This window comes from Zootoca vivipara, chromosome 6, assembly GCF_965207765.1.
Source record: "Zootoca vivipara chromosome 6, rZooViv2.hap1.1, whole genome shotgun sequence".
Taxonomy (NCBI): domain Eukaryota; kingdom Metazoa; phylum Chordata; class Lepidosauria; order Squamata; family Lacertidae; genus Zootoca; species Zootoca vivipara.
In genome coordinates this window covers 2,656,305-2,764,909 of record NC_142589.1, presented here as the reverse complement: position 1 = coordinate 2,764,909, position 108,605 = coordinate 2,656,305, and the positions used below count along the sequence as shown (strand labels likewise).

Sequence of the window (108,605 nt, the reverse complement as noted above, 5' to 3'; positions counted from 1 at the left end):
GGCCCTTTAGCCCCGCCCACTTTGTGGCCCCTCCCCTTCTGTGCCTTGGCCCCGCCCCTGAACGACCATGGCTTGCCCCCCCTAGTTTTGATCCTGGCTACGCCCCTGTGCACAAAAATGTATTTATTGGGACAAATTCAAACCAAAATGCTGAATAATGTGCATGAGGTGTTTGTTGTTGTTGTTAAGTGCAAATTGCTGCAGAAATTTGGAGAACTGGATGAAAGAATTAGAAACAGAGAGAATCGAAACCGATTCTTCCCTAGAAGGAAGAAATGACCGGATTCTTCTCTTGAGGGGGAAGATGTACTTTAAATGTATCGTGAGAACACAGCTTTGTCCACAAGCACAAAATGGTCTTGAGCCACCCAGGGCTAAGGCTTCCTCTACTCCAAGACTGGAACACTGGAACACTGTGCTGGGATCTGGCTGGCTTTGGAATCAATGTTTGTCTAGGAATCCGGTGAGTGCCATGGGCAAGCAGCTCTCTCACCCCTAGTCCCTCCATCAGCAAAATAGGGGTGGCTGCTATATCCTATGCATACAACACAAGCCAAAGCACACCACTCCCTTTCTCAGGCTGCTTACAATCTGCTGAGGACCAGTTTCTGTTGGAGATGAAGGGGGCCATTGGAGTTGAGCCAAAGGGATTGTGGGATGCTCTTTAAACGCTTGAGATGAGCACTTAAGAGGTTGATCCAAAGCCTTAATGGAAAATATATGCTATGAGAATAGTGATTTGAAAAGGAAGTAAAAGAGACAGCACTGTAGAGAAGGGGTGGGGGAAGCTTTTCTGCCCAAGGGCCACATGCCCTTATGAGGAACCTTATGAGGGCCACATGCCAGAAGTGGGTGGGTCCAACTCTACCTTTGCACAGCAGGTAGATTCTACACACACTCACTGCTCCCTCTGTGTCCTCCATGCAGCCATGTGAAGAAGTGTGTGTGTGTGTGTGTGTGTGTGTGTGTGTGTGTAAGGGTGCCTGGGAAGAATCCCAAGGGCCAGACAGAGGGCTAGAATAGTGCTGCACAGGATTCTAGGGGAGTACTGGAGGCAGCAAAGGAGAGAATCCCCTTTCCTGTTTAAGGGAGCTGGTGACTTTAGCTGGCTGAGGGGTTTGGAGGTGTTAACAGCCATGAGCCATCGAGGGCCAAGGAGAGGGAGCAGTGGTCTGCTTAAGCAGGAGCGTGTTGGAGGGTGAATAATGCATTTCCACAAAAGAGCACTATCCAAACTATTAAGTATAATTGCCCATTCATCAGAAGTGACAAAAGGAGCAGACTTCAAGCAGCTCTTTCTGAAGAAAGGATGAAAAATGTTTTCTTCTGGACTGCCTTTTTTAAAACTGGCAATGTCTTTTAGTTTCCTTTTCAAAACTATTTTCTTTTTTTAAAACACACATGCTTAACTGCCTTGACTGTACAATAGACATTGCCAGCCAGGCGCTCTCCATATGTTGTTGGACTCCAGCTCCCATCAGCTCCAGTCAGCCCAGCCATGACGACACTGGTACTGATGGGAGGACAGCCGTCCTGGCTGGACCTGATGGCATTTCGGAGTCTAAAACATCTGGAGGGCACCTGGCTGACAAAGCCTGGCATAAGGTCCTTTTACAAACCTCCCCCCCCCTTTAAAATAATAATCTCCAGATATAAAAATACCACTTGAAAAAGCTCCACCAGATTATAACAAACTAAACTGAAACATTTGGCAGATTATAGCTTTCAGCGGATTTAATCCTGCTGGAGAAAACTGCTGTTGTATTCAAATGCCCTGCCAGAAGGTAGCTAAAATTGTCTGCACTTAGCTAGTTTAAGAGAAAACAAAATGTTGTCAGATCTAGTGAGATTTAGTATTCTAGAAAATTTCAGGCTGGGAAACAGACCATTGTTTTTCAGGGCATGTTCACATGACCACTTACTCTGCACTTTCCACTGCTAGGTTTTGAAACCACATTTGCGTGATGTTAGCCACAATCCATATTGATGCTGTAGTTTCTTCACAAATACTGCTGTTTGATGCCTTTTTTCTCAAATCAGCTTCAGTCCAACTAGAAAACTTAAGCTGCAATTTGCTTCTTACAAATGGTGTGTACATTTGAGAAAGCCATTATGCGCCCGCAGCTGAGTATACATGTGCATAGGACAGTTTCATTAATTCCTCAGGGGGCGGGAGGTTGCAGGGGCAGGGAAACCAAAAGGTCGTGTGTGTCGGGAAGACATCCCCACCCACCCACCCCTCTTGTGTAGAAATGCAGCAGAGAAAAAGACCTCCGTGTGTTTGAAGCCACTAATGTGAACATACTATAGGAGTGAGGAGGCATGGGCACATGCTCAGGCATGTTACATAGGTTTTGAACACTTAAAAAACTCAGCAAGACTTATTGTCCTGTGTCAAAGCAGGGTGTGACTGCACACATCAGTAATGATCCTGCATCTAAACTACTTTAGGAATGCTTATGAAATTATCCCTGTTGAAAGTTACCTCCAGATTTTTTTGAATTTCTCATTGCCTGGCTTTATTTGCAGGAAGGCACTGGGGTGCTGGAAACTCACGAGTGACTTCTGGATTTTGTACGGCAGCTTCACCCATCTGGTGCCCTCCACATGTTTTGGACAAAAGGATCTGCACCTCTGGCTTGTTACTGTTAGGTGAAATAGAAATTTCAATACAATATGGGTTTTCCTGTTCTTCAGATTAATCAGTGGAGGTTATATTTTTTTATATGAGATCGAGAAAATAGACTGCGATTATATTCCACCCCATGTGACAAGTTTTGACCTTGACAGGACTGAACTATGTCAACAAAAAAGTACCCGCCTGAGTTTCAGCGGACTGTTTTGACCTTAATGTGGGAAGCAAGAATAGAACTATGTCAAGAGGAGACACAACGGCAAGTGTTACAGCAACAATTCCAGATGATGATGGCAGAATATGATTTCTTAGAAGATGAAGCTTTTGAAACTGAAGAAGCCGAATGTGAGAATGACAATGATGAGGACTGTGATGACTTAACACAAAATGAAGCCCATCACGAAAAAAATGATGATTTTACTCTACAAAAAGTTGGATGGAGTGCCTCCCCTTCGAGGGGGGCACGATTGGACTTACTGGAACTCCAGAATGACCACAGGGAAGAAGGAAAAATTAAGCAGAGAAGAGAAGAAGCTCAGGGGTCTGATATGGAGGCCTGGATGGCAAAAGACTGTAAACAGGGGGTGGGGTGAAGGGAAAGTGAAGTTGTGATTGTAAGGATGGGTTAATAGGACTATAACTGGACTGCTGACTATGGAACTTGCTGGATTGGTGGGGTGGAGCCAGTACTCGGGGGGGTGTAAGGTTAGTTTGGGAATAATTATAGGTTTAAAAAGTGAATTGATTCTGGAAAAAGGTGAAAATATGGAGGCCTATAGAGGGGTAAAAATTAGGCACGGGAAGAAAAAATGGGAGTTTGATTTCTCAGTGATTGGACAATAGGCGAAAATGATAATAGTTAGTTTAAAAGTGGTACAAGATATAAAGGTGTATGTTATAAAATATGAACTATGAAACTGTTGAAGATGATAAATAAGGGAGGAAAACCGGGGAAGGGGGGAGGGTGGGGAAGCCCACAAAATATGGTTTAACAATTATGAATTTAACAATTATGATGAATTTTTTTTTTGTCTTTTTTCCTTTTTGTCTTTTTTTTTCCTTCTCTTTTTTCTCTTTTTCTCTTTTTGTATTTTATTTTTTTTTTGGTATGACAATAGATGGTTGGATGGATGAACTCCTGCGTACTGCCCTGGTTCACTGGAGCTCCCTGGTGGCGGGGGGGGGGGGGCTTCGGGGGCAGGGGAGGGGGAGGAGGACAGAAACCCAATCATAAAATGGACCACTTCTGACTGTTCACCTGCGTGGGATACTTCTGTGGCAGGGGAGGACCCATGGAGGGGGGTGGGAAGAAGGTGGAAAAGGTGTATATGTATGTACCAGCTTTTGTAATTTGTAAAATCAATAAAAATTATGTTTTAAAAAAAATAAAAAAATAAAAATATATTTTTTATATGAGAAATTTGTTCATGGCTACTTGTTATGCCTTCATCCTGGTATGATATATATTTTTAACAAAAATCTCAAGGCTATGTCTAATTTTTTTCAAGAGAGAACAATGGCAAGCTTCTCCTCTCTTGCCTGATAATGATGCAATAGTAGGAGAAGTTGAGCCTGACAAACTTCTCTCTGGATTGAATCTGCCAAACTTACTTGTGAACAGAGTAAGAAACTCTGAGTGCTTAAGCAGCTGAACTATCACCACAGGATGACTGAAACCAGAGGACACTCTCCACATCTTGAGGGAGAAAGACCACAGCTCCCTGAAACCCCCAAGTTCAGTCCCTATTGTAGGGCAGGGAAAGGCCTCTGTCCCAAACCCTGGGGAGCTGCTGCCAGTCAGTGTAGGGAATACTAAGCTAGATGAGCCACTGGTCTGACTCAGTACTCTTACATTCTTGGGTTTCCCGAGTCACCCCCTGCTCTTCACCAAAGACACACATGCAACAGAAAGTTTTGATAGCCACATCTTTTCAGAGTGTCTTATTTATTAATAGGCCAACGTTTCCAAACTGATTGGGGCCATTATTATACACAAGACGAGCTGGATTGCTGTCCCCAAAGGGCTCCGATGGCAGGAGCTTCATGTGTATGTAGGAGTGGGCCATTTTCTTTCTGCGTGGCACATGCAGAGGCATGCACATCCAAAGGACAGAATAACAGGTCTATTTTTAGCAACACTCCTACATGCATAGCACCAGGGGAAAGCAGTGCCTGAATTGCTTCTTGCTGGTGTGGCATGCAGAGAGATTTTTGCTAAAAATAAGCACCGCGTTACCCCTTTTGTGCATACATGGAATGCAGCGTCACAGAGGGAGAACATGGGGGGGAGGAACACAGCTCAGTGGCTGCTGGTTGAGCACCTGCCTTGCATGTAGAAGGTTTCAGGTTCAGACCCTGGAAGCTGCTGTGTATTCTAGGCTAGGTTGGGGAATAAATTGTTTTGTTTCTCTCCCTCTCTCTCTCTCTCTCTCTCTCTCTCTCTCTCTCTCTCTCTCTTAATGCTGCCTATCTGTTTTCTGCGTCACCCCACATTTCTCCATTTCTTATATAAATAAGGGGAGGAGATGGATACTTTTGACAATGTGGACCTGCACATCCATAGTTCTTGCCGGTTGCTAGGTGGGGGATTCCTCCTACCCTAGAAGTAGAGAAGGAAACCGATTCAGGATGAATTCAAAGCTGAATCTAATATGCAAACTGAAACACAGCTGTGCCTCAAAATTCTCACGTATTTGAAATTTTGTGATGCAGTTCTCCAAGAAAGAGTGCTTACAAAAAAACATATACAGTGGTGCCTCGCTTAACGAATGCCCTGCTTAATGAAATTTCCGCTTAATGAAAGGATTTTTCGAGCGGAGGTTGCCTCGCTAGACGAATTCATTTTATGAAAAATTCGTCTAGCGAATCGTGGTTTCCCATAGGAATGCATTGAAATTCAATTAATGCGTTCCTATGGGGGAAAAAAAAATCCAAAAAAAAAAATCAATGCATTCCTATGGGATTCGCTAGATGAATTTTTCGTTATAAGAAAAGACCCGTGGAATGAATTAAATTCGTCTAGCGAGGCACCACTGTATTAGGGGAAATAGCACACTGCATATAATATTATGTTTATCAGGGAACATGCTGATGAATTATTTTTTGGGTTTTTTTTTTAAAGCAGACGTGCTGCAGAAATGTGGAGAACTGAATTTAAGATTTGAAAAACGAGAAAGTGTGAGAACTGAAATCGACAGAACCTGCCATCCCTACTCAGTCTCATCTATGTTATTATTAAAAAGTAACCTGCCAAGTGGTGAAACAGGCAACAGAGTTTTGAATGCCTCTCACTTTGGAAAGGTTCCAGTTGCCATGTAGGGCTCATACCAGGTTGCAACAGAAAGAGGAAGGCTTAAGAGGACATCAGCCGCCTTGCCATCATTTACTCACTCTCTTTGAGTGAGGAGGATCAGCAAGGGATACTTGGAAAGAAAGCAAATTTGTGATGAGATGAGTAACAGCGATGGGATAAAAAGTTTTCAGTCCAAGAGAAGTCACTTCCATGAAGAGCTCAGTATCAACCCCACACAGCACGGAGGGCCACCCTTGGAAGGATCCAGCCATTTTCCCATGGTGATTCCTGCAAGTGAAAAACATGAGTACGGTTTGGGTGAGGGGCTCTATAGACAGACAGGCCAAATTGATTTTAGCAGAGTTCTGAAAGGCATCAGGAATCTCAGTCTGAAACTCCATCTGGATTATTTGAGCATGCTTGACATGACTGCTGCCATTTAAGAAGTTAAGGTGGAGAGAAGAACAGCTGGTCCTAAAGGTTCTGTGTGCTTCTCTCTGTTCCCTAGACAGCAAAATGCCCCTCACCCTCACTTTCATCTATTGTACTTTAACAGGAGAGAGAAAAACTAGTTCATTATAGGGTTGGGGGGATTGTTATAGGATTGGATATCACTGGATCCCTTACAGGCCTGTGAGGTTTAGAATCCAGTAGAAAAAACTGCTTACTGGTCAAACCAGTTCCTATGTAAAGTTAATGGCCTTAGCCACTCAGCTAAGTACTGTCACCAGCAGTGTAGTGGAAGCCTTGCTGCCATAGAGATAAATAGGTGGGCTTTTCCCACCTCACCTGGTTGGAACAATAGGACAAGTGGGGCTGTGTCTGTGTGTTTTGGCTGAACTGAAAGGAGACACAGGGTGACTTGACTCGAGAGGGCTGGATGTGCAGGGTGTGTGTGCAGAGGGTGGCTCCAATATCAGTTGCCTTTCTCTAAAACCAGGGCTTGTCTTTGTGGAAGAAGGAAAAGTCCTAGCTAGATTTTTGGGGAGGTCACAAAAAAGGCAGGGGAGGGGGGTATATTTTGCCAGTAAGTTTGTAATGGGGAAGCAAAATCTGTTGGGGTGTTAATGCTGTGAGCCCCTCCATCCTATGCTCATGTTGTGTATGTGTGTAAATAAAACAATATATCCTAAATACATCATTCCAAGGAAACCAAACCTCAGGAACACCTGGTGGAGTCTCTTGCCATTCAGAGATTCAGTGAGCACAATATTTTAGTTTTATCTACAGGAATCTGAGGCACTTCCAAATGCCTAGAGAGCAGCAAGGAAAGTATTTAAGCAGTAATTATTACCTTGGTGCCATTTTTGTAATGTTAAGAGCTTAGCCTGGGAAACCTGAATGTTGTCAAATAGCATTTGGTGGCTCTGAGATTCTCACACTAGCAAAGGGGCCCAGAAGTTGTGTTCTCTGAGCTATTGTGGCAACTTTGCACTTGATGATCCTGTGGCAGAAAGAGGGATGGACGTGTGCATGAGCAGCCCAGGGTCACAGATCCCCAGAGAAAGCACATCTCTCTCACCTGGATATCCGAACACATGGAGCTGCTTACAGTCGCAGAGACGTGACTCGTGGGATATGGAAGGGGTAAGTTTCTTCTGATCCAGTAGAGCTAGACACAACGTGGGAAAAAAACCACAAATGAGAGGAGCTACTGTTACTTTTTCTTACAAGGCCTGTTGTGAAACCAGGGTGATGCTATGCACAAATAAATGCCAACCCCTTGAGGAAATGAGACAAAAGGTAAAGCAGAAGGACATTGACCCAGGTACAGAACCATAACACTATTGGAGAGGTGCAATTCTGCATTCTACGATGAAGCTAAAGGAAGGGAAATTACATTCGTTGGAAGAATATACTTGATGTTCTTATTGTGCTCTAGTCTTCCTTCTTCCTTTCTTCATAGCATCCATGTTGTGCTGTATATATATTGCAATATTTGATTTATTTAATTTTGTGGATTGGTGCCCGGAAAAAGGCTTTAAAAATCTACCGGTATTAATACATTTCAATCAAAACTAGGTAAAAATAACAATTGTAAGGCAAGCCTACAATACGCACTCACCCTATCAGCTATCTATGAGTATGGGACTTACTTAGCACAAGAATTGTCCCCATCGAGACCAGCATCCAGCTTCTAATATGTCAGCTGGCAAAATATAATTATTTTGAATTCCAGAATCTGCTATGCAAACTTCCCCTGCCAAATCAAGTGATATAAAGGAAGTCAAGTTCCCACTTCCTCAACATTTTTATATTTATTAACAGCTGGCTGGCTAAAAGAGTTATAACCCTGTGTCAGGGCTGGCGTAAGTCGCAGGTCAGCAAAAACGGAAGCAAATCTCAGGCGCCAGCGAAGTTAACGCTTTATTCAAGGAAATGAAATTAAACCCTGCTGCCTAGTGGCCTCAGCAACCCTTCCCAGTTGCTGGGACTGAAGGTCTCCCAGATGTTTCCCAAGCCGTCTCAGGCTGCACCTGCACACCTCTGGCTTCTGTTCTGCTCTCCTCATCATTCTGCACATTCTTGGAGACCAGTAGGGAGGGGAGATTGTGGCAGGAGGAGAGAGAGACTCCCTGGCTTCTTCAACAGCCTCTTTACAGCGCAGAGTCTGAACTGCTTCCTGTCATTGGCTCTTCCTGCTCACTAAACCTGTTGCCTCTTCAGCTTCCAGGCCTCCTCCCACCAATCTTTTTCTTCTGACTTCTCCTCAATGTCCCACCACTAATCCCCTGGCTCTGAGCCTTCCTCCCCTGGGGTTTCCCTTGGGGGTTCTCTGGCTGGTGCCTCCCCCCACTTCCCTCATCCAGCCAATCCCTTGACAGTAAGTGTTTGTGGAGGCAGGGGTCAGTTCGTGAAACCAATTCTCTTGCAACCATATTATATCAAATTGCTGGAGCATACAAATAAAACCCTTAGCTTTATTACCCCAGCCTGCCAGGTTCCAGGAAAGAAGGTTAAGACCATTCTGGATGTTTTCTAGCCAATTATGGTATCTTAAATGAGAGCTAAAGGTATCATAATTTGGTTTTCTATAATTTCCCCTAGAAACTGAAGTCTTTCCTTTGGTCAGGATGAGCTTCCAAAAAAACAACAACCATTCCTTATCAGCTAAATGCTAAATGCTGTGCCAAAACAACTGCTATCCCAGTGCCTGTCCTCCATTTTTTTTTTAAAAAAAAGGCTTTTAAGCACACATAAAAGTGAAAGCAAAATTAAAAGAGATTAACACAGATCTGTTCCATGCCTGCATGTTGCAATTAACATTAACAGCTGACCCAATTGACTTTAAAACTTTTTAAAATAAAAACAAATTAAAACAGATCACAGAGCTCAAGAACAAGCAGCCTTACTCGTTACCATCTTTACCTGGAATAAAATAAATAAAATAAAGCTCCTGAAGAAGATACGCTTCTACCTGAGCTCTATAAGGAATGCATAGATTGGTGGGTGCCTATGCTGGCTGGCTTATTTACCACCATAAACAGCATGGGCCAAATGTCCTCTGGGTGGAAAATGAATATCCTTTCCCCAATTTATAAGAAAGGGGATTGGAATGATTCTCAAAACTATCAGCCAATTAGCTGTTAAGACATCTCCTCAAAGTTATATATGTGGTATCTCCTCCTTCAAAAATTATTGGACTGGTTGCAAAGTAGCAACATCATTCATGAAGAACAAGCGGGGTTCAGAGGAGGACACAGTGTAATTGATCAATATTTTACCCTGAACCATATTATAAGAAAATATACTAAAAAGAACATGGGCCAGCCAGATGTCATCCGGAAGCCCACAGGCAGGGCTAGAAGACAATACCTCCCCACCGCTTTTCCTCCTCAGGATACGGCTTCTGAACATAGAGGTTCAACTTCACTATCAGGGCTGGGAAAAAGTGCTTTGATGTACATTGCTGGGGGGGGGGGGATAAGAACTTAAGAAGAGCCTGTTTATTAAGCAAATCGCTCCATCAGGGCAAACACTGTTGCTTGCCTGATGGCATGACCTGCCCTTTCCCACCCCCATGCACTGTTCCAGGGGTTCTCCTAGCCATCCCTCAGAGTACACCTGGGGGGCACACAGGGGGGCAGGAAGGGGAAAGACTCAATGGGCTAGCAGAAGTCCTTGCATGGGCTTCTACTGGCAAGACTACTTGGTTGAATCTGGTCCAGAGTGATGCCAATGAGAAGCCCAAAAGAAAGATCTGGGTGCAATGGCAACTCCCCCCGCCCACTTGTGAGGCTCTCCTAGTGGAGGTTGCCTTTTCTATGTGTATTAAAGAGAAACACAGCTACTGGTGTCCATGTGTGCCCTTTGCTGTGGGCAATGGCCTGTGTGTGCTTTGTCCTCAGGCATTTGTATTCAAGGATCAATCCCTATATACGGAATGTCCTCCCCTTATGGCACTAGAGAAGGTACAAGTGTCCACCTGAGCCTGGCTTGGGTTCAACTCCAAAGCATTCAGAAGGCTCAAGTGCAAACTGTGCACAACCCTTTTGACCCTCCAAATCCCATTCCTGAGTGTTCAGTTCATTCCCATGCAAGCTAATGGAGCTCCTTTGCTCCTGGGGTGGAACACCCCCATGTTACAGAGGGAAATCAGGAGGCAGGAGGAAGAGGTCAGACTCCCACTGAGGATCAGCGAGGGGTCCCCACCACAGCACAATACAAATTTATGAAGCTGTTTCACCTCATTAGCTTGTTTTGGGGAAGGTAGGACGTTTATTATGGCCAACTCAGAATTTCTCCCAAATTGCAAACCTCAATACAATAGATTATGAAGGGCAACTGCCGTGCTCTGGTCCATGGGGTCACGAAGAGTCGGACACGACTAAACAACAACAACATGAAGGGCAACAACAGGTTATAACATATCTGAGGAGAAAAGTGACATTTCAAATTTGCCACCTGCTCTCCTCAAGAAAATAAATACACTCACGAGGGTCTCCAAAGACTAGCCTGGAAACAGCCTCATGAGAAGATAATTTATACTGCATTGACTTGCATGACGGTCCCCACCTAAGACTTAGTGGTGTTACAGGGGCAACACTGACCTTTAAAAGGGACGGTAGAACACCTGTCATGTAAAAGGTCTGAAGGCTAATAAAATAGGTATGGATTAAAAAGGTTAAATAAGGTCATGGGGTATATGGCAACAAGCTGACATATGTGGCTCTTATAAATCAATGAATTTTATTCTCTGTTTAACAGAATGGGAGGAAACACTGTGGGTGACCTTAAGGCCTCCGCACCTGATGGGTCATTTACAAGGTGCTGGATTGTAGTCCCTGCTCCCAATGTCACCCCTGCAGGAACCCCCTGTCCCCATCCCCGCTCCCATCACAGCATCTAACTGAGCTACAGCTGTGCCAAATAATATGGTTTTATGGCTGCTCTTTCTGTGCTTTTATCTTTTCTTCTCCATGCTGTTTCATTGTTGGCGGTCACCCAGGGGGTTGTACAGCAAAGGCTGGTGTATAAATTATCTAATAAGCAGATGAATTGAATCGAATGTGAAGGCTGCCCCCAAGGCCCACCCTGCATCTGTGCCCAACACTTACACTAATCGGTGCCTGATGGGACGAAAATGCTTGGTGGTCTTGATGGCAAAGAAGATGCTGGGGAGGAGGAAGAAGGCACAGCAGCCCAGGCTGAACCAGAAGGCATTCTGGGGGAGGAAACACAGAGAGACAAACTCTGGTGATGGGCTCCATCCTCTGGGAAGACATGGGGGGCATCATGGCTGGCAAAATACCTCTTACTATGGAGGGCAGGGATGGGAACCTTTCCCAACCCAGGGGCCTCATTCCCTCCTGGGCAAGCTTCTGGGAACACTTGCCAGAGCCAAAAGCGGGCAGATTGCCAAATGCAAAGTTTACTTTCATACAATATTTCGTTCTTCCATAAAATTCATATACGCTTTGGATGTCAAGAGAAACCTCAAAGTGGTTTACAAAACAAATAAAAAAGCGTTCAAAAATAATCAATGTCAATGATAAGCTAAAATCAGATTAAAACACACTACTTCTGCTGCCAGAGTGTCTGGATAGGTGTGCCTAAAGAAAAAAGGGCTCTGCCACACTGAAAGATCGATTTCTTACAAGTGTGTAATAAGTATCATGTGGAACCTGAAATGGTGCCAGTTCCACAGACTGAAGCAGGTGCATGTGGGGGAAAGGCAATCTCGCAGGTAAACTGCTTTCAAGAGCTTAAGGGTTTTCTATACTAGCACACTGAATCAGCAACCAGTGCAGGTCTCTGACCAGAGGTGTTAGAGATGCTGAGAGGGACTCCTTGCTGTCAGCAATCATGCTCCAACTCAGCTAATTTCTACACACACCCTTCCCTATAAAAAATGTTCAAGACCAGGCACAGTCTAACCACTGTGTGAGTTTTGTGCAAGTCACCCAAATGCTGCTCATGTACATTCCTGCTTCCCACAGGTTTGCACACTCTGCGCAGATTCAATCAAAGCAGGGATCTGCCCTGATGAAGGCTGTCCATTGCCACCTTCTTTGGAAAACAATAGCAATGGTGAGTCAGGCTAGGGCAGGCATCCCCAAACTGCGGCCCTCCAGATGTTTTGGCCTACAACTCCCATGATCCCTAGCTAACAGGACCAGTGGTCAGGGATGGTGGGAATTGTAGTCCAAAACATCTGGAGGGCTGAAGTTTGGGGATGCCTGGGCTAGGGCTTTGTCAGGAGCGTTACAGCCACTGGCGGAGGAAGAGGAATGCAGGGGGAGCGCACCACCCCCAGCAGCACGATCCCGGTAGGGTGCCATCACGGCTGCCCCCCCTGCCCGTGCTGGGCGCCACGCCCCTGCAGCCGGCATGCCCCGCCCCCAGGATGGACGCCAGCCCCGCCTGCTCTCCTCCCGCCTGGTGCCGGAGCATGAAACTCCGCCACTGGCTACAGCTCCTGCTTGGGAGTCCAGAGGATGTGGGGGTCCTAATCCTGGCATGCCTGCAGAGGGTCCTTAGCCCTGTCCTTACCTGCCCTGTCACAACCTCATAGGCCAAGTGGGGAGGCCTGGGAGGCCTGATTAGCCACACCCTGGATCTGAGGAAACACATCAAGCAAAAGGCAGAGAGGAAGAGGGCCAGAAATGTTTAGACAGCGGCTGTACATTGCTTCGGTAGAGGAACTATCTGGAGCACTTACCCAGGGATCTGCAATACGATCACACAAGATCACCCGGCCATTGTCTAGAGCAGTGGAGAAGGGTTTGCATGATGCAACATCCTCAGTTAGCTGGAACAGAAAAGGAGAACTGCTTGTTCATATCACAACTTGTTTAAGCAGTGCATGGAGCCAATGAGGCTCACCGGGTGCTTCCAGACTGTCACTATTTTGGGGCAGGATTCAGTCACATACTGACAAATTCAGCTTGCACTATTAAAGTTATTATTATTGTGCAACAAACCTGTTTACCCCCAAAAACCTGGATATTTGCACTAAGGAAAATGAAGGGGTAATGCACTGGAAAGTGAGGGATAACAATTGCTTGATGAAGCATCCTATAACTCACAAACAAATTGGAATCACTGCTTTAAAAACAGGTCACTTGGAATGGAAGTGACCAGACAGAATACAGGTGAGTAGGTTTCTTACACTCTTTTTTCACCAAAACTCAGAAACTGCTTACCAGGTGAAGCAGATCCACTAACACCAGCAGGTGGGTCCTTATCAGGAGGAAAAGGGGAACAGGTGAGGCAGTAGGGTGGTTGCAGTGGTGCAAACACATGGCATAACCAATCTGGTGCTCCTGCTGGTGTGTTAGCACTGTGCTAATCTCCCTTACCCCTTAACCTTAACCTTACCCCTATCCCTACTGGTAAGCAGCCCAACTACAAGTGAAGATCGGAAAATTAGAATATCGTCAAAACGTGCATTTATTTAAATAAGGCAACTTATTATTATTATTATTATTAATTTTTTTACAAATGCTTTTTTTTGGAAATTCCACAGTAATAAAACAAATAGTTATGATAATACAAAAATAAACAAAAATACACATCGCTATTACATTTCATTAATTACATTCCATTTATAATTGACCCACCTAACGACAAATAATTACAATTACAACAAATAAAGGCTTGACATATCTTGCTTTGCATGTAATGCATTTATCTCATATACTGGTTTCACCTTTAAAGTTGCATTACTGAAATAAATGCACCTTTCCATGATTTTCTAATTTTCCAAGTTTCACCTGTACGTACTTCTGCCTAAACTACAACTTGAGACTTGGTGAATGAATTAAAAATCTCAATTAATGAACAACTGGCATTTGCAAGCCTCTTTCCTGAATTATGCTGGCTTCATCCAGCTGACCCTTTTACTAATACACAGCTTTCCCTTCTTCTGCCCTCGTGATGAACTTCCCACAACAGACATCTTGCCCTTCTAATACACTTGATCAACACCCCGCCCCAAAGCAAGGTTTGTCCAATGGTTGCTGCCACTTTTGTTCAGCATCATCTCAATCCTGAGGCACCACTCAGGTGCAAAAGAATCTCATACTTACCACGCTCCTCAACCATTTCAGGTACTGTGAGACGTACCCCACCTCTTTTCTTACAAAGCAATCCAGCTCCTGGAGGAAAAAGGAGGTGCAGGTTGAAGGACTCCACCCAGTGCTTCCCAAGAGGGTAGTCAGAGATGCCCCCCCTGTTCCTCCACCAATTAATGCATTATCTTCCAAATGGAAGATAGCTCCTACACAAAAATTATGTTGCAAATATATGTTGTTAGCTAGGTTGCAGTTCCCAGGTGGCACTGTGGGTTAAACCACAGAGTCTAGGGCTTGCTGATCAGAAGGTCGGCGGTTCGAATCCCTGCAACAGGGTGAGCTCCCGTTGCTCGGTCCCAGCTCCTGCCCACCTAGCAGTTCGAAAGCACATCAAAATGCAAGTAGATAAATAGGGACCGCTCCGGCGGGAAGGTAAACTGTGTTTCCGTGCGCTGCTCTGGTTCGCCAGAAGCAGCTTTGTCATGCTGGCCACATGACCCGGAAGCTGTCTGCGGACAAACGCTGGCTCCCTCAACCTATAGAGCGAGATGAGTGGCGCAACCCCAGAGTCGGACACGACTGGACCTGATGGTCAGGGGCCCCTTTACCTTTACCTAGGTTGCAGTTCACATTTACTGGAAGCAGACTGCACATGTTGCCCATTTGCAAAAAAATATTTTAACACAGATCCAGCCATCAAATGATCAGCATTAGACCTAGGATCCTCTTTCAGTCATCCGTTCACTAAATGGCCTTGGACATGTCACTCAGCTGCTTCTGTTTTATACCACAGAAATCTGTGGGGCAGCTGGCATAAACCTGGCAACTCTATTGTTTCAAACAGCCTATGTGTGCTTTGAGAACACCTTTGCCGCTTCCCTCCCATTCTCCCCTTCCTATTTCTGGTCCTGGACTGAGAGCTTTTGCACCAGGGTCTATGAATATAACAGGCCTCCTCCCATCTAGTAGGGAGCCACAAATTTCAGTTGCTTTCAGTTTCTCACCTTTGCAGTCATACGTTCAATTTTTGTAGCATCAGTTTACCATTTTTTAAAAGGTCAATGTTAAAAAATCATTTTACTGTGAATTTCCCCCAAAATACATATTTTTGCAACACAGCTTTCAGTAATATAATACATTTTAATGCTATTTTCATGTACTTTACCCTAGTATATGCCTTTCTGTAGACATTACTTGGCTGGAAAACTGCATTACAAAATTTAGAAAAAATGCTGATTTTGGTTGGTGTTTTGTTTCCAAAGCCACCAGTTAGGCAGGCTCAATTTCAAGTTTCTCTCCTACTATCTAATCCGGTACTCTTTCCCACAGTGGCTAATTAAATGGCTTCACAAGCAGGATATGCTGGTGCAATTCAGAAGTGTGCAGCACCTGATGCATGATGTGTTTCCTGCTCACTTGACCTACCTTGCTGCAGAACATGCTTGGCGTCATGTGTACCTCCTAGAACAATGACATGTGGAGCAACAGCCCTCTGGCTGAAGACATACCATTTCAACAGCAAAGGAGGTCAATTGATAGCACCGCTGCTGCTCTTGCACACCAAGTGCACACCTATATTTCACCCTCTGTTACAGCCACAAAATATGCTGAATAATGGCATCACCTCTCCTTCTACTCACCTGCCTTAGGATTTTCCGAGTCTGTATGGGGAACATCTTCTCAATAAGGCCAATCTGAGACTCGGTATTGTTTATCTGAGCCTGTCAGGGAAGCAGGGAGAAGTTTAGCAATACAGGGAGTACTGACAAATGATAAGAACATCACAAAAGTTGCTGGACCAGGTCAATAGCTCACCTAGTCCGGCATCCTGTTTCCACAGTGCCCACCCATATGCCTGTGGGAAACCTGCAAAGAGGACCCAAGCACAAGAGCACTCTCTCCTCCTATGGTTTCCTGCAACTGGTATTCAGAAACATTACTTTCTGAGGCACAGCAGGAAGCTAGCACTGTAGCTAGCAGCCATTGACAGCCCTCTCCTCTGTGAATTTGCGCAAGCCTCTTTTGAATCCATCCAGGTTGGTGGCCATAACTGCTTCCTGTGGGAGCAACAGGACTGTTGCATCTCAGGCTGAAACTAGAAGTGACAAGGGGTACGGGGCGGGTGCTGAGAGTGACAGCCTCTGTCAGTTTCTTCCTCAGTTCCCTCCAATGCATCCTTTGCTAATGCGGTGCCTCCAGATGTTCTCCAAAGCATCTGAATGGTGCCAGGTTGGCAAAGGCAGGTGTGGATCATCGTGCCTGCTGGTTGCACATGTTTGTGTTTCACAGTCACAAGCCATCACCACTCACACTAATGGACTTACATACAGCAAAAAACAAGCATAATAGAAGCCCAGCACAAACGACAGTCTACACATGGGCTTCACGCTATTTTGTAGCAGGAAAGTCTTTCTGTATAGAAAATACATATTGTATTTGACATATACATGGAGGAAATGCAGAACCTTTTCTTTTATCGGAAGGAGTTTCCTATCTTTGTAATTATGGTTCAATACCCCCAATCAACCTTTCCAGTTGGTGCATAATTTTGCAAGATGCTTGTGGTGGAATTTAGATTACACTTCATTACCCTGTCACAGTCACAATCCTTGAAAGATGAAGTTACAGAATGATCTTGCTGAAATCCCTCAATGGTTAATTAAATAGAAGCAAAGGCTTCTAATGGAGAGTAAAATAAGCACTGCATGCTGCTTAGAAAGATACGCAGAATTTGAAGAGTTCCTTTCAATAGGGTTTTAATACATAAGACGGCGATTGTATGGATAATACGCACACAAAGCCCAGTTTGCTGGTTATTGAAGATACTAGAAGGAAGAAAAGAAGCAGGAAGAAAAGATACAATGACTACAAAATTTGGAAATTAGGAATCAACAAAGCAAAAAGCATAAGCAATTTATGCTAAGGATGATGGTGGGTACAAACCCCTTGGCCATTAATAAATTTACCAGAACTGCAATCTTAAACACACTTGCTAGGGAGTAATTCCCACTGCACTCAGTGCGTGTTGCTTATGAGTAAACCTGCTCCAGATTGCACAACAGGGTTGCCAGTTTTAACTAATTTAATTAGTAGATAAACTAATTAGAAATGGGATCACAGATTAGGATTCCGGTCTACCACCATCGCTGAGCGGCGAGGAAACCTCGAGCTCCGGGGTTCCTGGCGCTGTGAAGGAGGGGGGAGCCGCAAGAGTGCCACAGACCCCCAAAAGAACCCCAGATCAAGCTTTCTAGGGGCGTGGAGACTCAGCTGAGCCCCAAAACGTATCCTTTGCTCCCCGGTAAGCTCTATTAAGAGCCTCGAGAGTGAGCAGAGTTGAGACGTGGGTGCCTATGAGTGGATTCGCTACCTCCGCAGCGTGAAGCTCTGAACCGACAGCCTGTTGAGCAGTGGATTCTTCCAATTTTGAAAGAATTGAGGACTTTGGTCACTGTGAGTAAAAGAAAAGGGATTTTTAATTTGGAAAAAATGGCCACGGGAGGAGATTTAAAAATGGAAGTTGATTTTCTCCATTGAGTGAACTGAGACACAGTTATCTTGCCCGAACCCAGAAAGATTGACGAAGCTTTCAATTTCCAAAGATTAGACTTAAAACCTTCCCCCTGAGGCAGGGTAAAGGGGAGAAGGGTTGAAATTAGTAAAATCCCTGTTAAAAAAATTACTTTGGACTGGGGATAGTTCCCCTGTAAGCTGGAGTCAGGTCCCTGGAGGGATCAGCGAGCCACCATTATGACGTCATAAAAGGAAGGAATTTGTTTACCTCTTTGAGGTTGTGAACTGTCGGTATTGAAGAGAGCACAAAATATAAGGCTGTGAATAAGAAGCTTGATAAATGCTCTTTCTGAAAATGGACATAAGAGTATTAAGGTATGAAGAAGAACTGAAAATGCTAGTTTGCAACCAGTTCAGACATAATTTCTGTTTTTGAAGTTTGGAGATACGAACTGCGCCATTTCCTGTTTTGTAACCTTTGCTGTTTCCATGAAATTTGAGATGAGCAAGATGCCAGTAGACATAATAAAACCTGACTTTTCTGATTTTCACGAGGAACTCCTGAAACTGATATAGGAACTAAGAAGTGAAGTACAACAGAATACAATACAGGTTGGAAAAATAAACCAGAAGTGTGTGGAAATTGAAAAAGGATTAATTTCACCAGAGAGTTTAGAGAAGAAAGATGAACACTCATTAGTCCTGGACAATGCAATTGATTCTAAAGAAGAAGAGGAAGGGGCATGGAACACTCCCAGTGAGTGGGGGGGGGGGAACAAGACCCATGCTTGACTCAAAAGGTTTTTAAAGAAGAACCAGCATGGAATAATGCCCTCCCAGTGAGAGAGGGAGAGCAGGATCCATACTGGGGTCAGAATCTAAGGGGACTAAATTTTTTGAAAGGATTGAAAAGTGGAAATCATCATGCAACAGCTAGGGAATTGGGGAGACAGCAGGGGACGAAGAAGGAAGTGTGGTTGATAGGCTGTGAGAGAGTGGGAGTGGGGTGAGGAGTAATGGATGTTATTTTCTGACTGATTAAGATGGTCCGAAACTGGATTGACTTATGGAACTGGCTGAATCATCTGGGAGACTCCGAGTCCAGGGGAGGGAGCTGAAATTAGATGCAAGTGTTTAAATGTTATTAGGATAGAAGAAGTAATGTCTGAATTTATGGATATTTTTGGGGAATAAATTTTAGGCTAAGGGGTGAAATAGAAGATAGATGGTCGGGAAAATAATTTTTGATTAGGAATAATTGATGATTATAGGTTAAGGATAATTGATGTTTATTGTTATAAAATGAATAAATATTATTATTATTATTATTATTATTATTATTAGGGGGGGAGAAATGGGACCACAGATTAAATTTGTCTCAGCTCCACAAGTGACTGTCTGTGTCTGCCTGAAATTGCAGGGCAGGAGGCTGCTTAGGGAACACAGGCACTCTGGACACATCGGCTGTCTTCAGAATGTCAGCATTTTGTGGAAGAGATTCAAGTGCATGCCAAATATATAGGGTTGTGCAATTAAAGAGACATGTTGACATGTTGCCCGAGTATCAAGAAATCTACTTTAAAACAATAAATACGTTTCGCAATTGATAAAGCTATGGTGAAACACATTGAAAAGTGTGAGATGAACAAATAACTAACGGAAAGACTTGTAAACGACTTGTGAGCAAATCAGGAAAAATGCAGGGCGGATGCTCATCGCAGTGCCATATAACCTTCCTGCAAATAAATCAGAATAAATGCTTGTTATATCTAAACTCCACATAAACTTCGTGCAAGCAAAGCTGGATGAATGCTCAATAAACCAATTGCCTGGAGAATTCCACTTTTTCTCCTTGCTGCACAAGATTTCTTGAAGAAGAAACTGAAGGGTAGATATTCTTTCCAGTTTACATTTAAAACTAAAAGAAAATGTGTACCGGTATTTCAAGAAAAAGGTTACTTCCACACAACCAGTCTGTTAGGCATTCATTCTGATCTGTTTGTGGGCAGGTTTGGTAATGTTTCATCAAGCAAGTGTTATCTTACACTTCCCAGTGTTTCCCTCCCCCCCCCGTCACTTTCCTTATGGCAAACACACACATCTTTTGGGAAAGGCAGCCCAATCAGCTCTAACTGCACAACCGGAATTTGCTGGCATGCGACTGAGACCACCACCAGCTCGAAAATATTGACAGTCTGGAAGTGACCAAAGGCTACATGGCTTCCCTTCTACCAATAAGAACTACAGGCAGCGGAAGCTGATAGTGCAGTGTTGAAAAGACAACATGTTGCATTTTTTCAATCTGGTCACCCGCAATACTGATGTTAATATTTTCCAGAACTCATTCAGGTTCTGGTGTGTTGGTTCTAATAGGATTATTCTAATATTTCTGAATCCCAAATAGACAAATACAGTAAAAAGAAAAAAGAGAAAGTCTTGTGTTTAAATTTGCAAGCTGACTCACATTTAGAGAAAAGCAAGGTCCTTCAAGGAACCTCAAAAAAGAATATATCTGGAGGTTTCAGAAACATGCTATTTATTATATATATATTATATACATAAACAGATTTAAAACTACCGGTGACATACTAGAATAGCACAGACCTGGAGAATTCCCTTGGAGAATGAGTTTTAGCACCCCAAAGTACCCCATTCCAGCTGTATAACCTATAATAGTACCTGGAAGCCAGGTCCCAGCGTTGATAAGTAATCGACACTTCCTTTCAGCTTTGCCTATAAGAAAATGAACAGACCGAATCGTACCTCATAGAAGAACCATTCCCCTCGTGATCTGTGGAATAGTTTGCTTTCCCTTCTACCCAAAACTTTCACCTTACCTAAAACCAAATTTGCAGCCTACAATTTGGAGACTTTCCACATCTAGTACTTGAGGAATGCCTGCATTTTATTTCTTATGCTCTTCTGGGAAGAGAAGTCATGCGGGCCAGAGCCACATCGTGTGGCTTAGAGAGATGACTGGCTTACAAATGAAGCAAAACAAGTTTTTTTGAGAAGCGTTGACTGTCTCAGGCAAAACCTCTGAGGTATTTGAAGACTAAATAAATGTTTCAAGGGAGTTCAGCACATTCCTAGGTTTTTATTTAAAGTCTCTAACCTGCCTATTGCAAACCCTCCAAGTGTCCCTATTTTCCTGGGACAGTCCTGGAATTACAGAAGCCATCCTGGTTTCTGATTTGATCCCAGAATGCCCCGGGTTTGCTTTTTCTTCCCCTCTACATCTTGGAGAACAATTAAAAGTGGTGGAGAGATCAGGATCCCCATCCCTGTCCTTTTTGGAAACAGGAGCCTTTGCTGCATGCTTGTGTGTGTATACAGTATATGTGTGTGTGGGTGCAAAAATGGGCTCTTGTTTATACTGAAAATAAAATACCTGCACCAAATGAAGGAAATTTTGGCACTGGCAAACATAGCCCTTCCTATAATTTTGAAGGAAAATGTAACCAATCCACTTTAGATTCTTCAATTGCAATGCTTCAGCAGCCAACCATTTTTAGGATATGTTTGGAGTGTTTATTCTTTTATTGCAAATGGAGCCTCCCACTGTCTACTCAGAAGTAAGTCCCATTCAATGGAGCTTACTCCCAGGTGACTGGGTAAAGACTGGGCAGCCTTACACTGCAATCCTAAGCCTTTTTACTCAGAAGTAAGTCCCACTAAATTCAGGAGGATTTACTCTCTGGTATGTTCCTGATCAGTCTCACAGTTTTCATTATTATTATTCCTTTTTGCTGACAGGGACTCAAGGCACCCTACAGCTAAAAATTTATTCCGTTCCATTTATCTGTTGAAGGTGTTGTACATGATACCTCCCCTCACACATTTTTTCTTTACAACAATCTTGTGAGGTAGATTCAGTAGAGAGGTTGTAATTGGCTCAAGGTGACCAATGTAGACACAGCAGCGTAGCTAGCCGCCTGGCTGCCCGGGATGGCAAACCCGAAGACACCCTGCCAGGGGGCAGGGTGTCCGGCGCGCGCATGCGTCATGTATAACACATGCGTGCACAGGAGGCATGCGACGCAGCGACGCGGCAAACCCCGTGAGCAAGCCATGGAGTGAGGCAGTCTCGCTTGCATCGGGGCTTCTCCTTGATGGCGGCGGCCGCAGGAGGTGGTCAGCCCCGTCCAGCCTGCTGCCCCCCCCCCACGCCCATTACTACGCCACTGTGTAGACATGTATAGGACGTCAATGTGTGCAGTGAGATCAAATGGGAGAGAAGCTTCTTGCTGCATAATAGGATGTCCCTATTTGCATCAGATAGATGCTGGAGGGTATGCTGTTGACCTATAGCCAGAGTGGTGCAGTGGTTAGAGTGCTGGACTAAAACCCGGGAGAGCAGGGTTCAAATCCTCACTCAGCCATGAAGCTCACAGGGTGACCTTGGGCCACTCACTGCCTCTCAGCCTAGCCTACCTCACAGGGTGTTGTGCGGATTAAATGCGGAGGAGAAACAGGTTGGATACAACTGCAATGAAAATAGCCAGTGCTCACCTATACTAGGCTGGCAATGATAAAAAACAACAATGAAGAAGCTACAAAAACGCTAAAGCTAAATTTGCAGCAAAGGTGGGGCAGTGGCAGAGGAAGGCTGAAAAAGATTCAGTTCAGGGGTTCAGCACATCCTCAGCTTGAAGCCTGAAAACCGAGGATGTCAACAGCAGGGGCCCAGGGTGACATGTTGTACACTTACCACAAGGTCTTCCATTGTGAGGACCTTTGTATTCTGAATTTCCTTGAGCTTCCGAGCTTCCTCAGTGAGTCGTTCTAGCAGAGCTCTGTCGTTCTGCAGGGAACACCAATAGTTCAGATTGGATAGAGGGCAAGGGTGGACATTTTGTGAAAAGCTCCCTTGATTCGCTCTCCTCCCCCCCCCTTGCGACCTAAGCCTTATCCACACTATACATTGAAAGCACTATGACACAACTTCAGTCATGGCTTCCCCCCCCCCAAAGGATCCTGGGAGCTGTAGTTTGTTAAGGGTGCTAAGAGTTGTTATGAGACTCCTTATTCCCCTCATAGAACTACAATTCCCAGATTGCCCTGCAAAGAGGGAACAATTGTTAAATCACTCTGAGAACTGGTTACAGGTAGGTAGCCGTGTTGGTCTGGGTCGAAGTAAAATAAAAAAATTCCTTCAGTAGCACCTTAAAGACCAATTAAGTTTTTATTTTGGTATGAGCTTTCATGTGCATGCACACTTCTTCAGATACACTCTGAGAACTGTAGCTCTGTGAGATGAATGGGGGAGCGCCTTCTAACATCTTCCAGCACCCTTATTTTTTTAATATTTTTTTTAGAAAAAACAAATTTTCATTTTTCACATCACACATAAAATATAAATTCCTGCATTGCAGGGGGTTGGACTATATGACCCTTGGGATGCCTTCCAACTGTACAATTCTATGATTCGTTGATTCTATAACTCACAACACATCAACCACCTTTCTTAGAAATATCATATCAAATACTTATGGTTCACTCCAAAAAATGTTTCCACATATTACCATGAAATCCCGGTGGGTTATAAACACAATCTTCTTGACACATATAAAGCCAAAACAGTTGCCACACATTATAGAAAAGGTGAGGGTTAGAATTCCCTTTGGTCGCACACTTCTGGCACACCAGCTTTTCAGCCAGGGCTCTTGACCATCCTCTGGAGTAGCATGCTTCAATGTTCAAGCTCAAGGCAGGGGGCCATTGCATGGCTATTTTCATATGTGCTGCCACAAGAAGGGACGTTAAAAGTTCTTTATGAGAAACTGGTAGAGTAGACGTGTCGCTTATTCCAAGTAAAGCAATTTGAGGGGAAGGTTGTAGGTCCATTTTGTATATTAAACTCAATTCTTTAAATACAAAAACCCAAAATGGGTTAAAAATTTGCAAAACCACGTCATATGTATGCAAGTTCCAGTTTCCTGGCATCCCCTCCAACAGGTTGATGTTTCCCCTGGTATCATGTGGGAAACTTGAAACAATTCTCTAAGAGTTTTAGCAAGGGTCCCATTTACTGACAAGCTGTATATCACATTTCATATCATATTTAAATCACCACCCATTCCTGGAAAGTTGCTAGCTTTTGTCGTGTTTCTTTTAGGAAGAATATCTGTCCTATATTAGGGCTATATAGATTGACACAATAGTTATAGTATTTGCATGTAAGTCTCCTTTAACAAAAACAAAACAGCTATTAGCATCCTGCATAACATCTCTCACAACAAACTTTAACAAGTTACAATCTAATATCCCCACTCCCCTTGCTTTTGATGTCCCTGTAGGCAATATTTGTGCATGGTAGCCCCTAAGATATAATAACCGATTTGTAGATAGTTTACAACGTGTTTCCTGCAAGTACAGTATGTAACCACCGGTGTCTCCTGCTTAAGTATTGTTTCAGTCCTTTGCCTTTTATCTGGATTACCCAGACCAATCACATTGAAAGACAGGACTTTTAGCCCACCAAGGCTCCCCATTAACTTTTACAATTAACATAACTGTTAAGTATGAAATTCTTCCATTTTTGAGATATTAGGTACCAAGTGTCAGAAAGCCGCAAAACCCCAAAGGCATAGCAGAGTTGTGGTTGAACATGACAAAAACTATAGAAAACACCAACACTTCCAATAACAAAAACTTAAAATCTGATTGCACAGCAAATGACTCAGGAGTGAGAATCATCTCTCCCCAGTACTTTAGGTACTGGCAACCCTTGAACCAGGGGTCAAGGCAGATATACCAATCCACTAACTGCACCCTCCTCCCAATCACGCATACTCCTGCAAAACTTAACTAATCTCTTTAAAGTTATCATTTGTTGCTCAAGTGAAAGAAGTAAAGAAAGAAAATAGAAATCAAGAAGCAGATAAACTTCCTACTTTCTCAAATCAGGTGAGCATTTGTGGCTCTCTTGGGCAATTCTTTCTACTCCTAGTGACATAATGTGTTTCCGTTCTTTGAAAATGATGCTTCTTCATGGTTCCTGTCTCTCTTGCCACTTTAAACCAGCTTCTTCCTCTGAGGAGTCTCTCTTCCTCTCCCTCTCCCTCTCTCTCTGTGCATTATCAGTTTCACGGAGGGGGAGGGGCAAATAAATGCATGATCTCTTCAGCCTCTGCATGCATAGAAACTCTATGTTCTATACCACCCACAGTCGCTATAAGCTGAAAGGGGAAAGCCCAGCTGGAGCGCGCACACACACACACTCACTTACTTTTTGGAGCTGCTCAGTGTAGCCTAAACTTTATTCTGGGATCTGTTGTTAGATTGCAAGCATTGACCTCATCTATACGTTTTTTCTATGTCATCTTTGCTCACGCTCAGGTTTGGTAAAACAAGATTAAACCGCAAAATCATAAACGATAAAAAGTCTTTTGCCAGAGATTAGTCGCTTGCCAGGCTGCATGTTTCTTTATTTGTTTCTCAATGTCTATCAGGTTAGTTGGTGCATTGATAATGCTTGGGGAAGTGTGGTAAAAAACTTAAACTGTCAACTTTATCAGGCCTGCCTTCCAGTCTTCTCATCTTTCTGCACCAGTAACAAACTACAGTTCCCAGTATTCTTTGGGGGAAGTCATAAATGCTTAAAGTGTTTCAATAACTTAACTGCTTAAAGTGTTTAAATATTGCTTTAAAGGTACAGTGCAGATGAGGCCTCAGTAAATCTGAGGATACCAACCTGAACCTTGCTAAGTCTCTCAAGTTCCACTGCCAAATCTTGAATGTTTGTCCTCACCACAGGGTTGTGCATCTAGGAAAAAAGAGTAGCAGCATTGCTAAGTATTTAAAGCATCCCCAAATAATATTTGGTGAATCAGCAACCGATGGAAGAAACAAGAGACAGACAAGGCTTTTGCTGTTAAATCTGCCTGCCCATACGTACTTCAGGGATGGGTCTTCCCAGACATTCCCTCTCACCTCAGCTCTGAAGTTTGCATAGTCTACCCGGTCAATCCTGCTGTCTCGGAAAGTCTCCAGGTCCTTCTTCCCTTCTGCATTTAACAGGATGATGTCTTCAAAGCGGATATTGAAATTGTCCAAGCGCTTCTGGAACTCTGCAGTGTACTGGAGCAAAAGGCGGGAAGGTGGCATAAGTGAGCACCATGACTTGAATCCAAAAGAGAATCCAAACTCCCAAAGAGCAGAAGCAAGGGAAGCTCCACTGCAACCCACGAGTGCTTGCTTGAGTCTCCTGCCACCTCTCCACAGCTTCCTGTAGCCCAAGGAGCAAAACACTCTCTTCAAGGGCCGGTGAGGGCAGAGAGCAGCAGAGGGGATTATCCTAGGCTAGAAGTTCCCAAACTCTACCTAGGCTACAGCTTCCTGTAGCCCAAGGAGCAAAACACTCTCTTCAAGGGCCGGTGAGGGCAGAGAGCAGCAGAGGGGATTATCCTAGGCTAGAAGTTCCCAAACTCTACCTAGGCTACAGCTTCCTGTAGCCCAAGGAGCAAAACACTCTCTTCAAGGGCCGGTGAGGGCAGAGAGCAGCAGAGGGGATTATCCTAGGCTAGAAGTTCCCAAACTCTACCTAGGCTACAGCTTCCTGTAGCCCAAGGAGCAAAACACTCTCTTCAAGGGCCGGTGAGGGCAGAGAGCAGCAGAGGGGATTATCCTAGGCTAGAAGTTCCCAAACTCTACCTAGGCTACAGCTTCCTGTAGCCCAAGGAGCAAAACACTCTCTTCAAGGGCCGGTGAGGGCAGAGAGCAGCAGAGGGGATTATCCTAGGCTAGAAGTTCCCAAACTCTACCTAGGCTACAGCTTCCTGTAGCCCAAGGAGCAAAACACTCTCTTCAAGGGCCGGTGAGGGCAGAGAGCAGCAGAGGGGATTATCCTAGGCTAGAAGTTCCCAAACTCTACCTAGGCTACAGCTTCCTGTAGCCCAAGGAGCAAAACACTCTCTTCAAGGGCCGGTGAGGGCAGAGAGCAGCAGAGGGGATTATCCTAGGCTAGAAGTTCCCAAACTCTACCTAGGCTACAGCTTCCTGTAGCCCAAGGAGCAAAACACTCTCTTCAAGGGCCGGTGAGGGCAGAGAGCAGCAGAGGGGATTATCCTAGGCTAGAAGTTCCCAAACTCTACCTAGGCTACAGCTTCCTGTAGCCCAAGGAGCAAAACACTCTCTTCAAGGGCCGGTGAGGGCAGAGAGCAGCAGAGGGGATTATCCTAGGCTAGAAGTTCCCAAACTCTACCTAGGCTACAGCTTCCTGTAGCCCAAGGAGCAAAACACTCTCTTCAAGGGCCGGTGAGGGCAGAGAGCAGCAGAGGGGATTATCCTAGGCTAGAAGTTCCCAAACTCTACCTAGGCTACAGCTTCCTGTAGCCCAAGGAGCAAAACACTCTCTTCAAGGGCCGGTGAGGGCAGAGAGCAGCAGAGGGGATTATCCTAGGCTAGAAGTTCCCAAACTCTACCTAGGCTACAGCTTCCTGTAGCCCAAGGAGCAAAACACTCTCTTCAAGGGCCGGTGAGGGCAGAGAGCAGCAGAGGGGATTATCCTAGGCTAGAAGTTCCCAAACTCTACCTAGGCTACAGCTTCCTGTAGCCCAAGGAGCAAAACACTCTCTTCAAGGGCCGGTGAGGGCAGAGAGCAGCAGAGGGGATTATCCTAGGCTAGAAGTTCCCAAACTCTACCTAGGCTACAGCTTCCTGTAGCCCAAGGAGCAAAACACTCTCTTCAAGGGCCGGTGAGGGCAGAGAGCAGCAGAGGGGATTATCCTAGGCTAGAAGTTCCCAAACTCTACCTAGGCTACAGCTTCCTGTAGCCCAAGGAGCAAAACACTCTCTTCAAGGGCCGGTGAGGGCAGAGAGCAGCAGAGGGGATTATCCTAGGCTAGAAGTTCCCAAACTCTACCTAGGCTACAGCTTCCTGTAGCCCAAGGAGCAAAACACTCTCTTCAAGGGCCGGTGAGGGCAGAGAGCAGCAGAGGGGATTATCCTAGGCTAGAAGTTCCCAAACTCTACCTAGGCTACAGCTTCCTGTAGCCCAAGGAGCAAAACACTCTCTTCAAGGGCCGGTGAGGGCAGAGAGCAGCAGAGGGGATTATCCTAGGCTAGAAGTTCCCAAACTCTACCTAGGCTACAGCTTCCTGTAGCCCAAGGAGCAAAACACTCTCTTCAAGGGCCGGTGAGGGCAGAGAGCAGCAGAGGGGATTATCCTAGGCTAGAAGTTCCCAAACTCTACCTAGGCTACAGCTTCCTGTAGCCCAAGGAGCAAAACACTCTCTTCAAGGGCCGGTGAGGGCAGAGAGCAGCAGAGGGGATTATCCTAGGCTAGAAGTTCCCAAACTCTACCTAGGCTACAGCTTCCTGTAGCCCAAGGAGCAAAACACTCTCTTCAAGGGCCGGTGAGGGCAGAGAGCAGCAGAGGGGATTATCCTAGGCTAGAAGTTCCCAAACTCTACCTAGGCTACAGCTTCCTGTAGCCCAAGGAGCAAAACACTCTCTTCAAGGGCCGGTGAGGGCAGAGAGCAGCAGAGGGGATTATCCTAGGCTAGAAGTTCCCAAACTCTACCTAGGCTACAGCTTCCTGTAGCCCAAGGAGCAAAACACTCTCTTCAAGGGCCGGTGAGGGCAGAGAGCAGCAGAGGGGATTATCCTAGGCTAGAAGTTCCCAAACTCTACCTAGGCTACAGCTTCCTGTAGCCCAAGGAGCAAAACACTCTCTTCAAGGGCCGGTGAGGGCAGAGAGCAGCAGAGGGGATTATCCTAGGCTAGAAGTTCCCAAACTCTACCTAGGCTACAGCTTCCTGTAGCCCAAGGAGCAAAACACTCTCTTCAAGGGCCGGTGAGGGCAGAGAGCAGCAGAGGGGATTATCCTAGGCTAGAAGTTCCCAAACTCTACCTAGGCTACAGCTTCCTGTAGCCCAAGGAGCAAAACACTCTCTTCAAGGGCCGGTGAGGGCAGAGAGCAGCAGAGGGGATTATCCTAGGCTAGAAGTTCCCAAACTCTACCTAGGCTACAGCTTCCTGTAGCCCAAGGAGCAAAACACTCTCTTCAAGGGCCGGTGAGGGCAGAGAGCAGCAGAGGGGATTATCCTAGGCTAGAAGTTCCCAAACTCTACCTAGGCTACAGCTTCCTGTAGCCCAAGGAGCAAAACACTCTCTTCAAGGGCCGGTGAGGGCAGAGAGCAGCAGAGGGGATTATCCTAGGCTAGAAGTTCCCAAACTCTACCTAGGCTACAGCTTCCTGTAGCCCAAGGAGCAAAACACTCTCTTCAAGGGCCGGTGAGGGCAGAGAGCAGCAGAGGGGATTATCCTAGGCTAGAAGTTCCCAAACTCTACCTAGGCTACAGCTTCCTGTAGCCCAAGGAGCAAAACACTCTCTTCAAGGGCCGGTGAGGGCAGAGAGCAGCAGAGGGGATTATCCTAGGCTAGAAGTTCCCAAACTCTACCTAGGCTACAGCTTCCTGTAGCCCAAGGAGCAAAACACTCTCTTCAAGGGCCGGTGAGGGCAGAGAGCAGCAGAGGGGATTATCCTAGGCTAGAAGTTCCCAAACTCTACCTAGGCTACAGCTTCCTGTAGCCCAAGGAGCAAAACACTCTCTTCAAGGGCCGGTGAGGGCAGAGAGCAGCAGAGGGGATTATCCTAGGCTAGAAGTTCCCAAACTCTACCTAGGCTACAGCTTCCTGTAGCCCAAGGAGCAAAACACTCTCTTCAAGGGCCGGTGAGGGCAGAGAGCAGCAGAGGGGATTATCCTAGGCTAGAAGTTCCCAAACTCTACCTAGGCTACAGCTTCCTGTAGCCCAAGGAGCAAAACACTCTCTTCAAGGGCCGGTGAGGGCAGAGAGCAGCAGAGGGGATTATCCTAGGCTAGAAGTTCCCAAACTCTACCTAGGCTACAGCTTCCTGTAGCCCAAGGAGCAAAACACTCTCTTCAAGGGCCGGTGAGGGCAGAGAGCAGCAGAGGGGATTATCCTAGGCTAGAAGTTCCCAAACTCTACCCCCCCCACCGTGGACCACTTGAAAATTGCTGAGGGTCTTGGCAGACCGCTCAATGTGTGTTGTTGTTTTTTTCTGCCTGTTGCGGAAATTCTAACATGCTGTGCTAGGTGCTGCATGGTTTTTAATTTCATTTTTCTCACTTCTTTTATTTCCTATATCCTGTACATTTTATTGTACAGAACAATTGCAGCTTACTCGTGCGATTTTGACCTTACATGGTTGTAGGCCAGCTGGTTGAAATTGCACAAATTAAAGCATGGAAGGTGGAGAGTTTCCCTGGTATAGAAGGAGCTTTTAAGCTCTCTGCCTTGCTTAGTGGGCCTGTGATGCTCTCACGGGATCTCAGAGGCCCCACAAGATCTTGTGAGAGCATCCCAAAGCCCGATATGCAAGGGGGTAAGAACTTGCTTGGTGAACAGCTCTGGAAAGATAAGGCTAGTCACATGGGGGTGGTTCCAAGAGGATGGCTCGAGTACTGTATAATGTTTTTGCATAGATGCACTATCCTTGGAACATAACCCTTATGCAAGATGTGATTGTACTGTATTATTGCTGGCCAGCTCCAGCCTCCCACCCCTCCATTCTATATGCTGTCCTAGAATTTTCTTGACCCAAAACAGCTTAGGTCAGGCTTCCTCAACCTCGGCCCTCCAGATGTTTTTGGCCTACAACTCCCATGATCCTTAGCTAGTAGGACCAGTGGTCAGGTATGATGGGAATTGTAGTCTCAAAACATCTGGAGGGCTGAGGTTGAGGAAGCCTGGCTTAGATAATCTAATGTTTTGAGTGGGAAAAGTCTAGGCAGGGAGAGGCTGCTTATGCCTCTCCCTCCAGCATTTCCCAGCTCAGAAGTACCCTCCCAAACTGCTATTTTTACCCATGAGGAGAAAAATGCATCTTGGTAACTTCTACTCAGAGTAGACCCGTTGATATTAATGGGCCATAGCTAGCCATGTCTATTACTTTCAGTGGGTCTACTCTGAGTGTAACTAGCACTGGATACAACCAATGTTTATCCAACCGAGAAAGCATCTTGGGTTAAGCAGCCTCTCCTCCTTTTGCTTAGGCTTGCACCTTGCTGAGCTTGCTTTGAGTATTAGGGTTTGGTTGTTTTTTAAATGGAGGAAGGAATCACAGGACACCTCATAACATCTAATTTGAGTCCAAATATCATGGGAGTAGTTTCAGTGACCCTTGAATTACGTTCAGAGATTATGCATTGATTAAACCAAAATTTGGTTTTGTGGTCAAAATTAATAAACCATGCAAGAAGAAGTGGCTTATCTGAGGGGGCGAGGGCAGACCCAAAGTTCATTTTTGGTCAAACAAAACAAAGTGTTTGTTTACTGATTACATTTAAACCTTGTATTTGATTATTATTTTTATGCCCGTGGTGACAAACAATAAAATACAATGCATGATAGATAAGATTTTTAATTTAAATGCAAAAATGGCACTCAGTAATTGTAGAGAAGAAACATGGGGGCAGCCATGTTTTTTCCTATCCAATCCCCCCGAGCGATGGAACACAATCAAGCTGCCCCCTAGGCCACTTCTCTATCTGTGTGCTAAGTATATGGCAGCAAGAATCCCTGTGTGCTGGTGCTCCAGGCTGTGGGTGGCTGGATTAACTACTTTTAAAAGTTTTAAAGGGCAAAAAACAAAACAAAAAACATTTTATACAAATAGAGGTAGCGTTGTAGCCCTTCTGGACCACTTCATAAGTACTTTGGGTAAATAACTGAAACTGTGTGTTTCCGCATGGTATCTCAAATGGATTTTCCTTTAAATTCTGCATGTAAATGAGATGGACTTATTCTTGTCCCACGTATATGATGAGCCTGTGGCACACAGACACCTGATGTTCAACAGAGGAGAATGGCCATGGGTTCAAGAGGAACAGACACCAAAGGAACTGGCCTCACTCTGCCTAATGGTAGGGCCAGCCCTACTTAGTAGGCTTGTGCTTCCTAAAACTTGCCTAAGTTCACAGCCTGGCTGCAGCTTTCTGAACCAGCTGAAATGCCTGAATGATCTTCAGTGCAGCCTCATGAAGAGCCTGTTGCTACAACCGGACTGAGATGTAAACAGAGGCATGCCTCATCACAGCCAGATCTGACACTTCTGGTGTTCTATGGGGTGAGTGTATGGGGAGGTTTCCCATTTGCTTGTTTAACGCCAAACAACAAAAAATCCACATTTCCCCAAAATACTGCAACTATGCAGCTTGAAACAAATGCATGCCAACTGCATAAATCTGCACAATTTATTCTAGTGACATAATTTGAGGGCAGAGTGCAACTAAGTGGTTCTTTTTTAATGGCTCCATCTTACAGCCATCTCACACAGGAGACATTCCTGAGTACTGGGGCCACCCACTATTTCATTCATTTGCCTTCTAGTGGTGTCTGGATTTGTTGTGCAGCAGCAGGGAGGAAGGAACAACAACAACAACAAAAAGGCAGGATGAGCAAATAGGCATGTGGACAGCAGTAGTGCTATGAGAAGAGCCAAACGGGTGCTTGTAGCAGCCATCAGCAATGAGAGCTGCTACAGTCACCTGAAGATTTCTGATGACATGGAGGCTCTGTGACTGAGTGGGAGAAGAAGAGATGTAAGTTCAGCAGAGGAACCTTCTTACCTTGGAAACTTGGAGATATTTGTCAAGGGTGTAATTGTCCTCCAGCTGCAGAATTTCCCAGAGACCAGCCCCATTCTTACATTGCCTGAAAAAAGGAGTGGAAACAGGTCGACCTTGCCTCCCTCCTTCCCTCCCCTTTCAGCATCCCACAATATTGCTGGCTTGCTTGATAGTTCCATTCCACCCAACGTGCGTTCTTAGCTGTTGCTCACATCGCTTTTCAAAAAACATGGGTTCCATTCTCCAAATCATATCACATCTGGAGATGTGGCAATCTTATTTACATGGAACCACTCTCAGCAATACATTCCAAGAAGGAAAGCAGGGAAAATGCACTGCTTAAACAAACCATCAAATCCTGCCTGCTAAACCACAAAATAGAAGGTGGATTAGTATTGCTCAAAGGAGCCTTAATTTTAGCTCCTTAGGATCAACAACTCAAATGCCCCCTGAGTAGCCTGATAGCAGGTACACTCACTGATAAGCCGAAGTGATCTTGAGGCTCTTCTTCAGGCCAAGGTGCTCAGTGATATTCATGGAGGGAGGCAAGTTGCCAGGCATGTCGATGAACTGGAGATTGGAAAGAGGAGCAAAACATCATTTAGAGCCAATTAACACTAACAGACCAGTGCAGGGATGATCCTTAGAAATCTCTCTCCCAGCTACTGGTAGTTCTAGAGGCCCACAACAGTGTGGCCTCCTGCTTCTTCCAGCCCTTGACTGCAAGAACACCTATTTGGAGAAGACCCATGCCTGCTTGAGCTCCTGCTGCCCACTGGCCTGGCCCACTCCTGCCAAAGGACTTGGACAGCGCTTCTGACCTTTGGGACAGGAGCCATATGTAGCTACATCTTGTCCCACAGCAGAACCTAATCTGAATCTTCTCTGATGCCAACCCACAAAGTTTCCCACAAACTCCTGAGAGAGTCATCTTCGTGCCCTGGTGTTCTGCTGCTGACATATTTCCCCACAATGTTTGATGTAAAAGTGACCGCAAACTTCCAGCAATCCACCAACTGTGTGTAAGAGATGAGGTGAGATCTGGTCCACAAAATCTTATGCCAAATATCTCTGTCCAGGAGTGAGGCCTTGTCAGCATATAATATCTGTCCTCAGAGAGCTGCAATGGTTGCCAATTTGCTACTGGACAACATTCAAGGTGTTACTATTAGTACAGAAAGCCCTTAACAACTTGGGGCCATTTTACCTGCGAGATCACCTTACCCCATATATGCCCACTTGGCCGCTTCCATCTGTGGAACTGGAACTGCCACAAGTCCCACATAATACCTGTTCTACATATGCAAAAATTTGATCTTGATTCTGTGTCCAGGGCAGCTGTCTACCAGCTCCATTGGGTATGCCGGCTGAGACCTTGCCTGGCTGAGACCTTGCCTGCCTGCACATTGTCTCACCAGAGTGGTACATGCTCTGGTTATCTCCTGCTTGGACTACTGCAATGCGCTCTATGTGGAGCTACCTTTGAAGGTGACTCAGAAACTACAACTGGCAGAACATGGCTGCCAGACTGGTGACTGGGAGAGGCTGCTGGGACCATATGAGACCGGTCCTAAAGGATCTTCATTGGCTCCCAGTACGTTTCTGAGCACAATTCAAAGTGTTGGTGCTGACCTTTGAAGCCCTAAATGGCTTTGGCCCTGCATACATGAAGGAGTGTCTCTACCCCCATCATTCAGCCCAGACAGTGATATCCAGCTTCAAGGGCTTTCTGGTGGTTCCCTCACTGCAAGAGGTGAGATTACAGAGAATCAGGCAGAGGGCCTTCTCAGTAGTTGCACCCAACTCGTGGAATGCTCTCCTGTCAGATGTCAAGGAAATAAAAAACTATCTGACTTTTAGAAGACATCTGAAGGCAGCCCTGTATAGGGAAGTTTTTAATGTTTGATGTCTTACTGTGTTTTAATTTATTGAAAGCTGCCCAGAGTGGCTAGGCTAACCCAGTCAGATGGGCAGCATATAAATACATTTATTTTTATTAGTATTATTATTACTACTACTATTTTATTTTAGTGTGGCAGTACCTATGCTTTGGAACTCCCTGCCTATTGATATCAAAAAGTGTCTCCATTAAACATTTTTGTTTAGACAAGCCTATCCAGATGTTTAGAAATTTGATGCAAAATTTAATCTGTTTTTAGCATATTGTTATGTTGCTTTCTGAAAGTCTTAAATTGTTTTTAATTCTTTTTGCTGACAATATTACTGTTTTATGTTTTTTGTAAACTGCTTTGCAGTTCTTTACCATCAAGTATACATTCTTTGAACTGAATATCTATGTATTGGTGGTGGGGAGCCTCAGGCCAGGGGACAAATGCAGCCCTCCTGGACTCTCTAGCTGAACATTTGAACTCTCGAGGCCCCTCCTACTCTCCCCAAACCTTTCTGGTCCTGCTTCACACCCTCCTTTCTTGGCTTGGCTGAAAGGTGTCCTGGAACTGATCATGCCTCTTCCTTGCCTGGGTGGGGGAGAGAGAGGTGTGTGTGTAGAAACTAGCCTACTGGGCAAAGGCAACATGCCCATTTGGTGCTCTGCCTGCCTTTGCCTCTGCCACTGCCCATCACTGGCCATGGCTTGCCAAAGCTTGCCCAGAAGGGAATACAGTGGTACCTCGGTTTACGAACTTAATCTGTTCCGGAAGTCCATTCTTAAACCGAAACCATTCTTAAACCGAGGTGTGCTTTCCCTAAGGAGGCCTCCCGCCGCCGGTGCCCTTCCACCATTCGGATTCCATTCTTAGACCAAGGTAAAGTTCTCGAACTGGGACACTATTTCCAGTTTTGCGGAGTTTGTAAACCGAATCGTTCTTAAACCGGACTGTTCTTAAACCGAGGTACCACTGTGCAGTTCTTGGGCTCAAGAAGGTTTCCTACGCTTGTATAAATGACAGTGTCTCTCATACCACAGGACTCTTTGCTGTTTTTAGCCATTACTGTGTAACACTTTCCCAAGTACAAAGGATTTACTGAGCTGAGTTGCCTGGGAGAGTTTTGGCCATGCTGGCAGTAATCCGATATCTCTGCTCCACTTTGTGAGTTCTAAGTACAAAAGAAAGCCCTGGCCTGCTTCTTTCCCTCCACCCCTCTTCCTGCAGTTGGCTGAAAGGCAGTGCCAGGCACCTCCCTTATAGATGGAAATCAAGTGTTAATTGTTATTTGATGAGATTTAATTAATTCATTGGCATAGTCTCCTTGTGCCCATTGTGCCTGAGGGCGAAAGAATGAAGAGGGCCAAGAGATCGCTTAATTGGATCATTCTACACAGCATGGCGGGCACCTTCTCCTGGGTGACACACAGAGAAAGCAAGAGGGAGGAGGAAAGGAAAGGACTTTGTGCTCAGCAAAGGCGGGAATCCTGAGCTAAGCATGGATAGGATGGCAAGTTTTTGTGAATGGGGTTCCCAGCCTCACTAATGCAGAAGGAGGGCCATTTTCAGGGAGCAACAGGCTACAACAGTGCAAATTAAGCATCACCTCCTCCAACCTGTCAACAGGCAATTGTGGGTTGGGCAACAACTTGGTGTTTGCCAGGAGAACTAGTTTGACATTAACAAGTCTTGATCTGCAAGCATCAGGGGAGGGCATTGCTGCAACATGGGAGTGAGTTCAACCCAACTGCCAAGGCTACTTCCCTGATCAAAAACAAGCATCTGCATTGCAGGTAGAAGGTTCCAGGTTCCATGCCTGACATCTCCAGGAAGGGCTGAGCCACTTCCAGGGCTTTTCCACACCTACCTCTTGGCCCCACTCTTTCCAGGCCACAGCAATTTATTTATTTTTTAACACAACAAAAACCCACTCTTTAGCACTAAATCAGAGCAAATGTCAATTTGGGTTTCCTGTGGATTGCTGTTTGCTCTGATTGAAATTTAAAGAACAGCTTTCATGGGGAAAGGATGATCTTTAAAGCATGGAGTATGCCTGGAAAGAGCGGAGCGGTCAGTGTGGATAAGCCCCCGGTGAGTGCAGACAGTGGGCTAGAGGTGGACCAATGGGCTGACTCAGGTTTTGGCAGCTTCCTATGTTCCGTACACAGCTGCTTGGAAGGGGTGGGGAACTACAGAAGATCCTGATCACAGATCTCACATTCCCAAATCCAGTGGAGTGAGTCTGGGTGCTTCCACATGGCACCTTATCATGGACCCACTGGGGCTCATGCATACAAGTTTTTGCATCACCCACATGATGTCTCCTCATGAAAATGCCATCGTATAGTATCCAGATTTACCATTTCCATGGGGTGTATGGGGTATTGAGGGGGGGTCGTACATCTAGTGGGGGACATACCATGCTCCTCCTGGAGGTGTCTGCCCACCTTTGGTCCCTACCCTGTGCTCAGCTCTCACCTGCGGCACCTAGCAGGCAGCAGCAGCCACACCCCAGAAACTGCTCCAACTGGCCGGCTAAACTGGTGAGGGTAGCCAGTGGGTCTCAAGCCCTCGGTGACTTCTCCTGCATGCAAAGATGGGCTCTGGCAGATTGAGCAGATGAGACCAAGACTGGGCTCAACGGTCAAGAAGACAGTTTCAGCATGTGCTGTAGAGAAAAGACTCGTCAACCTGGGAAGGGAGCCCATCTAGGAGAAGAAACTCTGATCCTAAACCTCCATTGCCTTGCGGGACATCTTTGGGAGAAGAAAAGGCTAAGGGGTAAAGCCTACACAAATCTGGAGTGGGGTCCCTAAGATGGTTGGATGGTGCCTTGGATGCCTCCTTCCAGCAACTCCTGCAGCCAAACTGGTGCCAAACGTATTGCTCTGCTTTCCTTTGGACGACTTCAGCGAGGCTGAGAGGGGGGATTGTCATCTGAGCAGCCCAGGACCCCCAGAAGCACTGTCCAGGCTTGTGCCCTGGGGAGGTCACTTCATTGCTGCTAACACAGTGCCTTGACTTCACCCCCAGAGGCACACTCTGTTGTCTCTCAAGGCAGACAGGTGCCAACAAGTACCATTTCCATGGAAAATTTGATAAGTAAAAAAACAATGTGAAAATGGTGAATCCAAATCAAGTGGGTGAAAATATGGAATGGCATTTTGACGAGGATAGTGTGTGGACACTGTAAAAAAACAACCTGTTCCCCGAATCCTGTATGCTGCAAATGTCTGGCATAATGGGGACCTGCCTAAGCTGGACGGCTAGAAAAGCCACTGCTATTGGCCTGTTACCAACCCAACTCTATTACCTTCATAACCCTATGAAGGTGCCCTAAAGACCTTAAAACAAAGACTTTGGGATAATACACACAGTGACCTGCGACATCAATCACATGCAGTCTGCAGTCCGTTGGCAGTAGGAGTACAATATGGGCATGTTTTTAAGTTAACAGCTTACATTAAAAACCTGACTGTACCAAACTATCGAAGGTTGTTCACAAAAGCCAGGTTAAACGTTTCCCTCTCTGCAGTGCTGGAGGGTAGGATGAGAGGAGTCCCCTACCAGGAAATACTGTGCTCGTGTGCCCAAGACACAGACTCTATAAAACATATGATGCTGCACTGTGTGAAGTTCAAGCAAGCTAGGGCTGATTTGATTTCACCCTTGCTAGCCCTGATCCCAGGAAAATCAGAGGAGTAGTATATCAAGTTCCTATTCGAAGACCAGTCAAATGCTAGAACATTAGCAGTGGCGAAGTTTCTATCGGTGGTTGCAAGAATCAATGATCCCAACTCTAAGTTTGAACAAAATGTTTTTGAAACCTGAAGGCAGGGTGTCCTTATTGGGTATCGCTTTGTAACGAATTGATGGGTCTATGGACCGTAATAAAGATTGTTGTTGTAAAAAACCTGCACACATGAACAGCCCCAAATCCACAATAAATGTTGCATGGAAGTGCCCTGAGTGCTCCACCCAACTATCTGTTAAGTGGCATCTTTTCCCTGCAACTCTTGGGCAGACTGTCTGCTTTTCCATGCACACAAACACACCTTGTAGATCTCCTGATTGGCCCAGTGCTTGCACACCAAGGTCTGGACGTTTCCCCCAAGCAGGAAGGTGCTGAAGACCAAGAGAATCAGTAGCCAGGAGAAGAGGAAGCTGAAGACGACCCCACTGTAACAGGAAAGACAGGGAGAAAGTACTGCAAGTCTCAGCACACACACCCTATTAAGAACAGCTCTCCACATCTCTGAATCAGGTTGCAATTAAAATAAAAAAATCACATGAACGTCCACTGGCATTTGAGTGCAAATTTCTCCTCATAGACACATTTTTTTTCAAACACTGACCATTTTCAGAGCACCCTCCCTCCCTGCCTCCTCCCCACCACAAGAACACTCTCTGTACCATTGCTCTGGTTACAGGTAGGTAGCCGTGTTGGTCTGGGTCGAAGTAAAATAAAAAAATTCCTTCAGTAGCACCTTAAAGACCAACTAAGTTTTTATTTTGGTATGAGCTTTCGTGTGCATGCACACTTCTTCAGATACCATTGCTGACCACTAATCTTTTATTTTTCTTATTTACTGAATTTATATCCCACCCTTCCTCCTGAAGGATCTCATGTCACCCTGGAACAGAGTTTGGAATCAACCCTCTGTGCTGGAAGAAGAAGAAGAAGAAGAAGAAGAAGAAGAAGAAGAAGAAGAAGAAGAAGAAGAAGAAGAAGAAGAAGAAGAAGAAGAAGAAGAAGAAGAAGAAGAAGAGAGTTTGGATTTGATATCCCGCTTTATCACTACCCGAAGGAGTCTCAAAGCGGCTAACATTCTCCTTTCTCCTCCTCCCCCACAACAGACACCCTGTGAGGTCAGTGGGGCTGAGAGAATTCAGAGAAGTGTGACTAGCCCAAGGTCACCCAGCAGCTGCATGTGGAGGAGCGGAGACACGAACCCGGTTCCCCAGATTACGAGTCTACCGCTCTTAACCACTACACTACACTGGCTCTCTGGACTCAGAGATGCCCAGGACTGAGGATTCAGACATGTCTTACATTAAGAGTAATCTGGCTCCAGCTTCTCCCCTCCTCTCATAGTCACTGGGATCCTCTCGCAAGACTAGCCCATATGTGCCAAAGGAAAGGCCCAGGAAGTTGCAGAAGACGATCAGCAAGATAACGGTACAGGCAATGACACCTGCCAGCCACCTGAGGAGGACAGAAAAGTGGGGTGGGGACACATCAGTGAGGCTTGGAGAAGATAGGGAGATAAGCAAACAAAAATCCACTGTACATCCTGTTGCCCACGGACCTGGATCCTACTGGGTGGCTTGTAAGTAAGGGGCTCTCTATAAATGAACTTCTGGTTTTATTGTTACAGCTGGTTTCTTAAAAGCTTTGTTGTGCTTTTAAATTGTTTCTTTTATTTTTAATATTACTGTATATGTTTTATTAAGGACATCTGAATGCCCCTTTTGATTTGTGATTGTGCATTTTAATTGTTTATTGGTTTTACATTTGTAAACTGCTTAGAAGCCATTTTGGCATAGAAGCAGTTCCTAAACGAAAATCCTCCTCCTCCTGGCCTTCCAGATGTTGTTGGCCTTCAACTCCCATCAGCTCCAAGCAGCGTGGCCAATGGAGAGGGATGATGGGATGTAGTCCTGCAGCACCTGGCAAGCCACAGTTTCCCCAGCCCTGCTATAAGAGGTGTGGCTCAATCACAGAACAGGATCCATTGATGAAGCATCTTTTGCTATCAGGAGCCAAGTGAAGTCTGACCTGTTTCCCCAAGCCTTCAGTGATGAGCCTTTGATTGCTGCTCATGTTGAGTTTTTTATTCTGTCGCTGTTGGTTTGTATTGGCCCTTGTGATTAGTTAATTGCACTGCTGTTTTAAACAGCTTCTCCTGCCTGGTCAGTTTCACTTCTGCTTTGAACTGTATGTGTGTTTTTAAAACTCCCTTGTGTATTACAGTACTGTATTTTATTGATTATTTTTTATGATTTGTGGAAGCCACGTTTTGGCAGGAAGGCATCGTAGATCTTTACAAAAGTAAATAAATAAATAAATGTAACGGAAGTGGTTTAAATGTTCTTAAGCACTCTATACATGCTAAGTATTATCATTAAAGTATTTTTGTGAGCAATTAACTGGCCAACATATTTTTAAAATTATTGTAAGGGTGACTCCCTACAGGGAGCCAGCCCCCATTATCCTAACATCCACCTCGCCAAGCACAGGGAGCAGCAGTGGGTCTGAAGCAGCCAGGGGGGAGGGGAGAGACTCGGAGGGAGAGAGAAACCAGCGTGCGGAACGATGGGAAAGCTCAGGGGAGGAGAGATGCAGGCAAGCCCTTCCACCGCCTTGACAGGGAGGAGACTGAGAGGGCATCGCTCCTTCCGGTGCAAGAGTTAAGGAGAGCACCGCAATGCAGGTCAAGGGGGAGGCATTTTGGGGTGCCCCGACTACTTTGCTGGTGTAAGAACAGACGTGTGCCATTGCCGGATTCTGATTCGGAATGAGAGGTCATGTTTTAAACTGTCTCTGCACTGTAAATACTTTGCACAATAAAAGTCTTTAAAGACAAACTGGACTCAAGCGAGTTACTCTAGAGTAGCCACGACGACCCTCTGACAATTATCTTTAGTAAATGGTATCAAGTTTATTGCTTATAGCCAAAGGCTGCTGCAATGTATACAATATAATTCAGTAAAATATATACAAATTTGGTACAAAACTTAAGAACATTTACATTATCAAAACATGACCTAATCAGCACAAAGCTATGGATTATCTTTATTATTACCATTATCTCCCATTTTTCCTCCTAAAAAGCTCAATATGGGTGGCAGAAATGGGTCCTCCATTTTATCCTTACAACAACCCTGTGAGGCAGGTTCAGCTAAGAGACAGTGGCCAACCCAAGGATTTTGCCTAAATGGAGATTTGAACCTGGGCCTCCTTGGTCCTGGTCTAGCATTCTAACCACTACAGTGGTGCCTCGCTTAACGAATGCCCTGCTTAACAAAATTTCCGCTTAACAAAAGGATTTTTTGAGCGGAGGTTGCCTCGCTAGACGAATGCGTTTTACGAAAAATTTGTCTAGTGAATCGCGGTTTCCCATAGGAATGCATTGAAATTCAATTAATGGGCAAAAAAAGTCAAAAAAAAATCAGTGCATTCCTATGGGATTCGCTAGACGAATTTTTTGCTATAAGAAAAGACCCGTGGAACGAATTAATTTCGTCTAGCGAGGCACCACTGTACAGCATAATGGTTGGACTTGATGAGCAGACGGGAGGGATAGAATGAGAAGCAGATTGGTGTGAGGAGGGGTCAAAAGGATGCATAGGATAATACTGTTCCTCCTGCGTGCAAAGCCCAGAGCTCCCTTTTACCTGTATCTCTCGTAACGTTTCACCTCCAAAAAATAGGGCCGGCTCTTGTTCTCAGCCTTCACCAGAGCATCATTCATGGGACGGGTGTGATCTGAGATCGGAAAGTCGTCTGTGATAGACTGCAACTTTTGGCCAGCCTTCTCTATTTCCTCCTTGAGTTCTGCAAGGCAAATGTGAAACATCAGGTGACGGAGGTTTGCGGTTTCTCGTCACACGTTCCTGGGCTGGGAACTGGCATGAAAAGTAAGCCTGGCACCACACCCCAATGCCCCCAATTCAAATTAAGCCCTGGCTAGATGAATCTACGTCATACGGTGGAATTACAGCCTCCAGCCTAGCATGGGAAACATAGGTAGGAAGCTGCTCCCTGCTGGGTCCATCCGGCTCAGCATTGTCCACTCTGGCTGGCAGCAGTGGCTCTCCAGTGCTTCAAGGAAGGAGTCTTCCCCAGCCCTAGCTGGAGGTGCCAGGGATTGAATATGGAACCTTCTGCATGCAAAGCAGATGCCCTACCACTGAGCTTTAGCCCTTCACCCTCAGCATGAGCATGGAAGGGCTTAACTCACCTTGAACAACGTCAGCCATCTTCACCAGAGCTAGTCCTGGGATAGAGTTGAAGCTGCTATTGGCCTGGAAGCACAGAAACCAAAATGTCTTAACACATTGGGCCAAGTGTGAATTTTGCTAAAGAGCAAGCGGAAGTCTCTCTTCTTGCTCCAAGATTCTTTGACTACTTACCCGGTGAACCATTTCAGAGAAATTAGCCTTGGGAAGCCCATGCAAGGTTTTCAAAACCTTTTCTACTGAAGGTACCTGAGGGAACAAACCACCGGTAAAAGACAAGTGCTTGGAAGTGGAGAAGAAAGTGAAAATCATGTGCATTTCAATTAATATAGTCATTGGTTGTATTTCCCCCCTGCCCATGGAAAATTCAGAGCTTTGTCTACAGTTATAACCATAACCTGGTGCCGTCCAGATGTTTTGAACTACAACTCCATCAGCTCCAGCCAGCGCATCATTGTAGACCCAAAGACCTGGAGGATACCAGGTTCATCTCCATCAGCTCCAGCCAGCGCATCATTGTAGACCCAAAGACCTGGAGGATACCAGGTTCTTGGAAGGCTCCTCAACTGGTAAGAGGCACCCCTCTTCTCATTTCCACCTCCCCAGTAGCTCCCCAGTTGGTGAGGTCTGTGACCTAGAGGAGGAGTGAAGAACTTGTGGCCCTCCAGGTATTGCTGGATCTCAACTCCCACAATCCGTCATCATTGGCCATGCTGCCTAGGGCTGGTGGGAGTTGGCCAACAACATCTGGAGGGCCACAGCCATGGTGTAGAAAACGAGGGTGCAACTGGAGGAGAAGATGGCAGGTCTATGATCAGATATTTTGTGTGATTTTAAAGGGATAAATACAGCAGCAGATCCCCATTAAAATCAGACCGGGTAGCAGCCAAGGCTGGCCCTATGATGAGGAAGGGTGAGGCAGCTGCCTCCAGTGGCAGATGCTGGGTTCAGGGACAGGACAGTGCTATGAGTGCCATGTGGCCTGCCCTGTACCCCTCACAGTAGCCTGCTGCCATCAAATGCAGTGGAAGACGCTGTCCTGGAGTATGAGTCAACCACCATTCCAACTGGCTTCTGTCTTTGGGACTTGAGGCTACCATCTTGTCCTTTGCCTTAGGCAGGAAAATGTCTTGAGCCGGCAGCCCTGGTAGCAGCATTGACAGGGAGTGACTAGCCTTTTGCACACACATAAGCTAAAGGGTAGAGGGGCCCCTGGCCATCAGGTCCAGTCGTGTCCGACTCTGGGGTTGCGGCGCTCATCTCGCTCTAAAGGCCGAGGGAGCCGGCGTTTGTCCGCAGACAGCTTCCGGGTTATGTGGCCAGCATGACAAAGCTGCTTCTGGCGAACCAGAGAGCACACAGAAACACCGTTTACCTTCCCGCTGGAGCGGTCCCTATTCATCTACTTGCACTTTGACGTGCTTTCGAACTGCTAGGTTGGCAGGAGCTGGGACCGAGCAACGGGAGCTCACCCCGTTGCAGTGATTCGAACCGGCAACCTTCTGATCAGCATGCCCTATGCTCTGTGGTTTATGGAACTGCTATTTCCATCATGGGGGAAAACATACCATGCAGGTCAGTACATGGCCTCAATCCACATTGGAGGGGGGCTGCATGCATTCCCCCTTCTCCAAAAAAGATTGGAAGATCCAATCACAGATCTCCCCTGTGCCAAAACTTTGAATCTGAAACCCACTGTTCTGCGCACCACATCAGCTACTGAAATGAGCGTGACGTGCGGGGGTGATGGCCAAGCTGGGTGTGGAAGCTTGTGCTGCCATCCTAGAAGAAGAAAGCACACTTCTGCCATCCTAGAAGAAGAAAGCACACTTCTGGACAGGAAACATGAACTCTCAACACAGCTAAAGGAAATGTCTATAAATGCCAAGTCTATAGAAAAACAGCAGAGGCAACAGAACATCTGTTACTAGCCCAAATCCTGCTGAAGTGCACAAGTTTTCATGCACCAAAAGAAGTGACACAACTGTGTTTATTTTGCTCATCAGAAATGCACTGGAGAACAGGTTGCCCTTTTAAAGGCACCTTTATGGTACTGGAGCAACCGTCTCCATCCTGGAGGGGCCCAGCCTCTCAGTGAACTTACTTTGCGGTAGTTAGCGCCCAGCTCCAAACTCTGAGCTTGGCCCAGGGCACCAGCGCAATAGATGCAGCCTGGATCCTCCAGGAGGGAAGTGAGGCTTTGCTTCCTGTCTTTCAGGGCTGGCTCCAGCTCCTCTTGTTGCTGGATCAAGGCCTGCACAGTCTTGTTGAGAGTCTGCAAATGGTGCAGTGAGTTCTGTAGGTCTTAAAGAGAAAGGTCACATTAGGGCTGCCAGCTTTCTTCTGGCAAAATACAGGACAGGGTGGTGGCAGGCAGGCAGGCAGTGGGAGGTTGGGGGCAAATTCTTTTCCCACCTGGTGCTGAAACACGTGACCTTTGACACACCCTTTCACACACATGCAGTAATGTACGGTACTGGACAGCGATATGTGCAGGCCAGGGCAAAAAATAAATGAGCATATTCTGGTGGGGGGGGTGAGCTTTGTCCCACACGTTAAATTCTGAAGGACAGGAAAAAATATTAGGGGATGGGGGGATGGGGGGGCAAACCTTGTGAGGAGCTACCCCCCTCCCTCCTCCTCTCTCAAATGTCATGCGGATAACTTCTGGGCTACACCTGCACAAAAGCGCTTGTTTCTAGAGACCCAGAGCCTGTTCCTCTCTGAGGGACGGGGCCCAGCGCTCCCAGGCTGCAGCACCCAGCCCAAGCTGCAGGGAACTGGAAGCAGCAGCATGAAAGCCTTGCCCTGGTTTGCTCCTCCTTGGGGGCGGGGTGAGGAGAGGGAGTGAGGAGGGAAAAGGAAAAGAAAGAAGTGAGAAGCAGGGGGAGAGTGGAAATGGGGAACACTGAAGACAAACTGTGTCCTGATAGCCTTTTACATTGAAATAAGAGACAATCCTGTGTTATACAGGATGGCTGGCAACCCTAGCTCACAATAGGTTGTAAATTCCACTCTTGGTTTATCTTATTTTCAAAAACAAATAGCATATAAATATGCTATTTTTCCAGTGTAAGTCCATCCAGAGTGGCTTATGACAATAAGAACTACATGTGTGTTTGTGTCAGTATTGCTCAAAACAGGAATAAAGCAGATTCATGAAAACAGAAGCAGGCTCAGAACTATATAACAGAATAATACTGTCATCTCCATCCAGTGAACGGGACAAAACATTATTTGGGGAAGGCCAATGAAAACAAATGAGTCTTTCAGACCCTCTGTGGGGAGGCAGTTCCAGAGGTGCCCTCATAGATAGACCCAGGAGGTGGACACCCCAGGAGGGCATCCGGTTCAGATGCTCCATCTTCACTCTCAGAGTCAGTCTGCCTCTGAATACCAGTTGCTGGGAATCACAGGAGGGGAGGGCCCTGCAGCTGCACGCAGGTCTTGCTTGCTTGCATCTCTAGGCATCTGTGTGGCCACTGTGAGAACAGGATGCTGTGCGAGATGGGTCACTGGCCAGATCCAGCATGCTCTGCTTATGTTTTTACAACATCTCGGTATGGGTGCAGGATGGTATGGGTGCAGGTAGTCATCCCAAACCCTTTAGGGCTTCAAAGGTTAAAACCACCACTCTAAACCGGGCCTAGAAACACACTGGAAGCCGGTGCAGCTTGTATAATACAGCTATTCTTGAAGCTGAGCACTGTATACCCACCAGGACTCTGCTGGCCATGACTTGGAACCAGCTGGAGTTTCCTGACCATCTTTAAAGGCAACCCCATTACAATAGATCACTAGGTAAAGGTAAAGGTAAAGGGACCCCTGACCATTAGGTCCAGTCGTGACCGACTCTGGGGTTGCGCGCTCATCTCGCATTATTGGCCGAGGGAGCCGGCGTATAGCTTCCAGGTCATGTGGCCAGCATGACAAAGTCACTTCTAGCGAACCAGAGCAGCACACGGAAACGCCGTTTACCTTCCCGCTGTAGCGGTCCCTATTTATCTACTTGCACTTTGACGCACTTTCGAACTGCTAGGTTGGCAGGAGCTGGGACCGAGCAACAGGAGCTCACCTCGTCACAGGGATTCGAACCGCCGACCTTCTGATCAGCAAGCCCTAGGCTCAGTGGTTTAACCCACAGCGCCACCTGCATTTGTCCAAACAGGATTATTTTATTTTATTTAGTTGCACTTTAGGGACAGGCACCTGTAATGCAAGCCTTTTAGGGGTGACTGTGCATTTATCTTGCATGAACCCCTGTGGGGTGCCACAGGGTTCTGTCTTGGGCCCAGTCTTGTTCAACATCTTTATCAATGACTTGGATGATGGGCTTGAGGGAATCCTGAGCAAGTTTGCAGATGACACCAAATTGGGAGGGGTGGCTAACACCCCAGAGGACAGGATCACACTTCAGAATGACCTTAACAGATTAGACAACTGGGCCAAAGCAAACAAGATGAATTTTAACAAGGAGAAATGTAAAGTACTACACTTGGGCAAAAAAAATGAAAGGCACAAATACAGGATGGGAGACACCTGGCTTGAGAGCAGTACATGTGAAAAGGATCTAGGAGTTTTGGTTGACCACAAACTTGACATGAGTCAGCAGTGTGATGCAGCAGCTAAAAAAGCCAATGCAATTCTGGGCTGCATCAATAGGAGTATAGCATCTAGATCAAGGGAAGTAATAGTACCACTGTATTCTGCTCTGGTCAGACTTCACCTGGAGTAAACTGCACCACAGTTCAAGAAGGATACTGATAAGCTGGAACGTGTCCAGAAGAGGGCAACCAAAATGGTCAAAGGCCTGGAAACGATGCCTTATGAGGAACGGCTTAGGGAGCTGGGTATGTTTAGCCTGGAGAAGAGAAGGTTAAGGGGTGATATGATAACCATGTTCAAATATATAAAAGGATGTCATATAAAGGAGGGAGAAAGGTTGTTTTCTGCTGCTCCAGAGAAGCGGACATGGAGCAACGGATTCAAACTACAAGAAAGAAAATTCCACCTAAACATTAGGAAGAACTTCCTGACAGTAAGAGCTGTTCGGCAGTGGAATTTGCTGCCAAGGAGTGTGGTGGAGTCTCCTTCTTTGGAGGTCTTTAAGCAGAGGCTTGACAGCCATCTGTCAGGAATGCTTTGATGGTGTTTCCTGCTTGGCAGGGGGTTGGACTGGATGGCCCTTGTGGTCTCTTCCAACTCTATGATTCTATGATTCTATGATTCTATGATTCTAACTGCAGGTATCATTTGGTAAACTGAAGGTGTAAACCATGTAGGATGTGTCATCATCAACCAGCCTTCCGCAACCTGGTGCCCTCCAGATGCCTTGGATTACAACTCCCATCAGCCCCAGCCAGCAAGGCCATATGATGCGCCAGCTGAAGGGAGCAGGGCTCATGGGAATTGTAGTCCCAGCTACATCAAGGGCACCAGGTTGCAGAAAACTGCCACAGTGTCGTGGCCTATGAGAGTTAAAACATAACAGCTTGAGACAAGTCATGATCTTACCTTGCACTCTGGCCTTCAAAGCATCCATGGCAGAATAGACATTCCCCTTGAGCAGGAGGTGGATGGTGGAGCCAATGGTCCAGCTGACATCTGAAAAACACAAAAGCACCACCTGTCAAATCTGGAGCAGTTCCCACCTCTTCGGCCTAGCTAGGAAGATGTCTTATGCTGTACATAGGGTTGCCAGACTCAATAGAGGACAGGACTTCTGTGCCTTTAATTGCCCTGCTCTCTTTTGAGTCTGGAAACCTTAAAGAGAAACCAGCAGACCCTTTGCTTTGGAATTAAACAAAGGGTCTGCTGGTTTCTCTTTAAGGTTTCCAGACTCAAAAGAGAGCAGGGCAATTAAAGGCACAGAAGTCCTGTCCTCTATTGAGTCCGGCAACCCTAGCTGTACAGCTGTTATGCTCCTGTTGGCTTTACTTATTTTAATTCACACTGCGATTGTTTTATTCTGCTTTGATTGTTCTCTTGTTTTAATATTTGTGGTTTTAAATTTCATTGTTAGCTAATCACAGAATATCAGTTACTGAGTAATACACAAATACAGATAATAAATTTATGCAATGTAGTTTTACATACTGCTCTGAAATCCAATCTTTAATGAAGACTGGTTTATACATTTTAAACTCTCTGGACATTGACACATTTTTCCCACCCCCAAGCTGCTCTCTGCATTCAGAAGGAAGTTTTCAATAGCACCCATGGGAGCCTTTTCTCCATCTTATCTTACTGCTTGTGCCAAACCAACAAACCATCAAACCCCACTCACATTAAATATTTGGTATGAGAGGACACTCAAGCAGGAGCCGGACCCATTCCTGAGTGCCTGATGAGGGTACTTCTGCAGACAATTGCATATTGCATTCACACAAGCCTCACGGACACTTGAAATATATATCTGAGATGTACACGTGAAAAAGCAATGTGTGACATGGCCCTGAGGCAAACATAAATATACTCAGCAATGGCAACTTACTGTTCAGGTCACTGAGGATTTGCTGTTTTGGGACTGTAAACTGCTCTACGGTCAGCTGAACTCCCTATAGCAGGGGGTGGGGAGGAGGAGAGAGAGACTTTTAAAGGGTTGAAATAAGAGCTCAACTCACAACTTGGCATCTTTCAAGAAAGATCCATTTCTGAACTCATGCAAGCCTTGACCCCTTGCTACACAAAACCCCCAAAGTTAGGCTGTTTGTTTTGTCTTCTTGCAAAGCTGAAACGAGACATGGAGGTGTGAGCTCTTAGCCCTGTAAGGTCCAGCGGGAAGCCAGTGAAGCTTGACAGTACTTGCAATTGGTACCTATGCTGGCTTATTCAGTGACCCAGGAAGGGGGACTACTGGCAGGGTGACATTCCATGTGAACCAGTTAACTAGTCTGTGCACGTGGAAAGTGCATTTGAACGTGAATGGGCCTGTGTGGGATACTTACACCAGTAAGGGCTTTCCAGGTGGTCCACATTCCATATAAATCTATTTTTTAAGAACTTAAGAAGGGTCTGCTGGATCAGTCTAGTGGCCCATCTAGTTCAATTTCCCATTCTCAAAGTGGCAAACCAGATGCCACAGGCAGGATATGAGTGCAACAGCGCTTTCCCCTCCTGCAGTTTCCAGCAACTGGCATTCAGAAGCGTTATAGCCTCCAGCTGTAGAGGTAAAATATATCCCTCAGGATATACCCACCAGTAGCCACTGATAGCCTTCTCCTCCATGAATTTGTCCAATCCTCTTTTAAAGCCATCACTGCCTCTTTGCTTTCTTGCGAGAAGGAGCGAGCATGCTGCCACGACACACATTTCAAAGCCAGGATGCATGTGCCCCAGTAGAAAACACAGATGAGGTACAAGTGCTTCTGTGACTTCAAAACTCAACCCAAAGGGCAAAGGGACAACTAGAAAGGAGGCAGAGAGGTGGCTGTATCACAGGAAACTTCCCAATGTCTTTGTGGAAGTCAGAACCTTGGCAGAATGAGAATGTCAAGAAATACAACAGGGGTGCTGACTTTTTGACTTGGTAATGAAATTGGCCACAGTCCATTTTCAATCTGTGAAGTGGGATAGATTTTTGCTTTGCTTTGTTTTGCTTTGTTTTGTTATTTGTAGGCAGTAGTGTGTGTTTGTGGTGTCAGTAGCTGAATTTCATGCAGAATTTGTTCTTTGAAAAAAACAATGTGTGCACACACAAACCTAGTTGTGTTGCACTCTCCGGGAGTATTTTAAGATTACCACTGCTCCCCAGCCCAGGATAGTTATACAAGAACATGAAATGGCTTTGGTAATTTTCTTTCAAGTCACTTGATAATAACAAGAAGAGAGTCTGTTGGGGCAAAGACTGTGGGGAAAGGCTGAGGCCCTTCTTCATGTGCCTCCTCCCCAAGAGGCCTGGTGGTGGAAACACAAGAGCAAGCCTTTTCTGTGGTGGCTCCTTGCTTGGAGAATGCTCTCCCCAGGGAGGCTGCCTGCTGCCTTTATTACATATCTTTAGGAGCCAAGCAAAAACATTCCTCTTCTCTATGGCGTTTTAAACTGTGTTTTTGTTTGATACTATGCTATGTATTTTTGTGTTTTTATATTGTAAACTGCCCTGTGATCATCAGATGAAGGGTGCTATACAAATTAAACAAAGAAACAAAATAGAGCATGATTTGCATGAAGAAGGTCCCAGGTGAAACTATGCTCAATCTTTATTGACCATTTGTTCTGAATTGTTTGCAGAGAGGTCATATGACAAAGAGCATTCATCTTGATTTACTTGTGGTCGAGATGAGTGAATATGTCAGTTTCTCATCTTTCCAATGTTAAGTTCAGTTCTCCACATTTCCACATCAGTATGTGATCTTTTTCTTAGTCATCATGAAAATTCATGCAGTTTTGCTTAATATACACTTTTTCCAATTTGATTTTGCCTAATATGCATATGTTTGCAATGCAAATTTCCCTAATATAATGTATTTTTGTATGTTGTTTTCACGGATACATGCATTTTTATGCACACCTTCCCCCCCCCCCAATATGCACTTTTGAACATATTACTTGGCTGGAGAACTGCACTGCACTGCAAAATTCAGAGAAGTTATTGTTTCAGAAAGTATGAATTAGATATGTTTGCCTTTAAGTACAAACTGAATTAAATTTCTCCTCTATCCTTAGCTTGCCTTATGGTTAATCATTTGTCCATCCCACACCCTTTAGCCGCCACTTAAAGTTCTGTTATGCGCTTGAATTGCACTTGCAAAATAGTCTGGAGGCAAACTTATTGTTTTGCGTGTGGAAGTAGTGGGGAATGTAGGGGCTCCTGGTTGTGGATTGGCCACATCATATTTTGTTTAGCCTTATGTAGGCTGACTGATGGGACCCCCTCCCTCTTAACAAAGAATCTTGCAGTGCCTTAAAGACTAACAAATCAATCACAGCAGCAGCTTTCACAGAGAAAGATGGCTTTGTCATATTCATGCACCTGAGAACTAACTGGTCATTACGTGGGAAATCTGTGATTACTGCTTCCAGTGTAGAATCATAGAATCATAGAATCATAGAGTTGGAAGAGACCACAAGGGCCATCCAGTCCAACCCCCTGCCAAGCAGGAAACACCATCAAAGCATTCCTGACAGATGGCTGTCAAGCCTCTGCTTAAAGACCTCCAAAGAAGGAGACTCCACCACACTCCTTGGCAGCAAATTCCACTGCCGAACAGCTCTTACTGTCAGGAAGTTCTTCCTAATGTTTAGGTGGAATTTTCTTTCTTGTAGTTTGAATCCGTTGCTCCGTGTCCGCTTCTCTGGAGCAGCAGAAAACAACCGTTCTCCCTCCTCTATATGACATCCTTTTATATATTTGAACATGGTTATCATATCACCCCTTAACCTTCTCTTCTCCAGGCTAAACATACCCAGCTCCCTAAGCCGTTCCTCATAAGGCATCGTTTCCAGGCCTTTGACCATTTTGGTTGCCCTCTTCTGGACACGTTCCAGCTTATCAGTATCCTTCTTGAACTGTGGTGCCCAGAACTGGACACAATACTCCAGGTGAGGTCTGACCAGAGCAGAATACAGTGGTACTATTACTTCCCTTGATCTAGATGCTATACTCCTATTGATGCAGCCCAGAATTGCATTGGCTTTTTTAGCTGCTGCATCACACTGCTGACTCATGTCAAGTTTGTGGTCAACCAAAACTCCTAGATCCTTTTCACATGTACTGCTCTCAAGCCAGGTGTCTCCCATCCTGTATTTGTGCCTTTCATTTTTTTTGCCCAAGTGTAGTACTTTACATTTCTCCTTGTTAAAATTCATCTTGTTTGCTTTGGTGTAATTTCTCCTAAAAGCAACAGAGGGTGGGACTGACTGAAATGGAACACCAAAAGCCAGGAGAAAGGTATAGAAACCAGCAAGCATGCAAAAAGCACAAGCATACTTTCAAAAGTGCCCACTGAAAGGAATTACCCTGTTTCCCCCCAAATAAGACATACCCATAAAATAAGCCGTAGCAGGATTTCTAAGCATTTGCACAATATAAGCCATACCCCAAAAATAAGACATAGTGATAGGCGCAGTTCTGGAGGGTGCCAAGGAAGAGGCGAGGTTGGATGTGTAATTAAAAAATAAGACATCCCCTGAAAATAAGCCATAGTGTGTCTTCTTGAGAAAAAATAAATATAAGACAGTGTCTTATTTTAAGGGAAACACGGTATTATAGTTCACCGCATTAGGGGCACAGCTTCCTTCTTCAGGATAGGCAGGGATATTTGTGCAAGCTGTTTCAGCAATTCTACATAGTTTTAAAGTTTAAGATTGCTCCAAAGGAAAGACCCTGTCTTCCAAAATGCATTAAGCTGTAACAAAACCCTCTTACAGTTTTAGCACACTTTGGAGTTCAAGTTTCTCCTCTCTGCATTTCTTTCTGTTCTGGACTGGGGTCACTGCATGGGGAGGCAGGGGGAACCAGTTAATTTGCTTCTGTGCATCCCCTCCATGACTAATAGCAGTTCTAGAATGGGGATAATTGGAGTCAAGGACACAGCACAGGGGGGAAGGGTTAGAGCTTTCTCCAAACTGGGCTCATTGGCAACTCTTTATAGATGAAGGGAGCTATATGGGGAGGATTTAGGACCACAGAAACCTCTGCAACAATCAATATGTCATTCTTTCCAAAGAGTCATAAGACGTTTCGTGATGTTGAGTTTGTTTGTTTGTTTGTTTTGCTACAGCAGAGTACCGGTAATCTATTTATGTTAGGTCTTTAGTAAAAGAGTAAGCTGTTGTTTTTCATCTTGGTTCAGATTGGGAACAGAGCCTCAAATAAGCGTAGTTTTTATTCGTTTTACTCAGAGTAGACCCACTGAAATTAATGAATATGGCTAAGTTGGGAGTAAGGAACACCTGGATTGCTAGTAGTATGTATGAAAAGGATCTAGGGGTCTTGGTGGACCACAAGCTTAACATGAGTCCACAGTGTGATGCAGCAGCAAAAAAAGCTAATGCTATTCTAGGCTGCACCAACCGAAGTACAGTAGAGTGTCCTGATCAAGGGAAGTAATAGTCCCACTCTATTCTGCCTTGGGCACTACCATTTAAAAAGGATATTGACAAGCTGGAATGTGTGCAAAGGGGGATGACCAATATGATCAAGGGTTTGGAAACCAAGCCTTATGCGGAACGGTTGAGGGAACTGGGCATGCATAGCCTGGTAAAGAGGAGCATGAAAGGAGATATGATAGCCATGTTCAAATATCTAAAGGGCTGTCATATGGAAGATGGAGCAAACTTGTTTTCTCCTGCACTGGAGGGTAGGACTCTAACCAATGTTCTCAAATTACAAGAAAGAAGATTCCAACTAAACGTCACTAAGAATTTCCTGACAGTAAAAGCTCTTTGACAGTGGAACAGATTCCCACCAGAGATGGTAGATTATCCTTCCTTGGAGATTTTTAAGTGGAGGTTGGATGGCCATCTGTCATGCATGATCTAGCTGAGATTCCTGCATTGAAGGGAGCTGTACTAGGTGACCCTCTGGGTCCCTTTCAACTATAGATCTATGATTCTATAGTTCTATGAACTGGATAAATGTTAGTAAAATAACACCTTAATTTTTTTGAAAATGTCTGAAAATGCTTTCCTCTCATCTTTGATGTATGGGGACTTCCTGTGGAATGCACTCTGCACCTGACCAGAGGCACTTCCACCCAATCTTATTTTGTATGTTGCACATACAAGTTCTCGCACTGAGGGCAGAGAAGGAAAGAACAAACGTGCTAGAAACAGGACAAGGAAAGTGCAAGAGCAGTAGAATATATCCAACTCCAGCAACCTTTGCCAATCTGCTCCTCTCCAAATGCTTTGGATCCCAATTCCCATCAGCCCCAGTCAGCTGAAGGTAGGCTTGCTGGGACTCATGAGAGTTGGAGTCCAAAACATTTGGAGGGCATCATATTGGGCAAGGCTGAACCAGAAGCATTTTGTTGTTTACACCATCCTAAAAATGCAATCTCTCCCCCGCTGCAAATGCACATTTTCTCTGTCCTGCTATGCGGTAGGTGCCAGATTTAAATGACACCATGAAAAGCTTGTAGGTTTGTGGCATTAAGTGGATAATGTTTGGTGCAGACTTATCCGATTTCTAGTTCAACTCCTCCCAGTCAGGGAAGTAACATCTTTTTAAAACTCCCAATAACAGGGTGAAACAATACAATACCCATTAAGATTTAATGCTGTGTATGAACAGCAAATTAAAATGACTCCCAGCCAGCTAAATCTTGCCCCATCACTCCACTCCCAAATGGCTCATCACCCACTTCTGGTTAATGAAGCTGTTCCTCTGCAGCTTGCCCCACTGCTCAGCAACCCACCCCCCCCCTGTCACCCTTTGGAGGACCCCATGGCGCCACAGAGATCTCTCACAGGCTGCAGAGCAATTTCTCAGCCTTTTCTCTGCTCTGGGCTTGCAAAGGGGACACGTCACTGCCAGCTGCAGAAGAAGATTGTGGCACATTCAGTGTGCCCTGGATTTGTGTCTCCAAGGACACCCGCTTGCCAGCTCGCATTAGCACACAAGCAGTTAAGGAGCCTTGCTGTTGCTGCTGCTGCTGCTGCAGCTGCCAAGCGTGATGGTGGTTAGCAGCCAACCTATCTGCCTTGTCCTTCCACTTTCTCAGAGCAGAAGCAGCAGCCGCAGCCGCAGCCGCAGCCTGTGGGTGGGTGGGTGGGTGGGTGGGACAGGGAGGGGGGGAGGACGTCTCCACATCTGAACCAGTAGCTGACACACTCAGGTACCATGGCAGATTCGAATTCTAGTCTTAAGGCAGCTCTAAAACATACAGTACATTGAAAACACACCAAATGCAAATTTCAAGCACATGGCTTCCCCCAAAGAATTATGGGAATTTATCCCTCACAGGGCTACATCTCTCAGTACCTATAACAAGCTACAATTCCCAGGATTCTGTTTTGGGGGCAATTCATGTGCTTTAAATGTATGGTGTGGACCTGCTGTTCTCACAGAGAGCAGTTTTGCTCAGTTTCTCATATTTTGCTATCTTAATTTCAGTCTGCCACATTTCCGCATCAATCTGCATTTTTTAAAAGAGCTTATTCACACATTCCCCTAATATACACATTTTTGGTAAGGGAACTGCATTGCAAAATTCAGAGATGTGTAAGTTTTTGAAGTATGGGTGTGTTTCAATTTGTGTGTCGTTTGGGGTAGTTTGAATTAAGTCCACCCCCCACCCCCCATCCCTAAGAACAGCTCAGTGCACTGAGCCACCAGCCTCCCAACACTTCTGATTCTGATCTGCCTTCCTCAGAATTTCACCTTCATCCTGACTCATCTCTGTCCTGTCCCACATCCACTGGGCTGGAAAAACCACTTCCCTGGGCCTCAGCACCCAATACTTTGAGCAGAGATCTTCTTGAAAACAAGTAACATGAGTCTTGTAAAGCAACCTAGAGGCACCTAGCCCCAGAGCACCACATAGGTCCAACTTTGCAGTCGTGATTCCATACCCATGATTCTATACCTGGACATCTTAGTAGTAAACAGACAAAATTTCCTTACAATAATGACTCGTAGCAAAGGCGGATGGGCAGAGAAAAAGACAAGAGGTGTTGCCAACTTACTCTGGGGACCCAGTTCATGTGGTGCCTCAAAACCTGCAGGGTGTTTAGTGCATCGCGGGTACCAGGCTCCAACTCTTCTTTCACCTTCTGATTGGCAGCAAAACCACAGATAACACCACCTCTGCAAGAAAAGTGGTACAAGCATAGTATAAGTAGTGATCTCCTCTGTCCGACTATGCACGTCGCTTGTTTTGGTTACTGAATACTGCAATTGAATATGTGGGAACTGTCTCCATGTATAGATAATGGAGTGGAAATACTATCAGGCAGAGTGATTGCTCATTCACACATTGATTTGCAGCCATCAGGTGATGGACCTGCAGTCTGCCTCCCAGGTAGTTTTCATGTCATGCCAGCATTCTGTACTTCCAACGTTGCTGACTTACTTCCCTCCCTTTCCTCCAAGGAACTCATGGTGGCAAACATGGTTACCTCCTGTTTTAGCACCATAACAGCCCTGTGGGGTAGGTTATACTGACTCGCTCAAGGTCCCTTGATGAGCTTCATGACCAAGTGGGGATTTGAACTCTGATCTCCCCAGTCCAACATTCTAACCACTGCACCACAGAGCTCTGTTGGTCCAAAATCAGCCTTCCTTTAACCTTCTCAGACTGAGGACCATCTCCAACCCCAGCCTGCAATATGGGACAATTCTCTGCTTGGCAGATTTGCCATTTCTTTCTCATTTGTGCTTTGATTTTCTCATTAGTCTTTTCTTTCTCCATTCCACACATCTTTTCTCCTTTAAAAATAAAGCCTACACAACAAAAAGGAAAGGGTGTTGCTGGCTCTAAAATCCACATGAAGTTGCAGCATCGTCCACTTGAGAGTCCTGACTCACTAGCTGAAGGCCAAAATGCTAAATTAACATGAAGCATGAGGAACACTAATCTGTCTACAGCGTCTCTGCAAACATCTTGAACCACAGACAGTGCTGGCATAACTTGTCCACAACAAATCAGGATGCACAGAAACCTGGGGAAATGGTTTGTGAAAGGAAGGAAGGGAAGAAGGAATGGGGCTTACAGGAATTGTGCTCTGTGGGTTAAAAGGAGCCCCACCTGCGAAGCTTCAAGGTGAGTTAAATGACCAAATGAGTTTGGTCAACCATGAAGCCCAGTGAGTGAGTGACCTTGGGCCAGTCACTGTCTCTCAAGCTGGTTTACTGCACAAGGTTGTGGTGAGGATAACATGGGGAGCAGGGAAGAACTGTTGTACACCATCTTGAGCTCCTCAGAGGAAAGGTGGGGCAGAATTGGAAGGAGAAGGAGACAAAAAGATGGTGGACCAGGCGGGCCACTGGTCTGATTCAGGCCAGTTCTTATCCTTCTTCTGCTCCTATGCTCTTAGACACTGGTGGGCAAGAGTTACGCAGTTTGAGACTACAACTCCCATCTTCCCTGGCCCTGACCATTGGCCATGCTGACTGGTGCTGATGGGAAGCCCAACGCAATCAGGAAAGCCTAATTCCTTATTTAAAGCTAGGTAGGCAAAACAACAACCACCCAGAACCTCTAAATATGCCTGGTAGGAAATGGGAAAGCCAATGCAGGTGTTGAATGACAAGCCTCACATCCTCCCCCAAGTTTCATCTCTTTCCCCCTCCATGCAACTGTCAGTCCTACAAGCAGCTCCCCCTCCCACTGTGCGGATGTTGTAGCCAACTCAGGTCCTCACTTACAGGATGACAAGTGTGGTCAGGAGCAGGCAGAATATCAGGAGGTTGCGCTGGCAGAGAAGGGAGCGGCGGTATGCCTTGATCCGCCCACCACAGCGCCTGTGCTTCCGGCGGCAGCAGAGGCACAACCCGGTCACGGGCACCGCCACAAAATAGATGACAGCAATTGTGGCACAGATGATATATCCTGTTTGATACTGGAGGATCTGGAGAGGAAAGCAAGAGTCCTTCAGAGAATGATCGCTGGTCTCTGAAAAGTGGTTAGGAGTACTGAAAGTGGTACTGAAAGTGGTTAGGAGACCCCCAAGTCCCATCCCGGAGCTACAATTCCTACAGTGGTTTAACAATCAATCTCCCTATGGAACTCTGAGAATTACAGGTCTCTGAGAGTAATGGGGGTCTCCTAAAAAGTATCAGCACCTCTAACAAACTCTAGCTCCCAGAATTCACCAGGGGCTGTTTAAAGTGGTATTACAGTGCTTTAGATGTATGGTGTGAATGTAGCCTTAGTTATGATTCTCATTGTAATTGAAAAATGTCCATTGTTAAGAAGGATTAGGTCGAAGAGGGGGCATGTGGATTCCTTGTGTGCTAGCACTCAGCCACGATAACTTTTTTGCAGCAAAAACAAGGAGGAGCCTTGGTATTAGCTTTTGTGGGTTACAGCGCACTTACTTCATCAGACCCCTGGGTAAGAGGGTGGCACTTGAGGAGGTCTACCTACGAAGGAGGGAAGCGGGTGGCACTGTGGGTTAAACCACTGAACCTTGGGCTTGCCAATCATAAGGTCGGTGGTTTGAATCCCCGTGATGGGGTGAGCTCCCATTGTTCCGTCCCTGCTCCTGCCAACCTAGCAGTTCGAAAGCATGTCAAAGTGCAAGTACCGTAGATAAATAGGTACCGCTACAGCGGGAAGGTAAATGGTGTTTCCATGCGCTGCTCTGGCTCGCCAGAAGCGGCTTTGTCATGCTGGCTACATGACCTGGAAGCTGTACGCCGGCTCCCTCGGCCAGTAAATCGAGATGAGCGCCGCAACGCCAGAGTCGGTCATGACTGGACCTAATGGTCAGGGGTCCCTTTATCTTTACCTTACCTAGGAAGGAATTAGTTTAGGGCTGCCGTAAGTCTGGAATTTCCCAGACATGTCCAGTTTGGGGGGCCCAACCCCCCCCCCAATCTGGGTAGATTTTTGCATTTTGAATTAAATGTCCGGGTTTGGGGGGGGTGCTGTTTTTTTATGTTTATGTTTATGTTTTTATTTTGTCCGGCACGTGCATGCTCAGAAGGCAGGCATTGGGTGACCTGGAGAGGCCTGCTGGGGGTCGTGCTAGACCTGGTGTTGTTCCTGGCCGCCGCCAGGCCTTGCGTGACCGTCCTGGGGCTGCTCAGCCTCCCATTGTGAGCCGGAGGTCAAAGACAGCAAAGGTAAGAGAGGTGGGGGTGTCCTGATGGTGGGGGTCTGGGTTTTTGATCCCTAGAATATGGCAACCCTAGATTAGTTGTGATGGGAAGAACTCCCATGTCTTCTGTTATAATCTTCTCTTACCAACATCCTCAGATTTACTGCCCACCAACTCCAAGTCCTCGCCATCTCTTAAATATCTGCTAATGTCAAATCTCTTTCAACTGTCTACAGAGCCTTCAAACATAATTCCCCAACTATACCTCCACTTGAGCCCATGTCTCAGAAAACTTTCTTGTGGAAGCCATGCGTGCATAAACCTCAGAACTGTAGGTGGGCATATAAATATGAAAATACCTAAGAAACTAAACTGTGGTATCCAACATGGATTCTGAGCTCACAAAATGGTGGACTTCCTCCCTCCTCTAGTTTTCCTTACCTGTGGAGTATTAGCAGACGGTGGGTCATTTAGGGCATCCCTCAGCAGCTCTGTAGAATAAGACACATTAGTTGCAGAATATTAAAACACTGCCATAGCAACCCACTCTCAACCCCTTTGCCCAGGGCCTGTGCTTCTCTTCATAAAGGGAAGATCCAGTTCAGCACCAGTTTTGTGTACAGTACGTATAAAACCCTGATTTTTTAAAATAAAAATCCTTAAAAAATAAAATTCTTAACACTAATTATACCTTCCTTCCATTGCAATGGTAGGAGTGTGTTTATCTGGCCTTTCAAATGTCTCCCCAGAAATGTGGAACAGTATCAAGGCATATAATGGCGTGCTCTGGTCCATGGGGTCACGAAGAGTCGGACACGACTAAACAACAACATCAAGGCAACCACAGTTCCTACAAAACTGACAAGCCACTTCATTGCCCTTTCTTCTCTTTGAAAAATTATTTTCTTGGCATTCTATATCTTATTCCAAAAGAAACATGAATATAGTCAACCTGCCAGGCTGCTCTCTCATTCTTAAGAGTTTCCATCTTTAAACTTGACAAACAATGGGAAGCCCAACCATTCATAACATCAATGGAGCAAATGGTTGTTTTTTCTTTTATAAGCATAACTGAGGAGCTTCCTGTGACGATGGTTAATTGTGGGTACCTATTATTTGTCTTTTTATTATACACACTTTGAGAAAAGGGCCTCTTCCTTTTGGTTATTAGAGCCTCTCCCCTTTTGCATGGAAATGACATGGAAATGTAAACTGTGACTCTGTTGATCCATTCACAGATTGATCCTGTACATGTTTAGCTACTTGCAAAATGTCTCACTAAGTTCTATGAGGATTACTCACAAGGAAGTGTGCATCTAATTGCACTCACACACCACAATCCTGATAATATTTACTCAGAAGTAATTTGTACAGAGTTCAAACCCCGGTAAGTGGGAATAGGACTAGAGCTCAACAGTTCAAGCTTACCGTAAACATGTCTACTCATAAGTAAGTTCCTGAATGCGGGCAAGTAGGTACAAGTTTGCAGTCCTGTCTCCCAAGCAGTGACTACATTGGCTTACATGAGGGATTGTTCCTCCATACAAGGACCATTCATATGGAAAACTACCTGTAGCATGTCAGGATCTAGCCTACCTCTCTTTCTAGGTGCAGGATAAGAGGAACATTTTCCTATGGAGGAGCAGTCGGTCACATGAGCATTCACCTACAGCAGGAGTAACCATTGTGCTGCTGCCCTTCAGGTGTTCTGCACTGCAGCTCTCAGCAGCCCAAGCAGTGCTGGATTTACGTACAAGCTTCACAAGCTATAGTTTATGGCCCCACTCTCTTGCCCCCCCAAAAAACACAGCAACAATTTGTTGTTGACAAAGGACAGCTGGACATATAAAGGACCCCATTACCTTCAGTAGCTTAGGGCTTCATGAAACCTAAATCTGACCCTGAGCCCAAGCCAAGTTGGCCAGTGGCCTGTGGGTGCTGGGACTCGAGTCATAGCCTACCAACATCTGAGGGGCTGCACATTAGCCACACAGTGCTAAGTGGTGCAACTCATCTCTGTATGCCTCAATTCCCCACACCCACTAGGGCAGGCATCCCCAAACTGCGGCCCTCCAGATGTTTTGGCCTACAACTCCCATGATCCTTAGCTAACAGGACCAGTGGCTGGGGAAGATGGGAATTGTAGTCCAAAACATCTGGAGGGCCGAAGTTTGGGGATGCCTGCACTAGGGTGTTAGCATCTACCTTAATATGTAGGAGAGGGCAGTTAGCTCTGAAAAATAGCTTTGGGGAGGAGGTTAACCCCTCAGTGTTGCCTGAGCTACCTGGCAGCTGCTCACCAGAGCTGCAAAGAAAGGAGAAGGGCAATCCGCTTGTGCATCAGCTTCTTCTCACATACTTTGGCCATGAGAACCAGGCCTTGTTCAGGACCTCAGAGGCTCTAAATCAGGGGGAGTCAATATGGTGGATCCAGACACTGGGGATTACAGCTTCCATAACCCTTCAACACTGGCCAGGTTTATGTGAGTTGTAGTTTACATAGAGAAGGAAGAGAAATCCAGCTCAGCTTGCATTTAACGGTGAACCAACCTAAGCTGCACTTTCTGAAACAATACACCAACCAAAACGCAGCCATCCTATGAAATGCACACTTTTCTGGATCTCGCAGTGCAGTTTTCCAGCCAAGTAATGTGTACAAAGAAAGTGGAAAGTGTGCGGAAAACTGCAAAAGTTAGTGAAGATGACATACAAGAATGTGCTCTATTGGTGGAAATTGCACCATGAAAATGTGTAGAAAAGGCAAAATTGCATAGAAAAGAAGGGAACTGGAAAAATTCACTGGTGAATTTTCATGAGGACAAAAAAAATCACAAACTAATGTGGAGAACTAGGAGAGAAACTGAAATTTACACATTTGTCCATCCCTAAGTTCACAGCATCTGGGCAGCACCATGCTGGCCACCTGTGGACTGAAGTGACACCTTGTCACACCCTTCCTTCAATCCTGTTCCCACTCAAATCCCAGTCATTAGGTACACGTTTGCAGTCAACTCCCAGTCAACGTCCGTCTGTGGAACAAACAAAGCTTTGCTACTTGCCCAGGCAAGTTGATTTATTAAAAGGAATCCAGGTAGAAAGCATGGTCATGTGTCCCTTTACACCAATCATCTGGTCACAATCTTCCTGGCTAGGGTCAGATGTGTCATATTTTAATTTTAATTAATAATTTCTAAATTTGCATCTATTCCATGCAGTTTATGCAAATCAGTGCCCCCTTCTTTGGTGATTCATTTCCTCTGTTTTGCCAATGCGCAAATGGCCTGGGGTGGGGGGGCAGGGGGCCCATTGCTTTTCAACTGTAATATGATGGTGGACTCCCTCCTCTGCTTTGCCACATATGCCTTGAATCCAAACAGCTGACATTCAGGCACGCCAGCCCAGGCCTCCTCATATGGGAAATATCTGCATTACAGTCCTATCCCATTCTATCCTGAATCCACTATCAGAGGTAATGTGCCCCTGGGGAGACTACTGGTGCTGCATTCGGGTTCAGCTTATGAGCTTCCCAGAAGAAGCATCTGTTTGGCCACCATACTGATTTGTTAATAATCAAAAAGCGGCTTTTGCTGTAAAAAGCTTACTTTTCAATTTCTGTTTTGTAAATAGTGTTTTATAGTTTGTAATTGTTTTATAGGTGATTTGTTAATTATTTTATATTATTTATGCTATCTTTGTCATGTTCCAGTATGTTTTATGATGTTATTGTTTTTCATTGCTTGAAAGACACTTTGAGATTCATTCGAATGAAACATGACATAAAAGTACAATCAATCAATCAATCAGTCACTGTGAGAAATGGATGCTGAACTAGAAGGGATTTAGAGGGAAAGTGGGGGTGCAATTTAAAAGAAATTGTATTGTTAAAACAATTACTGTATGTTGCTGTCAGGAGCAATGTTGAAAACGAATATCAAAATGTGCTTCTTGGCCATGCGGGAGGAATTGATTTGCCTCTTGCCTTCCATTCTAAGTCATGTTTGCAGCACCCCCTTGAGCGCCCAGTCGCACTCCTCTCAATCTGCCTCTGCCAGATGGACACCCTGCCAGATTCCTACATGGCTGGGGTCTGCCTAAGGTACAGAACAGACTAGGCGTGCTGGTGGGTTTTGTTGAGGGGAAAGAAGGGAAACACCCACAGAAGTTGCTACATGTTGGATCAGGCTGCAGGGACCCACAGGACACTTCCAGGTGACCTCTTTTATTGAGCATTTCTTTTGATTTGTTTACAGGGGAGTTATGTCACATCAATCCCACACTTTCCGTGCACTTTCTTGTCACTTTTCTTACTGCAAAAAGTTGCATTTTTGGAAGAAGCAGGTTTGCTGCACAAGAGCACCAAGTCCACTTTAATTGCAGAACCTGAATTTGCTGGATAGGCACCTACCACTGGTGTGTGTGTGTTGCATTTTAGCCACCCCAGCAGAGAATGAAGCTGCTGTTAAGAGCCTGCAGTGGCAGTAATGCCTGGGGTTTCTTTCATGTGCATCTTTCCTTGGGTCCCACATTTCTCTCAAAGGTCTCAAGGCCTTTCTGTTGCCTTGGCTCTCTGGTTGCTTTTTCTTTTCTTTTAACCAGTGCCTTCTTCTGTGGATTTGGAACTAGCCTGGCTAGGAGATCTGAGCAGGTGACAAATGCTTCACCCTCATGCTATTAGAAGGCTTATCTGCTGATTCTTGCCCATCAAGTTACTCTTGAAGGTACAAGGCCTGGTCAGGCTACAGCTTGTTTTCGTTTCTTGCTCCATTGGCAACTGCACCCGGCTCCCACAGCTGGGAGAAGTCGGCTTTCTTACCTGTCGGGAAAGGGTTCTGCTGAACAACTTCAAGGTAGCTGTGGACAAGGGCGTAGAGGTGATCCATAGATCCAGGGACTCGGTGGTGGGCAGGAATCCGCTGCTCAGCACCCACATCAGCAAACTGAAGGATGGGCGAAGGGCTTCCCAAGGAGCATTGCTGAGAGTGGACAGGATCCAGGAGAATGGCAGTGAAGGCCAAAAGCTGGAGCAGCGGACATGGCATCCCAAAGCCACGGGTGCCTCCTGAAACTGCTGCGTCCTGCATTGGCTCAGAGATGGGTCTCAGCCCCAGAAATTATGACAATAGAGAGGTGGAGGGTAGGATCCAGTGCTATGGGAGGGGATTGATCCTCCCCAGTGACACTCTCTTCTTCCCTTGAACCAACAAGGGGAGCAGCCTCTTTTCTTGCCGTCAGATGTCCTTGGCTGTCCGTCAGTGCTCCCAAGCCCTGCTTGCAAAGCAGAGGGCATGAAGGAAGGGAGGCATGGCCACTTCTCCCTCTTCAGCTGTTCATCTCTGTCTGCAGCTGAAAGGCTTACAAAGGGGGGGGGGGAGCGCAAGCAACAACCCCAAACCTGCCAGACGAGTTTGATCCTCGCTGCTGAGCTTCTCGCTGCTTCCCAGCTAGTGGGATGGGGCAGGGTGCGGCTGCGCTGGGTGGAGGGGAAGGAAATGAGGAGCTTTTCCCAGGAGACATTATCCCCAAACCTTATGATTGTTCACCCACTGCACTGAGTCAGCTGGCCACATGCCCTTGGTTGCCACAACTGTAGAGGGAGGTAGCTGCATCCTGGCCCCTAATTAAAAATATAACACCTATTGTCCCAAGGAAGGCACATTTTGAAGGTAGACTGTATTCTTCAAACATTTCAAGCAGGTTTGTCTGGTGAAACTGACTCTCCAGCTTCTAGCTCTCTAATAATTCCAGGTTGATATCTATGAATTGGTGATATTTGAAACCTGCATGCATGAACAGCACTGAGTCTACAATAAACTGCTGTGTTGTGGCCCCCTGGCTCTGCTCATTGTCTCAGCAAGTTTAATGGTTGTCTTTTGGGGGGGGGGGCACACCAGTGTGGTTGCTTCCACCTTGCAGGAGGGATTTAAGTGCATACCATAAGTGCACTGAAAAGGGAGCAATGCAGGAATGCTTAATGGATCACATCCACACTATATCACACAGTCACAGGGAATCATGGAAACTGTAGTTTGCTGTGGGTTTGACAGGTCAGCACCTTTAATGAACTACAGTTCCCATGATTCCTGGGGGGAGGGGAGAGCCATGACTGGTTGCTTTGAATATAAAGGTGCTTTGAATATATGGTGCGGGTGTGATGAAAAAGACATAAAAACAACCTGCAAGCGAATCAGGATGGACTAAGGATGAATGCTTATTCTCATATAGCCTTCCTGCAAAGAGAATGGAATGAATGCTCAGTAAAGGCTCAACCTAACCTAACTTTGTGCAAGCAAATCAGAGTGCTCCATATCAGGTTGTTGGGAGGAGACCTGTGTATGAAAAGACAACCATTAAACTTGCTGAGACAACGAGCAGAGCCAGGGAACCTTAATGCAGCAGTTTATTGTGGACTCAGTGCTGTTCATGCATGCAAGTTTCAAATATAATTTTCACCAATTCAAAAATTAACCTAGAATTATTAAAGAGCTGGAAGCTGGAGAGTCAGTTTCACTAGACAAACCTGTTTGAAATGTTTGAAATGTGCCTTCAAAATGTGCCTTCCTTAGGAACATAGGTGTTATATTTTTAATTAGGGGCCAGGATTCCTCAAGCCTTCTTTGTGTATTGCTGGATAGTCCAAGCAAGTGAGAAAAATAAAAGAATGTTTTTGCACATTCAACATGGGATAGCCCCGTTCCACTGCAGCCTATTAGTGTAAACTTTAGTGTCATGCAGCAGCTGGGTAGGAAAATGCAGGTGAGACTCCGGCATTCCTGAAGACCAGCACAGACTTGCAGGTTCTTCGGAACGGAGGCCGCTGGCAGAGTGCCTGCCCAGACAGTTTCATCATGGATGGAGCCATCTTTGCCAAGCATTGAGTCTCATTCATGCTTTTGGCAAGAGTGTTCTGGCTATTACAATGTGGGAGCCTGGAAATTACAGGCCCTCAAAGTGTCCCTATTTTCCAGGGATGTCCCTGATGTAGAGAAACCATCCCGGTTTCTGATTTGATCCCAGAATTGTCCCACTTTCCCTTAGGATACTCCTATTTTTATTGGAGAAATGTTGGAGGGTATGGAGTTATCTGACTCCTGAGCCATCTGAAGGCAATCCTGTATAGGGAAGGTATTTTAATGTTTTTTTTAATGTTTTCATATATGTTGGAAGCTGTGCAGAGTTGCTGCGGCAATACAGTAAGATGTATGGGATATACGGTAAATAGTAAAATGATCATTATGAAATGGGACATCCCTATTTTCATTGGAGAAATGTTGGAGGGTATTAAATCAGTGGCTAATAATAATAATAATTATTATTATTATTCATATACAGTGGTACCTTTGTTCTCAAACTTAATCTGTTTAGGAAGTCTGTTCCAAAACCAAAGCGTTCCAAAACCAAGGCACACTTTCCCATAGAAAGCAATGCAAAATGGATTAATCCATTCCAGACTTTTAAAAACAAGCCCTAAAGCAGCAATCTAACCTGAATTTTACTAATGAGACCATTGATCCATAAAATGAAAGCATAAAATAAATAAAACAGTATTGTAAATGATAAAAATTAAAACTAATTTTTTTTCTTACTGATGATAGTCATTGTTTGAATGGGGGGCTTTTATCCATTTCCACAGTCAATCAAACCCTAAGACCTGAGTGTCATCTGCATACTGCTGACAACATACTCCAAAACTGCATATAACCCCATTCAGCAGTTTCATGTAGATGTTAAATAGCAGGAGGGGGGTTAAAATTGGACCCTGAGGAGGCGCACATTGAAGGCTCCATGAGCCTGAAGAGCATTCCTCAAGCATCACTCTGGAAACATCCATCCAAGTAGGACCAGATCCACTGCAAAGCGGTGCCATCTACCCCAAACTCGGACAGCTGCTCCAGAAGGATACCATGGTCAATGGTATCAAAAGCCACTGAGAGGTTGAGGAGAATTAGCAAGAACACATTTCCCCTGTCTCTCTCCTGACTGAGGTCACCATACAGGCGTTTCTGTGCCAAAATGAGGCCAAACCCACAATTTAAATAGTTTTAGAAAATCCATTTCCTCCAAGAGTGCCTGGATCTGGTCCACAACCACCTGCTCAATAACCTTGACCAAGAAGCGGAGATTAGCAACTAGGCAGTAGTTACTTAGATCTTCTGAGTCCGGGGAGGGTTTATTAAGGAGTAGATTTACCACCACCTGCCTCCTTCAAGCAGGCAGGGATCACCAAGGAGGTGATTAATGTAGGGAGGCATGAATCACCTCCCTGGCCCAGCCAGCTGTCCCCTCCCTGCTAGTTTTTATCAGCCAAGAGGGGCGAGGGTCCAGAGTGCAAGTGGTCACTCTGGCTGATCCAAACACCTTGTCCATACCCTTGAGCCTTACCAACTGAAACTCATCCAACACAATAGGCCAAGACTGTGCTCTGGACACCCCTTGAAATTCATCTGCTGTAACAGCAGAGTCAAAGTCTTGGTGGATGCAAGTGATTTTATCCTTAAAATGCTTTGCAAGCAAGTCACAGTTCTGCAACCTCCTTCAGGCCAGCACTACCTGGAAAAGCTCTGCCAGACGGCACAATGAAGTGGAGGCAGGAAAGTAAGCCACCTTTGCTGCCTTCACTGCCACTAGGTAGGCTCAGTGATGAGCCCTCACCAGAGTTCAATTGCATGTGACTGGAGTTTTCCTGCACATGTGTTTGGGCCAGCTTGTTTCCCCACCCTAAGCTCTGCAGTATACCAGAGAGAGGGCACTTGGGTCAATGTTCCAGAGTTTGGCCAGGGTTTCAACAGGAGTGCCAGACATATCAGCTGGGAAAAACCCGGAGCTGTCTGGGAGCCCATTGAATTCATTAGCCTCTGCGGGTACATCATCCTAATAGGTCCCCCACCTCTACAGAGAGGGAAAGGTGTTGAAAACCTAAATCTCAAAAGGAAGTGATCTGACCATGACAAGGGACTGATGTCATTTAATGCACATGCAGATGAGGAAACATGTGACCTGCCAGTGACATGTTGGGTGGGATCAGGCACATCAATTCTATGGGACTGAGGTGTCTTGGGCTCCCTCAATGTCTGTTGGGAGGCAGCCAGGCCCTTCAGTGTTGACGGGGAGCAGGAGGCTGAGTGTGGAGCCAAGCACAACTTGGCTTCAGTGGCTGGCTCCTCCTGGGTGCGAGAGAGGAGGAGCCACCAGCCATGGAAGCCACGCCATGCTGGGCTCCACACTCAGCTTCCTCCAAACAATGCAACATCATGTGCGTGATGCACATCATGCGCATGACATCACACATACACATGACATCACAGACACCGGGTGCCTTCAATCTTGTGCGCAAGCCAGCACCTATGGTTGTGAAAGCCCTATGGACGCCATGGACACCGTGAAGTCCTGAGCAACCCTAGATTCAAATGTCTCAGCATGAATTTGAAGTCCACCAAAACCAGCAATTTGGGAGTCCTCAATACCACCTCTGAGACCAGCTGTCAGTTCAGAGTGGGAGACCGCTGGGCAGCAAGGTATATGGTATGCCAGCAGAATCCCTAAAACATTCCATTTGCTCAATGCCACACTCAACTGGACTCAACTGGACAGCGAGCCTGGAGAGAGAGGGGGGGAATCTCTATAGACCACAACAACTCCCCCTCTCCGACCCTCAAGTCTTCCCTGATGGTGCATTGAGTACCCAGGCACGCACAGCTCCACCTGCTCTCTCACCCAGGTCTCAGTGATATAGACCAGATTGGCCTCCTCATCCGTAATCAGATCATGGATGAGGGAGGTCTTACTTTGAGCCAACCTGGCATTCAGCAACAGCAGCCACAGACCCAAAGGCTGGTTGATAGGACAACAGTAATTCCTCTTGTTGGAGAAGGGGCCGACACACTTCACAGTCAGTAACTGCCTGTGCTCTGTGCCCCTTATCCAGCCTGCTCCACCCTATACCTCCTCTTGCCCAGAACCACAGCTATTGGGGTTGCCCCCGATCAACATTTGTAGCTGGAGTCAGTCAGGGCCGGTGCCGGATTTACGTATAAGCTAAACAAGCCATAGCTGAGGGCCCCACTGTCTTGGGAGCCCCCGAAAATATTAAAGGGAAAAAACTGGATGTACATTTCCAAAATATAAGATAAAAAACAAATAAAATAAAACCCATATAGCAACAGTGGCAAATGGCTTTAGATACCTATTACAGTAGGTCCATAAACTACCATATAGCATATATTCAACACAAAAAAAGCAACAATTTGTTGTTGACAAAGGACAGCTGGACAAACCTAAATACCTCATCAAACCTAAATCCGGCCCTGGTCAGGGCCCTGTCTTCCCAGGCCAGATGAAAAAAGGCAGAAAGCAGGTTCTCCAGGACACATGGCCAAGGAGGTCTCTGACCTCCTCCTTAGAGCAAAGTGTCTGTTCTGCATCTCCTGCTATGTTGAGCTGTAGCAACAGCTAGAAGGGTGCAAATTGCAACCCACAGATACCAGATCCGCATTCCCTCCAACATTTCTCCAATGAAAATAGGGACATCCTATTTAATTATAATTATACCTCACTCATTTAACTGGGTTGCCCCAGCCACTCTGGGTGGCTTTCAACGTATTTGAAAACATAATGAAACATTAAGCATTTTGAAACTTCCCTATACAGGGCTGCCTTCAGATGTCTTCTGAAGGTTGCATAGTTACTTATCTCCTTGGCTTGGGGGTCGCTTTACTCCATACCCTCCAACATTTCTCCATAACAGCAAATGCATTGCATCTTGTTGTTGTTGTTGTTTAGTCGTTTAGTCGTGTCCGACTCTTCGTGACCCCATGGACCATAGCACGCCAGGCACTCCTGTCTTCCACTGCCTCCCGCAGTTTGGTCAAACTCATGTTCGTAGCTTCGAGAACACTGTCCAACCATCTTGTCCTCTGTCGTCCCCTTCTCCTAGTGCCCTCAATCTTTCCCAACATCAGGGTCTTTTCCAAGGATTCTTCTCTTCTCATGAGGTGGCCAAAGTATTGGAGCCTCAGCTTCACGATCTGTCCTTCCAGGGAGCACTCAGGGCTGATTTCCTTAAGAATGGATAGGTTTGATCTTCTTGCAGTCCATGGGACTCTCCAGCACCATAATTCAAAAGCATCAATTCTTCGGCGATCAGCCTTCTTTATGGTCCAGCTCTCACTTCCATACATCACTACTGGGAAAACCATAGCTTGAACTATACGGACCTTTGTCTGCAAGGTGATGTCTCTGCTTTTTAAGATGCTGTCTAGGTTTGTCATTGCTTTTCTCCCAAGAAGCAGACGTCTTTTAATTTCGTGACTGCTGTCACCATCTGCAGTGATCAAGGAGCCCAAGAAAGTAAAATCTCTCACTGCCTCCATTTCTTCCCCTTCTATTTGCCAGGAGGTGATGGGACCAGTGGCCATGATCTTGGTTTTTTTGATGTTGAGCTTCAGACCATATTTTGCGCTCTGCTCTTTCACCCTCATTAAAAGGTTCTTTAATTCCTCCTCGCTTTCTGCCATCAAGGTTGTGTCATCTGCATATCTGAGGTTGTTGATATTTCTTCCGGCAATCTTAATTCCGGCTTGGGATTCATCTAGTCCAGCCTTTCGCATGATGAATTCTGCATATAAGTTAAATAAGCAGGGAGACAATATACAACCTTGTCGTACTCCTTTCCCAATTTTGAACCAATCAGTTGTTCCATATCCAGTTCTAACTGTAGCTTCTTGTCCCACATAGAGATTTCTCAGGAGACGCATTGCATCTTACTATACCCCAGAGAGCACAAGAGCTAATATTTCCTTCCTCCTCCCCATATGTAAAGAGAAATCAAGAGATCTGTAGTACATCTAAAGCTGGAAGCTCACAGAAAGATTTTCCAAATTTGTGTCCTAGTTCTGCTATTGATAATTAAGAATCAGCATAAAATCTCCACACACTTATCATTTCTGGCCAGGGCTGGTACACATTCTAGGCGCTGGTGGAGGCAGCCTGCCTCGGGATGCCAGTTGCGAGGATTCACATGTGGCCGTGGCAGTGGGTGGGTGGGGCATTCCACTTGGACCTTTGGCTGACCACTGGGAGAACAGGATGGGCACCCTTGGGCCTAATCCAGCAGCTAGGCTCTTCTCATGTTCTTATCACTGCTACACCAGCAGACTGGCATCTATTATCTGGTTCAGAAAGCAGCTTGGAGGAGAAAAGGAAAATGTTATTCACACACAGTGGGGGCTGTTAATGCAGAGCTACCAAGAAATGCTTATTAAAGTACTAATGAATTTGACACTTGTGATGTTGAAATCCTTTGTCGTCAGACCAGCCCCGTTACCATTGCAAATGGCTCCAATCACCGATAGTCTCCTGCTACTTCATGGTCTGCTGTTGTTTAGGTGTTCCTCATTGTGTTCTGGAACATTAAACCAAATTGCTATAGTGTTTCTGCCTCACTGCTTTGCTATTTCTGTGGCACGGAAAGAGAATCCATTTCCCCTGCCGCCCATTTTTGGAACTAACCTTAAAAGACCTGGCGGCTGCTTTTCCAGTTACTCCATCTGTAGCTCTTTGGCTTCCTCTAATGGCCGAAAGAGGGCACAGCTGGGAGAGAAATAAAAACACTGAATGAAAAATGAGGAAGAGCTCTGTAGGTAATCTGTAGTTACTCGTTTTTCATGGCACAAATGTGAAATCACTAATTTTATGGGTATTCTACTAAATTCTTAGGACCTGTTTATTCATCCTTATTTGCTTGGAAGTTAGACTTGGGCTGCAAATACACACCATACGTGGATAGCACATGACTTTCCCCCAAAGCATCCTGGGAACAGTAGTTCACCCCTAAAGGAACTACAATTCATAGAACCTTTAACTCTAACTCCCAGAATTCTTTGGGGAAAGTCATGTGCTTTCCATTTATGCTGTGTATGTAGCATATGGCTGGCATTTATTGAGCTTGTGTTCTGATTTGTTTGCAGGGTCATGTGACAATGTGTGATGATCATTGGCTCATCCTTCACTTTTTAATGCATTTCTCCTCGCTTTCCTAATTACAGAAAGTCTGTTGTGTTGTGTTTTTAAAGTGAATTTGTTGCACTAGGGAGACAGAGCACTTAATCCTCTTCAATTGTGGAAACCTAAACTGGCTTCTCTTCCATCCATAAGACAGTGCCAGTGTGGAGACAACCTTACTATATCATTACTTACTGGATTTTTCTGTTATTGTTCTGTTTTCATAGATTGCTCCAGGCTCCTATTTATATGTTCCTTTCAGAACTGAAAAGTGGAATATAAATATTCTAGAACTAAGCGAGGCACACAGGTCAGAGACTGCCCCACTATTTGTTGTATACATATGTAATATAATGAGATGCATTGTAATTCCATTTACATTTTTAAGAAATTGATTTATTTAATTGGCTACATTTTTACCCTGCCCTTCCTCCCCCAAAAGGGCACTGTACCTATAATCTAACAATAACAAGACAAAACAAAACATTTTAAAACTCATTAAAGAACTGCAATAAAATCTGGAATAATGTCAAAATCTGCATATTAGGAGTAATTTGCACTAAAATGCAGGCGAATTTTCATGAGGAATTTAAAAAAATTCACAAACTGGAAAGCTGAATTTTAGATTGGAACAACATGAGAAACTGAGAAAAACCAAATTTGACAAATTCATCCATTCCTGCAAACAAACAAACAAAAAACACCCCACTATTAAAATGTCTTTGTCATGCCTCCAGTGTGCGTACATGTGCTTAGACTGTACATGCAACCACTTGCCCCCAAAAGGGGGAATTGAGTCATAAAGGGTCAGCTTCAATTTTACAATGAATATTTTCTCTTGCATATAAGTGATGCCTCTCCAAATTGATCGTGACTTGTAATCACAATACAATTCAGGCCATCTAGCTTACACCAGAGTGTGTATCAGTCCTGACTCCTGACTGACGGTGCTCCAGATTCTCTTGTTGACGAAAGTGTGAAAGAATGCAGTAGTTAAATTTTAATGAATAAGTTGAAACGAAAAAATAAAAGGCTTCCCAATCTATAAAATGGTAGACTCGGATATTGCCTTTGAAACATTAATGAGCTTGAAAGCCCAATTTTGCTTAGCAATAAACATTTAATACTAAATCAGCTTTTGGATAGAACTGGGATGTAGAATTTTTCTTTTCTCTGTCCCTCATTCCCACCCCATTTGTTCCAGACCCTTGGTTTATGGGGGTTTCTGACAATTCAGCCTCCTTGGTTCTGAGATGTAGCACCACACCGGACATGCAAATTTGAAAGGAGGTGCAATTTGCATTTTGTATATGCTTGTTGGACATGGTGTTGCTGGAGCAGAGGTGAGAAATATAATTGCCATGTTGGGGGAGCCATTTGGGGTGGGTGAGATCCTCAGTAAGGGATAAAGGCTCTCTTTGATTAATTCAAGAAAAAATACCAAGCAGCACATTTTGAGAGTATTTATTTATAATAACTGTACCAAGGTTATCAGTACAGACATAACACTCATATTTTTAATATTAAATGGCCACTGGTCCCATCACCTCCTGGCAAATAGAAGGGGAAGAAATGGAGGCAGTGAGATTTTACTTTCTTGGGCTCCATGATCACTGCAGATGGTGACAGCAGTAACGAAATTAAAAGACGCCTGCTACTTGGGAGAAAAGCAATGACAAACCTAGACAGCATCTTAAAAAGCAGAGACATCACCTTGCCAACAAAGGTCTGTATAGTTAAAGCTATGGTTTTCCCAGTAGTGATGTATGGAAGTGAGAGCTGGATCATCAAGAAGGCTGATCGCCGAAGAATTGATGCTTTTGAATTATGGTGCTGGAGGAGACTCTTGAGAGTCCCATGGACTGCAAGAAGATCAAACCTATCCATTCTTAAGGAAATCAGCCCTGAGTGCTCACTGGAAGGACAGATCGTGAAGCTGAGGCTCCAATACTTTGGCCACCTCATGAGAAGAGAAGACTCCCTGGAAAAGACCCTGATGTTGGGAAAGATTGAGGGCACTAGGAGAAGGGGACGACAGAGGACGAGATGGTTGGACAGTGTTCTTGAAACCACAATGTCAGGGGGTTGTTGCGGCTACTCTCGAGTAAAGACGCTCCAGTCCGCGCTGTCTTTAAGAGTTTTATTGTGCATACTACCGTATTTACAGTGCAGAGATAGCAGAAAACATGACTGCCTAGTCACTTTCAGAACCTGGCAATGACTTCCGTCTGCCTCAGGGCCAGCATAAAAGCCTGGGCACCCCGAAATGCCGCCCCTTAGCCCTACGTGTGGGCATGCGCCTCAATTCAGGCGCCAGAAGGAGAGATCGCCCCTCTTGCTGCCTGGGCTCCGACGTCTCACTTAGCCCCTCATCCGCTGTCCGACCAGAGGGTGCCGAGGCTCTGACACGTCTCTGAGCCCTTCCTGCCCGCTCTGTTCCCCAGCGCGATGCCAGAGCTCGGACAACTCCCTCCCTCCCGCTCTATTCCTCATTCCCTCCTCCTGACTCACTGCTCGTGCTATCGCTGGGTGAAGTGCTGTTCAGGATGACAGGGGGAGGGTCCCTGTAGGAAGTCCCCCTAACAATGGGCAAACCTCGTGCATATTTGTATGGATACAAAGTTTTTAAGAGTCTTTATTCAGGCAATTTCTCAAAGTTGCATCCAGAGTGTGGAAGGCCACCTGGTCACCATTAGAGCCCATCAACACATGTCCTGGGGAAAAACACAACAGGAGGAAGAGATGACAGGGTACAGCACAGGGAGAGAAACAGAAACACCATGGAAAGGGGGGGTGGGAAGTCGGGGGGTTATTATGTATTGAAATGTATGTGTGAAATTTTGGAAAACTTAATTTAAAAAAAACTTCACAAAGGAAAGGAACAGTGAGGAAGAAGAAGGAAATCTATTTATCCATTGCAGCAGTGCTACTGTCAAAATGGGTCAGCAACTGTAAGGAAAGTGTGAGCAGCCCATCCTCTGATGACAATGAACAGGGGAGCAGCTGGAAAGGCTTGGGCAAAACTAACCTGGGAAGGTTTATGCTGAATAGGTTTTCCATCTCCCATGCAAACTAATATAGTGAGCGCAGGCGGGACACCATCAGGTGAGGGCAAAACTTTCACCTTCATGTTCCCTCATTTTCTCATTTTCTCCAGTCTTAAATTCACTTCTCCACATTTCCACATCAGTTTGAGATTCTTAAAAAATAAGCCCACATGAAAATTCACTAGAATTTTAGTCAAATTTATCCTAATATTCACATGCAATTTTATGTTAATATACACTAGTTTGAAAAGTAGTATCCCCTAACATAATGCTTTTTGTGTTATTTTCACCAATGCATACATTTTTCTGCATGCTTTACTATGTGCATTTTTGTACTTGGCTGAAGATCTGCATTGCAAAGTCTGGAGAAGCGCAAATTTCAAAGGACAACTGTTTTGGTTCACATATCTGTTAAACAGTGTGAATTAGACAGCATTGCCTTTAAATTCAAATTGAATCATTTTTTCCCCTATCCTTACATACCACCTCTAGAAAATTCCCTCAGAGCAATCCTGAGTAGTTCAATGCAATCAGGCAGTGATTAGCTTATAGGACATAGTTTATAGGACATACATGAGGGTGGAGATGTTGTGGCTGTTTAGTGGAAGAAAACTACAATGACCTACCCTCTTAGCTTTGCAGAGATGGTTTCCCCCCTTTTGATAATGAAAAGAAGAAATGTTAAATTTGGCCAAATCTTCAAAACGTGTTGGATATAAATAATCTCGGGGGGGGGGGGAGAGGTTGCAAAGGTTTCAGCAGGTCCTGAAGCTGCGGAGGGACCCACCAAACTTATCAATGGAAGAGGCTGAGTGTGAGGAAAGCATCTCCTTCCCCCAAAAAAGACCACTGCCATAAAAACACAGCAACCCCAGCATTATCATATTTTGTGGTCATTTTATTCCTCTATAGTGGCCCTGGAACAACTCAACTTCAAGGGCATTGGGAGGTGGTGAACCAAGATGTTTCAGGAAACCCACCCCCAGTACATATTGTAAAAGGGCCCCCACGGTAGGCATATGTGGTGAAAGGGAGCACCATCATTTTGCCCAGAGTCCCCTCAACCTTAGAATCCTAGAATTGTAGAGGGAAGGGACCACCAGGGCCATCTAGCCCAACTCCCTGCAACTGAGGAATCTTTCGCCCAACACTGGCCGTGAACCCACAACCCGGAGATCAAATGCTTCCTGCTCCAATGATGGAGAGGCAGTCTGATTTGGGAATGACTATCTGAGGCTTCAATGAGTAAATGGATTGGGTGAAACTGGCCTAACTGGATCAGAACAGTAAACCAACACAACCGCAAGTCTCCTACTGGCTTTCTCAGATTTGCTTTTCCTCTGTTCCCTCACCACTCCTCCTCATTTGGGGTTCTACTTTTGGTCATAACAGATGAGCTCCCCCCTTTAACAGTAATATATGCCTGACCAAAGTCCTGCCATTCACCTTCTCTGGCCTCCTACTAAAGAAATAAAAACACATTGGGCATCTGACGCAACTTGGTTCAGATTAAATCAGAATGAAATTGGCAGTTTGTAGCCTTTAGGATCTGGAGTTTCAGAGAAGGCACTGTCTCCATGAAAGGAGTCTTACGAAAGAAGGTTATCTGGCAATATCCAGATTGGAAGAGGCTAGACATGCTCGTCTTTCCAGGACTGCTGAATCCTATTCACCCCTTGCAGAGAAATTATGGAGGCAAACCCTTCCCGGAAACCACTGCCAGTAAGAGCTTGAAGGAAACACAAGTCAGGCTCCTTCTTTTGGGCCCCAACATCACACTGGCCTGTCCAAATTGTAGTGGCTGGAGCTGGGGCCCAAGGCTGGATTTTGAGGAGATCCATAGTTGAGGGGGGCCTGTGGCTGCTTTGCTCTGAGTCTCAAACCAGCCAGGCTTGAGTTGCAGGGGTCTCTGTACAAGTATTGTGATGCACTCGGTCCATACGGTGAACTGGGAGGCCCAGGAGGGCTTGCCAGACTGTTGAAGGTTTCCAGAGATGGGACACCAGATGTGGAGGCTGCTGAAGCTGCTGGGAACACACCTTGGGGTGTAAAGGAATTGATGTTCATGGAGTTGAAGAGCTGGAACCCTTTGCTATGGATGGGGTTGGCATGCAGCCCCTTGGGAGCCCAGGTACTGTAGGCATAGGTCGGGTAAAGGTCCTCATACGGGTTCCTTGTCAAGACGTTGAGCTGGGAGCTGAACGCCCCTTTACAGAGTTCTGTCTGCTGATGACGCTCCTTTTTCCGCCACTTGGCTCTGCGATTCTTAAACCAAACCTTGAATGAGAGAAAGAAAGAAAGAAGCTGAAAGGAAAACTCTACTCTCTAATGCAGTGGTCCGTAAGAATTCAGTGGCTGAGTAAACTGATTAAGAATTTCCTTTTGTCCACATTTTTAATCAAACTGACTTAATTCGTTCCTCACAGACAAAGAAACTGGCTGATACAGAATTATTGTTCAGATTTAGTACTTCTCTGGATTTTGTGGAATTATTCATGGCTCAAAAACATACAAAAATGCCTCATGAATGTGCATTTTAGGATAAAATACATTTACAAGTTTACATTGAGTTTTTTTAATTGTGCATATGGAATTGTTGAAAACCACTTTGACATGTTTTATGAAACTGCAATATACAGTGGTACCTTGGTTCTCAAACACCTTGGTACTCAAATAACTTGGAACCCAAACACTGCAAACCCAGAAGTAAGTGTTCCAGTTTGCGAACTTTTTTCGGAAGCCAAACATGCTCCGTTTTGAGTGTTCTGCTTCCGCTTTGAGTGCCACACTTCCATTTTGAGTGTCACGCTGAGGTCTGTCTGTTTTTGCTATTTATTTTGTGTTTTTGTGGCTTTTTTGTTTTGTTTTTGTAACTGTGTGGAACCCAGTTCAGCTACTGATTGATTGACTGATTGTGTGACTGCAGTACATTGTTTATTTCTTTCATTTTATGGATCAATGGTATCATTAGATAGTAAAATTCATGTTAAATTGCTGTTTTAGGGGTTGTTTTTAAAAGTCTGGAATGGATTAATCCATTTTGCATTACATTCTATGGGAAAGCACGCCTTGGTTTTAGAGCTTTTTGGAACAGACTTCCGGAACGGATTAAGTTTGAGAACCAAGGTACCACTGTACAAGTATTTATCAAAAAAATCATGAAATCGTTATCATGATATGGACTTCAAACCAGTTTTGGACGATATATTGCCCAGTCCTACACCCAAACCACCAACCCTGAGCTTCTGTAGGTGACAGAACTACCAAGAGGGCTCCCAATGCAGATCTTAACCTTCAAGGTGGTTTCTATGGAAAGAGATGGTCCTTCAGATATTTTGGGCTTAATCATTTAGGGCTTTAAACACTAATGTGAACATCATAAATTGGGCCTGAAAATGAACTGGCAACTAATGCAGCTGTTTTAAAACAGGAGTCTGTGAGCTCTAAATGGAACCTCAGCATTTTGGCCTGATTGAAGTTTCTGAGTCATCTTCAAGGGCAGCTCAACATAGCGAGTGCGTTGCAATAATCCAGCCTGGAAGTTACCAGAACATGGAATACTGTGGCCGAGACATTTCTATCCAATAGGCATCATAGTCTGTAGATCAGGCAGAGCTGGAATAAGGCACTCCTAGCCACTGAAGCCATCTGAACCTCCTGGGACAGAGTTGAATCCAGGAGCACAGTGCAGACCTTCTCCTTGCAAGAGTTTGCAGCTCCATCTCCCAGGTGTGACAACTTGAGCCACGTAACACCTTTCTCTTTTCAGAATTCAGCTTCAGTTTATGGGCCCACATTCATTCAATCACTGCCTCTCCTGATTCAGATGGGACAGAGAGATAGAGCTGGATGTCATCCATTTATTTGACATCTCACTCCAAATCTCCTGATGATAGTTCCCAGCAGCTTCATATATTGTTGAATAGCAGGTAGGGAAATATGGAACCCTGCGGGACAATACAAGTCAGCTCCCTTGGCGCTGAACAGCAGCTTCCCATAGCTATTTTCTGGAAATGGCCCTGGAGGTAGAAGTGGAACCACTGAAGCATAGTGCCTCCAAGCCCCACCTCCCAGAGGTGCTCCAGGAGGATACCATGGCCGGCAGTATCAAAAGCTGCTGATGGGCCAAGGAGAATGAGCAGGGTCACACTGCCTTTGTGTCTCTCTAGACAAATGCCATCAACCAAGGTAGTCAAGACAGTTTCAGTGACATGGCAAGTGCTGAAGCCACTGGAGTGGATCCAAGTAATTGGTTTCCTCCAAGCATGCCTGAGGTTGGACCACCATTTAAAATATGATGCCTACAGGACAGCATGAATTATTATTCTCTAATGCTGTGGTTTTTTTTGGGGGGGAGACAATATTCACACTACACATTCTGAGTGACTAAAAGCTGCCTGGCTGCCTGCCCCAGCAGAAGCGCCACAGCTGCCAACTTGGTGCTTCCATTAGTACAACTGCATTGCCCTGACCTCGCTCCTGCCCTGCCCCAGCCTTCTTTAGAGGCGCCTCTGGTCTGGTGTTTGGTTGGTTTTTTGCAGATGTATTCTGCAGCATGTCATTGAAGCAATAATTGTGCCACATATTGTAAAAGAGACAATATTTCATGTCCCCACCCCATGTTCCCCCAAAATTTCAGTTTTCCAATTGGAAAAATGGGAGACAAGACATGGGGGGGGGAATGGGGTGTTGCTTTTTTCTGACCCCCACCCCAGCTTTTGCATCTCTAGGTACACTTGCTGCCTGTCTCAACACAGCTCCCAGCTCACCCTAATCCTGGGCTCTGTCAGATTGGTCCAGCCCGCAATCTCCTCCCTGGTGGTCATGTCCGGGTAGCGATTCCGTTGAAAAGTGGCCTCCAGCTCCTGGAGCTGCTGGCTGGTGAAATGAGTCCTCTGCCTACGTGGCTTCTTCTTCCCAACGTTGGCCTCCTCCTCACCGCTGGAATCTGAAGATTTGCACTGAGAAACCTCACCATTCTCTCCTGTAAAGAACCAGGAACATGGGAGATGTCAGCATGTACAGTGGGCATCAAGCTCACCACCTGCCTTCTGTATTGATTTTATGGTATTTCATGCTTTTTGCATTCATAGATTTTATTGTACACCACCCCGATTTCATTTATTATATTTCTTTGCCACTTTTCACTCACACGTGTCACATGACAATAACAGAACAGAATGGCATAATTACAACACAAATCATATAGAATAATTGACAAATCATCAGTAGAACAACGATCTTCTCTAAAACACTCTCAACAAAACAATTAAAAAAATAAGTTAAACAGCACAACTTTCTGCATTGAAAAAAAGTAAACAAACTGGAGAGCACTGGATGGACAACTGGGAAAACAATGACTAGTAGAGGACTAACAGAATAACCCAGATTGAGCATCTGACTATTTTTAAGAAATATTGTACATCCAACTGACAGCTGGGTATCTTTTTATCTATTTCTTTCTCTTTTTTTCTGTCCTTACTTTTCTCTCCCTTGGTAGTTTATTATTATTCCCATATTATTTCTCTCTCTCTCATTGTACTTTGGTAAGAACTGCATACAGATGAAAGGGAAGGACAGTTGGGACCCTGTGTGAGAGGCGGGTCAGGAGAGCTCTCCCAGGGTAGGAGGCTGTGGGAAGAGAAGGATGAGCCCAGGTGAGAGTTGGGAAGGCACACTTTCCTCTGTAGGGGATAAAAGCTAAGTTATAGTGATGAGGGAGGATCTTGTAGTTTTTTCTTCAGTTTCTTCTTTCTTTAATTTCTTCCTTCTCTTTATTTCCTGTAGATTGATTTCTTTCTTTTATTGTGAAAACTTCAACAACAAAAAATCAAGAAACTCCCCCCCCAAACAACCAAAAACAAACTAAGCATTGTTGAATACATCTATTTTGTATAAGAGACAATCTAAAGTATTTTTCTAAATAAATAATAGCTACCGTATGTTCTCTAGGGGAAAGATCTGTAGAGGTACCTAAAATGAGGCTAATTTTGCTTACTTCAAACATTACAAACAGTATTTTTATTGCTCAACTGGATAACTTGGAGTAACTTTCCACCCAGGAACCTTTTAGCACAGCTGTGCCACTGACTTTCTGCACTATAAAAATTATAGTTCAACACAATACTTTATAATGCTGTACTGCCCCCCCTCCCCCCGGGAATTGTACATTGAACACACCCACAGGCAAAAGCAGTGCTTTTTTTAAAAAGAAAAAAAAGTTGCTGGTACTCACCATAAAGTTGCTACGCCACACTTTTAACATTTGGGGGGAAAGAGGTGACAGTATATATTATGTATCCTTGAATACCCCCAGAAAAATGGCACTAGACAAAACCCTCCTATAAAGCTTATTGAGAAGAAAATCCCTTTTTATGCTATATGCTTACATTTTATTTAAAAGGTTCGCAATACATCAATTCTATAGATAAGGGAAGGAAAGAGAAATTTCAACACAATACAGTACAAAATAAATTTGCAATTCAGATAAACCAGCAGCAAGTTTCCCAACATTAGACTCCTTCTCCTTTAAAATGTGTAAAACTTATTTACAGACCCCCTTAAGACACTGTCACTATTCTACATCCTTACATTTTAAAATAGTCCTATATTCCTAGTGATCTATAGTAACGCACTTAAGTAACACCTAAGGAAAAAATTGTCCTTAAGCAGCACTTCACATTAGCTACTGAAACAGGTACAATTCCCAAGTTAGCTGCACATTTGTGCATTTCAGCTGGGCTTGTGTGCTGAATCCTGTGTAGCAGGTTCCAGTGAAATAAAGAAGTTATTTTGGAGTACTGTAGTGCTGCCACCATAAAAGTGGCGATCTCCCCCGTAAGTTCACAACAAATAATGTTAAATGGACATTAGTGGCAAGGCAGAAAACTTGTAATTATCACTTCCTTTGTTCAAACCCAATAGATTTGTGCATTTGTCCACGATTAAACATGCATTCGTAGTTATACTAAGAAACTCATTTATTGACAAAGACACAGGTTGAGGAAGAAGAGCAATGGCAATATCATGGAAAAGGTGACAGTATGAAATGTTAAAGATAGTTAAAAGTAGCAGTTGTGAGAGGGCAAGACAAATCAGCTACATTTATTAAAACAATCTGTGGGGGTGGTATCCACTCAAGTTTTAGTCAGAGCAGACCCACTTAAATTAATGGGTCTAAATTAATGATGTCCATTAGATTCAATGGCCCTACTCCAAGTAGAACTAACAAATGGATACATTCCTGGGTCTCAACAAACAACACACAAACATTTTTAGGATCGCCTAACGTTATTACTGAAATCTATGGTAATACTGTCAGTGGTAATTCTACCACAGTTCTCTGAAATCAGGCAAAGCATTCCACTGTTGAGGAAAAGCATTTCTTGGAAGGGGGTAACTGAATTAAGAGTCAAGATTAGGGCAGACTCTATACTTTGTTGGGAAAGGTATCTTACATTAAAAGCCACCGCGCAAAAATGTGCTATGCATCCTTCCTTCTCCATCAAAGTGTACGGAGCCACTTTTTCAAGCACCTGTGCTCTGTTTAACCATGAAGTGTAGCCAGCATAGTCAGTCAAGGCTCCAGAAGTTGACCCCCTCCCTCATCTAAAAGACACACGAATAAAGTCTATTTCACACGAACTTCAACCATTTTTGATCCAGATTCTGTTGGTGAAGCTCTGAAATTCTTCATGTTCAACTTTACGAATTATCTAGATGTTCATTTCAAAACAGTTCCAGGCAGGTTACTAAGCAAGCCAATGTTTCCTAGGAGCATTCTGCAGACAGATTTGTGAAACCGGATTCCGGGGTACGTGCTGCTGTTCGGGGCTCCCTTCTAGGCTTCCCAACTCTGCCAGGTCTTGAGGCTCATGACGTCTGAGCTGTAATTCAAAAACTGAAAACGCTACTGGAACGGGGGAAATGATGCCAACCCATCTTGTCCCATTTCAAGCCCAGGCGACTATTGGCCTTTGCACTTGGGGGCTTCGCTCCCCCTCCTCGCCGACTTTCAGTCCCGCTTCCCTTCCCGCCATTGCCGCGAGCCTTCGTTCCAGGCCACGTAGACGAAGAGCGCCAGCACGACGTGAACAGCCAGCACAGCAACGACCGCGGCATAGAAATAGCCGTCTCGGCTTGACATTCCCAAGGCACCTTCAAACAGGTAGGCCTTCGAGGAGAAATACAGCCCAATGGGCAGCAGAATCATTAACGTTGTGAAGAACAAGAGCGTTCTCAGGGTCGAAGCTAAGGAGCTTCCCTTTCTGGGCTCCAGGGCGGCCTTGTCCTCGCGCTCCATGACAGAGAAGAGGTGCGCCTTTCCGCCCGCCGCCTCTCCGAAGGGAACAGAAGAAGCTGCGCGCGCAGAGAGCGTCCTGGTCAGCTGACGCCTTCCCTTCCCACCCTCCACCGCGGCCGCCGGTCACGTGACCAAGGAAAACCCTTTTAGCGATCGCTCTGTGAAACGTTCCTTCCGAGTTGATCGCTGTTTCGTTGCTTCCAGTTCCAGCGTTGCTGAGCATGGGGGAAATCAGTACTGTAATGAATTGCCCTTTAGTGAATCAGTTACTGTTCCCTGGGAGGGGTTTTTTCATTTCCCCTTTTATTTATTTTGTAGGAAAATAAGCTATTTCACATACAAAGGAGAGAGAGTTTTAACTTTCCCCCGAGTGGGCAGCAAAAATATTAAGGACAGTTACCATATTTACTTGAATCTAATGCTCACCGTTTTTCGCGGGGATTCGAACTGCTGACCTTCCAACACATAGGACCTTTTGTTTAATTTCCAAGCAAAGGGTCTGCTGGTTTCTCTTTAAGGTTTCCAGACTCAAAAGAGAGCAGGGCAATTAAAGGCACAGAAGTCCTGTCCTCTATTGAGTTTGGCAACCCACAGCGCCACCTGCATCCCATACTTTCCTCTTTCTAAAATACATTGTCGGGGACAGCCCAATGATGTAGCAAAGATGCTTTCTTTTTACATTAAAGCACTGTATACAGCTGCTTGGTTTTTTAGAAGTGAAGCAGCAGCACACAGGGGAGAGAGGGTGTCCCCCTTCCACATCTAAAATAATCACTCAATAGCTTTCAGCCTTGTAAAGTGGAGAGGATGGGGTGTCCATTTGTACATATGCTGCAGGCTACCGACAATTATTTGGGGAAATGATGTGGTTAAAACTCTGGGCCGGCCCTCACATTAAGCAGAGTGAGGCAGCCGCTTCATGTGCCGGATGTGAGGGGTGGGAAGAGTGGCAACAAAGTGCTAGATGGCAGAATTTTTGTGTGCCACACAGGCTGCCCTCTGCCCCCTAAGCTCGCCAAATATCCTCAGGTTTTGTGAAGGACACGATCCTAAAGCAAGTTTCAGCTGTTGCTGCTCCAATCAGCTTTTCTATATGGAAGCAGGAGAGGCCTGTGCCACCTCAGGCAGCAAAATGTAGTAGACCAGCCCTATTAAGATCCTCGTCTCCCCTAGTGCCTCTGCTCCAGTCCGAATTTGATCCCTCTCTTTGGTGTGGCTGGGGAGATTGGTGCTGAGGCAGAAAAGCCAAGTGTCTCCCTTCCCATCACCTCCACCACCTTCCCATTGGTACAAATATTTTTGCACTTAAGAAAAAAAAAGTTGACACCATTTCCTACCCTTTCGTGGCATTTCAGATCTGCCCCTGTGTGCCAGCTGCCCTGGCAGTGTCAGGCATGGCTGACAAGCACCTACCGGTACAATTGCTTACTCTGTCCAAGCCGCTGGAAGTGTTTATGAGCATAACAGGCAATAATGATAAACAGGAGTTTAATAACTTTCTCCTTTAACCTAAGCTAATCCTGGGTACTTGCAAAGACTGGGTACTTGCAGCAAGAGCGATTACCCCAGGACAGGCTGTTCTGAGACAATTTGTTTGTCATTCACCTCTGGGACGCTGATGTTCTCAGCTAGAGTTAACTGGCCAGTTTCAGTCTAATATACTAAGCTTTTCATTGGCTCCAGTCCACTTCCTGCCTCTGTGAGGTGAATGGCTACTCCAGAGAAGAGATCGGCAAATCTGACAGTTTCAGTTTCTCTCAAATGGAGTTCTTCACATTACCACATTGGTTTGCAGGGTTGTCTTTAAAAAAGTGAAAAAAATCTTTGAAAAAAATCTGAAGAAGTGTGCATGCACACGAAAGCTCATACCAATGACAGTTGGTCTCTAAGGTGCTGCTGGAAGGAATTTTTTTATTTTGTTTTAAAAAACAAAACACTCATGAAAATTAATCAGCATTTTTGAATTTCTACTGCACAGATTTTTGTACACAATCTTGCCTAGTAGACACATTTTTGCAAATGCATTTTCCCAGTTATACTGCACTTTTCAGTAATTTTCACTAATATATGCATTTTATGCACAGTTCACCTGAGTATATACATTTTTGCACATATTACTCGGCTGGAGAATTGCATTTCAAAATTAAGAGAAGTGTGAATTTTAAGGAATGGTTATGTTTCAGTTCAGGGATTGTTTCAGAAAGTGTGAATTAGGCGCTGAATCGAATTGCTCCCAATCCTTATTAGGGGGAGGGCCTTTCTCATCAATGACACTCCAGGTACACCTTCAGTGCCAGTTGAAGGCCTCTTTGTTCTCCCAAGATTTTAAAATCTGAATTTCTATCACACTGATTGTATATAAAAAAGTTCTGCAATTGTTCTTATAATTTCTTTCATATTGAAATTTATAATTGTGAGCCACCCAAATAATTGTTATTGGTCAGCCTCTATAAATTCCTTAATAATTATTGTAATTGAAAGTACAGTATATCTTTTTCTATATCCCTGACTAACACAGCTCTCTAAAATACCTGCTCTGACTGAGTAAAACAAAGACCTATCTTGTATGTCAATCTGGGTAATTTCTGAGAAGCTTGCAAGGAGGGCATGAAAACAACAACTATCCCATTACTTGTCTCAACACTTGGTGCTCAGAGATACACTGCTTCTGAACAGGGAGGTTCCATTTAGCTATCATGTTTAATAGCTTTCTTGTGAAAAAGTATATCCTGAATCTGTTGCCTGCCTGTCAACTTCAATGGGTGACCCCATGTTCTGGAAGGAGAAAGGGACAAACATTTAATTCCACTCTGCCTTTTCACAGGAGGCATCATTTTTAAAAGCCTCTTCCACTGGCACAAATTTGGGGGGGGGGGATGTGCCATGTTGTGACATGTGACATGTTGGCTCTGTGAGCCAAGAGCACCTGTGTTTTGGATGCTGTCAACATTTAAATTGTAAGCTCTTTGGGGCAAGGGCTTGACTTTCTTGCTAATATTACTTTGCCTCCCACCAAATGCAGTACTGGAGTACAGAAGAGTATAAACTGTCTGAATTAGGTCAAATCTCTGCAGGGTATACTTGCCCTTTCTACTTCCAATTACTCTTGCATGGCTTGAAGTTGAAGCAAAGGAAGGATAGAAAATATCTCAGGTCAAGAGAATATAAACAGAAAAACAATTATCTATTAATACTACTACAGAAACCATGCAGCTCTGAAGAAAGATGGTCACACCAGCAACTGGGCCCAAATATAAATCAGATCTTAAGGATCTGTGGTGTTCCCGTTGCCCATTTCAAAATATTGTCCTAATTTGCTGTTCTTCCCTCACTTAACTCGGTTTCTTTGCCACAATCCCATATATTTTCAGGATTTATTCTTGGCCTCCCATTCTTGAATCCCAGATAACTTAAGCCATAAAAACTCCAGCTCCCTGGTTCTTTAACTGCAGTTGTTAACACAGTCTGGAATCTCTGCTCTAGACTCTAACCATGCATTGAGAAAGTGGAAACTAATTTCTCCCTTTGCTTCTCTGGTTATATGGGCAGGAGTTTGGATGAGGCTGGAAACAAATGCTACTTTTCTCAAGAGAACTGAAAGAGGGATCATCATTGCTTTATACATGTACAGTACACTCACCCAGGTTTCACCACTGGCACCCAGGCTTTGCAGGTATAAGAAAACTGCCGGATAGGTTGTGCAACCAGAAGTGACAGTGGAACAGAATAAGTACGGTAACTCTTTCTCTCTTTTTTCAGTTCCCTTTACTTGCTTCCAGCCTGCTGCAAATTTATGACGTTGCTCATCTGTGCTAACTAAAGGATTACTTTCAGAGGCACCACCACTCCCCGAACCAATGGCTTGGGAGCCCCCAAGAAAGCAGGTCTCTTTGACTCCATCCATGCCTTACCTCCACTCTCTGTGCTGGGTGTCCCAGCCAGAGCTCTCGGTGGTATCCCATCGGTGGCCCCATCTACAGCTTGCAGCAATGTTGACATACTCCCAAAGGTGCAAAGACAGGTCCCTGTGTTCAAGCCCCACTGCTTGGAAGCAGAATCACGATGCCTCCTACTCCACAAAATCTCTCTGGCCGGCAGAGCCTAATGCGTCTCTTTTGCTGTGCTGATGGGAGATGACGAGCATGGAACAGGCCGTCCGGGCTAAGCAATCCCTTCCCACTGGCTCTTTGAAATCAAAATCCTTACTGGTTGTGAACCTCTGTCCAGGGATCTCCGTTAGCCATATTCTAAAGGCTTAGCTTTCTTCCACCAGGACCACCTTAAGGTCTGGTTCTTCCCTCCACCAAAGAGGTTTGCAACTTCTTAGGGGCTATTTCGCTCCCAGGGCGCTGCTGTTTTTCAACCCACCTCCCCTCTCTCACATGTTTATTTCTCTTTCCCAGGACTGGCGTGTTCTTTAGCTCGGCGGGAAGAGGGTGTGTGTGTGTCAAATATCAGGGACAGCTGAGTGCAATCTAACCAGGTGCCAATCAGGCATGGTCTCCACAGCGGGCTGGGGAAGCTGGATGTGGGGATGGATGAGAAGATGGCAGCTGGGGAGGCCAGTGTTTTGTTCAGCTTGTGCTCATTGGAGGAGGAGACGCTGAATGTGCACCATTTCAGCACCAGTTGTCTTTCTCTGTTTACATTTCCCATTTGGAGTTTCATTCATCCTTGTGGCTTGCCTCTGACACCACTTAATGGGAGAAAAGAAGAACTGTCCTGTGAGAGGAGATCAAAGGTCCATCGAGCCCAGGATTGTGTTTCCAAGAGTGAGCAGTCAGCTGGCTCAGAATATAGGGATGGGGGAAAGACATTCAGTTTGGTTCACATTTTTAATGCAAACTGACCTAGTTTAAGGATGGGAGAGAAATTCCATTCAGTTCGTGTTGAAAGGCACTTATTCAAAATGATATGCAAACTATCCTTCAAAATTCTCACTTGTCTAATTTCTGCAATAAAGAAATTCTCCAAGGGAAAAAAATGTGTACTGTACAAAAATTAGGGGAAAGTGTGCATAAGAGTGCATGTATCAGTGAAAATAACATAAAACTGCATTATATTATGAGATGTGGGTGGCACTGTGGTCTAAACCACTGAACCTCTTGGGCTTGCCGACCAGAAGGGCCAGCAGTTCAAATCCATGCAACGGGGTGAGCTCCTGTTGCTCTGTCCCAGCTTCTGCCAACTTAGCACTTTGAAAGCACACCAGTACAAGTAGATAAATAGTACCACTGTGGTAGAAAGGTAAACACTGTTTCTGGGCACTCTGGCTTCCGTCACGGCTTCCACCAGAAGTGGTTTAGTCATGCTGGCCACATGACCCGGAAAGCTGTCTGTGGACAAACGCCGGCTCCCTTGGTCTGAAAAGCAAGATGAGCACTGCACCCCATAATCACCTTTGATTGGACTTAACCGTCCAGGGCAGGGTCCTTTACCTTTACCTTTTTTACCTTTATATTACGAGAAATAGATTTCAAAAATGTGTATAATAAGCAACATTGCAAGAAAGTAAAAAAAAAATTAAAAAAAATCCTTCCAGCAGCACCTTAGAGACCAACTAAGTTTGTCACTTCTTCAGATACATGCACACAAAAGCTCATACCAATAACAAACTTAGTTGCTCTCTAAGGTGCTACTGGAAGGAATTTTTTTTATTTTGTTTTGACTACGGCAGACTAACAGGGCTACCTATCTGTAATTGCAAGAAAGGTATGAATTTGGATACTGTAAATGTGCAGTATCATGCTATCAAATTTTCAATAGGACCTAAAAAGAATATTTTGAAATGAAGTTCCATGGTCTGGGGAGGATGGTCATTCCCTCTCCTTTGTCCTCAGACTTTGACACACAGAGATATAGTGTCTCTGGACACAGGGATTCCATTTAACTATTTTCACAACAAAATGGTGCAGCGCAGAAGGTTTCTGTTCACTACATTCCACTCCCCATCCCTATTTCCCTCTAATATGTACAACTGCCTGAGATTTCGTCTGGTCAATTTGGGAAGCCAGTCATCCACCTTACACCTCCTTCCCACCTCCTGAATAGTTAGTTAGCATTCGGTGCTCACTGAGTATGCTCAGTCTTCATTGGCCTAATTTTGGAATTGCCCCTCCTGCATTTCTTATTATTCTTTAGGGGGGGCATTTGAAGGGTGAGTGGGCCCACTTGTGCCCAACTGAAGCTACATAAAATCTTTGATTTCGTAATTGGTGCTTATAGGTAGCTCCCACTTCTGTCACAGAAGGCCCTTTGCTTCTGTGAATTGGGAAGTTACCTAGCCAGACAGTAGTTCTTTCTACTTTTAAATATAGCTATGTGTCTCCTACCCCACCCCACCCCCAGCTCTTTCCATCCATTGCATTCAATTGCTGGACTGCAACACTCAGCAGCCCCAGCCATTGGCTATGTTGACTGAGGCTGATGGGAGCTGTAATCCAACAACATTGGGAGGGCTTCAGGTTCTCTGTCCCTGGCCTAAAGCATGTGTTCTGTGATACAACAACACCTTACCTTGCATTGTGCACTGCAGTGAACCCAAGAATGGGAACCATGTAGGCCAAAGATGCTGGCGAGATTAGAAGCTAGGTGGTTATTGGATGGAGATACAGTCCCCTTCCAAACCATCAGGCAGATCTCCCCAGGCCACCAGCTAACATGGAGCGGAGGTGGGCAAGCAGGAAGCCTGGAAAGACTGTCTCTTTTGTCCAGGCTGGGCATCCTCTGAAAGACTGACACAGGATACATATAAGATGCTGCTCCTACAGCAGCGGCTAATTAGGCCTTGAAAGGTGGGATAGTTGCTTCTCTGCCATCCTAAGGATAAAGTCGGGTTTCTACATTTCCTTTCAGTTGAAAGATTGAAGTCAACGGTATGCTCTTCACTTCTCTTTCTCCTCCTCCTCCCCCAAGATATTCAGACAGACTGGCCTCTGCAAGCCACTTGGGAATCTCTTTCCTCTAGGCAGCTCAGGTTTTCTGAAATCCATGGCACTGACACCATCTCTGTAGTCTTTATCATCAGCCTTCCATAAAAGAGTTCCAGACGGTTCTAAGCATTCTAAGCATCTCCTTTCCAGACTTCCTGGGGCTCTAACAAGGGTCTGTAGGAGATCATTGGAACTGTCTTGTTGGGAAACCAGTTTTTGGAGAGTGTTGAAGGTGGCACAAGAGAAGAGGGGTCATATGCTCCTACCACCATTATCAGTTAACAGACTTTGTAGGGTTTTGTAGAGGTTTAAAACTCAGCAAAAGCTTGTTTGACCAGAGATGATAGGGAGAGAATGAACAAATGGGTACAACAACATGGGAAAGGATGACTTAACCATACTACATATGATCCTGCCTTATTCTCATGCAGTAGTAGACTACTGGTCTACAGCTGAGTATTCTTGACTGGCAGTGATCAAAGAGTTCAGGCATAGGCTTTTTCCAGCCATGGATGCTACCTGAGATCCTTTTGGCTGGAGATGCCAGCAATTTAACCTGGTTTCTTTATAATGACAAAGCTCAGACTGGGAATCTTGGGGTCTCTGTGCAGATGCCCCAAGCAGTAAACTGCAGAACTGTACACTGCAGCATCGGTCACTGACTGTGTCCTTCCATTTTCTCCAAATTCCCAGTGCATTAAAAACATGCTGCCCCACTGGCTCTGAACAGCCTCAGCAGCTTCTCATCACACATCCTTCCTTCTCTTTCCTCCCGACAGCTGTGCTAAGGCAGAATTTGACAGACTGGAATCCATCAGCAGCTGTGACAGCTGAGAGGCCAGCCTGCTAGGAAACGTTTGGTTTCACCCCTTGGCAAAAATGGTTCTAGCTCTGAAGTTTAAGGGAGGGGTTCTCTCCACCCATGTTCTGTATGAAGACAAGTTGCAAAGGGAACCCTCTGCATGCAAGATGGGTGACCCATCTGTCAGTGCCCCCATACTGACTTCAAGAATCTCAAGGTGGTATACATGGTTCAATCTAAGAACACAGGAAGAGCCAACTGGATCAGTCCAATAGCCCATCTAGTCCAGCAACCTTTCCTCTCAGTGGCCATCTAGATGCAGTGTTGGAAACTCAGATATATAACCAAATGGCACCTTAAATCTAGGTTACGGTCACCAGGGGGTTGGACTAGAGGACCCTCAGGATCCCTTCCATCACTACGAATATACGATTCTATGACTACATTGCTCGACTATAGCCTGTTCCAGTATGCAAGAAGGAGAAACACACACAGTGGAAATGGAAATGGTACAGTGGTACCTTGGGTTACAAACACCTTGGGTTACAAACTCTTCAGATTACAGACTCCGCTAACCCAGAAGTAGTATCTCGGGTTAAGAACTTTGACCCAGGATGAGAACAGAAATTGCGCGACGTCAGCGGGAGGCCCCCTTAGCTAAAATGGTACCTCAGGTTTTAGGTTAAGAACGGACCTCCGGAACAAATTAAGTTCATAACCAGAGGTACCACTGTATTAACTATGGACTAAGGCAGGGGTTTTTAAACAGTGGTTTGTGAGTCCCATTTGGGTGGCCTGTGGAGAGGCTGTAGCACAGTCAAATAAATCTGTTTTCAGCCCTGCACTTACTTTCCTTGATGTGATGATGGAGGACAGTGCCCAAGTCAGTTGCCAATCTGGCTCCTGGAAATCTCCACGTAGTTGCAACTGGACCCACACCAGAAGCAAAACACGCCTGGCACCTGGGGAATTTCGAACACTGTCTAGATGCCTATGAGAAGCTCACAAGCAGGACATGAGCACACACTCTCCAGCAAGTGGTATTCAGAGTTATTCAGGAGTGATTGGTAGTTTTAGCTGCTTCCCCTTATTTTATTCTCACAACAGCCTTGTGAGGTTGGTTAGGCTGAAAGTGACAGGGTCCATGATCACTCAACTCCTTTCATGGCAGATCAGGAATTTGAACTGGTCAAAGTCCACTACGTGCTCAATCCAATACACCACCTATGCACATTATTCTGGAGAAGACCAAGGTCATGGGAAGTGTGTATATGCAATTTTAGGGCCATTTTCATCCTTTTTTCCACTTCTGGGCTTGGGCTGGTGTGTGTATGTGCGGTTGTGCACATATTGAACGCATGTAAATGAGGAGTTCCCTGTACGTATATGCCACATTCCCCTAATATATATATATATTCTTGTCCACATTATTTGGCTGGAGAATTGCATCACAAAATTCTGAGAATTGTGAATTTTCTGGATCACATATTTATCTAGAAAGTGCAATTGAGGTAGGTTTGCATTTCTTTCCCATCTGCTGGGGTGACAGCAGCAGCCTCTGAGTGTCAGGAGATTTGGGTCAACAATACAAAACAGTTAATAATAAAAAAGAAAGTCCTTCTTCATATAATACCTCTTTAACTGACCAAGTTCCCTGGCAAAAGAAATGGCAAAGGCTTGTTGATGACAGAGCCATCCTTCCTATTAGGCCAGCTTGTTTCTGGGCTCCACTGATTCGGACTGTGGGGAGAGAGCTCACATAAGGGACTATTCTTCAATATAAACAAAACAAAATAAAATATCCACCTGCGTCAAGTTAGTATGTCAGGGAGGGAGTGACATGCTCAGTTTCTGTCTGTGAAAATCCCACTCCATTCTGGCCATCGGTGGTGCTCACCTGATCTCTGAAGGGAACTTGTTCTCCAAAATGGGAGCCACCTCAGAAAAGCAGACTAAAGGGGAAAAGGTTACGAGCCACGATGGCTGTGGTTGGAGGCAATAATGCTTCTGAATGCCAGGTGCTAGAAACCACCGGAGAGGCAATTGCTCTGGTGCTCCAGTCATGCTTGTGAGCTTCCCATAGGCCAGTGTCAGAACAGGTTACTGGATTAGATCCAGCAGGGCTTTTATTATATTCTTCTATCTTGGAGATAACCTTGTCTCAAGCTGTTTGGGGCTTCTTAAGGTCAAAACCATCACTTTAAAACTTGACTGGGGAGTGAATTGAAACGGGACAGCCCAGAAGTCCCTTTAGTGCACTCAAGGGGTGAGGGAAGGCAGGGAGCCCTGCGGGGCTCTTGCACCTTCCTGCCTCTCTGCCCTCTTCCCACCTTTCAAGGCCCTTGCCTCTCTCCTCCTTTGGTCCTGAAACTCAAGCATGTCAACCATTTTAATGGAGGGCTATTTGGAGCCAGACTGGGCTCCCTGCCACCCTGACCTTCTGGACAGGCTAAATTTGCTCTTCTGCAAACAAGTCACTATATTTATAGCTGCGATGACAGGTCTTCAGGGCAGCAAGTGTCTCTTGCCCAGTGGACATGTGCTCTCCGTCCCGCCCCAGAGGATGAGGGGCACTGATTGGGCCCAAAGGTAATGAACTATGATGGACAGTAATCCTAGCTAAGGAGGCCGGGATTAGCTGGCTGTCATTGCTGGGAGACCCTCGTAACTCAAGCCAGCCACCGGCTTGATTTATGAGGGGAGCTGGAATTGCTGAATCCTCTGTGCTGCTTGGCCCGGCGGGGGGCCAGAGCCTTGGCCTCTGCATAAATAAACCTGTAAAAGGTTATTCAAGCAGCTCTTGATATTGCCCCGCTGCAGGCAGTAAATATATCAGCTGCTGTCGTGTTACAGCTTCCTTGCATACCGTGGGCACCACGTCCCCCCACGCCCCCCCCGACTGGGATGCCCTCCCAAAGAAGTCGGCCAGCTGGGACAAAGGGGTGCCTGGGTCAGACTCCAGTTGCCTCCAATGCAGGCAGCAGCCTTCTCAGGGTGGAGGGTGAGGAGGGGGGTGTCTTGTGGAAATGGTAGCCTGGGGAAGCAAACCATTGCTTGCAGTCGGGTTTTGGGGGGGGAGGGAGGTGAAGTTGGAGGTCTAATTCAGTCTAGGCCAGAGCAAAACAGAGGAGGAAATGTGGCATTATTTGTCTTTTTTATTTGTTTGAAAGATGCACATATGACTTATCCCCACCCAGTTAGGCAGCCCTGTTATGAGGTGAGGCATACGGTAATTTTAATTTTATGTAACTTGTTCCTTTATGGATATGACCAGCATATTGTTTTCCTGAATGTGCCTGGTGTCAAATTGTCAGACGTGCTATCCTTACGAATGTGAAAAGCAGGCATCTGTCAGCCCTTGAAGAACAGCAATAACAGGCACAGGGGTCAAATTGGGTTACTAGTTAATAAGTTAATAGACAAGTGATTGGCCACTGTGAGAAAAAGATGCTGGGCCACTAGCAGAGGTCTTCTTAGGTTCTTAACACATCCATCTTCGGAAACGAGCCTTTTCTTAGCCCTCAAACCACAACTCTCATTGGCTAGGTAAATGCCAAGAGTTGCCTACTGCCTGTTTATACATCCAGTCCTCTTCACCAAAGTCAAGGTGAAAAGGTTGCCAAGCCAGTTCTGGGGGGTGGAAACTACTCCCATGTTCAAGTGTAACAAGAGTGTCACTTGTTCACATTGCAAATAGCTCTAGTGACACAAAATCCATCATAAACAAGTCAGGGTGAAGGTGGTGGAATGGAGCAAAAAGGGATAAATTCCAGAAAGGCAATGTGTCGGCTGTCACGTCTAGGGGCCCACAGATGAGCGAGACGTTAATGTAAAAAGGCTCATGTGGAGAGAACATGATGGCTGCTTGCTGGTCTTTCTTTAATAATATATTCTTTATTGGGTTTCATTATTTATACAGTTAATCCATACATTTTTCAAGACATAATAAGCTACACACCGTGAAACTAAAATAATTCAACATCAGATAATACTTCTACATAAAGCCTTAAATTGTTTAGTGACGACTTCCCTCGACCTCATTGCGGCTCCTTACTTATCTTTTTTACTGTGTCCTTTTTTTCCTTTTAATTCATTGGTCTTTCATAATGTGACTATTGTATATCTATTGTTTACTTTGTGAAAATTAGTCAAGGCATATAAAGGGTTTTGTTTGGGAACAATGTTTTTTTCAAATCACTCTGTAACAATCCCACTCATTTTTGAATTTTTTGTTTGGTTGGTTCCTTATTGTCTCTGTAATTTTTGCTAGTTCTAGGTATTCACATAATTTAATTTGCCATTCTTCCTTTGTGGGTTTCCCGCCCCTCCTTTCCAGTTTTAACAATTAGCATTCTCACTGCTGTTGCAGCATATAAGAAAACCCTCCTCATCATTTGGTACATCAGATGTCAGAATTCCCAGAAGAAAGGCTTCCGACTTTTTCACAAGTGTTTGTTTAAACATTTCTTTTAACTCGTCATAGACAATATCCCCCCCAAAAAAATTTACACAACCCCACGACATGTGGTACATGGTTCCCTCCATTTGCTTACACCTCCCGCATACACAGTGGTGCCTCACTTAACGAATGCCCTGCTTAACGAAATTTCCGCTTAACGAAATGATTTTTCGAGCGGAGGTTGCCTCGCTAGACGAATTCGTTTTATGAAAAATTCATCTAGCGAATCGCGGTTTCCCATAGGAATGCATTGAAATTCAATTAATGCGTTCCTATGGGCAAAAATTAAAAAAAAAATCAATGCATTCCTATGGGATTCGCTAGACGAATTTTTCGTTATAAGAAAAGACCCGTGGAACGAATTAAATTCGTCTAGCGAGGCACCACTGCATTTGAGTTTGTTTTATATATTTTGTCCAATTTGCTGGAGGTCATGTACCATCCGTAGAGCATTTTCATAAAAATTTCCTTTAGTGTGTAGAAAGCTGTAAATTTTAAATCTCTTTTCCATACTTCTTCCCAATTGTCCATCTGAATGGAGTATCCAGAATCCTTTGCCCATTTAATCATTACAACCTTCTTCCTCAACCTCCCAATCCAGTAGTAATCTGCACAATTTAGATAGTGTTTTCTATTTGTTCTGTAACGTATATTTTTTTCCAACCTCGATATCTCTGTTGCAAATCCATTTTTTCAATCTAATTTGAAAACATCATTTAGTTGATGATATTGTAGCCAATCCATAAGATGATGTTTGATTTCTTCAAATTTTCTCAATTTGAGTTGGTTTTGGTCTTCTTCTAAGGTTTCTTTGTAGGTTGCCCAATTCCACACACACACCCCGTGTTTTTCCTCTTTACTGAGATGGCCTCTAGGGGGAATAACCACCAGGGTGTTTTGGGTTCCAATAAATTTTTGTAACTATCCTACACTGTGTATAATGATTTCCGTATTATGTATATGGTTTAGGAAACCCCTGTGTAACTTTTCCATAACCCAAATAGGCGTGCCACCCAAATCTCTTGTCCCATCCTTCCAGATCCAATAAATCAGTGTACCAAATATATTCTGGACAACAAGTCCAATGATATCACAGTGGCTGTGGCAGTTTCTTTCAGTAGTCATACAAATCAAAGATTAACATACCCATGACTAAACAACTAACGCTTCGGTCTCCCGTCCCTGGGGGGTTGTCTGTGTGAATCTGTACTTTATTCTGAATCCATGTTATGGGTCGTTGGACTGCAATAAAGATTATTATATTATAAATCAGTGTTCTACAAGATCATCCACTCTTTTAGTCAGCAGAGACATGGCGCTTCATAACAGAGCCTCAAGTCTGGTAACGCAAAAAACCCTCTATCTTTAATATCAATTAGTAATTTGTGTTTAATTTGGGGTTTCTTCCCTTGTCAAATGAATTTCAAGAGCTCCCTCTGCCAATCCCTGAAGCATCCAGTCCCACTACAATTGGAATCATCTGTAACAGAAACATCATCTTTGGAAGGACATTCATTTTGACTGTTGAAATTCTCCCCCAAAACTTCAGCCTATCCATATTTCCAAATCTTTTTTTATCTCTTTCCAGGTCCAACTATAATTATCATTAAATAAACTGATGTATTTTGCTGTAATCCAAATTCCCAGGTCTTTAGCTTTTTTCGTTATTGTCAGACCAGACCTTTTTTGTAATTCTGGGTCTCTCGTATTCTTTACCAACAATTTTGTTTTATCTTTGTTCAACTTAATCCTGCCACCTGACCGAACTCCTTGCAGGTCTTTCTTAGCATTTAAAGTCAGCTCACACTGTTATTGCTAAGCTTAGTTTTCAGTGGCTCTGATAATCTTGATGTCACAATCATTCTATGCAACAATTGTGATGCCATCAAGGAGATCTCTCTTTCTAGGTCAGCAACTCTTTTTCTTCAGTGATTTTCAACGAGTTTCACTCTAGTAATATGAGGAAATATACACCAGGCACTTTAAGACTGTGGCTATGTACTTTTCGGGTCCAGGGGTGCTTTTGGAACTTTGAGAAGGTGACAAGGGCACCACTCACAAAATGGCTGCCGCCAGGGGTGTGGCCTGACCCGAAATGGCTGCAATCCCCAAAAGAGTAGAAATAAGAAAGAGAGAAGGAACGTAACAAAAATGCTCTAAAAGGTGTTCTTCTTTTCCAGATACGATCACATTGTGGTTGTTAACAGGGGGGGGGGGCTTGTTGTTTCACTCATAGCTGTCAAGTTTTCCCTTTTCTCGCGAGGAAGCCTATTCAGCATAAGGGAATTTCCCTTAAAAAAAGGGAGAACTTGACAGCTATGGTTTCACTGCGTGAGGCAAAACAGGAAGTGCAGGGGGTCACTCCAGCGGTGTGGGTGACAAGGGCAGGGGTGCTGTGGTGGGCTCTTTCACTCTCCGCACCCTGCCCCCGGGTGCGACCACCTTCCCCTGACATGTGCACACCCCCTGCACTCATGCATGCCCGCCCTGGGTGCCAAGAACGCATGCTCCACAGCTGGGAGGAAAGGTTGAAATCAACACACACACACACACACACACACAAACACATTTGCAACAATTGGAAAAGATGATCATAATGACAATGAAAATGCCTCTACATTTGGAACACCCAGGAAAAGAGTGATCATTATGATCGCCATCCTCATTTTGATGCCTCTGCACTGGGCTCCCCCCAACCCAAACAACTAGGAATAAACCTTGCTGTTAGGCATACAGCAGAAACAATAAAGGCTTGCCATATCCCACCCACCTCAATATTCCTCCGAGGGACCGAGGCCCCTCTCAAGCAGCTGCTGGCTCCATCTGCCAACAGGCAACAAAGCAAGCAGAGCATTCATTGGAGGATTCCACACCCACATTTCCAAAACGTTTCTCAAGCAAGAGCCTGCTGACTGTGCCATGTGGGTAGCTGGCAGCAAAACGAGTAACGGGCAATTCCCACACTTCTTGGCCTACTCCATCACGTACACTTCAAAACTTCTCTCAAGACTCATCCACAGTTTCTTTTGCTCTACATTTCAAGGCACAGCTCCAGGCTTCCCAGGTCACATCTAAGCATTTTTATTTTGCCCCGTTACTTTCCCCGCGGAAACCTGCTCTTTACCGCTAAATCAGAGCAAATGGCAGTCCGTGGAAAACCCAATTTGTCATTAGTGGTAAAGATTGAGTTTTTCTGGGGAAAGCGGGGGGGGGGGGAAGCATGGAAAGTGTGGGGCAAACGGTAAGTGTGCTTAAGTCCTCAATTAGCTAGCAGACAGTAAAACAAAATAAATAGAACAACAGGTGGATCCAAGGACAAGAAAATAAGGCATAATGCAGGAAAAGGGCAGTGCAGGGGAGAGGAAAGCAGCAGCTTTTTGGACCCCAGGAATTTCTGTGGCCTGCTGCCCAAACAGGGTGCCTAGCAGTCACAGCTCAAGCTTCGCACATTGTCCAGAAATACCGATAGGGTGGGAGCAGCCAGGCTGGCTCATTTCAAATGAGGGCATCCTGATCAAGTTTGCAGATGACACCAAATTGGGAGGGGTGGCTAATACCCCAGAGGACAGGATCACACTTCAAAATGACCTTAACAGATTAGACAACTGGGCCAAAGCAAATAAGATGGATTTTAACAGGGAGAAATGTAAAGTACTACACTTGGGCAAAAAGAAAGAAAGAAAGAAAGGCACACATACAGGATGGGTGACACCTGGCTTGAGAGCAGTACATGTGAAAAGGATCTAGGAATCTTGGTAGACCACAAACTTGGCATGAGTCAACAGTATGATGCAGCAGCTCAAAAAAGCCAATGCAATTCTGGGCTGCATCAATAGGAGTATAGCATCTAGATCAAGGGAAGTAATAGTACCACTGTATTCCGCTCTGGTCAGACCTCACCTGGAGTACTGTGTCCAGTTCTGGGCACCACAGTTCAAGAAGGATACTGACAAGCTGGAACGTGTCCAGAGGAGGGAAACCAAAATGGTCAAAGGCCTGGAAACGATGCCTTATGAGGAACGGCTTAGGGAGCTGGGTATGTTTAGCATGGAGAAGAGAAGGTTAAGGGGTGATATGATAGCCATGTTCAAATATATAAAAGGATGTCATATAGAAGAGGGTGAAAGGTTGTTTTCTGCTGCTCCAGAGAAGCGGACACGGAGCAACGGATTCAAACTACAAGAAAGAAGATTCCACCTGAAGAACTTCCTGACAGTAAGAGCTGTTCGACAGTGGAATTTGCTGCCTTGATAGCACTTGAATGACTCCTACCTTCAGGACCACTGTCTCCCTCCCCCACATAAGTCAGTTTAAAGCCCTCCTGATGAGGTTTTTGAGTTTCATGGCAAAAACATTCCTCCCAACCTTTGTGAGGTGCAGCCCATCACTTGCCAGAAGACCATCTTCAAGAAACTGCAGACCATGATCTAAGAATCCAAACCGTTCCTGTTTGCACCATTTGCGTAGCCAGTTGTTCACTTCCCCTATTTTCCCCTCTCTCCCTGGGCCATGTTGTTCAACTGGGAGGACAGATAAGATGACAATTTGTGCATTTAATTGCTTCAACTTCCTGCCCAGAGCCTCATAATCACTTTTGATCTTCTGAAGGCTATGGCTTGCAGTGTCATTGGTTCCCACGTGGAATGCTTTGATGGTGTTTCCTGCTTGGCAGAGGGTTGGACTGGATGGCCCTTGTGGTCTCTTCCAACTCTATGATTCTATGAAATGTAAATTTTTATTACATTTCCAAAATTTCTCAGATTAGATAATTACATAACAACTTTGTTCCATAGATTAACTTCCTACCCCCCTGTCCACAGTGTTTTTCTTAAAACCTTTTTCTACTGTGTTATATGGAAAACTCTTATCTATTACAAAAAAACCCCTTTAATTCAATTATTTTATCATTTTTCTTCCACTGCTCATATGTTGAATCCTGCCCATGATTTCATTTGGCTATAATGTTTTTCAAATAGTCAAAAAAGGCCTCCAGTCTACTGTAAAAAGTAGTTCTCTTAATTTTGCTGTCTGCTTTGCCATTTCCCCATAGTCCATTACTTATTTCCATTTCTGTGCATATAGTATTCCAGCTGCTGTTGTCACATACATAAATAATTTGGTCATCATCTTCAGAATGTGTGTCCCTATTATCCCTATAAGAAAGGCTTCATGTCTTTTGGGAATAACCCACTTATACATCTTAATTTCATTATATATCATTCCCAAAAGCCTTTAGCCCAGGAGTCCAGATGCGGCCCAATCACCTTCTAAATCCGGCCCATGGATGGTCCGGGAGTCCGTGTGTTTTTACATGAGTAGAATGTGTTCTTTAAAATGCATCTCTGGGTTATTTGTGGGGCATAGGAATTCGTTGATAATTTCCCCCAAAATATAGTCCGGCCTCCCACAAGGTCTGAGGGACAGTGGACCGGTCCACTTCTGAAAAAGTTTGCTGACCCCTGCTTTAGCCATTTTGCATGTCCACCACATATGAAAGAATGACCCTTCTGTCTGTTTATACTTCCAGCATTTACTTGACACATTTTTATACGTTTTGGCCAATTTGTTTGGCATTAGGTACCACCCACACATCATTTTCAAAGAGTTTTGTTTTAAAGTATAACAGGCAGTAAATTTCATATCCTTTTTCCATAACTTCTCCCATGAAACCATATCAATATTATGATCTAAATATTTAGCCCATTGTATCATTGGTGACTTGCCTAATTCATCTTTGGTTTTCCAATCTAATAACATTTATATATTTTAGAAATCAGTTTTTCTTTACTCTCAAGCAGCCACATTTCAAAGTCAGAGTTTCGTTCCACAAAACCATTTATCAAATCCTTCTTAAATAGCTCGTTTGCTTGATGATACTGGCTGGCTCATTTCAAAGAAATTGCTTAGAAGGGCATTTTCTAACAGTGATTCTTGGAGGACCAGAGACTTATTTTAAAAAAAAAATTCAGAGGCACCAATGAAGGCCTTCACAGGTGGCATGGCATCATAGTCACAAGGTTGGTGACCCCCCACTTTAAGGGCATTGGGAGAATATTGGGAGTATTGATGCACTGGGGGCTTCCAGACTGCGGCTATTTGTGGGGCATGATTCAATCTAGTTTCTAGTTCTTAAGTTTACTGTTCTAACTGTGATTCAGTTACATATAGGCAAATACAGGTTGTGTGCTTAAAGGTGGTCCGGAGCTCTTGCACAACAACCAACCAGCTAAAGAAAAAGAGTCTGCATTTGACAGGTTGTGCTTTGGCAAACTTTATTCATTTAAGTTACAGGTACCTGTAGGCAGCCGTGTTGGTCTGCCATAGTCAAAACAAAATAAAAGAATTCCTTCCAGTAGCACCTTAGAGACCAACTAAGAAAGCTCATACCAATGACAAACTTAGTTGGTCTCTAAGGTGCTACTGGAAGGAATTTTTTTATTTTCTTTATTCATTTAATTAATTTATGAATTGCTTCCTATGCAGAAGGGATTTCACAATACTGTATAATAAAGACATGTCCAAAGCATTTGCATATACAGTATACAAATCATTAAAAACCATTTCCTATATAAAAACTGTGTGTGTGTGTGTGTGTGTGTGTGTGTGTGTATAATATTCAGTGTTGTTGAATGAGTAAAGTCTTCGACAGATGCTGAGAAGACACTAGAGGTGGTGTCTCTGATATGTAACAGAAGGGGGTTTCCAAAGAGTAGTTGCTGCCATACCAAAGGCTGTATTCCAACACTGAGCAGAACAGACCTCCCGATAAAACAGTGTCTGCAGGATGCCATCTCCTGCAGAGTGCAGTGCTAGGTTAGGTGTATAAGGGAAGAGACTATCTTTTAGGTATCCTGGTTCCATGCTGTATAGGGCTTTTTACACCAGTAGCTGCCTGAGCTTAACCTTTGCAAATCCATCATACCAAAAACTGAATTAGTAGATGACACTTGCTGCAACAGAACGGTGTCTTCTGGATATCTCTTAGAATAATACTGCCTGATAAAGCACTGGTGGAAACTACGAGAAAAGGTGGGATGTACGGTAATATCCACAGGGAACTGCACAGACCCTTCTGCCACAGATAAGAGCAGCGCTAAGCAGGAAAATAGGGTGGGGGTCATTTTTTCAGCCTGGGGACTAGAGACAAAATGGGAAGAGGTAGTAAAATTGACCTTATCCATTGTCATCATTTTCTAGAATTTAATATAGGAAAATGCCTTATACTCAAAGTGGGCCAAATATTTCTCCCCACTCTCATGGAACAATTCATTCCATGTGACAGGTTGGCGGGGGGGGGGGGGTATTGATTACTTGAAAAGACTTTTGTATGGAGATGAGTTTACCTTTAAAGATGAGATGACTGAGATTTTTTTTCTCTTTAAACGGAGAGTTTTGCTACTACTTCAGGCAGCTTTTTATCTGCCCTCAACAGGTTGACTGAATTCCCTTTCAAATTTGGAGTAGAACGACTCACTCATTTGACACTCCAACATGACATGGTGTCTCCTGGGGCATTCTACAAGGCTATGTCATGATGTAGAAGCAGAAAAGTTTTCTTTCAAAAAAAAAACCCATTCTGTTTTTCAACATACATAACTTTCTTTATAATACATTAAAATTAAGAGCGTCACTCATGTCACATTATTAAGTGATCCATGCTTTTATGTGCTGTATTTCACTATTAACAATTTTCCTTTCTTTCCATTATATTCACTAGAGTCTTTCCATAGAAGTCCATGGGTAGATCGACATTGCCACTTATGTTCCTTTTGTGCTATGTATGTAATGAAACTGAACCATGTTGTGTGGAATTTGTCCTTCGTTTCTCCAGAACAGCTGTTGTTAAGCTGGTGGGTGACCACTTCATCTTTAAATAAAAGACCATCCTCACCTGAAACTGCAATTGCCCCTGCCCCAAAATTAAACTATTCTGGGGGGCAGGAGTGAGGATGCTTCACCCCAGCTTCCCCGTAAAAAGTACTGAAAAGTCATACACCAGGTGATAATAGATCCATATGGTCTACTCTGGCCTTCCCCAGCTTATTGCACTCCAAGTGTTTTGGCTTACAATGAGGGATGTTGGAAAATTCTGACAAAAACAAAAAAATCAAACAGAAATTGCTGCAGTTCACATGCTCATCTCTGGTCAGGGACACGAACAAGTAAGCAAATCCTTTTTGCATTTGTTCCCGTCATTGTTCTTGTTTTTCAAGTCTGCCAATGAGATATAACTAATAGATTTTAAAAAAACCTTCTTTTGCTGTTTCCTTCATACTGAAATGACATACGTATTTGGCAGAAACCAAACTGCAGCACTACAGAAACCACACCAAAGTTGACCAAACACAGGCCAGAATGGAAGTTGCTGCCTTATTGCATCCCTAACTACAGCTCACATCAGCTCAACCAGCAAGGGTGGTCTCCTCTTGACTGTCAGTAGCTCTCTGGGGTCTTAGGCAGAGGAGACAGGTCTTTCCCACTGAAGGTGAGAAGCTAAACTCTATGACTGAGCTAGACTGTAGCCTGGTCTGGAATAAGGCAGCTTCACATCTGTCGTGTATTAAAGTAATAGCACAGCCAAGTATGTATTGTAATATAATATACAGTATAGAGTTTATTGTATTGTATTGCAGAGTTTATTTGAATGCATAAGTTCCAGCGGGAACGTATATCATTTGCTGGTTCAGAGTGCAGGATTTGGATCCGCTGCTGGATTGGTTTACGCTGGAGGGAATCTTTGCCATTGGTTCCTGCCAAAATGTATCTTTTCCCTGCTAGTTCTCTGTTACTATATAAGTCCCAGTTTTCCCCATTCCCTGTGTTCTGGCTCTTACTTGTTCTTTGAAGTAAAGAGATGTGTACCAGATCTTCGCCTCCTGCTTCTTATTTGCACTGAGCTGAAATCACTGAAGACCCACTACACAACATGCTGGCGACGAGGATGGGATCCGGCTTGCCGTGAATGGATGTCAGAGGTCGGCATCCGGAATCAGAAGAAGAGGAGGAAGAAGTCATAGACGCTCCTGAGTACACCATGGCAGGAAGTAAAATCATTGAGCCATTTAATTCGGGAACTGCAGAAGCCTGGGATTCATATCTCCAATGTTTTGGTTTCGCTGCTACCGCGCAAGGAATCACCAACGACAACAGGAAAAAGGCAGTCTTCCTGAGTTGCTGCGGGGCTGAGGTTTTCGAGTTGGCCTGAGGCTTGGTGGCTCCTCTCATGCTAGAAACAGCGACGCTGAAGCAGATCACGGACCAGCTCACGAGGCACCTTGCCCCAGCAGCAACCACGACAACACGCCGCATCGAGTTCCATAAAAGGAGGCAGAAGGATGGTGAATCAGTCTCCAGATTCCTTGCAGAGCTGAAGGTCCTGGCGAGGCACTGTAATTTTGTGGCCCTCGAGGAAGCGCTGCTTGACCAGTTCATTGGAGGTCTGAGCAGCAGTAAAGCCCAACGTCGGATCGCCGCAAGGGAAGAGGTGGATCTAGCAACGGCTGTGCGTGAGGCTATAGCCACTGAGACCACAGAGGGGGAGAAACAAAAAACCCCACAACAAAGTGCCAAACCAGCAGCAGAGGCAGCTCATGCTTTGAGCAGTCAGGAGTCCAGCCCGTCCCAGAGTCCATCCCGCGGAGTTGGATCCCTGAGGCTTGGTTCATCTGGTAAAAAAGGAAAAATGTAGCTTTGGAGTTCCTGTGGTGGAGTTCCTCGGTTACACCATTGATGCTGCGGGAGTGCACCCCATGGAAAGCAAGGTTAAGGCCATCGCCAATGCCCCCAGGCCCAACAACAAAACTGAACTCCAATCTTTCTTGGGTCTGGTGAATTTTTACCATGCGTTTTTACCGCACAAAGCGGCAGTGGCAGAGCCTTTGCACAGGCTTCTGCAAAAGAAGTGCATATGGCATTGGGGAAAGCCGCAACAAAAGGCTTTCGAAACCATTAGGGGAATGTTGTCTGCTGAGAGCGTGTTGGCCCATTATGATGAAACGAAACCCCTTGTACTCGCTTGCGAGGCATCTCAATATGGACTGGGAGCCACAGAGAGGCGGATGGGTCAGACAGACCCATTTCGTTCTACTCAAGGACTCTTACGTCCACCGAGAGGAACTACGCGCAGATAGACAGAGAGGCTTTGGCTGTGGTAGCGGGTGTAAAGAAATTCTACGACTATGTGTATGGACGATCATTCTTAATTGAAACGGACCACAAGCCATTGCTGGGCCTGTTCAACCCCCGCAAACTAACCCCTCAAATCCTGTCCCCTAGAATGCTCAGGTGGTCGATTTTTTAAAAACGGGTTCCAATATGAGATATGCCATGTGAAAGGGAAATTGCTTTGTCACGCAGACGCCCTCAGCCGGCTTCCACTCCAGGGGGCTGGTGATTGTGACCCGGCACCAGCCGAACAGGTCATGATGTTAGAGACATTGTCAAGCGCTCCTGTGACTGCGGAAGAAGTTGCAGCCAGGACTCGAAAGGACCCCACACTCTCCCGTGTCCTTGCCTGGGTAGGGAGGGGGTGGCCCAGTGGGGGCCAAGAAGAGAAGTTCCGCCCATTTTTAATGCGGCAGCATGAGCTATCCCTTCATAAGGGGTGTGTACTCTGGGGGGACAGGGTAGTCATCCCTAACCCACTTAGGAACCGCATTCTAGAAACCTTGCATATGGGGCACCCAGGGATGGTCAGAATGAAATCCCTGGCCCGCTGTTATGTGTGGTGGCCAGGGATGGATAAGGAGATAGAAATGTGGGTACGCACGTGCAAGGCATGCCAAGAGGTTCGACCTGAGGTTCCCAGGGCACCCATTCATTGGTGGGAACAGTCCAGAGCACCATGGAACCGTCTTCACATAGACTTTGCGGGGCCCTACCAAGGGAAAACGTTTTTGGTTGTGGTCGATGCATACTCAAAATGGTTGGAAGTAGCATTAGTCCCCAGTCCCACATCAGCAGCCGTTATCAAGGTATTAAGGCAGCTGTTTGCCACGCATGGTCTGCCAGGAACGTTGGTGTCAGACAATGGGGCAGCATTCGTGTCAAGCGAGTTCAGAGCTTTCCTCGCTGACAATTTCATACAAGGAGTGACCTCTGCCCCTTTTCATCCATCGACTAACGGTCAAGCAGAACGAATGGTGCAAACTGCAAAGGGTCTATTTCCCGTCTACTGGAAGGTGACTGGGCAGCCCGAATAGCTCGTATGCTGTTCTTACAGCACGCCACTCCATGCACAGCCACGGGAAAGTCACCAGCCGAGCTACTGTTAGGTTGCAGGCTGGTAACAGCCCTGGACTTTGTGCATCCAGATAGGATGCCCTCCCGTTCAGCACGGGAGCCACCACAACCCGAAGGAGACAGAACGAGATACTTTAATCCAGAGGATCTCATTTGGGTGAGGAATTATGCCAGAGGTCCAATTTGGGTTCCAGGGGTCATTTCGCGGGCCAGCGGTCCCGTGTCATATTATGTCACGTTGTCACAGGGTCAGGTCTGGCGTAGGCATGTGGATCAGCTGAGGCACAGAATACCCAGCAGGAGTGATGATGAGGGACCAAACACCCCCACATTAAATGATGAGTTGCCGCCCCCGAGTCAGGTGGAGACACCTTCACTGATTAATGACCCACCAGGGCAGTCAGAAGGTGAGCTCCCCGCTGGGAATACAGAGCTGGCAGAAGATAATGAGTTGGGGGGGGGCTTTAGGAGGGACAGCTGGAGCCGATACTCCTGGGAGACCCCTCAGCCTCAAACCCCTAGTGTCGCAACACCTGAAGTGAGACGATTTTCCTGCTTGGCAGGGGGTTGGACTGGATGGCCCTTGTGGTCTCTTCCAACTCTATGATTCTATGATTCTATCTAGTAGAAGTCGCAGGAAGCCACAGTCCCTGAAAGACTTTGTGTGTAATTCTCACTAAGTGTGTGTGGGGGGTGTTGTGTATTAAAGTAATAGCACAGCCAAGTATGTATTGTAATATAATATACAGTATAGAGTTTATTGTATTGTATTGCAGAGTTTATTTGAATGCATAAGTTCCAGCGGGAACGTATATCATTTGCTGGTTCAGAGTGCAGGATTTGGATCCGCTGCTGGATTGGTTTACGCTGGAGGGAATCCTTGCCATTGGTTCCCGCCAAAATGTATCTTTTCCCTGCTAGTCCTCTGTTACTATATAAGTCCTAGTTTTCCCCATTCCCTGTGTTCTGCCTCTTACTTGTTCTTTGAAGTAAAGAGATGTTGTACCAGATCCTCGCCTCCTGCTTCTTATTTGCACTGAGCTGAAATCACTGAAGACCCACTACACAACAACATCTAGCTCAGTATTGTCTATTATTCTAACTTAGGGTTGCCATATTTCATAAAGTAAAAACCAGGACATCCCAAAATTGTTGAGCTTTTTTAAAGGAAACCACCAAAATTGTTGAACCCAATGTTGTTTTGATTGACTTGTCTAAGATCCAGGACAAAGCACCGCCTTTCGGAAATCCCCCCCCCCCGGAAGTCAATTCCGCCCTTGAAATCCCAGTAATGTCCGGGAAGATCCAGACATATGGCAGCCCTATTCTAACCAGCAGCAGCAGTCCAGGGCCTTCTGCTGAGGGCCTTTGTGCCATCTCTTACCTGATCCGTTTTTCAGGCGCATAGCAATGGAGGTGCAAAGGGGGCGGGCTGCCCCCTAGCTCCACCACTCTGGCGGGGGCAGCGCCCCTGGCCCGCCCCTCGCCTCCTCCGCCTGAGCAGGAAGAAGCAGAGTGTGCTACGGAGTGGGTTGCAGCGCTGGCAAATTGTGAGCAAGCCACAGAGAGGCTTGCTTGTGGTTTGCCGCCGGCGCCAGCACCTGGCAACCTGCTCCGTCTGCTTCAGAGCGCGCTGGCTGAGCAGAGCAGCAGCGCCAACCCGGGAGGACTGTGGATGTCACGAAGCATGTGTCAGGATGCTTGCATACTGCGGAGCG

General features: G+C 45.2%; 2 protein-coding genes and 1 pseudogene across 3 annotated transcripts; all 3 read right to left on the bottom strand.

Annotated features, from left to right (window-relative positions):
- Positions 1–5,034: 5,034 nt before the first annotated feature.
- Positions 5,035–64,703, bottom strand: PROM2 (prominin 2). The gene is made up of 24 exons (XM_035119046.3): positions 63,922–64,703; positions 59,550–59,599; positions 57,712–57,914; positions 56,031–56,151; positions 48,895–48,958; positions 47,916–48,005; positions 44,506–44,705; positions 42,576–42,650; positions 42,404–42,467; positions 41,838–41,997; positions 39,493–39,645; positions 38,495–38,618; positions 33,032–33,123; positions 32,554–32,638; positions 25,892–26,038; positions 25,653–25,724; positions 22,668–22,760; positions 20,636–20,689; positions 16,084–16,164; positions 14,459–14,527; positions 13,090–13,179; positions 11,486–11,592; positions 7,450–7,539; positions 5,035–6,215 (listed from the first exon to the last, which is right to left on the bottom strand). The coding sequence occupies exons 1-23, from the start codon at positions 64,187–64,189 to the stop codon at positions 7,476–7,478; spliced, it is 2,526 nt and encodes an 841-aa protein (XP_034974937.1). The 5' UTR covers positions 64,190–64,703; the 3' UTR covers positions 5,035–6,215; positions 7,450–7,475.
- Positions 64,704–73,552: 8,849 nt separating this feature from the next.
- On the bottom strand, positions 73,553–88,098 carry LOC118087356 (pituitary homeobox 3). Its single transcript, XM_035119923.3, has 3 exons — positions 87,365–88,098; positions 79,921–80,135; positions 73,553–77,428 (listed from the first exon to the last, which is right to left on the bottom strand). The coding sequence occupies exons 1-3, from the start codon at positions 87,450–87,452 to the stop codon at positions 76,925–76,927; spliced, it is 807 nt and encodes a 268-aa protein (XP_034975814.1). The 5' UTR covers positions 87,453–88,098; the 3' UTR covers positions 73,553–76,924.
- LOC118087357 (vacuolar ATPase assembly integral membrane protein VMA21 pseudogene) lies at positions 75,334–83,521 on the bottom strand (annotated as a pseudogene). Its single transcript, XR_015950415.1, has 3 exons — positions 82,609–83,521; positions 79,921–80,135; positions 75,334–77,428 (listed from the first exon to the last, which is right to left on the bottom strand). The product of XR_015950415.1 is annotated as a vacuolar ATPase assembly integral membrane protein VMA21 pseudogene (transcript).
- Positions 88,099–108,605: the final 20,507 nt, after the last annotated feature.

What these genes read in the sequence shown, in the direction of transcription:
- LOC118087356 (XM_035119923.3), bottom strand. Translation starts at nt 87,452, where the DNA reads ATGTCAACATTGCTGCAAGCTGTAGATGGGGCCACCGATGGGATACCA. An exon ending in ACCCAGCACAGAGAGTGGAG is followed by an intron (nt 80,136 to 87,364) that starts GTAAGGCATGGA and finishes GGTTCTTTACAG; the next exon opens with GAGAGAATGGTGAGGTTTCT. An exon ending in TGACAGAGCCCAGGATTAGG is followed by an intron (nt 77,429 to 79,920) that starts GTGAGCTGGGAG and finishes CTCTCATTCAAG; the next exon opens with GTTTGGTTTAAGAATCGCAG.
- PROM2 (XM_035119046.3), bottom strand. Translation starts at nt 64,189, where the DNA reads ATGCAGGACGCAGCAGTTTCAGGAGGCACCCGTGGCTTTGGGATGCCA. An exon ending in ATGCAAACTTCAGAGCTGAG is followed by an intron (nt 25,725 to 25,891) that starts GTGAGAGGGAAT and finishes CTTTTTTCCTAG; the next exon opens with ATGCACAACCCTGTGGTGAG. An exon ending in CTCGGAAAATCCTAAGGCAG is followed by an intron (nt 14,528 to 16,083) that starts GTGAGTAGAAGG and finishes TTTTTCCTCCAG; the next exon opens with GAGCTGGATTGCTTTGTAAG.